Genomic DNA, 144,179 nt, shown 5'->3' with positions numbered 1-144,179 from the left:
ATGTAACAGCAGAATAGTGACTGCAGCACTGGAGGTGACTGGAGGATATGACATGATGTAACAGCAGAATAGTGACCGCAGCTCTGGAGGTGACTGGAGGATAAGACACGATGTAACAGCAGAATAGTGAGAGCAGCTCTGGAGGTGACTGGACGATAAGACACGATGTAACAGCAGAATAGTGACTGCAGCTCTGGAGGTGACTGGAGGATAAGACACGATGTAACAGCCGAATAGTGACTGCAGCTCTGGAGGTGACTGGAGGATAAGACATGATGTAACAGCACAATAGTGACTGCAGCTCTGGAGGTGACTGGAGGATAAGACAGGATGTAACGATGTAACAGCAGACTAGTGACTGCAGCTCTGGAGGTGACTGGAGGATAAGACAGGATGTAACGATGTAACAGCAGAATAGTGACTGCAGCTCTGGAGGTGACTGGAGGATATGACACGATGTAACAGCAGAATAGCGACTGCAGCTCTGGAGGTGACTGGAGGATAAGACACGATGTAACAGCTGAATAGTGACTGCAGCTCTGGAGGGGACTGGAGGATAAGACACGATGTAACAGCAAAATAGTGACTGCAGCTCTGGAGGTGACTGGAGGATAAGACATGATGTAACAGCAGAATATTGACTGCAGCTCTAGAGGTGACTGGAGGATAAGACGAAATGTAACAGCAGAATAGTGACTGCAGCTCTGGAGGTGACTGGAGGATAAGACACAATGTAACAGCAGACTAGTGACTGCAGCTCTGGAGGTGACTGGAGGATAAGACATGATGTAACAGCAGAATAGTGACTGCAGCTCTGGAGGTGACTGGAGGATAAGACATGATGTAACAGCAGAATAGTGAGTGCAGCTCTGGAGGTTACTGAAGGATAAGACATGATGTAACAGCAGGATAGTGAGTGCAGCTCTGGAAGTGACTGGAGCATAAGACATGATGTAACAGCAGAATAGTTAGTGCAGCTCTGGAGGTTACTGAAGGATAAGACATGATGTAACAGCAGAATAGTGACTGCAGCTCTGGAGGTGACTGGAGGATAAGACATGATGTAACAGCAAAATAGTGACTGCAGCTCTGGAGGTGACTGGAGGATGAGACACGATGTAACAGCAGAATAGTGACTACAGCTCTGGAGGTGACTGGAGGATGAGACAGGATGTAACAGCAGAATAGTGACTGCAGCTCTGGAGGTGACTGGAGGATAAGACATGATGTAACAGCAGAATAGTGACCGCAGCTCTGGAGGTGACTGGAGGATAAGACACGATGTAACAGCAGAATAGTGACTGCAACTCTTGAGGTGACTGGAGGATAAGACACAATGTAACAGCAGAATAGTGAGTGCAGCTCTGGAGGTGACTGAAGGATAAGACATGATGTAACAGCAGAATAGTGACTGCAGCTCTGGAGGTGACTGGAGGATAAGACACGATGTAACAGCAGAATAGTGACTGCAGCTCTGGAGGTGACTGGAGGATAAGACATGATGTAACAGCAGAATAGTGACTGCAGCTCTGGAGGTGACTGGAGGATAAGACATGATGTAACAGCAGAATAGTGACTGCAGCTCTGGAGATGACTGGAGGATAAGACATGATGTAACAGCAGAATAGTGACTGCAGCTCTGGAGGTGACTGGAGGATAAGACATGATGTAACAGCAGAATAGTGACTGCAGCTCTGGAGGTGACTGGAGGATAAGACATGATGTAACAGCAGGATAGTGAGTGCAGCTCTGGAGGTGACTGGAGGATAAGACATGATGTAACAGCAGAATAGTGACTGCAGCTCTGGAGGTGACTGGAGGATAAGACACGATGTAACAGCAGGATAGTGAGTGCAGCTCTGGAGGTGACTGGAGGAAGAGACATGATGCAACAGCAGAATAGTGACTGCAGCTCTGGAGGTGACTGGAGGATAAGACATGATGTAACAGCAGAATAGTGACAACAGCTCTGGAGGAGACTAGAGGATAAGACATGATGTAACAGCAGAATAGTGACCGCAGCTCTGGAGGTGACTGGAGGATAAGACACGATGTAACAGCAGAATAGTGAGAGCAGCTCTGGAGGTGACTGGAGGATAAGACACGATGTAACAGCAGAATAGTGAGAGCAGCTCTGGAGGTGACTGGACGATAAGACACGATGTAACAGCCGAATAGTGACTGCAGCTCTGGAGGTGACTGGAGGATAAGACACGATGTAACAGCCGAATAGTGACTGCAGCTCTGGAGGTGACTGGAGGATAAGACACAATGTAACAGCAGACTAGTGACTGCAGCTCTGGAGGTGACTGGAGGATAAGACAGGATGTAACAGCAGAATAGTGACTGCAGCACTGGAGGTGACTGGAGGATATGACACGATGTAACAGCAGAATAGTGACTGCAGCTCTGGAGGTGACTGGAGGATATGACACGATGTAACAGCAGAATAGTGACTGCAGCTCTGGAGGTGACTGGAGGATATGACACGATGTAACAGCAGAATAGCGACTGCAGCTCTGGAGGTGACTGGTGGATAAGACACGATGTAACCGCTGAATAGTGACTGCAGCTCTGGAGGGGACTGGAGGATAAGACACGATGTAACAGCAAAATAGTGACTGCAGCTCTGGAGGTGACTGGAGGATAAGACATGATGTAACAGCAGAATAGTGACTGCAGCTATGGAAGTGACTGGAGGATAAGACATGATGTAACAGCAGAATAGTGACTGCAGCTCTGGAGGTGACTGGAGGATAAGACACGATGTAACAGCTAATAGTGACGGCAGCTCTGGAGGTGACTGGAGGATAAGACATGATGTAACAGCAGAATAGTGACTGCAGCTCTGGAGGTGACTGGAGGATAAGACATGATGTAACAGCAAAATAGTGACTGCAGCTCTGGAGATGACTGGAGGATAAGACATGATGTAACAGCACAGAAGTGACTGCAGCTCTGGAGGTGACTGGAGGATAAGACATGATGTAACAGCAGAATAGTGACTACAGCTCTGGAGGTGACTGGAGGATAAGACATAATATAACAGCAGAATAGTGACTACAGCTCTGGAGGTGACCGGAGGATAAGACATAATATAACAGCAGAATAGTGACTACAGCTCTGGAGGTGACTGGAGGATAAGACATAATATAACAGCAGAATAGTGACTGCAGCTCTGGGGGTGACTGGAGGATAATACATGATGTAACTGCAGAATAGTGACTGCAGCTCTGGAGGTGACTGGAGGATAAGACATGATGTAACAGCACAGAAGTGACTGCAGCTCTGGAGGTGACTGGAGGATAAGACATGATGTAACAGCAGAATAGTGACTGCAGCTCTGGAGGTGACTGGAGGATAAGACATGATGTAACAGCACAGAAGTGACTGGAGCTCTGGAGGTGACTGGAGGAAAATACCTCATGTAACAGCAGAATAGTGACTGCAGCTCTGGAGATGACTGTAGGATAAGACACGATGTAACTGCAGAATAGTGACTGCAGCTCTGGAGGTGACTGGAGGATAAGACATGATGTAACAGCACAGAAGTGACTGCAGCTCTGGAGGTGACTAGAGGATAAGACACGATGTAACAGCAGAATAGTGAGAGCAGCTCTGGAGGTGACTGGAGGATAAGACATGATGAAACAGCACAGAAGTGACTGCAGCTCTGGAGGTGACTGGAGGATAAGACATGATGTAACAGCAGAATAGTGACTGCAGCTCTGGAGGTGACTGGAGGATAAGACATGATGTAACAGCAGGATAGTGAGTGCAGCTCTGGAGGTGACTGGAGGATAAGACATGATGCAACAGCAGAATAGTGACTGCAGCTCTGGAGGTGACTGGAGGATATGACACGATGTAACAGCAGAATAGTGACTGCTGCTCTGGAGGTGACTGGAGGATAAGACATGATGTAACAGCAGAATAGTGACTGCAGCTCTGGAGGTGACTGGAGGATAAGACATGATGTAACAGCAGAATAGTGACTGCAGCTCTGGAGGTGACTGGAGTATAAGACATGATGTAACAGAAGAGAAGTGACTGCAGCTCTGGGGGTGACTGGAGGATAAGACACGATGTAACAGCAGAATAGTGAGTGCAGCTCTGGAGGTGACTGGAGGATATGACACGATGTAACAGCAGAATAGTGACTGCAGCTCTGGAAGTGACTGGAGGATAAGACACAATGTAACAGCAGAATAGTGACCACAGCTCTGGAGGTGACTGGAGGATAAGACACAATGTAACAGCAGAATAGTGACCGCAGCTCTGGAGGTGACTGGAGGATAAGACACGATGTAACAGCAGAATAGTGACAGCAGCTCTGGAGATGACTGGAGGATAAGACATGATGTAACAGCAGAATAGTGACTGCAGCTCTGGAGGTGACTGGAGGATAAGACATAATGTAACAGCAGAATAGTGACTGCAGCTCTAGAGGTGACTGGAGGATAAGAAATGATGTAACAGCAAATAGTGACTGCAGCTCTGGAGGTGACTGGAGGATAAGACACAATGTGACAACAGAATAGTGACTGCAGCTCTGGAGTTGACTGGAGGATAAAACATGATGTAACAGCAGAATAGTGACCGCAGCTCTGGAGGTGACTAGAGGATAAGACATGATGTAACAGCAGAATAGTGAGAGCAGCTCTGGAGATGACTGGAGGATAAGACACAATGTAGCAGCAGAATAGTGACCGCAGCTCTGGAGGTGACTGGAGGATAAGACATGATGTAACAGTAGAATAGTGACTGCAGCTCTGGAGGTGACTGGAGAATAAGACACAATGTAACAGCAGAATAGTGACTGCAGCTCTGGAGGTGACTGGAGAATAAGACACAATGTAACAGCAGACTAGTGACTGCAGCTCTGAAGGTGACTGGAGGATAAGATATGATGTAACAGCACAGAAGTGACTGCAGCTCTGGAGGTGACTGGAGGATAAGACATGATGTAACAGCAGAATATTGACTGCAGCTCTGGAGGTGACTGGAGAATAAGACACAATGTAACAGCAGACTAGTGACTGCAGCTCTGGAGGTGACTGGAGGATAAGACATGATGTAACAGCACAGAAGTGACTGCAGCTCTGGAGGTGACTGGAGGATAAGACATGATGTAACAGCAGAATATTGACTGCAGCTCTAGAGGTGACTGGAGGATAAGACAAAATGTAACAGCAGAATATTGACTGCAGCTCTGGAGGTGACTGGAGGATAACACATGATGTAACAGCAGAATAGTGACTGCAGCTCTGGAGGTGACTGGAGGATAAGACATGATGTAACAGCAGAATATTGACTGCAGCTCTAGAGGTGACTTGAGGATAAGACACGATGTAACAGCAGAATAGTGACTGCTGCTCTGGAGGTGACTGGAGGATAAGGCACAATGTAACAGCAGACTAGTGACTGCAGCTCTGGAGGTGACTGGAGGATAAGATATGATGTAACAGCAGAATAGTGACTGCAGCTCTGGAGTTCACTGGAGGATAAGACATCATGTAACAGCAGGATAGTGAGTGCAGCTCTGGAAGTGACTGGAGGATAAGGACACGATGTAACAACAAAACAGTGACTGCAGCTCTGGAGGTGACTGGAGGATAAGACCTGATGTAACAGCAGAATGGTGAGTGCAGCTCTGGAGGTGACTGGAGGATAAGACATGATGTAACAGCAGAATAGTGACGGCAGCTCTGGAGGTGACTAGAGGATAAGACATGATGTAACAGCAGAATAGTGAGAGCAGCTCTGGAGGTGACTGGAGGATAAGACATGATGTAACAGCAGAATAGTGACTGCAGCTCTGGAGGTGACTAGAGGATAAGACATGATGTAACAGCAGAATGGTGAGTGCAGCTCTGGAGGTGACTGGAGGATAAGACATGATGTAACAGCAGAATAGTGACTGCAGCTCTGGAGGTGACTAGAGGATAAGACATGATGTAACAGCAGAATAGTGAGAGCAGCTCTGGAGGTGACTGGAGGATAAGACATGATGTAACAGCAGAATGGTGAGTGCAGCTCTGGAGGTGACTGGAGGATAAGACATGATGTAACAGCAGAATAGTGACTGCAGCTCTGGAGGTGACTAGAGGATAAGACATGATGTAACAGCAGAATAGTGAGAGCAGCTCTGGAGGTGACTGGAGGATAAGACATGATGTAACAGCAGAATAGTGACTGCAGCTCTGGAGGTGACTAGACGATAAGACCTGATGTAACAGCAGAATGGTGAGTGCAGCTCTGGAGGTGACTGGAGGATAAGACATGATGTAACAGCAGAATAGTGACTGCAGCTCTGGAGGTGACTAGAGGATAAGACATGATGTAACAGCAGAATAGTGACCGCAGCTCTGGAGGTGACTGGAGGATAAGACATGATGTAACAGTAGAATAGTGACTGCAGCTCTGGAGGTGACTGGAGAATAAGACACAATGTAACAGCAGAATAGTGACTGCAGCTCTGGAGGTGACTGGAGAATAAGACACAATGTAACAGTAGACTAGTGACTGCAGCTCTGAAGGTGACTGGAGGATAAGATATGATGTAACAGCACAGAAGTGACTGCAGCTCTGGAGGTGACTGGAGGATAAGACATGATGTAACAGCAGAATATTGACTGCAGCTCTGGAGGTGACTGGAGAATAAGACACAATGTAACAGCAGACTAGTGACTGCAGCTCTGGAGGTGACTGGAGGATAAGACATGATGTAACAGCACAGAAGTGACTGCAGCTCTGGAGGTGACTGGAGGATAAGACATGATGTAACAGCAGAATAATGACTGCAGCTCTAGAGGTGACTGGAGGATAAGACAAAATGTAACAGCAGAATATTGACTGCAGCTCTGGAGGTGACTGGAGGATAACACATGATGTAACAGCAGAATAGTGACTGCAGCTCTGGAGGTGACTGGAGGATAAGACATGATGTAACAGCAGAATATTGACTGCAGCTCTAGAGGTGACTTGAGGATAAGACACGATGTAACAGCAGAATAGTGACTGCTGCTCTGGAGGTGACTGGAGGATAAGGCACAATGTAACAGCAGACTAGTGACTGCAGCTCTGGAGGTGACTGGAGGATAAGATATGATGTAACAGCAGAATAGTGACTGCAGCTCTGGAGGTCACTGGAGGATAAGACATCATGTAACAGCAGGATAGTGAGTGCAGCTCTGGAAGTGACTGGAGGATAAGGACACGATGTAACAACAAAACAGTGACTGCAGCTCTGGAGGTGACTGGAGGATAAGACCTGATGTAACAGCAGAATGGTGAGTGCAGCTCTGTAGGTGACTGGAGGATAAGACATGATGTAACAGCAGAATAGTGACTGCAGCTCTGGAGGTGACTAGAGGATAAGACATGATGTAACAGCAGAGAAGTAACTGCAGCTCTGGAGGTGACTGGAGGATAAGGACACGATGTAACAGCAGAATAGTGACTGTAGCTCTGGAGGTGACTGGAGGATAGGACACGATGTAACAGCAGAATAGTGACTGCAGCTCTGGAGGAGACTGGAGGATAAGACATAATGTAACAGCAGAATAGTGACTGCAGCTCTGGAGGTGACTGGAGGAAAATACCGGATGTAACAGCAGAATAGTGACTGCAGCTCTGGAGATGACTGGAGGATAAGACATTATGTAACAGCAGAATAGTGACTGCAGCTCTGGAGGTGACTGGAGGATAAGACACGATGTAACAACAGAATAATGACTGCAGCTCTGGAGGTTACTGGAGGATAAAACATGATGTAACAGCAGAATAGTGACCGCAGCTCTGGAGGTGACTAGAGGATAAGACATGATGTAACAGCAGAATAGTGAGAGCAGCTCTGGAGGTGACTGCAGGATAAGCATGATGTAACAGCAGAATAGTGACTGCAGCTCTGGAGGTGACTGGATGATAAGACATGATGTAACAGCAGAATAGTGACTGCAGCTCTGGAAGTGACTAGAGGATAACACATGATGTAACAGCAGAATAGTGACTGCAGCTCTGGAGGAGACAGGAATATAAGACACAATGTAACAGCAGAATAGTGACTGCTGCTCTGGAGGTGACTGGAGGAAAAGACCTGATGTAACAGCAGAATAATGACTGTAGCTCTGGAGGTGACTGGAGGATAAGACACGATGTAACAGCAGAATAGTGACTGCAGCTCTGGAGGTGACTGGAGGATAAGACACGATGTAACAGCAGAATAGTGACTGCAGCTCTGCAGGTGACTGGAGGATAAGACATGATGTAACAGCACAGAAGTGACTGCAGCTCTGGAGGTGACTGGAGGATAAGACATGATGTAACAGCAGAATAGTGACTACAGCTCTGGAGGTGACCGGAGGATAAGACATAATATAACAGCAGAATAGTGACTGCAGCTCTGGGGGTGACTGGAGGATAAGACATAATATAACAGCAGAATAGTGACTGCAGCTCTGAAGGTGACTGGAGGATAAGACACGATGAAACAGTAGAATATTGACTGCAGCTCTAGAGGTGACTGGAGGATAATACATGATGTAACAGCAGAATAGTGACTGCAGCTCTGGAGGTAACTGGAGGAAAATACCTCATGTAACAGCAGAATAGTGACTGCAGCTCTGGAGATGACTGGAGGATAAGACATGATGTAACTGCAGAATAGTGACTGCAGCTTTGGAGGTGACTGGAGGATAAGACATGATGTAACAGCACAGAAGTGACTGCAGCTCTGGAGGTGACTGGAGGATAAGACATGATGTAACAGCAGAATAGTGACTGCAGCTCTGAAGGTGACTGGAGGATAAGACATGATGTAACAGCACAGAAGTGACTGCAGCTCTGGAGGTGACTGGAGGATAAGACATGATGTAACAGCAGAATAATGACTGCAGCTCTGGAGGTGACAGGAGGAAAATACCTCATGTAACAGCAGAATAGTGACTGCAGCTCTGGAGATGACTGGAGGATAAGACATGATGTAACTGCAGAATAGTGACTGCAGCTTTGGAGGTGACTGGAGGATAAGACATGATGTAACAGCACAGAAGTGACTGCAGCTCTGGAGGTGACTGGAGGATAAGACATGATGTAACAGCAGAATAGTGACTGCAGCTCTGAAGGTGACTGGAGGATAAGACATGATGTAACAGCACAGAAGTGACTGCAGCTCTGGAGGTGACTGGAGGATAAGACACGATGTAACTGCAGAATAGTGACTGCAGCTCTGGAGGTGACTGGAGGATAAGACATGATGTAACAGCACAGAAGTGACTGCAGCTCTGGAGGTGACTAGAGGATAAGACACGATGTAACAGCAGAATAGTGACTGCAGCTCTGGAGGTGACTGGAGGATAAGACACGATGTAACTGCAGAATAGTGACTGCAGCTCTGGAGGTGACTGGAGGATAAGACATGATGTAACAGCACAGAAGTGACTGCAGCTCTGGAGGTGACTGGAGGATAAGACATGATGTAACAGCAGAATAGTGACTTCAGCTCTGGAGGTGACTGGAGGAAAATACCTCATGTAACAGCAGAATAGTGACTGCAGCTCTGGAGGTGACTGGAGGATAAGACATGATGTAACAGCAGAATAGTGACTGCAGCTCTGGAAGTGACTAGAGGATAAGACATGATGTAATAGCAGAGAAGTGACTACAGCTCTGGAGGTGACTAGAGGATAAGACACGATGTAACAGCAGAATAGTGACTGCAGCTCTGGAGGTGACTGGAGGATAAGACACGATGTAACTGCAGAATAGTGACTGCAGCTCTGGAGGTGACTGGAGGATAAGACATGATGTAACAGCACAGAAGTGACTGCAGCTCTGGAGGTGACTGGAGGATAAGACACGATGTAACAGCAGAATAGTGACTTCAGCTCTGGAGGTGACTGGAGGAAAATACCTCATGTAACAGCAGAATAGTGACTGCAGCTCTGGAGGTGACTGGAGGATAAGACACGATGTAACTGCAGAATAGTGACTGCAGCTCTGGAGGTGACTGGAGGATAAGACATGATGTAACAGCACAGAAGTGACTGCAGCTCTGGAGGTGACTGGAGGATAAGACATGATGTAACAGCAGAATAGTGACTGCAGCTCTGGAAGTGACTAGAGGATAAGACATGATGTAATAGCAGAGAAGTGACTACAGCTCTGGAGGTGACTGGAGGATAAGACATGATGTAACAGCAGAATAGTGACTGCAGCTCTGGAGGAGACAGGAATATAAGACACAATGTAACAGCAGAATAGTGACAGCAGCTCTGGAGGTGACTGGAGGATAAGACACGATGTAACAGCAGAATAGTGACTGCAGCTCTGGAGGTGACTGGAGGATAAGACACGATGTAACAGCAGAATAGTGACTGCAGCTCTGCAGGTGACTGGAGGATAAGACATGATGTAACAGCACAGAAGTGACTGTAGCTCTGGAGGTGACTGGAGGATAAGACATGATGTAACAGCAGAATAGTGACTACAGCTCTGGAGGTGACCGGAGGATAAGACATAATATAACAGCAGAATAGTGACTGCAGCTCTGGGGGTGACTGGAGGATAAGACATAATATAACAGCAGAATAGTGACTGCAGCTCTGAAGGTGACTGGAGGATAAGACACGATGAAACAGTAGAATATTGACTGCAGCTCTAGAGGTGACTGGAGGATAATACATGATGTAACAGCAGAATAGTGACTGCAGCTCTGGAGGTAACTGGAGGAAAATACCTCATGTAACAGCAGAATAGTGACTGCAGCTCTGGAGATGACTGGAGGATAAGACATGATGTAACTGCAGAATAGTGACTGCAGCTTTGGAGGTGACTGGAGGATAAGACATGATGTAACAGCACAGAAGTGACTGCAGCTCTGGAGGTGACTGGAGGATAAGACATGATGTAACAGCAGAATAGTGACTGCAGCTCTGTAGGTGACTGGAGGAAAATACCTCATGTAACAGCAGAATAGTGACTGCAGCTCTGGAGATGACTGGAGGATAAGACATGATGTAACTGCAGAATAGTGACTGCAGCTTTGGAGGTGACTGGAGGATAAGACATGATGTAACAGCACAGAAGTGACTGCAGCTCTGGAGGTGACTGGAGGATAAGACATGATGTAACAGCAGAATAGTGACTGCAGCTCTGAAGGTGACTGGAGGATAAGACATGATGTAACAGCACAGAAATGACTGCAGCTCTGGAGGTGACTGGAGGATAAGACACGATGTAACTGCAGAATAGTGACTGCAGCTCTGGAGGTGACTGGAGGATAAGACATGATGTAACAGCACAGAAGTGACTGCAGCTCTGGAGGTGACTAGAGGATAAGACACGATGTAACAGCAGAATAGTGACTGCAGCTCTGGAGGTGACTGGAGGATAAGACACGATGTAACTGCAGAATAGTGACTGCAGCTCTGGAGGTGACTAGAGGATAAGACATGATGTAACAGCACAGAAGAGACTGCAGCTCTGGAGGTGACTGGAGGATAAGACATGATGTAACAGCAGAATAGTGACTTCAGCTCTGGAGGTGACTGGAGGAAAATACGTCATGTAACAGCAGAATAGTGACTGCAGCTCTGGAGGTGACTGGAGGATAAGACATGATGTAACAGCACAGAAGTGACTGCAGCTCTGGAGGTGACTAGAGGATAAGAAATGATGTAACAGCAGAATAGTGACTGCAGCTCTGGAGGTGACTGGAGGATAAGACATGATGAAACAGCACAGAAGTGACTGCAGCTCTGGAGGTGACTGGAGGATAAGACATGATGTAACAGCAGAATAGTCACTGCAGCTCTGGAGGTGACTGGAGGATAAGACATGATGTAACAGCAGGATAGTGAGTGCAGCTCTGGAGGTGACTGGAGGATAAGACATGATGCAACAGCAGAATAGTGACTGCAGCTCTGGAGGTGACTGGAGGATATGACACGATGTAACAGCAGAATAGTGACTGCAGCTCTGGAGGTGACTGGAGGATAAGACATGATGTAACAGCAGAATAGTGACTGCAGCTCTGGAGGTGACTGTAGGATATGACACGATGTAACAGCAGAATAGTGACTGCAGCTCTGGAGGTGACTGGAGGATAAGACATGATGCAACAGCAGAATTATGACTGCTGCTCTGGAGGTGACTGGAGGATAAGACATGATGTAACAGCAGAATAGTGACTGCAGCTCTGGAGGTGACTGGAGGATAAGACATGATGTAACAGCAGAATAGTGACTGCAGCTCTGGAGGTGACTGGAGTATAAGACATGATGTAACAGAAGAGAAGTGACTGCAGCTCTGGAGGTGACGGGAGGATAAGACACGATGTAACAGCAGAATAGTGAGTGCAGCTCTGGAGGTGACTGGAGGATATGACACGATGTAACAGCAGAATAGTGACTGCAGCTCTGGAAGTGACTGGAGGATAAGACACAATGTAACAGCAGAATAGTGACCACAGCTCTGGAGGTGACTGGAGGATAAGACACAATGTAACAGCAGAATAGTGACCGCAGCTCTGGAGGTGACTGGAGGATAAGACACGATGTAACAGCAGAATAGTGACTGCAGCTCTGGAGGTGACTGGAGGATAAGACACAATGTAACAGCAGAATAGTGACCGCAGCTCTGGAGGTGACTGGAGGATAAGACATGATGTAACAGCAGAATAGTGACTGCAGCTCTGGAGGTGACTGGAGGATAAGACATAATGTAACAGCAGAATAGTGACTGCAGCTCTAGAGGTGACTGGAGGATAAGAAATGATGTAACAGCAAATAGTGACTGCAGCTCTGGAGGTGACTGGAGGATAAGACACAATGTGACAACAGAATAGTGACTGCAGCTCTGGAGGTGACTGGAGGATAAGACATGATGTAACAGCAGAATAGTGACTGCAGCACTGGAGTTGACTGGAGGATAAAACATGATGTAACAGCAGAATAGTGACCGCAGCTCTGGAGGTGACTAGAGGATAAGACATGATGTAACAGCAGAATAGTGAGAGCAGCTCTGGAGATGACTGGAGGATAAGACACAATGTAACAGCAGAATAGTGACCGCAGCTCTGGAGGTGACTGGAGGATAAGACATGATGTAACAGTAGAATAGTGACTGCAGCTCTGGAGGTGACTGGAGAATAAGACACAATGTAACAGCAGACTAGTGACTGCAGCTCTGGAGGTGACTGGAGGATAAGAAATGATGTAACAGCACAGAAGTGACTGCAGCTCTGGAGGTGACTGGAGGATAAGACACGATGTAACAGCAGAATAGTGACTGCAGCTCTGGAGGTGACTGGAGGATAAGACATGATGTAACAGCAGAATATTGACTGCAGCTCTGGAGGTGCCTGGAGAATAAGACACAATGTAACAGCAGACTAGTGACTGCAGCTCTGGAGGTGACTGGAGGATAAGACATGATGTAACAGCACAGAAGTGACTGCAGCTCTGGAGGTGACTGGAGGATAAGACATGATGTAACAGCAGAATATTGACTGCAGCTCTAGAGGTGACTGGAGGATAAGACAAAATGTAACAGCAGAATATTGACTGCAGCTCTGGAGGTGACTGGAGGATAACACATGATGTAACAGCAGAATAGTGACTGCAGCTCTGGAGGTGACTGGAGGATAAGACATGATGTAACAGCAGAATATTGACTGCAGCTCTAGAGGTGACTTGAGGATAAGACACGATGTAACAGCAGAATAGTGACTGCTGCTCTGGAGGTGACTGGAGGATAAGGCACAATGTAACAGCAGAATAGTGACTGCAGCTCTGGAGGTCACTGGAGGATAAGACATCATGTAACAGCAGGATAGTGAGTGCAGCTCTGGAAGTGACTGGAGGATAAGGACACGATGTAACAACAAAACAGTGACTGCAGCTCTGGAGGTGACTGGAGGATAAGACCTGATGTAACAGCAGAATGGTGAGTGCAGCTCTGGAGGTGACTGGAGGATAAGACATGATGTAACAGCAGAATAGTGACTGCAGCTCTGGAGGTTACTGGAGGATAAAACATGATGTAACAGCAGAATAGTGACCGCAGCTCTGGAGGTGACTAGAGGATAAGACATGATGTAACAGCAGAATAGTGAGAGCAGCTCTGGAGGTGACTGCAGGATAAGCATGATGTAACAGCAGAATAGTGACTGCAGCTCTGGAGGTGACTGGATGATAAGACATGATGTAACAGCAGAATAGTGACTGCAGCTCTGGAAGTGACTAGAGGATAAGACATGATGTAATAGCAGAATAGTGACTGCAGCTCTGCAGGTGACTGGAGGATAAGACATGATGTAACAGCAGAATAGTGACTGCAGCTCTGGAAGTGACTAGAGGATAAGACATGATGTAATAGCAGAGAAGTGACTACAGCTCTGGAGGTGACTGGAGGATAAGACACGATGTAACAGCAGAATAGTGACTGCAGCTCTGGAGGAGACAGGAATATAAGACACAATGTAACAGCAGAATAGTGACTGCTGCTCTGGAGGTGACTGGAGGAAAAGACCTGATGTAACAGCAGAATAGTGAGTGCAGCTCTGGAGGTGACTGGAGGATAAGACACGATGTAACAGCAGAATAGTGACTGCAGCTCTGCAGGTGACTGGAGGATAAGACACGATGTAACAGCAGAATAATGACTGTAGCTCTGGAGGTGACTGGAGGATAAGAGACGATGTAACAGCAGAATAGTGACTGCAGCTCTGGAGGTGACTGGAGGATAAGACACGATGTAACAGCAGAATAGTGACTGCAGCTCTGCAGGTGACTGGAGGATAAGACATGATGTAACAGCACAGAAGTGACTGCAGCTCTGGAGGTGACTGGAGGATAAGACATGATGTAACAGCAGAATAGTGACTACAGCTCTGGAGGTGACCGGAGGATAAGACATAATATAACAGCAGAATAGTGACTGCAGCTCTGGGGGTGACTGGAGGATAAGACATAATATAACAGCAGAATATTGACTGCAGCTCTGAAGGTGACTGGAGGATAAGACACGATGAAACAGTAGAATATTGACTGCAGCTCTAGAGGTTACTGGAGGATAATACATGATGTAACAGCAGAATAGTGACTGCAGCTCTGGAGATGACTGGAGGATAAGACATGACGTAACTGCAGAATAGTGACTGCAGCTCTGGAGGTGACTGGAGGATAAGACATGATGTAACAGCACAGAAGTGACTGCAGCTCTGGAGGTGACTGGAGGATAAGACATGATGTAACAGCAGAATAGTGACTGCAGCTCTGAAGGTGACTGGAGGATAAGACATGATGTAACAGCACAGAAGTGACTGCAGCTCTGGAGGTGACTGGAGGATAAGACATGATGTAACAGCAGAATAGTGACTGCAGCTCTGGAGGTGACTGGAGGAAAATACCTCATGTAACTGCAGAATAGTGACTGCAGCTCTGGAGATGACTGTATGATAAGACACGATGTAACTGCAGAATAGTGACTGCAGCTCTGGAGGTGACTGGAGGATAAGACATGATGTAACTGCAGAATAGTGACTGCAGCTCTGGAGGTGACTGGAGGATAAGACATGATGTAACAGCACAGAAGTGACTGCAGCTCTGGAGGTGACTAGAGGATAAGAAATGATGTAACAGCAGAATAGTGACTGCAGCTCTGGAGGTGACTGGAGGATAAGACATGATGTAACAGCAGAATAGTGACTGCAGCTCTGGAGGTGACTGGAGGATAAGACATGATGTAACAGCAGGATAGTGAGTGCAGCTCTGGAGGTGACTGGAGGATAAGACATGATGCAACAGCAGAATAGTGACTGCAGCTCTGGAGGTGACTGGAGGATATGACACGATGTAACAGCAGAATAGTGACTGCTGCTCTGGAGGTGACTGGAGGATAAGACATAATGTAACAGCAGAATAGTGACTGCAGCTCTGGAGGTGACTGGAGGATAAGACATGATGTAACAGCAGAATAGTGACTGCACCTCTGGAGGTGACTGGAGTATAAGACATGATGTAACAGAAGAGAAGTGACTGCAGCTCTGGAGGTGACTGGAGGATAAGACACGATGTAACAGCAGAATAGTGAGTGCAGCTCTGGAGGTGACTGGAGGATATGACACGATGTAACAGCAGAATCGTGACTGCAGCTCTGGAAGTGACTGGAGGATAAGACACAATGTAACAGCAGAATAGTGACCACAGCTCTGGAGGTGACTGGAGGATAAGACACAATGTAACAGCAGAATAGTGACCGCAGCTCTGGAGGTGACTGGAGGATAAGACACGATGTAACAGCAGAATAGTGACTGCAGCTCTGGAGGTGACTGGAGTATAAGACATGATGTAACAGAAGAGAAGTGACTGCAGCTCTGGAGGTGACTGGAGGATAAGACACGATGTAACAGCAGAATAGTGAGTGCAGCTCTGGAGGTGACTGGAGGATATGACACGATGTAACAGCAGAATAGTGACTGCAGCTCTGGAAGTGACTGGAGGATAAGACACGATGTAACAGCAGAATAGTGACTGCAGCTCTGGAGGTGACTGGAGGATAAGACATAATGTAACAGCAGAATAGTGACTGCAGCTCTAGAGGTGACTGGAGGATAAGAAATGATGTAACAGCAAATAGTGACTGCAGCTCTGGAGGTGACTGGAGGATAAGACACAATGTGACAACAGAATAGTGACTGCAGCTCTGGAGGTGACTGGAGGATAAGACATGATGTAACAGCAGAATAGTGACTGCAGCACTGGAGGTGACTGGAGGATAAGACATGATGTAACAGCAGAATAGTGACTGCAGCTCTGGAGGTGACTGGAGGATAAGACATGATGTAACAGCAGAATAGTGACTGCAGCTCTGGAGGTGACTGGAGGATAAGACATGATGTAACAGCAGAATAGTGAGTGCAGCTCTGGAGTTGACTGGAGGATAAAACATGATGTAACAGCAGAATAGTGACCGCAGCTCTGGAGGTGACTAGAGGATAAGACATGATGTAACAGCAGAATAGTGAGAGCAGCTCTGGAGATGACTGGAGGATAAGACACAATGTAACAGCAGAATAGTGACCGCAGCTCTGGAGGTGACTGGAGGATAAGACATGATGTAACAGTAGAATAGTGACTGCAGCTCTGGAGGTGACTGGAGAATAAGACACAATGTAACAGCAGACTAGTGACTGCAGCTCTGAAGGTGACTGGAGGATAAGATATGATGTAACAGCACAGAAGTGACTGCAGCTCTGGAGGTGACTGGAGGATAAGACATGATGTAACAGCAGAATATTGACTGCAGCTCTGGAGGTGACTGGAGAATAAGACACAATGTAACAGCAGACTAGTGACTGCAGCTCTGGAGGTGACTGGAGGATAAGACATGATGTAACAGCACAGAAGTGACTGCAGCTCTGGAGGTGACTGGAGGATAAGACATGATGTAACAGCAGAATATTGACTGCAGCTCTAGAGGTGACTGGAGGATAAGACAAAATGTAACAGCAGAATATTGACTGCAGCTCTGGAGGTGACTGGAGGATAACACATGATGCAACAGCAGAATAGTGACTGCAGCTCTAGAGGTGACTTGAGGATAAGTCACGATGCAACAGCAGAATAGTGACTGCAGCTCTAGAGGTGACTTGAGGATAAGTCACGATGTAACAGCAGAATAGTGACTGCTGCTCTGGAGGTGACTGGAGGATAAGGCACAATGTAACAGCAGACTAGTGACTGCAGCTCTGGAGGTGACTGGAGGATAAGATATGATGTAACAGCAGAATAGTGACTGCAGCTCTGGAGGTCACTGGAGGATAAGACATCATGTAACAGCAGGATAGTGAGTGCAGCTCTGGAAGTGACTGGAGGATAAGGACACGATGTAACAACAAAACAGTGACTGCAGCTCTGGAGGTGACTGGAGGATAAGACCTGATGTAACAGCAGAATGGTGAGTGCAGCTCTGGAGATGACTGGAGGATATGACATGATGTAACAGCAGAATAGTGACTGCAGCTCTGGAGGTGACTAGAGGATAAGACATGATGTAACAGCAGAGAAGTAACTGCAGCTCTGGAGGTGACTGGAGGATAAGGACACGATGTAACAGCAGAATAGTGACTGCAGCTCTGGAGGTGACTGGAGGATAGGACACGATGTAACAGCAGAATAGTGACTGCAGCTCTGGAGGAGACTGGAGGATAAGACACAATGTAACAGCAGAATAGTGACTGCAGCTCTGGAGGTGACTGGAGGAAAATTCCGGATGTAACAGCAGAATAGTGACTGCAGCTCTGGAGATGACTGGAGGATAAGACATTATGTAACAGCAGAATAGTGACTGCAGCTCTGGAGGTGACTGGAGGAAAATACCGGATGTAACAGCAGAATAGTGACTGCAGCTCTGGAGGTTACTGGAGGATAAAACATGATGTAACAGCAGAATAGTGACCGCAGCTCTGGAGGTGACTAGAGGATAAGACATGATGTAACAGCAGAATAGTGAGAGCAGCTCTGGAGGTGACTGCAGGATAAGCATGATGTAACAGCAGAATAGTGACTGCAGCTCTGCAAGTGACTAGAGGATAAGACATGATGTAATAGCAGAATAGTGACTGCAGCTCTGCAGGTGACTGGAGGATAAGACTTGATGTAACAGCAGAATAGTGACTGCAGCTCTGGAAGTGACTAGAGGATAAGACATGATGTAATAGCAGAGAAGTGACTACAGCTCTGGAGGTGACTGGAGGATAAGACACGATGTAACAGCAGAAGAGTGACTGCTGCCCTGGAGGTGACTGGAGGAAAAGACCTGATGTAACAGCAGAATAGTGAGTGCAGCTCTGGACGTGACTGGAGGATAAGACACAATGTAACAGCAGAATAATGACTGTAGCTCTGGAGGTGACTGGAGGATAAGACACGATGTAACAGCAGAATAGTGACTGCAGCTCTGGAGGTGACTGGAGGATAAGACACGATGTAACAGCAGAATAGTGACTGCAGCTCTGGAGGTGACTGGAGAATAAGACACAATGTAACAGCAGAAAAGTAACTGTAGTTCTGGAGGTGACTGGAGAATAAGACACGATGTAACAGCAGAATAGTGACTGCTGCTCTGGAGGTGACTGGAGGATAAGACATGATGTAACAGCAGAATAGTGACTGCAGCTCTGGAGGTGACTGGAGGATAAGACATGATGTAACAGCAGAATAGTGACTGCAGCTCTGGAGGTGACTGGAGTATAAGACATGATGTAACAGAAGAGAAGTGACTGCAGCTCTGGAGGTGACTGGAGGATAAGACACGATGTAACAGCAGAATAGTGAGTGCAGCTCTGGAGGTGACTGGAGGATATGACACGATGTAACAGCAGAATAGTGACTGCAGCTCTGGAAGTGACTGGAGGATAAGACACAATGTAACAGCAGAATAGTGACCACAGCTCTGGAGGTGACTGGAGGATAAGACACAATGTAACAGCAGAATAGTGACCGCAGCTCTGGAGGTGACTGGAGGCTAAGACACGATGTAACAGCAGAATAGTGACAGCAGCTCTGGAGATGACTGGAGGATAAGACATGATGTAACAGCAGAATAGTGAGTGCAGCTCTGGAGGTGACTGGAGGATAAGACATAATGTAACAGCAGAATAGTGACTGCAGCTCTAGAGGTGACTGGAGGATAAGAAATGATGTAACAGCAGACTAGTGACTGCAGCTCTGGAGGTGACTGGAGGATAAGACACAATGTGACAACAGAATAGTGACTGCAGCTCTGGAGGTGACTGGAGGATAAGACATGATGTAACAGCAGAATAGTGTCTGCAGCTCTGGAGGTGACTGGAGGATAAGACATGATGTAACAGCACAGAAGTGACTGCAGCTCTGGAAGTGACTGGAGGATAAGACACAATGTAACAGCAGAATAGTGACCACAGCTCTGGAGGTGACTGGAGGATAAGACACAATGTAACAGCAGAATAGTGACCGCAGCTCTGGAGGTGACTGGAGGATAAGACACGATGTAACAGCAGAATAGTGACAGCAGCTCTGGAGATGACTGGAGGATAAGACATGATGTAACAGCAGAATAGTGAGTGCAGCTCTGGAGGTGACTGGAGGATAAGACATAATGTAACAGCAGAATAGTGACTGCAGCTCTAGAGGTGACTGGAGGATAAGAAATGATGTAACAGCAGACTAGTGACTGCAGCTCTGGAGGTGACTGGAGGATAAGACACAATGTGACAACAGAATAGTGACTGCAGCTCTGGAGGTGACTGGAGGATAAGACATGATGTAACAGCAGAATAGTGACTGCAGCTCTGGAGGTGACTGGAGGATATGACACGATGTAACAGCAGAATAGTGACTGCAGCTCTGGAAGTGACTGGAGGATAAGACACAATGTAACAGCAGAATAGTGACCACAGCTCTGGAGGTGACTGGAGGATAAGACACAATGTAACAGCAGAATAGTGACCGCAGCACTGGAGGTGACTGGAGGATAAAACATGATGTAACAGCAGAATAGTGACCGCAGCTCTGGAGGTGACTAGAGGATAAGACATGATGTAACAGCAGAATAGTGAGTGCAGCTCTGGAGGTGACTGGAGGATAAGACACAATGTAACAGCAGAATAGTGACCGCAGCTCTGGAGGTGACTGTAGGATAAGACATGATGAAACAGCAGAATAGTGACCGCAGCTCTGGAGGTGACTGTAGGATAAGACACGATGTAACAGTAGAATAGTGACTGCAGCTCTGGAGGTGACTGGAGAATAAGACACAATGTAACAGCAGACTAGTGACTGCAGCTCTGGAGGTGACTGGAGGATAAGACATGATGTAACAGCACAGAAGTGACTGCAGCTCTGGAGGTGACTGGAGGATAAGACATGATGTAACAGCAGAATATTGACTGCAGCTCTAGAGGTGACTGGAGGATAAGACAAAATGTAACAGCAGAATAGTGACTGCTGCTCTGAAGGTGACTGGAGGATAAGGCACAATGTAACAGCAGACTAGTGACTGCAGCTCTGGAGGTGACTGGAGGATAAGATATGATGTAACAGCAGAATAGTGACTGCAGCTCTGGAGGTGACTGGAGGATAAGACATCATGTAACAGCAGGATAGTGAGTGCAGCTCTGGAAGTGACTGGAGGATAAGGACACGATGTAACAACAAAACAGTGACTGCAGCTCTGGAGGTGACTGGAGGATAAGACCTGATGTAACAGCAGAATGGTGAGTGCAGCTCTGGAGGTGACTGGAGGATAAGACATGATGTAACAGCAGAATAGTGACTGCAGCTCTGGAGGTGACTAGAGGATAAGACATGATGTAACAGCAGAGAAGTAACTGCAGCTCTGGAGGTGACTGGAGGATAAGGTCACGATGTAACAGCAGAATAGTGACTGCAGCTCTGGAGGTGACTGGAGGATAGGACACGATGTAACAGCAGAATAGTGACTGCAGCTCTGGAGGTGACTGCAGGATAAGCATGATGTAACAGCAGAATAGTGACTGCAGCTCTGGAGGTGACTGGATGATAAGACATGATGTAACAGCAGAATAGTGACTGCAGCTCTGCAGGTGACTGGAGGATAAGACATGATGTAACAGCAGAATAGTGACTGCAGCTCTGGAAGTGACTAGAGGATAAGACACGATGTAATAGCAGAGAAGTGACTACAGCTCTGGAGGTGACTGGAGGATAAGACACGATGTAACAGCAGAATAGTGACTGCAGCTCTGGAGGAGACAGGAATATAAGACACAATGTAACAGCAGAATAGTGACTGCTGCTCTGGAGGTGACTGGAGGAAAAGACCTGATGTAACAGCAGAATAGTGAGTGCAGCTCTGGACGTGACTGGAGGATAAGACACAATGTAACAGCAGAATAATGACTACAGCTCTGGAGGAGACTGGAGGATAAGACCTGATGTAACAGCACAGAAGTGACTGTAGCTCTGGAGGTGACTGGAGGATAAGACACGATGTAACAGCAGAATAGTGACTGCAGCTCTGGAGGTGACTGGAGGATAAGACACGATGTAACAGCAGAATAGTGACTGCAGCTCTGCAGGTGACTGGAGAATAAGACATGATGTAACAGCAGAATAGTGACTGCAGCTCTGGAGGTGACTGGAGGATAAGACACGATGTAACAGCAGAATAGTGACTACAGCTCTGGAGGAGACTGGAGGATAAGACCTGATGTAACAGCAGAATGGTGACTGCAGCTCTGGAGGTGACTGGAGGATAAGACCTGATGTAACAGCAGAATAGTGACTGCAGCTCTGGAGGTGACTGGAGGATAAGACATGATGTAACAGCAGATTAGTGACTGCAGCTCTGGAGGAGACTGGAGGATAAGACACAATGTAAAAGCAGAATAGTGACTGCAGCTCTGGAGGTGACTGGAGGATATGACATGATGTAACAGCAGAATAGTGACTGCAGCTCTGGAGGTGACTGGAGGATAAGACACGATGTAACAGCAGAATAGTGACTGCAGCTCTGGAGGTGACTGAAGTAGAAGACATGATGTAACAGCAGAATAGTGACCGCAGCTCTGGAGGTGACTGAAGTAGAAGACATGATGTAACAGCAGGATAGTGACTGCAGCTCTGGAGGTGACTGGAGGATAAGACACAATGTAACAGCTGAATAGTGACTGCAGCTCTGGAGGTGACTGGAGGATAAGACACAATGTAACAGCAGAATAGTGACCGCAGCTTTGGAGGTGACTGGAGGATAAGACACGATGTAACAGCAGAATAGTGACTGTCGCTCTGGAGGTGACTGGAGGATAAGACACGATGTAACAGCAGGATAGTGACTGCAGCTCTGGAGGTGACTGGAGGATAAGACAGGATGCACCAGCAGAATAGTGACTGCAGCTCTGTAGGTGACTGGAGGATAAGACACAATGTAACAGCAGAATAGTGACTGCAGCTCTGGAGGTGACTGGAGGATAAGACACAATGTAACAGCAGAATAGTGACTGCAGCTCTGGAGGTGACTGGAGGATAAGACATGATGTAAGAGCAGAATAGTGACTGCAGCTCTGGAGGTGACTGGAGGATAAGACATGATGTAACAGGAGGATAGTGACTGCAGCTCTGGAGGTGACTGGAGAATAAGACACGATGTAACAGCAGAATAGTGACTGCAGCTCTGGAGGTGACTGGAGGATAAGACATGATGTAACAGCAGAATAGTGACTGCAGCTCTGGAGGTGACTGGAGGATAAGACACGATGTAACAGCAGAATAGTGACTGTCGCACTGGAGGTGACTGGAGGTTAAGACATGATGTAACAGGAGGATAGTGACTGCAGCTCTGGAGGTGACTGGAGGATAAGACACAATGTAACAGCAGAATAGTGACTGCAGCTCTGGAGGTGACTGGAGGATAAGACACGATGTTACAGCAGGATAGTGACTGCAGCTCTGGAGGTGACTGGAGGATAAGACATGATGTAACAGGAGGATAGTGACTGCAGCTCTGGAGGTGACTGGAGGATAAGACACAATGTAACAGCAGGATAGTGACTGCAGCTCTGGAGGTGACTGGAGGATAAGACACAATGTAACAGCAGGATAGTGAGTGCAGCTCTGGAGGTGACTGGAGGATAAGACCTGATGTAACAGCAGAATAGTGACTGCAGCTCTGGAGGTGACTGGAGGATAAGACACAATGTAACAGCAGAATAGTGACTGCTGCTCTGGAGGTGACTGGAGGATAAGACATGATGTAACAGCAGAATAGTGACTGCAGCTCTGGAGGTGACTGGAGGATAAGACACAATGTAACAGCAGAATAGTGACTGCAGCTCTGGAGGTGACTGGAGGATAAGACACGATGTAACAGCAGGATAGTGACTGCAGCTCTGGAGGTGACTGGAGGATAAGACACAATGTAACAGCAGAATAGTGACTGCAGCTCTGGAGGTGACTGGAGGATAAGACATGATGTAACAGCAGGATAGTGACTGCAGCTCTGGAGGTGACTGGAGGATATGACCTGATGTAACAGCAGAATAATGACTGCAGCTCTGGAGGTGACTGGAGGATAAGACACGATGTAACAGCAGAATAGTGACTGCAGCTCTGGAGGTGACTGGAGGATAAGACACAATGTAACACCAGAATAGTGAGTGCAGCTCTGGAGGTGACTGGAGGATAACACATGATGTAACAGCAGAATAGTGACTGCAGCTCTGGAGGTGACTGAAGGATAAGACATGATGTAACAGCAGAATAGTGACTGCAGCTCTGGAGGTGACTGGAGGATGAGACATGAAGTAACAGCACAACAGTGACTGCAGCTCTGGAAGTGACTGGAGGATAAGACATGATGTAACAGCAGAACAGTGACTGCAGCTCTGGAGGTGACTGGAGGATAAGACATGATGTAACAGCAGAATAGTGACTGCAGCTCTGGAGGTGACTGGAGGATAAGACATGATTTAACAGCACAATAGTGACTGCAGATCTGGAGGTGATATGCGGATTGTCCATGCAGATTTGGGTGTGATTGGAGTCTTTCCATGATGTTGCTTAGCATGCGGATTCTCTTGTGGTCTTCGGTCAGTCTTTTGAGCGCTGTTGTATTTTGGAGATAATTGCGCCTCGTTAGGGTCCTGATTATTTGGATAGTATTAGACCTAATTATGAGAAGACCCCGATTTTTTTCCTGGGGGTCCCCATCTCACGATCCGTGCGCTCCACCCTGGGCTTCCCCTTCAGACACTGAGAGATGAGCAGACGTCGTCCTCGGCTCCTCGCCCCGCGGTCACGTGACCTAATTACACTTTATACCGTGGATGTCCTGGACCCCCGAGCTCACACCGCCATCTCACAAAGAGGTAAATTTATTAACACTTTAATGTTCCAAGTCCCCAGAAAGGGCCAAGAAGGTCCCTAGTCCCCCCTTCCCTTTGGGACAGGGGTTAGGATTCGCCCTGTCCTGTCTGAGGTCTGGAGTTAGGGATGTTTCCTACTAACTTCTCTGTAACGGCTGCGGTGAGACCGATGTGTACAGAGACCGCTGCTGGGATTACACAGACATGCACAGCGGCAGGGCCCCGGACTACAACTCCCAGCAGACATAGGGGAGGAGGAGCAGCAGAGGAAGAGACTGATTGGCTGAGCAGGTTGGAGAAGAACGGTGGAGCTAGCAATGTGTGCAATCCTCCATGTCAGACATGTGAGAGTCTGATTCTAGAGACCCGGAGACTTTCATGCACAGTGAGGGAAAGACTAAGTGACACATGAAGGGAAGAGGGGAAGGAAGCCCATACACTAGGGGAAGGGGGAGTGGAGACCCTTAGGCAGATCTTATAATACCCTGTCTACCCTACCGTCCCCATATTCGAGCATGAAACCTAAGCCCTGTATATCCCTAGAGCTAGACCCTTGATAGGGAGGGGGGGTGAGCACTAGTCAGTCCCCACTATAAACTAAAGACAACAAGGGAGACAAACAAAGGGGGAAAACAAAGCTTGAGCAGACACCAGAGAGATAACACCAAACGTCCTCCAAGGGCACCAGAGAGGAAGCCAGCCGACTGCTATAGCTCCAAGCCTTCACAAGGGAAAATGAGAATATCACCGGGGACTCCCTGAAGCAGACTGAGAGTTTATAAACACCCAGACCAGGGTGTGTCAATCAGAGCAGGAGGGAGGTTGTTGGTGGGTCCAAAAGTGTGAAGGATTAAGAAGGTGTCTGCAATGCCAAACGCAGTGACCTTCTTCAGCCAGATGCAGAGCGACTGTCTGTTACATCGGACAGAGGCACAGAGTGAGTGCTGATCGTTCAGCCGCCCAGCAGGTGAGGTGAGAAGATGATCCTGCAGCCGGACCACATCTGCAGACCAGCCAGGTCACCTGGAGATGTCCATCGCCGCCTGGCCTAACTAAGGGGACAAGTCCACAATTCATCCCTTGTGTCTAAGGCATCTGCACCCTGCAGCCCTGAGCTGGATCCGCGTGTGACCCCAAACCGGCCACATCCTGGAGTGAGTAGCTATTATGAGACTTGTGGTTCCACTGTTGAGGGGTTAATAAGAGAACTATTGCTGAAAGGATTTTGTTCTTATTGTATCACCCACACCAACAGCTTCTGCAAAGCACGCCAACAACCGCGGCAACTGGGCCCCATCATTGGATTGTGTTATGCCGAAGTTTTCCGGAGCCAGAATACCGTTACCGTAGACGTCTGTATGGCCACAAAGCAAAATGCTGTCAGTTCTCATTTGCGTCCACAATCGATAAATAATCAGAACAGTAAATAGTTTATTGATGTGAACGCAGGAGGAGGACAACCTGGCGGAAGGCAAAAGAAACCAGAGAACACCCCAAGAAATCAGCTATTGCTTCTAAGGGGTTTTCAGCCCTCTCCCACCCTAACCCTAACCCTCTCCCACCCTAACCCTAAGGGCTAACAACTCTTTTTAAGGTGTATCTGTAAGGAAAAACAAAAACCAACCGACACCCGAAACAAAGGATAAAATCACAAGTGTAGAAGTGAAATCGAGATGGAAGGGGCTTTCTTCTTTCGCTCAGTGATGGGGTTTTGGGGGGATGGAGAGGGGGCTTTCTTCTTTCGCTCAGTGATGGGGTTTTGGGGGGATGGAGAGGGGGCTTTCTTCTTTCGCACAGTGATAGGGTTTTGGGGGGATGCAGAGGGGGCTTTCTTCTTTCGCACAGTGATGGGGTTTTGGGGGGATGGAGAGGGGGCTTTCTTCTTTCGCACAGTGATGGGGTTTTTGGGGGGATGGAGAGGGGGCTTTCTATCGCTCAGTGATGGGGTTTTGGGGGGATGGAGAGGGGGCTTTCTTCTTTCGCTCACTGATGGGGTTTTGGGGGGATGGAGAGGGGGCTTTCTTCTTTCGCACAGTGATAGGGTTTTGGGGGGATGCAGAGGGGGCTTTCTTCTGTCGCTCAGTGATGGGGTTTTTGGGGGGATGGAGAGGGGGCTTTCTTCTTTCGCTCAGTGATGGGGTTTTGGGGGGATGGAGAGGGGGCTTTCTTCTGTCGCTCAGTGATGGGGTTTTGGGGGGATGGAGAGGGGGCTTTCTTCTTTCGCTCAGTGATGGGGTTTTGGGGGGATGGAGAGGGGGCTTTCTATCGCTCAGTGATGGGGTTTTGGGGGGATGGAGAGGGGGCTTTCTTCTTTCCTCAGTGATGGGGTTTTGGGGGATGGAGAGGGGGCTTTCTTCTTTCGCACAGTGATGGGGTTTTGGGGGGATGGAGAGGGGGCTTTCTATCGCTCAGTGATGGGGTTTTGGGGGGATGGAGAGGGGGCTTTCTTCTTTCCTCAGTGATGGGGTTTTGGGGGGATGGAGAGGGGGCTTTCTTCTTTCGCACAGTGATGGGGTTTTGGGGGGATGGAGAGGGGGCTTTCTTCTTTCGCTCAGTGATGGGGTTTTGGGGGGATGCAGAGGGGGCTTTCTTCTGTCGCTCAGTGATGGGGTTTTTGGGGGGATGGAGAGGGGGCTTTCTTCTTTCGCTCAGTGATGGGGTTTTGGGGGGATGGAGAGGGGGCTTTCATCTTTCGCTCAGTGATGGGGTTTTGGGGGGATGGAGAGGGGGCTTTCTTCTTTCGCACAGTGATAGGGTTTTGGGGGGATGCAGAGGGGGCTTTCTTCTGTCGCTCAGTGATGGGGTTTTTGGGGGATGGAGAGGGGGCTTTCTTCTTTCGCACAGTGATAGGGTTTTGGGGGGATGGAGAGGGGGCTTTCTTCTTTCGCTCAGTGATGGGGTTTTGGGGGGATGGAGAGGGGGCTTTCTTCTTTCGCACAGTGATGGGGTTTTGGGGGGATGGAGAGGGGGCTTTCTTCTTTCGCTCAGTGATGGGGTTTGGGGGGGATGGAGAGGGGGCTTTCTTCTTTCGCTCAGTGATGGGGTTTTGGGGGGATGGAGAGGGGGCTTTCTTCTTTCGCTCAGTGATGGGGTTTTGGGGGATGGAGAGGGGGCTTTCTTCTTTCGCTCAGTGATGGGGTTTTGGGGGGATGGAGAGGGGACTTTCTTCTTTCGCTCAGTGATGGGGTTTTGGGGGGATGGAGAGGGGACTTTCTTCTTTCGCTCAGTGATGGGGTTTTTGGGGGGATGGAGAGGGGGCTTTCTTCTTTCGCTCAGTGATGGGGTTTTGGGGGGATGGAGAGGGGGCTTTCATCTTTCGCTCAGTGATGGGGTTTTGGGGGGATGGAGAGGGGGCTTTCTTCTTTCGCTCAGTGATGGGGTTTTGGGGGGATGGAGAGGGGGCTTTCTTCTTTCGCTCAGTGATGGGGTTTTGGGGGGATGGAGAGGGGGCTTTCTTCTTTCGCTCAGTGATGGGGTTTTGGGTTTTGGGGGGATGGAGAGGGGGCTTTCTTCTTTCGCTCAGTGATGGGGTTTTGGGGGGATGGAGAGGGGGCTTTCTTCTTTCGCTCAGTGATGGGGTTTTGGGGGGATGGAGAGGGGGCTTTCTTCTTTCGCTAAGTGATGGGGTTTTGGGGGGATGGAGAGGGGGCTTTCTTCTTTCGCTCAGTGATGGGGTTTTGGGGGGATGGAGAGGGGGCTTTCTTCTTTCGCTCAGTGATGGGGTTTTGGGGGGATGGAGAGGGGGCTTTCTTCTTTCGCTCAGTGATGGGGTTTTGGGGGGATGGAGAGGGGGCTTTCTTCTTTCGCTCAGTGATGGGGTTTTGGGGGGGATGGAGAGGGGGCTTTCTTCTTTCGCTCAGTGATGGGGTTTTGGGGGGATGGAGAGGGGGCTTTCTTCTTTCTCTCAGTGATGGGGTTTTGGGGGGATGGAGAGGGGGCTTTCTTCTTTCGCACAGTGATGGGGTTTTGGGGGGATGGAGAGGGGGCTTTCTTCTGTCGCTCAGTGATGGGGTTTTGGGGGGGATGGGGAGGGGGCTTTCTTCTTTCGCTCAGTGATGGGGTTTTTGGGGGGATGGAGAGGGGGATTTCTTCTTTCGCTCAGTGATGGGGTTTTGGGGGGATGGAGAGGGGGCTTTCTTCTTTCGCACAGTGATGGGGTTTTGGGGGGATGGAGAGGGAGCTTTCTTCTGTCGCTCAGTGATGGGGTTTTGGGGGGGATGGAGAGGGGGCTTTCTTCTGTCGCTCAGTGATGAGGTTTTGGGGGGGATGGGGAGGGGGCTTTCTTCTTACGCTCAGTGATGGGGTTTTTGGGGGGATGGAGAGGGGGCTTTCTTCTATCGCTCAGTGATGGGGTTTTGGGGGGATGGAGAGGGGGCTTTCTTCTTTCGCTCAGTGATGGGGTTTTGGGGGGATGGAGAGGGGGCTTTCTTCTTTCGCTCAGTGATGGGGTTTTGGGGGGATGGAGAGGGGGATTTCTTCTTTCGCTCAGTGATGGGGTTTTGGGGGGATGGAGAGGGGGCTTTCTTCTTTCGCTCAGTGATGGGGTTTGGGGGGGATGGAGAGGGGGCTTTCTTCTTTCGCTCAGTGATGGGGTTTTGGGGGGATGGAGAGGGGGCTTTCTTCTTTCGCTCAGTGATGGGGTTTTGGGGGGATGGAGAGGGGGCTTTCTTCTTTCGCTCAGTGATGGGGTTTTGGGGGGATGGAGAGGGGGCTTTCTTCTTTCGCTCAGTGATGGGGTTTTGGGGGGATGGAGAGGGGGCTTTCTTCTATCGCTCAGTGATGGGGTTTTGGGGGGATGGAGAGGGGGCTTTCTTCTTTCGCTCAGTGATGGGGTTTTGGGGGGATGGAGAGGGGGCTTTCTTCTTTCGCTCAGTGATGGGGTTTTGGAGGGATGGAGAGGGGGCTTTCTTCTTTCGCACAGTGATGGGGTTTTGGGGGGATGGAGAGGGGGCTTTCTTCTTTCGCACAGTGATGGGGTTTTGGGGGGATGGAGAGGGGGCTTTCTTCTTTCGCTCAGTGATGGGGTTTTGGGGGGATGGAGAGGGGGCTTTCTTCTTTCCTCAGTGATGGGGTTTTGGGGGGATGGAGAGGGGGCTTTCTTCTTTCGCTCAGTGATGGGGTTTTGGGGGGATGGAGAGGGGGCTTTCTTCTTTCGCTCAGTGATGGGGTTTTGGGGGGATGGAGAGGGGGCTTTCTTCTTTCGCACAGTGATGGGGTTTTGGGGGGATGGAGAGGGGGCTTTCTTCTTTCGCACAGTGATGGGGTTTTGGGGGGATGGAGAGGGGGCTTTCTTCTTTCGCTCAGTGATGGGGTTTTGGGGGGATGGAGAGGGGGCTTTCTTCTTTCGCACAGTGATGGGGTTTTTGGGGGGATGGAGAGGGGGCTTTCTTCTTTCGCTCACTGATGGGGTTTTGGGGGGATGGAGAGGGGGCTTTCTTCTTTCGCACAGTGATAGGGTTTTGGGGGGATGCAGAGGGGGCTTTCTTCTGTCGCTCAGTGATGGGGTTTTTGGGGGGATGGAGAGGGGGCTTTCTTCTTTCGCTCAGTGATGGGGTTTTGGGGGGATGGAGAGGGGGCTTTCATCTTTCGCTCAGTGATGGGGTTTTGGGGGGATGGAGAGGGGGCTTTCTTCTTTCGCTCAGTGATGGGGTTTTGGGGGGATGGAGAGGGGGCTTTCTTCTTTCGCTCAGTGATGGGGTTTTGGGGGGATGGAGAGGGGGCTTTCTTCTTTCGCTCAGTGATGGGGTTTTGGGTTTTGGGGGGATGGAGAGGGGGCTTTCTTCTTTCGCTCAGTGATGGGGTTTTGGGGGGGATGGAGAGGGGGCTTTCTTCTTTCGCTCAGTGATGGGGTTTTGGGGGGATGGAGAGGGGGCTTTCTTCTTTCGCTCAGTGATGGGGTTTTGGGGGGATGGAGAGGGGGCTTTCTTCTTTCGCACAGTGATGGGGTTTTGGGGGGATGGAGAGGGGGCTTTCTTCTGTCGCTCAGTGATGGGGTTTTGGGGGGGATGGGGAGGGGGCTTTCTTCTTTCGCTCAGTGATGGGGTTTTTGGGGGGATGGAGAGGGGGATTTCTTCTTTCGCTCAGTGATGGGGTTTTGGGGGGATGGAGAGGGGGCTTTCTTCTTTCGCACAGTGATGGGGTTTTGGGGGGATGGAGAGGGGGCTTTCTTCTGTCGCTCAGTGATGGGGTTTTGGGGGGGATGGAGAGGGGGCTTTCTTCTGTCGCTCAGTGATGGGGTTTTGGTGGGGATGGGGAGGGGGCTTTCTTCTTACGCTCAGTGATGGGGTTTTTGGGGGGATGGAGAGGGGGCTTTCTTCTATCGCTCAGTGATGGGGTTTTGGGGGGATGGAGAGGGGGCTTTCTTCTTTCGCTCAGTGATGGGGTTTTGGGGGGATGGAGAGGGGGCTTTCTTCTTTCGCTCAGTGATGGGGTTTTGGGGGGATGGAGAGGGGGATTTCTTCTTTCGCTCAGTGATGGGGTTTTGGGGGGATGGAGAGGGGGCTTTCTTCTTTCGCTCAGTGATGGGGTTTGGGGGGGATGGAGAGGGGGCTTTCTTCTTTCGCTCAGTGATGGGGTTTTGGGGGGATGGAGAGGGGGCTTTCTTCTTTCGCTCAGTGATGGGGTTTTGGGGGGATGGAGAGGGGGCTTTCTTCTTTCGCTCAGTGATGGGGTTTTGGGGGGATGGAGAGGGGGATTTCTTCTTTCCTCAGTGATGGGGTTTTTGGGGGATGGAGAGGGGGCTTTCTTCTTTCGCTCAGTGATGGGGTTTTGGGGGGATGGAGAGGGGGCTTTCTTCTTTCGCACAGTGATGGGGTTTTGGGGGGATGGAGAGGGGGCTTTCTTCTTTCGCACAGTGATGGGGTTTTGGGGGGATGGAGAGGGGGCTTTCTTCTTTCGCTCAGTGATGGGGTTTTGGGGGGATGGAGAGGGGGCTTTCTTCTTTCGCACAGTGATGGGGTTTTTGGGGGGATGGAGAGGGGGCTTTCTTCTTTCGCTCACTGATGGGGTTTTGGGGGGATGGAGAGGGGGCTTTCTTCTTTCGCACAGTGATAGGGTTTTGGGGGGATGCAGAGGGGGCTTTCTTCTGTCGCTCAGTGATGGGGTTTTTGGGGGGATGGAGAGGGGGCTTTCTTCTTTCGCTCAGTGATGGGGTTTTGGGGGGATGGAGAGGGGGCTTTCATCTTTCGCTCAGTGATGGGGTTTTGGGGGGATGGAGAGGGGGCTTTCTTCTTTCGCTCAGTGATGGGGTTTTGGGGGGATGGAGAGGGGGCTTTCTTCTTTCGCTCAGTGATGGGGTTTTGGGGGGATGGAGAGGGGGCTTTCTTCTTTCGCTCAGTGATGGGGTTTTGGGTTTTGGGGGGATGGAGAGGGGGCTTTCTTCTTTCGCTCAGTGATGGGGTTTTGGGGGGGATGGAGAGGGGGCTTTCTTCTTTCGCTCAGTGATGGGGTTTTGGGGGGATGGAGAGGGGGCTTTCTTCTTTCGCTCAGTGATGGGGTTTTGGGGGGATGGAGAGGGGGCTTTCTTCTTTCGCACAGTGATGGGGTTTTGGGGGGATGGAGAGGGGGCTTTCTTCTTTCGCACAGTGATGGGGTTTTGGGGGGATGGAGAGGGGGCTTTCTTCTGTCGCTCAGTGATGGGGTTTTGGGGGGGATGGGGAGGGGGCTTTCTTCTTTCGCTCAGTGATGGGATTTTTGGGGGGATGGAGAGGGGGCTTTCTTCTTTCGCTCAGTGATGGGGTTTTGGGGGGATGGAGAGGGGGCTTTCTTCTTTCGCACAGTGATGGGGTTTGGGGGGGATGGAGAGGGGGCTTTCTTCTTTCGCTCAGTGATGGGGTTTTGGGGGGATGGAGAGGGGGCTTTCTTCTTTCGCTCAGTGATGGGATTTGGGGGGGATGGAGAGGGGGCTTTCTTCTTTCGCTCAGTGATGGGGTTTTTGGGGGGATGGAGAGGGGGCTTTCTTCTATCGCTCAGTGATGGGGTTTTGGGGGGATGGAGAGGGGCCTTTCTTCTTTCGCTCAGTGATGGGGTTTTGGGGGGATGGAGAGGGGGCTTTCTTCTTTCGCTCAGTGATGGGGTTTTGGGGGGATGGAGAGGGGGATTTCTTCTTTCGCTCAGTGATGGGGTTTTGGGGGGATGGAGAGGGGGCTTTCTTCTTTCGCTCAGTGATGGGGTTTGGGGGGGATGGAGAGGGGGCTTTCTTCTTACGCTCAGTGATGGGGTTTTGGGGGGATGGAGAGGGGGCTTTCTTCTTTCGCTCAGTGATGGGGTTTTGGGGGGATGGAGAGGGGGCTTTCTTCTTTCGCTCAGTGATGGGGTTTTGGGGGGATGGAGAGGGGGCTTTCTTCTTTCGCTCAGTGATGGGGTTTTGGGGGGATGGAGAGGGGGCTTTCTTCTATCGCTCAGTGATGGGGTTTTGGGGGGATGGAGAGGGGGCTTTCTTCTTTCGCTCAGTGATGGGGTTTTGGGGGGATGAAGAGGGGGCTTTCTTCTTTCGCTCAGTGATGGGGTTTTGGGGGGATGGAGAGGGGGCTTTCTTCTTTCGCACAGTGATGGGGTTTTGGGGGGATGGAGAGGGGGCTTTCTTCTTTCGCTCAGTGATGGGGTTTTGGGGGGATGGAGAGGGGGCTTTCTTCTTTCGCTCAGTGATGGGGTTTTGGGGGGATGGAGAGGGGGCTTTCTTCTTTCGCTCAGTGATGGGGTTTTGGGGGGATGGAGAGGGGGCTTTCTTCTTTCGCTCAGTGATGGGGTTTTGGGGGGATGGAGAGGGGGCATTCTTCTTTCGCTCAGTGATGGGGTTTTGGGGGGATGGAGAGGGGGCTTTCTTCTGTCGCACAGTGATGGGGTTTTGGGGGGGATGGAGAGGGGGCTTTCTTCTGTCGCTCAGTGATGGGGTTTTGGGGGTGATGGGGAGGGGGCTTTCTTCTTTCGCTCAGTGATGGGGTTTTTGGGGGGATGGAGAGGGGGCTTTCTTCTATCGCTCAGTGATGGGGTTTTGGGGGGATGGAGAGGGGGCTTTCTTCTTTCGCTCAGTGATGGGGTTTTGGGGGGATGGAGAGGGGGCTTTCTTCTTTCGCTCAGTGATGGGGTTTTGGGGGGATGGAGAGGGGGATTTCTTCTTTCGCTCAGTGATGGGGTTTTGGGGGGATGGAGAGGGGGCTTTCTTCTATCGCTCAGTGATGGGGTTTTGGGGGGATGGAGAGGGGGCTTTCTTCTTTCGCTCAGTGATGGGGTTTTGGGGGGATGGAGAGGGGGCTTTCTTCTATCGCTCAGTGATGGGGTTTTGGGGGGATGGAGAGGGGGCTTTCTTCTATTGCTCAGTGATGGGGTTTTGGGGGGATGGAGAGGGGGCTTTCTATCGCTCAGTGATGGGGTTTTGGGGGGATGGAGAGGAGGCTTTCTTCTTTTGCTCAGTGATGGGGTTTTGGGGGGATGGAGAGGAGGCTTTCTTCTTTCGCTCAGTGATGGGGTTTTGGGGGGATGGAGAGGGGGCTTTCTTCTTTCGCTCAGTGATGGGGTTTTGGGGGGATGTAGAGGGGGCTTTCTTCTTTCGCACAGTGATGGGGTTTTGGGGGGGTGGAGAGGGGGCTTTCTTCTTTCGCACAGTGATGGGGTTTTGGGGGGATGGAGAGGGGGCTTTCTTCTTTCACACAGTGATGGGGTTTTGGGGGGATGGAGAGGGGGCTTTCCTCTTTCGCTCAGTGATGGGGTTTTGGGGGGATGGAGAGGGGGCTTTCTTCTTTCCTCAGTGATGGGGTTTTGGGGGGATGGAGAGGGGGCTTTCTTCTTTCGCACAGTGATGGGGTTTTGGGGGGATGGAGAGGGGGCTTTCTTCTTTCGCTCAGTGATGGGGTTTTGGGGGGATGGAGAGGGGGCTTTCTTCTTTCGCTCAGTGATGGGGTTTTTGGGGGATGGAGAGGGGGCTTTCTTCTTTCGCTCAGTGATGGGGTTTTGGGGGGATGGAGAGGGGGCTTTCTTCTTTCGCTCAGTGATGGGGTTTTTGGGGGATGGAGAGGGGGCTTTCTTCTTTCGCTCAGTGAGGGTGTTTTGGGGGGATGGAGAGGGGGCTTTCTTCACCTTTTGACCCAAGTTTTGACATTTTCATTTCATTGAACTTCTGATCAGGGTCATTTGGATTTTGGTTGTCATTAAGATTTAAAAAGAGAAAATACAATAAATGGCTTCACCCGACCAATAACCATGAGGGGAGAAAAAGGTTTCTGTTATCATTCTCTGAAACAAGAAAGAAAAGAAAAACTCTGCCGGGGTGTGTAAACTTTACAGCACAACTGTACATTACCATATTGGTAGAGGGGAAAATGTTACTCTCCCTCCTGTGTAAATATATGTAGGGGTGGGCGGAGATTACCTATATAGAGGTGGGCCGAGATTACCCGTGCAGGGGCGGGCCTAGATTACCTGTATAGAGGTGGGCCGAGATTACCTGTGCAGAGGCGGGCCGAGATTACCTATATAGAGGTGGGCCGAGATTACCCGTGCAGGGGCGGGCCTAGATTACCTGTATAGAGGTGGGACGAGATTACCTGTGCAGGGGCGGGCCGAGATTACCTGTATAGAGGTGGGCCGAGATTACCTGTGCAGGGGCGGGCCTAGATTACCTGTATAGAGGTGGGCCGAGATTACCCGCGCAGAGGCGGGCCTAGATTACCTGTATAGAGGTGGGCCGAGATTACCCGTGCAGGGGCGGGCCTAGATTACCTGTATAGAGGTGGGACGAGATTACCTGTGCAGGGGCGGGCCGAGATTACCTGTATAGAGGTGGGCCGAGATTACCTGTGCAGGGGCGGGCCTAGATTACCTGTATAGAGGTGGGCCGAGATTACCTGTGCAGGGGCGGGCCTAGATTACCTGTATAGAGGTGGGCCGAGATTACCCGCGCAGAGGCGGGCCTAGATTACCTGTATAGAGGTGGGCCGAGATTACCCGTGCAGGGGCGGGCCTAGATTACCTGTATAGAGGTGGGACGAGATTACCTGTGCAGGGGCGGGCCGAGATTACCTATATAGAGGTGGGCCGAGATTACCCGTGCAGGGGCGGGCCTAGATTACCTGTATAGAGGTGGGACGAGATTACCTGTGCAGGGGCGGGCCTAGATTACCTGTATAGAGGTGGGCCGAGATTACCCGCGCAGAGGCGGGCTAAGATTACCCGCGCAGGGGCGGGCCTAGATTACCTGTATAGAGGTGGGCTGAGATTACCTGTATAGAGGTGGGCCGAGATTATCTGTATAGAGGTGGGCCGAGATTACCTGTATAGAGGTGGGCCGATATTACCTGTATAGAGGTGGGCCGAGATTACCTGTATAGAGGTGGGCCGAGATTACCTATGCAGGGGCAGGCTAAGATTACCTGTTCAGGGGTGGGCCGAGATTACCCGTGCAGGGATGGGCACAGGGTACCTTCATCTTTGGGCGGTCAGCTTTTGCAGGTCTGCGGAGGTCTTGTGGTTATTGCTTGTGGAGGTCCGCCCTCTTTCTTAGCTGCCATGTTTTTTGCTCTCAGGCTTCATTTCCAAAGATCCTCCTTCCCGAGGTCGTAGTAGGGCATTGATGTCATGCAGCTGTCAGTCCACCAGGGGGCTCCACTCAACCAGCAGCTCCCCACTTTGACCCTGCGATCTAGAGGCATGGTCCGCCGCTGGTGTCCTCAGCCCTCACCTCTGAGGGGCTTTCTTCTGATTGTCCCTGGTGGACGGTGTGATGCCCCTGTCCGGGAAGCTGTGGGTCTGACTTTTTCTGCCATCTCTGCCTCCCATCAGACAAGAAGAAAACGTCTAATAAACCATAATGAATCCACATACCCCGAGCCCCCGATAATCCTGTGACCCCACAGACCATCATCCTCGCTGGCCCTTAGGACAACCCCCTCCGAACTCTATCATCCCACCATGGTCGTCATCCATATGTAGCTATGGTACATGTAAAGATGGGGGTGAAACCCGGGCCCTGGGGTGACAGGTGTCCAATATCCCCTGTGCCACATGAGAAGACCCCCCGGACACCTAATATGCGGGGTCCCTGGGAACATATTGCACAGTCTAGCTATCATCTCCAGCAGTCAGCCCCATGCCACCTGCTGGAGTATCACCCCCCTCATCCTCCGGTAATGACTGATAAGCTGGATCCTGTATTGCTTCTTACTGACCCTGTAAACGACCCTTTCGCTCCGGCTGTCGCCTCACTGCCTGGCACTGACAGCTCCATCACATGTTTGCTCAGCCGGTGCCGGTCCCACCCTAGTCGCTGCTTTCTATACTCTCTCAGATATGGAGACGTTGATTCTTTATTACCACATATGAGTGGAGATGGCGCCGCACACCGAGACATCACCCACCCATAATGTCCTCACCCTCAGCCCCTCTACAGCCGCCCATCCAGGAGAAGCGAAAGATAATCCCTGCTGAACGGGGGAAAGTGGATAAGATCAATGTCCAGACACACTCTGCTTGTACTGTAAGGAACCCCTCCTATATAAATGATGGTAATTTCAGCACCTCATGTGCACAGTCTTCATCCTTTGTTTATTATCTCTTGTGGTGAAATATTACTATATAATTGCTGTTACTGTAAAGAAACCTACCTGTCCTGGCAATGCATATGTGGCACCCTGCTACACACAGGTACCACAGGACCCAAAAGGGTGCATGCACAGACTTCTCCACAAGAGGCCCTTAGTACACACAGACACCTCCACCCTTCCACCTCATACCACCAGAGGGAGCCCTGTTAGGGATATATATATGGAGGGTGAAGTTAGGTAGAGAGAGTGTGCTGGCACTTGAGATCATAGAATGCTATAGTTGGAGGGGACCTCCTGGGTCATCTGGTCCAACCACCGGCTCAAGGCAGGATTCACTAAATCATCTCAGACAGATGTCTGTCCAGCCTCTGAAGACGTCCATTGAAGGGGAACTCACCACCTCTCGTGGCAGCCTGTTCCACTCATTAATCACCCTAACTGTCAAAAAGTTTTTTTTAATATCTAATATGTGCCTTCTCCCATTCAGTTTCATCCCATTGCTTCTAGTCTTTCCTTGTGAAAATGAGAATAAAGATGATCCTTCTACAATGTGACAGCCCTTGAGATATTTGTAGACAGCTATTAAGTCTCCTCTCAGTCTTCTTTTTTTGGAAGCTAAACATTCCCAAATCCTGTAACCGTTCCTCATAGGACATGGTCTGCAGACCGGTCACCATTCTGGTCGCTCTTCTCTGAACTTGCTCCAGTTTGTTGATGTCTTTTTTAAAATGTGGCGTCCAGAACTGGATGCAGTATTCCAGATGAGGTCTGACCAAAGAGGAGTAAAGACCGATAATGACTTCACGTGATCTAGACTCTATGCTTCTCCTAATACCTCCCAGAACTGGGCACAGTATCCAGATGAGGTCTGACCAAAGAGGAGTAAAGTGCGATAATGACTTCACGTGATCTAGACTCTGTGCTTCTGTTAATACATCCCACAATTGTATTTGCCTTTTTGCTGCTGCATCACACTGTTGACTCATGTGCAGTCTGTGATCTATTAGTATACCTAAGTCTTTTTCACATGTACTGTTGCTTAGTTCTATTCCTCCCATTCTGTATATGCTTTTTTCATTTTTATTGCTAAGATGTAGTACTTTGTATTTTTCCCTGTTAAAAACCATTCTGTTAGTTACTGCCCACTGCTCCAGTTTATTTAGGTCTTTTTGAAGATCATTGAAGAGGCAGCACCTGTTGAACTGCTGTGCTGAGGGCAAGCCAAGGCCTAAAGCACGTGCTGAAGCCTGAGGGCCTAGAGCGTGGCCGGAGGCAAGGAGAGGAGAGAGGAGTTAAGGGGGCAGAGGAGCATATTAAGCTCACCCCAGAACACAAGACGGACACCGGGTCCGCACCTACAGGATCCTCTACGCCCAGTAGGAATAACCGGTATACCAGGAGGATTCCAGACCCCTGGTCAACCTGAAGCTACAATCATCTACAGAACTAGGAACCACGAAGGCCCCAGCGTTCAGGGATAGTCGTAGCCAGAGAAAAGTTCTTACTACCAAGCAGACAGGTGAGAGAGTGAAACAGTACAGAAGCTAGGCCTAGTTCCAGGCTGGTCAGGAGCTTCAGAGAGAGGAAGAAACGGATCAGGAGGCCTACTACCCGCTCACTGGGGAGAGTCCAGAAGTGCACCCTTCCTATTAAGTACCCTGGACCATACCTGCCGTTTACACCAGTAAAGGTACCGAAGCGAATCCCCTGTGTGCGTGTCCGTCATTCCCCCTGACCCGACCGGGCCACCTCTCACCTGCATCCCTTCCATCAACCCTGCCCCGGGGGCCCGCTCCACCTGTGGGGAGCAGAAACATCTCAGCTGCCATCCCATCACCCCCGGAGGTCTGCAGCAGCGCTGGTACCCATTACCAGGAACCACAGGTGGCGTCACGAGACAAAACTGTTATTAATCCCTTTTAGTAACAAACCCCTTTTAAAGACTGACCCCAGGGTACGAGCCCGGGAGCCGACTGCCGTGACATCCCAAGAAGGTAAAGGCCCAGGTACCGAGTTTCCCCCATATCCCCCTGGATGAGTCATACTCTTCCTGGCGTCACGAACAAGATTTCGTGCCCGTTGCCACCGGGTACTGTGTGCCGTATTTGAACTGTGTTTGAACTGTGGTGAACATCGCCGCCATTACCGCGTCGCCACGCGGGAAGAAGAGGGGCGTAACTGCGGAAACCAGAGAGGCGTGACCGTTGGTAGCGCGCGACGCCCAAGCCCTGCCTCGCGCTCTGACGCCGCACCAGGAAGCGTCAGGTCCTGGAAGGAGACCGTGATCTGAGGAGCTGCGGCCTACCCGATAAAAGCAAAGAAGGTAGGCTATGGTTTACTTGGGGGACGCAACCATGGCCGACGACCAGCAAAACGCCGGAGCACCGGTTAACGCTCCTGATGCTCAACTCGCTCCCGGCGCTGCTCAGGCCGGAGCGGCCTCCCCACCAGCAGGGGTCATGACTCCAGTGATACCCATGGCCCTGCCGTATATCCCCAGAGCGAAATGGCTTCCCCAGTATGACGGCAAACCAGACACCCTGTCTGGGTTCAAAAGAAAAATATGCGGTATACTGGACATGTATTCTATGACTGGTAAGCAGAGAGCCGCTGTTGTGCTGGGACAATTGACTGGTGCCACAGAGGGGGAAGTTGAAACCTGGCCAGCCACAGATCAGGAATCAGTATCCATTATATTTAAGAGACTGCAAACTGTCTTTGAAAACCACACTGAGACAGATCTCCGGATGAGGTTCTACCACTGTACCCAGAAACCTGAGGACAGTATCCGGGACTATGCCTGTCGTTTACAAGAGGCACTGCAGGCCCTGAAACAGGTTAGTCCAGCCAGCATACATGATGAAGACAAAATGCTGACGGAACAGTTCATCCAGGGGTTGAGGTCCCAGGAGGAGAGCAGAACTGTACGGTGGTGGGCCTTAGATCATCCAAATGCCACCTTTGACGCCCTGAAGGACATGGCTATTAAGGGCCTTCCGCCCCTGGAAACATAAGATACTGCTATACAGCGTTACCAGGGTGGGGCCACCCCAATGCCCACAGCACACACTGTCCCTTCATTAGCGGCTGAGGCAAAAGTGCAAACAGTGCCCCCTAGCGAGCTGGACAGCCTGCGCTCTGAGGTGCGTCAGCTAAGTAAAACCCTGGCCACTGTCCTGAGTGCCCTGCAGCTACATGCGGAGCCCGAGACGGAGGGAAGGATCCTACTCGCCGACAGTCCTGAGGATGTCCCCTGGATGAGGAGAAGAAGGAGGACAACGCCACCCCGTGGGAGGACAACGCCACCCCGTGGGAGGACCAACGACTGACCTCGCCCTCCAGGTGAACTCATTTGCTACCTTTACCACAAGGTAGGCCACATCACACGGACCTGTCCTTTAAACGGGCAAACCCTGGGGCCAAGGGCCGACACCCAGGAGTAGACCAACCAGGCCCATCGAGCTGATACGACCGGTTTGTAGGAGGAAGGCCTTTCCTGTCCATCGTGCTGGACGGGATAGCAACACCTGCACTACTGGACACCGGTTCACAGGTAACCATCATACCTGATGTCCTCTACAAAAGGTACTGGTCCATAGATGAACTCCACCCGCCAGCCCCGAACCTCTCCGTGTATGCCTCTAACGGCCTTCCTCTTAACCTAGTAGGGGTTAAGGACGTGACCGTGAAGGTGTGGAGAGTGGAACTAAAGGACCAAGGACTGATTGTAATAGAGTCTAACCCTGGTGATACCAATTCATATATGATACTTGGTACAAATATTGTTGGTAACTGTTTGGTAGAAGTGTTGTTCTTACTCCAACAGATTGCTGACACCGCCAAACCAGGGCAGAGGAAGGTGCTCCAGAGAGAGATTCAAGCCCTCCTGTACCAGCAACAGGTAAAGCTAACAGGTGGTGAGATTGGTAATGTACGGGTGACAGACCCGATACCCATAGTGATTCCCCCAATGAGCGAGATGCTGATTTGGTGTAGGACAGCAATAGGTCTCAAGGGACAGAACTACCAGGCGGTAGTAGAGCCCATTAGCTCCGAGCACAGACCTACACTCCTAACTGCTAGAGGGGTAGTTGAAGTACACATTGGAAGGGTACATGTTCATCTCCTAAATTGTGGGGAGGAGGAAGTTAAATTGCCCAGATACGCCACTGTTGCCAGACTGTATACTGTGAATAATAATGCCATACACACTGTGGAATCCTTGACCCCACCAGACACAGTGGAGGACAATGACTCCGAAGCTCAGCTGGAGGAATGGTGTCAACAGCTCCATGTTGGAACACTCACTTGATTTTGGAAGGGTCAAAGGGGTACAACACCACATACCCACAGGTAACCATCCACCCATTAAGGAGCGTTACAGACCCATACTACCAGCACATTACCAAATAGCAAAAGAAATGTTGCATGACATGAAAAAGGCAGGGGTAGTAAGGGATAGCTGTAGCCCCTGGGCAGCTCCCCTCGTCCTGGTCAGGAAAAAGGACGGTAGCATGAGGATGTGTGTAGATTATAGACAAATTAATCGAATAACACATAAAGATGCATACCCTTTGCCCCGTATAGAGGAATCTCTGGCTGCACTAAAATCTGCCAATTATTTCTCCACATTGGATCTCACTAGCGGGTACTGGCAAGTCTCTGTTGCTGAGGAAGACCGGGAGAAGACAGCCTTCACCACCCCAATGGGACTCTGCGAGTTCAACAGTATGCCATTTGGACTCTGCAACGCACCCGGAACGTTCCAGAGGTTGATGGAGTGTTGCTTGGGACACCGGAACTTTGAGACGGTGCTGCTATACCTGGATGACGTTGTTGTGGCGCCCAGCTGCACTTGGTACCACAGATCCTAGAGGGGTGCATTAATGGAATCCTCCACAAGAGGCCCCCATAAGCATTCAAGCACCTCCACCTTCCACCTCAGACCACCACAGGGAGCCTGTTAGGGATATAAATAGGGAAGGTGGAGCTAGGCAGTTAGTCAGTCGGGAGTCAGAGTCGAGCAGTCAGTCTGGAGTACACAGAGAGTGAAGAGCTGTGTGTGCGGAGAAGCATGCGAGTAGCTGTGTGAGGCAAGCTAGGCCTCCAGCGGTCCTGAAGCCCAGTCTAGACTCAGGAGCTCAAGTAAGTGAGCTTAAGGTGTGCCGACGCCTGTAAGAGCGGTGAAGAGCGGCAAGCTGCCGTTAGTGTGAGTAGCCTAGTGAGGGCCCTAGCGTGGCCGAAGGCGAGTGGAAAGCGAGTAGCAGTGGGGGCAGAGAAGCTTACCCAGCTCACCCCGAAACATACCGGACACCGGGTCCGAGCTTACCGGGATCTCTACGACCCAGTAAGGCATAACCGGAATCCCTGGAGAACTACAGGTCCTAGGATCACCAGAGAGCTGATACGTAACAGAGCCAGGAGGCACATAGGCCCCATAAGCTGGGAGCGTGCACTCCAAGAGAAGGCCCTACCACAACGTCACCCTGTGCAGGACAGAGATAAAGTTAGGCTTAGCTTCAGGAGGGTCAGAAACTTACTACGCAGAGACAAGAAATAGAAGGCCCTACACCCGCTCATTGGGGAGGATCCTGATTTGCACCCTTCACCCTACAGTGCTCCGGGATGTGCCTGAATTAGTACAAGTAAAAGGTACTGAAGTGACTATCGTGTCCGATCCTGTTCTTGCTCTGACCCGGCTGGGTCTCGCCTGTCCTGCATTCCCTTTCCCTTCACTGCCCTGAGGCCTAACTTCACCTGTGGGGAGCTATACCATCGAGCTGCCTTATCACCGGCCTCAGTGGACTGCCGCAGCGCTGGTGATTCTCACCAGAAGCCACAGGTGGCGTCACGAACTTCCATAAAATTAATAAACCAAACCACCCTTTTAAAAGCTGACCCCAGGGTACAGGCCCGGGAGCCGACCACCGCGACATCCCCAAGGTCAGGCAAAAGGCCCGGGTACCGAGTTGTCCCCATCCCCCTGGGCTAGTCATCCTTTCTTGGCGTCACGAACAGGATCCCGTGCCCACTGCAACGACTGAGTGTTATGCCCGTTGCCACCGGGTACTGTGCGCCTGTAATAAAAAAACTGTGTATTAAACTGTGGTGAAGATTGCCGCCATTGTCGCGCAGTAGTGCGGGAAGAAGAAGGGCGTAACCGCGGGAAACCGAGGGGCGTACCTGCAAAAGCGCGCAAAGCCCCGGACACGCCCTACGCCTTGACGTCAAACCAGGAAGCGCCAGGTCCTGGAAGGAGCCGCAGTGAGCCCTCTGACGTAGGACGCAAGCGACGCAAGGTCCTGAAGAAGACCGTCACCTGCGGAACTGCGGCCTACCGGAAGAAAAAGAAAAGAAAGTAGGCCACGGTTCGCTAGGGGGGCGCCAGAATGTCCGAGGAACAGCACGACGCTGGAATACCGGTTAACGGCCCTGACAATGAACCCGCACCCGATGCCGTGCAGAGCGGAGCCGCCGCCCCAACAGCAAGCCCTGTCACTCCTGTCATCCCCATAACTTTACCGTATATTCCTGGAGCAAAGTGGCTCCCCCAGTACAGCGGCAAACCAGATACCCTGTCAGGGTTCAAGCGGAAGATATGCGGTATCTTGGACATGTACTCGATGACAGGCAAGCAAAGAGCCGCTGTTGTATTAGGACAATTGACTGGTGCTGCGGAGCGAGAAGTGGAAACATGGTCGGCCGCAGACCAGGAGTCAGTGTCCGCCATCTTTCAAAAGCTACAGACTGTTTTTGAGGATCTTACTGAGGCGGACCTCCGGATGAGGTTCTACAACTGTTCTCAACAGCCGGAGGACAGTGTTCGGGACTATTCCTGGTGTCTACAGGGGGCCCTGCGAGCTCTGAAACAGGTTAGTCCAACCAGCATCGAAAATGAGAACAAAATGCTGAAGGAACAGTTTGTCCGGGGACTGAAGTCTCCTGAGGAGAGCAGGACAGTGCGTTGGTGGTCCCTGGATCATCCAGATGCCACCTTTGACACCCTTCAGGACATGGCAATAAAAGGACTGCAGCCCCTGGAAACAAATGCCATCCAATGTTACCAGGGTGGGGCTACCCCAGTTCCTGCTACACCCACCTTTTCCCCAGTGGCTGCTGAAGCCAAGGTTCCAGCAACGTCCCCTAGAGAACTGGACAGTCTGCGCTCTGAAGTGCGTCAGTTGAGCAAAAACCCTGACCACTGTGCTGAGTGCTCTGCAGCAGCGGATGGAGCCCGAGGAAGGAGGGAAAATCCTGTTAGACGATAGCCCTGAGGATGTCCCCTGGATGCGGAGGAGGAGGAGGCCAACACCACCCTCTACGAGGGTCAGCGACCAGCGCCGTCCACAGAGGGACCCTGCCTGCTACCGCTGCCGTAAGACCGGACACACCGCCCAGAATTGTTCTTTAAACGAGAAAACCCTGGGGCCGGGGGCCCACACCCAGGAGTAAACTCCCCAGGCCCATCAGACTGGTACAACAGGTTCGTGGGAGGAAGACCTTTCCTGTCCATTGTGCTGGACGGCATCCCGACGCACGCTCTGCTGGACACAGGGTCTCAGGTAACTATAATGCCTGACGTCCTCTACAAAAGGTTCTTGTGCATGGACGACCTAAGTCCGCAAGCTCCAAATCTTTCTGTTTATGCCTCAAATGGACTCCCCCTTAACCTAATCGGGGTTAAGAATGTGACTGTAAAGGTGGGAAGAGTGGAGCTGAAGGACCAGGGACTAATTGTAGTAGAGACTAATCCTGATGATACCAATCCGTATATGGTACTAGGCACTAACATTGTTGGTAACTGTTTGGGAGAAATTGTGTTCTTGCTCCAACAGATCACTGACACCGCCAGACCAGGACAGAGGAGGGCGCTCCAGAAGGAGATCCGAGCCCTGATGTATCAACAGCAAGTAAGGTTAACAGAAGGTGAAATCGGTAACGTGCGGGTAACAGACCCCATACCCATTGTGATACCCCTATGAGTGAAATGCTCATCTGGTGTAGAGCTGCCACAGGTCTTAGAGGACAGAGCTACCAGGCGGTAGTAGAACCCCTTTGCTCCGAGCATAGACCCACGCTCTTAACTGCCAGGGGAGTGGTAGATGTACGCAATGGGAGGGTGCCCGTTCGTCTTCTCAATATTGGGGAAGATGAGGTTAGATTACCACGCTACGCCACTGTTGCCAAGTTACACGCTGTAAATAACAACTCCATTCACAAGGCAGAGTCCTTAACCTCACCAGACGAAGTGGAGGATTATGACCCTGCAACCCAGGTGGAGGATTGGTGTCAACAGCTCCATGTGGGGACAGACACCACTCCTGCCCATCAAAAACAGGGTGTACACCGGGTGGTTCAAGAATACTCGCAGGTGTTCAGTAAACATCCACTTGACTTTGGGAGGATTAAGGGGGTTCAACATCACATCCCCACAGGCGACCATCCCCCAATCAAAGAACGTTATAGGCCTATACCCCCAGCTCACTACCAGAAGGCAAAAGAAATGCTGCATGACATGAGGAAGGCGGGAGTGATAAGGGATAGTTGTAGTCCCTGGGCAGCTGCCCTAGTGCTGGTTAGGAAAAAGGAAGGGAGCATGAGAATGTGTGTAGATTACCGTCAAGTAAATCGCATTACACATAAAGATGCATACCCTTTACCACGCATAGAGGAGTCCCTGGCTGCCTTAAAGTCTGCAAATTACTTCTCTACCCTTGACCTCACTAGTGGGTACTGGCAAGTCGCTGTGGCTGAGGAGGATCGGGAGAAGACGGCCTTCACTACCCCGATGGGACTCTGCGAGTTCAACAGTATGCCGTTTGGACTCAGCAATGCCCGCGGTACGTTCCAGAGATTGATAGAGTGCTGTCTGGGACACCACAACTTCAAGACTGTGTTACTTTACCTGGATGATGTGATAGTGTACTCCAAGACGTACGAGGACCACTTGAAGCACCTGGCAGAGGTCTTTGAGTCACTGTCCCGGTACGGGATGAAGTTGAAGCCCTCAAAGTGCCACCTGCTCAAGAGAAAGGTACAGTACCTGGGGCACATTGTCAGTCTGGAAGGGGTAGCACCAGACCCGGAGAAGGTCACAGCCATCCAGAAATGGCCGGAGCCAAAGAACCTCAAGGAGGTGCGTCAGTTCCTGGGACTAGTAGGATACTACCGGAGGTTCGTAAAGGACTATACTAAGAAAGCAGCTCCTCTGCAAGACCTCCTGGTAGGGCAGTCCCCCAAAGGCAGAAACCCCCCATTCCACTGGGTTAAGGAGCAAGCCGAGTCGTTTCAGGAGATGAAGGAGATCCTGACAGGCGACGAGATCCTGGCCTACCCTGACTACAGCCAACCGTTCCTGCTGTATACATATGCCAGCAACGAAGGGCTGGGAGCTGTCTTAAGTCAGAAGCAGAATGGCCAAGAGAAGGTAATCGCATACGCAAGCAGGAAACTCCGCCCGACCAAGAGGAACCCAGAGAACTACAGCAGCTTTAAGTTGGAGTTCCTGGCCCTGGTCTGGGCCATCACCGAGCGGTTCAAGCACTACCTGGCCTCCAGCAAGTTCACTGCCTACACTGACAATAACCCCTTGACCCATCTTGAAACAGCTAAGCTAGGAGCACTGGAACAACGATGGATGGCTCGGCTGTCAAACTATCAATTTACAATTAAATATCGGGCGGGCCGCAAGAACGCCAACGCCGATGCCCTGTCCAGGATGCCTCACCAGTCAGACACAGAAGAAGAAGTGGATAACCTGGAAGAGATTGAGCTACCTGCCTTTCACTGGAATGGGATGATCCACGAGCAACGAGCCTCCAGGAGGCTGCGCGGAAAGACGTTAAACCCCCTGCCTCACCACAGCTGGAAAGAGACCCAGGACAGTGACCCGGTTGTCAGCCGTATTAAAGAACTGATAACCCAAGAAGGTTCCTCCCTGGAAAAGGAATCGTCTCTCCAAGCAAAGCAGCTGTGGAACGAGAGAAGCCGGCTGTTTATCTACCGTGAGAAGCTGTGCCGGAGGTAAGTCAATCCAAAAACCCATGAGATGATATGGCAGATAGTAGTCCCCAAGACAGACATCCAAATGGTGTTGGAGGCCTACCACGATCAGGCGGGACACTTCGGCTGGAAAAAGCTAGAGACCCTGCTGAAGTGTCGATTCTACTGGGTAGGAATGCGCAGCTCCATTGAGCGGTGGTGCCGGGACTGTGGACCCTGTGGCCTCAGAAGAAAAGACTACAGCAGCCAGAAGGCACCCCTGCAACCCATCGACACGACTCGACCCCTGGAGATCGTGGCCCTGGACCATGTCAAGCTGTCCCCCAGCAGGTCAGGGTACTCTTATGCTCTGACCATGGTGAATCATTACTCACGTTTCCTGGTGGTCGCCCCCGTCAAAGACCTGACGGCAGAGACAGCAGCAAAGACGTTCCAGGCATGTTTCTGCAGACCCCATGGATACCCTGAGCAGGTGCTGACTGACCAAGGCCCGGCCTTTGAGGCTGAGCTGTTCAAGGAGTTCTGCCATCTATACGGTTGTAAGAAGATAAGAACTACACCGTACCACCCACAAACCAATGGTCTCTGTGAGAAGATGAATAACATCATCATCGACCTGCTAAAGATCATACCACTTGAGGAGAGAAATCAGTGGCCAGACCTACTACCAGACCTAGTAGATCTGTACAATCACATGCCAGTAAGTTCCATCAACTGTACTCCAGCAAATCTCATGCGAGCAAGGCCAGGAAAGCTGCCCATGGACCTGGAGCTTGGTTTTGTTGAGCCTGAAGCTGAGATGACCACTGAGGACTGGGACACGACCAGACAGGAGCAGTACAGAAGGGTACAGGCCTGTGTCAAGGACACTTTCACTCGGGTGAGAGATTAGCAAGAGGCCCACTACAACAAAAACGCACCCGCAGAGCCTTTCACACCTGGTGAAATAGTATTGAAAAGGAAGTGGTGATGACCAGTGGGAGAAAGAGCCCTACACTGTGCTGAAGTCAAGATTTGATAATAAGAAGACCTGCTTAATCAGTAGAGATGGAGGAAGAACATCCGCGACAGTATCTAGGGACCATCTGAAGTTGTGTCCAGATCTGCTAAAACCCCAAGAAGAAGTGCCTCTCATTATCCAGGAGGAACCTGAGGAAGCAGTAATCCATACTGACTTAGGAGATTTCCTGGCAGATTGGCCTCAAATTGGAGGAGCAGTCATAATCCCAGTACTCCAATTCTACGAACAGCCAGAAAACCCTCCACCGCAAGTTGAACCTGTAAGTGCTGCAGAAGAGCCAGCTCAAGAAGAATCCCCGGATGAAGGATCCCCAGCAGGAGCAGAGCAAGAAGGCCCAGCCAATGGTAGACTTGCCAGTCCAAGAGAGAGGTTAAGGCAGTTTTACAACTTAGTCACACGTAGAGCAGACAGGGTAACTGATACCTCACAGACCACCGCACTACGTAGATCAACACGTAGCACGAGAGGTCAACCCCCTGTCAGGTATAGCGAATAGTAAAACTCTGATGAATGTAGATAGTTACCCCTGGGGTATTGTGTATTGTATATTATTGTACTGTATTTGTCATGCATATGTATATTATTTTGTGCTTTGCTTTATTACTAAACAATTCAAGTGATATGGACACTTTGCTTATTTGTTTTCCATTACCCTATGAATATCTAAGAACTCTGTGGCTGAGGACTGTGTGCAGCCCAAAAACTATTTATTGTATATAACTGCGCTCCCTGGAGTGCCCCTTTAGGTGACCTCAGAAGAAAAACCTGTCGGGAGTGGCTCTACTGGAGGTCCAACGCAGGATCTTCATGCCCTGCAGCCACCCCAGGGCCTACGTTGAGGGTTTGGGACAGGTCCCTCAAACTACCAAGTACTCTACCCTGTGAGATGGACATCCTGTCTGGGAACCTCACCCCAAGAGACTTGAATTCTGAGGACGCTTTGTACTTGTTATGTTATTATGAAACGTTTAAGAAAAGTGCCTCCCATAAAGGGAAGATTGTTATTGTTGTTGTTTATTCAAAATATACTTCAGCCCGGGAGTGCTGAGCTTTGCTAGGGGGGAATGTGGTGCCCAGCTGCGCTTGGTACCACAGATCCTAGAAGAGTGCATTGATGGAATCCTCCACAAGAGGCCCCCATAAACATTCACACATCTCCACCTTCCACCTCAGACCAGCAGAGGGAGCCCGTTAGGGATATAAAGAGGGAAGGTGGAGCTAGACAGATAAGTCTAGCCAGAACCGAGTTCCTAGCCTGCTAGAGTGATTCAGCAGTTCCTCTGAAGAGTTACTGCAGTAGAGAAGCCTGAGAGAGGTCAGTCTGCCGTGGAGCTCAGTCTAGTTTAGAGAACTCAGTTAATAGTTCAGCAGTGGAGCACGAGGCTCCTGCTAGCTAGATTCAGGGAGCTCAGTTAGAGCTTAAGGTGTGCCGGCGCCATAAGATCAGTGAAGCGCGGAAAGCTGCCGTTAGTGTGAGTAGCCTAGTGAGGGCCCGAGTAGGCCGAAGGCAAGTAGTGGAAAGTGAGTAGCAGTGGGGGCAGAGGAGCTTACCCAGCTCACCCCGAAACATACCGTACACCGGGTCCGAGGTTACCGGGATCTCTACGACCAAGTAAGGTACAACCGGAATCCCTGGAGAACTACAGGTCCCAGGAACACCAGAGAACTGATATGTACCATAGCCAGGAGAGACATATGTCCCGTAAGCTGGGAGCATGCACTCCAAGAGAAGGCCCTACCACAACGTCAGCCGGTGCAGGACAGCAACCAAGTTAAGCCTAGCTCCAGGCAGGTCAGAAACTTACTACAGAGAGGCAAGAAACAGGAGGCCCTACACCCGCTCATTGGGGAGGATCCTGATATGCACCCTTCACCCTACCGTGCTCCGGGATGTGCCTGAATTACCACCAGTAAAAGGTACTGAAGTGACTATCGTGTCCGTCCCTGTTCTTGCTCTGACCCGGCTGGGTCTTGCCAGTCCTGCATACACTGCCGTCAGGCCTAGCTCCACCTGTGGGGAGATATACCATCGAGCTGCCTTATCACCGGCCTCAGTGGACTGCCGCAGCGCTGGTGATTCTCACCAGAAACCACAGGTGGCGTCACGAACTTTCATAAAACTAACAAACAATCCCTTTTTAAAAGCTGACCCCAGAGTACGGGCCCGGGAGCCGACCACCACGACATCCCCAAAGTCAGGCAAAAGGCCCGGGTACCGAGTCGTCCCTATCACCCTGGGCGAGTCATTTGATCATCAGATCTGAATTGGACTTCATCTGTACTCCTTGGTGCAAACTCTGGGGCCTCGGGACTTAGTTCACTCTCCTGAGGATGGTACGTCCCTCTCCTTGCCAGTCCGAGAAATACAACGGTGTTCTCCTCCTCATCGGAACTTTCAAGATCACTATCCACCTTCGGAGGTTTAGTCTGTGGTGGTCCCTTAGTCTATCTCGGTCGATGTCAGTCTGCTTCTGGGAAGTCTTGTTGTGGTGGGAGATAATGACAGGGTAGTAATAAATTCCGATGGACTATTCTGGTTTTCTTGTTCCCTCTTTCCAATCAGATTTCATACACTGGACTGTCATCGGCTTTCCTCTTTACGGCCACATACACGTTGTTTTCCCAGTACGAACAAAGTTTTCCTGGACCACCTTTCTCACGTACATTCTTGACTAGCACCCGGCTTCCCGGTGCCAATTCTGCTCTATAACATTTTCGATCATAGTACTCCTTACTCTTGCTCTGTCCTTGCGTAACCACTTTGGACGCTATGTTGTATGCCTCTGCCATCCGTTCCTTCCATTTCCGAACGTACTCTGCATATGTTCTGTAAGTCTCTGACACCGGAGCATCGAACATGATGTCGATTGGTAGTCTGGGCGATCGTCCATACAATATGAAGAAGGGTGAGTAACCCGTTGCATCGCTCTTTGTACAGTTATAGGCATGTACCACTTTTGACAGATAACTCTTCCAGTCTTTCTTCTCGTCAGCTGTTAAAGTGCGCAACATCGACAATAATGTCCCGTTAAAATCTTCCACTTGTCCATTACCCTCTGGATGATAGGGCGTTGTGTGGGATCTCTGAATTCTACAGTACTTTCCTAGCTTGGCAAAACTCAAATTCTCTTCCTTGGTCATGGTGTAACCTCGTAGGGAACCCAAACCTCAAAGCAAAATCATTGAAGATCTTCTCTGCCGCTGTTCAACCAGCTTTATTGGTGGTGGCATATGCTTGGGCAAATCGAGTAAAATGGTCCATCACCACCAATATGTATTCTTAACCACCCTCGCACATCTCAAAATGTAGAAAGTCTAGGACCATCTCAAACGGATACGTAGTTTGGATGTTGCCCATAGGTGCCCGGGTTGATGTGTTCGGATGTTTATCTTTCAGACACCCACACTCCCTGGTCACGTACCTCTCAATATCTCTCTGCATGTACGGTCAGAAGAAATGTTCACAGATCAAGTTGGCTGTCCTTTTCACTCCCAGGTGTCCCATGTTTTCATGGAGTTCTTTGAAGACTGACCTATGGAATACTCTGGGTAGTACCAACTGCCGGTTTTGTCCTCCTTTACGATACAGGATACCGCCTTCACTGAGGTAGAGCTTCGTCCATTCTTTAACTAAAACAGATTACTGCTGGTGACTCATCTCTCTCTGGTTGATCGCAGAAGTTAGCAAGTGATGCCATATTTTTTAATGCGATTTTACCTTTATTTTGAGACCACACTTGACATGACTGCTGTCCGTTATTTTTGTGTTCTTGCGTTACAGCTTACCAGGAGGGCTCAGAGATACTGAAAAATATGCCTATTGTTCCTTAGTTAACCCTACCACTAAAAATATGTGTCCCATCACAATTGGAATTATAGAAATTCCGATACTCCATATTTTGTGTCGGTGCCTATGAGTCTGCCTGATGTTTGGTGATTAAAGGAGTGTGTAAATGAGAATGACCCGGCTATTGCATGGAGTGTGATAGTTTCCCTTTGAAGCCTTAACGAGATGTTTCCCGTCCCTTTCAGTCTCTGGCCCATATGTTGAAAGGTGTCTATTCGTTACCCATGTCTCTCCATTTGGTATGATAACTAGCCTGGATAATTCAGTTTGCCACTTCTTGTGTGTGCTTCCATTTGCATAGAGACAGCTACTTAGATTGCTAGCTCTTGTCCTCTGCAAATGGTATAGCGGAGGGGGAAGAGTGCAAGGGATTTCAAAGGGAGAGAGAGATTTGTAATATTTTCCATGCCAGAGAATAAAGAGTTTTTAATTATCCGACGCATTTCAGCAGCTACAACCGCCTTCATCAGGGATTTCATACAGCCTTCCTGGTAGGGCTTATATGGGTAGATATCCAACCACATTGGTCCAAAGTTAATTAGAAGGCGAATAGTTCTATTTTACTCTCCAGTTCTTTCATGGCTTAAAAGTCCTTAATTCCATCATATATGGACAATCCAGGGAGTAGATGCAAGTGAGAGAGAGAGGACGACGGCCGTTTCGCTTCCGGCTGACGCTTCTTCTGAGTATAGGACATGTAGAAGCGTCTCTTTCTGTGGGCTCTTTCTTTTCCTGGAGAGAGCCCACATTTGCATTGATCAGTCACTGTCAATAATCGTGTGATCATCAGACATTATCACAGGCTACTCGACTGTCTGTATGGACTTTCCTGCTTAGTCCTCCTCTCGGCCAATTACTATGGTGTTCAGACTCTCTCTGGGATAGCCTCTCGTCACTTCTCTGTGGCTTTAATAAGATCAGATCACATGATGTGAGTTGTTATAACAAGGTAATAACAGTCTCAATGAGCATCACTTACTGAGAGTTAATTAGGAAAGTATGTGAGCCCTATGGGGGGGGGGTTCACACGTCACATCTACAATAATTTTACTGTCATTTACTGCAGTTTATTTAGAGCAGTTACAATCTCTTTCAGCCTCTAATTATCCAGATGGGTTAATTATGGCCATGGGGATGTTCTATCTCAGATGCAGCGCAGATAATGAGTCTGTAATTGCTCCCTGGGGATTGGCTCATGATGAGGGGTTGTATGTGCTGGGGCTATCACCGTGCCCATCGCTGTACCCCCTCCTCGTTTCATGGAGGGAGCCCGGCTGCATTATTAATGAGAGATCATCAAAACTTGCCTCTCAGGTTTCTTTGTCCATTGGACGCTTATTAAGGCCACATCACTAAAAGTGAGAGTCATATGGCGACCATGAATTAAAGGGATCCTGAGATGGTGGCACACTGTATTTTGGCTCAGATGAGAACCATAATACTCTTGGGCCCCAATACCACATATGTGACAGAGCCCACATCGCCCAAGTGCCATTTATAATACCGAAGTCCTCTTATGTGGCAGAGGGGCAGTTTGTGACCAGACCCTGAATGTGACTGCTTCCTATGGGACCCTATTATCTGCACCCCGGGGCCTGAAGCAAGATATTATGGATCATGGACTGAACCCCAATGGAGAAATCATGGCTGTAGTATAACTGCATCTAATCATTGCTGTATTTTTACACTACAAGGTGATAATACTCTGCAGATCTCCTGTGTACACCTGGTATCTGACCACTATATGTCACTGTATGGCGGTATTATTAGTTATATTGGTGCTCGTATAGTCTGCGGGGTGATAACCTGCAGATCTCCTGTGTACACCTGGTATCTTACCACTGTATAGCGATATTATTAGTTATATTGGTGCTCGTATAGTCTGCGGGGTGATAACCTGCAGAGCTCCTGTGTACACCTGGTATCTGAACACTACATGTCACTGTATGGCGGTATTATTCCCATTCATCTGCTGCATTTTAACCCTTCTGAAGTCTGCATTGCATCTCCATGCCTGTATTGCTTTGCTATTCATTGGTATAAATTTCCCATTCATCTGCATTTTTTAAGCCATGATGCTTTAAGGTCATCACACTTACTTGACCAAGTTTTATGATCCATGTAGATCTGCTAGTCTGTTTTTTTTGGGGGTTTTTTCTGCAGTTTTATTGTCTCCTGTTGTCTTAAGCTGGTTGATTGATTGCTAACGAGTTAAATCTGTGTTAGATCTAAGCACATACTTACCTCTATATTGAGACATAGCTAAGGGGCAGGATTTATGCGGGGTCCATGCATAGTTTTTCGAAGTCCCATCAGTTTTCAAAGTCCTGACACAGTTAGACATGGCAGTTGGACAGGGCAGGAGACAGGTAAGACATGCAAGACATTTAAACAAACTTGCTGCCAGGCCATCTATTTTGCAGTGTTCACCATTTGTATTTGTGCTCTCTCTTAGTGGCAGGTGATATTTCTCCTAATCCAGGACCCTCCAGTAATAATAACACTAACTCTTTCCCTGCTACATTCAGAAACCCTGCCAATCTCATTAATATTCCCTGCATGTCTTCTGTCTCATTCAACTGTGCCCTTTGGAATTTGCGCTCAGCATGTAATGAACTCTCCTACATCTGTGACTTCTTCCTCTCAAATTCCCTCAACCTTCTGGTTCTTGCTGAAACCTGGATCCAGCAGTCGGACACCTCCGCCGCTGCTGCTCTCTCATATGGGGGCCTACACTTCTCTCATACCCCGAGACCTGACAACAGATCAGGTGGAGGTGTTGGTCTGCTCCTTTCAACAAAATTTACTTTTCAGGTTATTCCCCCAGTTTCCTCACTTATTTTCCCTTCTTTTGAGACCCACACAGTCAGACTCTACCGGCCCTTCTCCCTGCGAGTGATGGTTGTCTATCGCCCTCCGGGCCCCTCCCGTCAATTTCTGCATCACTTTGCCACTTGGCTTCCAAACTTTCTATCCTGCGACATCCCCACTCTCATCATGGGGGACTTTAACATCCCAATTGGTGATCCCCTCTCCCCATCTGCCTCTCATCTTTTATCGCTATCTTCCTCCTTCGGCCTTTCACAGTTTACTAACTCTCCTACACAGAAAGATGGAAATACTCTTGACCTGACGTTCGCCTCTCTCTGTTTAATACATGACTTTACTAACTCTCCTCTTCCGCTCTCTGACCACAACCTTCTTTCATTCTCTGTCAAGAACTGTCTCCTGGCTCAAGACCCCCCCACTTTCCACACTTATAGAAATATACGCGCCATTAACACCCAGAAATTTATGAAAATGTTGCACTCATCATTGGGCCCGATCTCCTCCCTCTCATGTCCTGACTCTGCCCTGAAGAATTATAACGAAACATCGCAATGCGCCCTGGATGAAGGCGCACCTCCTACACAGAGAACAACTCGGCACAGACGGCGACAACCCTGGAAAACGCTGCAAACACGTCTTCTCCAGCGGTGCTCCAGGTGTGCCGAACGGCTGTGGAGAAAATCTAATCTGCCCGAAGATTTCCTCCATTATAAATTTATGCTGAAAACATATAACTCTGCCCTTCACCTCTCCAAACAAACCTACTTTAACAACCTCATCATCTCACTGTCCAATAATCCTAAACGACTCTTTGACACGTTTCATTCTCTCCTTAATCAAACAGCACAGGCCCCGACCACCGACCTCAGCGCTGACGATCTGGCCAATTATTTCAAAGAAAAAATTGACCATATCCGACAGGAAATTTTCTCCCAATCCCCAAATGTTATGCATGCTCTCCCCCCCACATTGTATCTTGCTCACTTTCTGATTTCGAACCAGTCACGGAAGAAGAAGTGACCAGGTTCCTTGCTTCTTCTCGCCCTACCACCTGCACCAGTGACCCTATTCCCTCACATCTCCTTCAGTCCCTTTCTCCAGCTGTCACAGCTCACCTAACTAAAGTATTCAACCTGTCCCTCTCATCTGGTATCTTTCCCTCTTCTTTTAAACATGCCAGCATACATCCATTGCTTAAAAAACCATCCCTCGACCAGAACTGCACGGCCAACTACAGACCTGTTTCCAATCTTCCCTTTATCTCTAAACTCCTGGAACGCTTGGTCCATTCCCGTCTAATCCGCTATCTCTCAGACAACTCTCTTCTTGACCCTTTACAATCTGGTTTCCGCTCCTCATACTCTACTGAAACTGCCCTCAATAAAGTCTGTAATGATCTACTAACAGCTAAATCTAATGGTCCCTGCTGATCTCCTGGATCTCTCTGCAGCATTTGACACTGTGGATCACCAGCTCCTCCTCACTATGCTCCGCACTATTGGCCTCAAGGACACCGCTCTCTCCTGGTTCTCCTCCTATCTCTCTGACCGCTCCTTCTCTGTGTCTTTTGCCGGCTCCTCCTCCTCCCTACTTCCTCTTACTGTCGGGGTTCCTCAAGGATCAGTCCTAGGCCCCCTTCTTTTCTCCTTATACACCGCTCCCATTGGACAAACAATCAGCAGATTCGGTTTTCAGTACCATCTCTATGCTGATGACACCCAATTATACACCTCTGCTCCGGACATCACCCCGGCATTACTGCAAAAGACCAGTGATTGTCTTTCTGCTGTGTCTAACATTATGTCCTCCCTCTGCCTAAAACTGAATCTGACAAAAGCTGAACTATTCATGTTTCCTCCCTCCATTAATCTACCTGTGCCCGATATTGCCATCTGCGATTGTGGCTCCACCATTACTCCCCAGCAACAAGCCCGCTGTCTTGGGGTCATACTTGATTCAGATCTTTCCTTCACTCCTCACATTTTATTATTTATTATAGCGCCATTCATTCCATGGCGCTTTACATGTGAAAGGCATATACATAGCACAATCAATTACAATAAATTTGAACAATACAAGTCGGCGACTGGTACAGGAGGAGCGAGGACCCTGCCCACGAGGGCTTACAGACTACAAGGGATGGGTGAGGATACAGTAGGTGAGAGCAGAGCTGGTCGTGCAGCGGTATGGTGGAGCGAGGACCCTGCCCGCGAGGGCTCACAGTCTACAAGGGATGGGTGAGGATACAGTAGGTGAGAGCAGAGCTGGTCGTGCAGCGGTATGGTGGAGCGAGGACCCTGCCCGTGAGGGCTCACAGTCTACAAGGGATGGGTGAGGATACAGTAGGTGAGGGTAGAGTTGGTCGTGCAGCGGTATGGTGGAGCGAGGACCCTGCCCGTGAGGGCTCACAGTCTACAGGGGATGGGTGAGGATACAGTAGTTGAGGGTAGAGCTGGTCGTGCAGCGGTATGGTGGAGCGAGGACCCTGCCCGCGAGGGCTCACAGTCTACAAGGGATGGGTGAGGATACAGTAGGTGAGGGTAGAGCTGGTCGTGCAGCGGTATGGTGGAGCGAGGACCCTGCCCGCGAGGGCTCACAGTCTACAAGGGATGGGTGAGGATACAGTAGGTGAGGGTAGAGTTGGTCGTGCAGCGGTATGGTGGAGCGAGGACCCTGCCCGCGAGGGCTCACAGTCTACAGGGGATGGGTGAGGATACAGTAGGTGAGGGTAGAGCTGGTGGTGCAGCGGTATGGTGGAGCGAGGACCCTGCCCGCGAGGGCTCACAGTCTACAGGGGATGGGTGAGGATACAGTAGGTGAGGGTAGAGCTGGTCGTGCAGCGGTATGGTGGAGCGAGGACCCTGCCCGCGAGGGCTCACAGTCTACAGGGGATGGGTGAGGATACAGTAGGTGAGGGTAGAGCTGGTCGTGCAGCGGTGTGGTGGAGCGAGGACCCTGCCCGCGAGGGTTTACAGTCTACAAGGGATGGGTGAGGATACAGTAGGTGAGGGTAGAGCTGGTCGTGCAGCGGTATGGTGGAGCGAGGACCCTGCCCGCGAGGGCTCACAATCTACAAGGGATGGGTGAGGATACAGTAGGTGAGGGTAGAGCTGGTCGTGCAGCGGTATGGTGGAGCGAGGACCCTGCCCGCGAGGGCTCACAGTCTACAGGGGATGGGTGAGGATACAGTAGGTGAGGGTAGAGCTGGTCGTGCAGCGGTGTGGTGGAGCGAGGACCCTGCCCGCGAGGGTTCACAGTCTACAAGGGATGGGTGAGGATACAGTAGGTGAGGGTAGAGCTGGTTGTGCAGCGGTATGGTGGAGCGAGGACCCTGCCCGTGAGGGCTCACAATCTACAAGGGATGGGTGAGGATACAGAAGGTGAGGGTAGAGCTGGTCGTACAGCGGTATGGTGGAGAGAGGACCTTGCCCACGAGGGCTCACAGTCTACAAGGGATGGGTGAGGATACAGTAGGTGAGGGTAGAGCTGGTCGTGCAGCGGTATGGTGGAGCGAGGACCCTGCCCGCGAGGGCTCACAGTCTACAGGGGATGGGTGAGGATACAGTAGGTGAGGGTAGAGCTGGTCGTGCAGCGGTGTGGTGGAGCAAGGACCCTGCTCGCGAGGGCTCACAGTCTACAAGGGATGGGTGAGGATACAGTAGGTGAGGGTAGGGCTGGTCGTGCAGCGGTATTGTGGAGCGGTGGTTACTGCAGGTTGTAGGCTTGTCGGAAGAGGTGGGTCTTCAGGTTTCTTTTGAAGGTCTCCATGGTAGGTGAGAGTCTGATGTGTTGGGGTACAGAGTTCCAGAGTAGGGAGGAATGCACGGCAGAAATCTTGTATGCGATTGTGGGAAGAGGAGATAAGAGGGGAGTAGAGCAGGAGATCTTGTGAGGATCGGAGGCTGCGTGCAGGTATGTACCGGGAGACTAGGTCACAGATATATGGAGGAGACAGGTTGTGGATGGCTTTGTATGCCATGGTTAGGGTTTTGAACTGGAGTCTCTGAGCAGTGGGGAGCCAGTGAAGGGATTGACAGAGGGGAGAGGCCGGGGAATAGCGGGGGGACAGGTGGATTAGTCGGGCAGCAGAGTTTAGGATGGATTGGAGGGGTGCGAGAGTGTTAGAGGGGAGGCCACAGAGCAGGAGGTTGCAGTAGTCAAGGTGGGAGATGATGAGGGCATGCACTAGTGTTTTTGCAGAGTCTTTGCTGAGGAATGCACGGATCCGGGAGATGTTTTTGAGTTGGAGTCGGCAGGAAGTGGAAAGGGCTTGGATATGTGGTGTGAAGGAGAGGTCAGAGTCCAGGGTTACCCCGAGGCAGCGAGCTTGTGGGACTGGGGAGAGTGGACAGCCATTGACTTTGATGGATAGGTCAGTTGGGAGGGTTGAATGAGAGGGTGGAAAGATGCTGAATTCAGTTTTGTCCATGTTAAGTTTTAGAAATCTGTCAGAGAAGAAGAATGAAATAGCGGACAGACATTGTGGGATTTTGGTTAGTAGGGTGGTGATATCAGGACCAGAGAGGTTGATCTGTGTGTCATCAGCATATCTCATATCAAATCATTCGCTCGCTTGTGTCATCTACACCTCAAAAACGTCTCTATAATCAGAACTTTTCTTACCTTTGACTCGGCAAAACTCTTACTGTCGATCTTATTCATTCTCGTCTGGGCTACTGCAACTCTTTACTAATTGGTCATCTAGCTAAATCAGTTCTCATACTTTGCACTGACGAGGGCTAACAGCCCGAAACACCGTGTCTGCAAATTGAGATTCTGATTTGGCTTTTATCCTAAGTCATATTGCACGACTTGTTAAAAGGTTGATTATGACCTGTAGGATTGCTGCTTCCAATAGGTGGCGCTATAGAGTTCAAGTCTTCTTTTTCTCTGAAGAGGCAATTTGCATATTAAATCTCCCTCTTTCTAAACTTTCCCCTCTTCAATCCATCCTGAACGCAGCAGCCAGGATCATATTCCTCACCAACCGATACACCGATGCCTCTTCCCTGTTCCAGTCATTGCACTGGTTGCCCATCCAATACAGAGTTCAATATAAACTTATCACTCTTACCCACAAAGCTCTCTACAATTCAGCACCACTCTACATCTCCTCCCTCGTCTCAGTCTACCACCCTACCCGGGCCCTCCGTTCTGCAAATGACTTAAAACTAAAATACTCCATAATGCGAATGTCCCACTCCCATCTCGAAGATTTCTCGTGTGCTGCGCCAATTCTTTGGAATGCATTACCCAGGACAGTTCGATTAATTCCCAATACCCACAGCTTTAAGCGTTCCCTAAAAACCCATTTCTTTACATTGGCCTATCGCCTCAACACTCTTATCTAACTGTTGGCACTATAAAAATAAAAATTATTATTAGTTATGGTATTTGTATAGTCTGCGGGGTGATAATCTGCAGAGCTCCTGTGTACACTGGGTATCTGACCACTAAGTATCATTGTATGGCGGTATTAATAGTTATAGTATGTTGGTGCTTGTATAATAGTAGTTCGCACCTATCTCTGTCCATGGGCTCTGAGCAGAAGAGCTGACGCTCAGCAGCGTGTGACACATGTGTCGCCCTGCTCAGGAGCAACGCTGACTGCAGAGGACAATAATCTTCTGCAGCGCCTCTAATGTCACAACCAGCAGCCCGGACCCAGAGACCCTGCATGAGGTCAGTGCAGACGTCGCCTGTGCTGCTCCAGTGCTGCTCACACAGCTGAGGGATCGTTACAGTGTATAGTATGTGACAGGAGCGCAGCCAGCTCTGTGGATAATGATGGAATCATGAGTGTAACATTATTACAACCTGCTGCGATACAATCACTGATAATGTCCCCTACAGTGTCAGTGCAGTAATGTCACCCGCTATACTGTGTCCACGCTGTTACTGCTGCTCCTGACATTAGTATACGCCGCACGATTCCCATCTCCTGGTGTCGCTGCAATCACAGAGCGAGAGGAAGGTGGTGCTGCAGTCACAGAGCGAGAGGACGGCGGCGCTGCAGTCACAGAGCGAGAGGACGGCGGCGCTGCAGTCACAGAGCGAGAGGACGGCGGCGCTGCAGTCACAGAGCGAGAGGACGGCGGCGCTGCAGTCACAGAGCGAGAGGACGGCGGCGCTGCAGTCACAGAGCGAGAGGACGGCGGCGCTGCAGTCACAGAGCGAGAGGACGGCGGCACTGCAGTCACAGAGCGAGAGGACGGCGGCACTGCAGTCACAGAGCGAGAGGACGGCGGCGCTCCAGTCACAGAGCGAGAGGACCGTGGCGCTGCAGTCACAGAGCGAGAGGACGGCGGCGCTGCAGTCACAGAGCGAGAGGACGGTGGCGCTGCAGTCACAGAGCGAGAGGACGGCGGCGCTGCAGTCACAGAGCGAGAGGGCGGCGGCGCTGCAGTCACAGAGCGAGAGGACGGCGGCGCTGCAGTCACAGAGCGAGAGGACGGCGGCACTGCAGTCACAGAGCGAGAGGACGGCGGCGCTGCGTCCTGCAGAACATTACGGGGAAATGATGGAAGTATCAATATTTATCCACAGAAAGAGACGGATAAAGTCATTTACTCCAAAGCCAGGAGACGCGTCCAGCGCAAAACCATCATTCACTGAGCAATAGAGACGGCGCCACCTGCAGGGGAACCGCCGCCAATAGTGACACGTCCTCCACTGGAAGTCATCATTCATCACACACTAAACACATCACACTATACTACACACATAACACACTACACTACATACATTACCCACTATATTACATACATCACACGCTAAACACACCACACTACACACATCACACTACACTACATACATCACACTACACTACACACATCACACCACACTACACACATCACACACTACACTACACACATCACACCACAATACACACTACACACATCACACACTACACTACATACATCACACACTACACCACACATCACACACTACACTACACACATCACACTATACTACACACATAACACACTACACTACATACATTACCCACTATATTACATACATCACACGCTAAACACACCACACTACACACATCACACTACACTACATACATCACACTACACTACACACATCACACCACACTACACACATCACACACTACACTACACACATCACACCACAATACACACTACACACATCACACACTACACTACATACATCACACACTACACCACACATCACACACTACACTACACACATCACACTATACTACTTTGAGGTGTCCAGTTAATGGAACGCATGATGATTACAGCGCATGCGCCAGTATGAAACCGGAATTGACCGGATAGGATGCGATAGGTGTCCCTCCGGCGAGGCCGCTGGAACAATAATCACGGGGCTGAAGCAAGGGGTAAATATGAAGGAGAACCCACTGAGGACTGAGGAGCGGCCAGAGCAAGGGGTAAATATGAAGGAGAACCCACTGAGGACTGAGGAGCGGCCAGAGCAAGGGGTAAATATGAAGGAGAACCCACTGAGGACTGAGGAGCGGCCAGAGCAAGGGGTAAATATAAAGGAGAACCCACTGAGGACTGAGGAGCGGCCGGAGCAAGGGGTAAATATGAAGGAGAACCCACTGAGGACTGAGGAGCGGCCAGAGCAAGGGGTAAATATGAAGGAGAACCCACTGAGGAATGAGGAGCGGCCGGAGCAAGGGGTAAATATGAAGGAGAACCCACTGAGGACTGAGGAGCGGCCAGAGCAAGGGGTAAATATGAAGGAGAACCCACTGAGGACTGAGGAGCGGCCAGAGCAAGGGGTAAATATGAAGGAGAACCCACTGAGGACTGAGGAGCGGCCGGAGCAAGGGGTAAATATGAAGGAGAAGCCACTGAGGACTGAGGAGCGGCCGGAGCAAGGGGTAAATATGAAGGAGAACCCACTGAGGACTGAGGAGCGGCCGGGGCAAGGGGTAAATATGGAGGAGCCACAGAGTGCTGAGGAGCGGCCGGGGCAAGGGGTAAATATGAAGGAGAAGCCACAGAGCGCTGAGGTGTGGCCGGGGCAAAGAGTAAATATGGAGGAGAACCCACAGAGGAGCAGCCAGAGCAAGGGATAAATACAGAGGAGAAGCCACCGAGAGCTGAGCAGTGGCCAGAGCAAGGGGTAAATATGAAGGAGAATCCACTGAGGATTGAGGAGCATCCAGGCAGGTGCAAGGGGTGAATATAAAGGAGAAGCCACTGAGGGGTGGGAGCAGCTGAGGCAAAGGCTTAATATAGAGGAGAACTCACCGAGGGCTAAGGTGCGGCCAGAGCAAGGGATAAATATGGAGGAGAAGCCACTAAGGGCTAAGGAACGGCCAATTCAAGGGGTTTATATGGAGGAGAAGCTACCGAGGGCTGAAAGAGCAGCTGGGACAAGAGGTAACTACTCACCGAGGGCTTAGGTGCGGCCAGAGCAAGAGCTCAATAAGGAGAACCCACCAAGGACTGAGGAGTGGCCGGGGCAATAGGTAAATACAGAGTACAAGCCACCATGAGCTGAGCAGCAGCCGGGTCAAGGAGTAAATATGGGGGAGAATCCACTGGGGACTGAGGAGAAGCTAGAGCAACAGGTAAATATGGAGGAGGAGCCACCGAGTGTCAAGGAGTAGCCGAGTCAAGGGGTAAATATGAAGTAGAAGCCACTGAGGGCTGAAGAACGGCCGGGACAAGGGGTAAATATGGAGGAGACGCGACAGAGGGCTGAGGAGTGGCAGGGGCAAGGGGTAAATATGAAGAAGGCAACGAGGGCTGAAGAGCGGCTGTGCCAAGGGGTAAATATGGAGGAGAAGCCTTTGGGGACTGAGGAGCGGCCGGGCAGAAGCAAAGGGTAAATATGGACGAGAACCCACAGGGGACTGAGGAGCAGCCAGGACAAGAGGTAAATATGGAGGAGAACCCATCCGGGACTGAGGAGCGCCCAGAGCAAAGGGGAAATATGAAAGAGAACCCATCTGGGACTTAGGAGCGGGTGGTTGAAGAGGTAAATATGGAGGAGAACCCACCAGGGACTGAGAAGCGGCCAAGGCAAGGGGTAAATATGGAGGCCAAGCCAACATGAACTGGAGAGCGGTCGGGCGGCAACAAGGGGTAAACATGGAGGAAAACCCACCGAGGAGTGGCTGGGACAAGGGGTAAATATGGAGGAGAATCCACTGAGGACTGAGGAGCGGCCGTGTGGGAGTATAGGGTAAATATGGAGGAGAACCCACCGGGGACTGTGAAATGGGCAGGCAGGAGCAAGGGGTAAATATTGAGAAGAACTCACCGGGGACTGGGGAGCGGCCTGGGCAAGGGTTAAATACGGAGGAGAAGCCACAAAGAGCTTAGTAGCGGCCGGAGGAAGGGGTAAATATGGAGGAGAACCCACCTAAGGTTAAGGTGTGGCCACAGCAAGTAGTAAATATGGAGAACCCACTGAGGGATGAGTAGGGACCGGGGCAAAGGCATAATACAGAGCAGAACCCACCGAGGACTAAGGAGCAACCAGGGCAAGGGGTAAATATGGAGGAGAAGCCACAGAGGGCTGTGGAGTGGCTTGGAAAAGAGTTAAATATGGAGGAGAAGCGGAGGAGCGGCTAAGGCATGGGGATATGCAGGAGAGCTCACCGGGACTGAGGAGTGGGCAGGCAGAAGCAAGGAGTAAATATGGAGAACTCACCGAGGGCTGATAAGCGGCCGGCACAAAGGATAAACATGAAGGAAAACCACCGAGGGTTAAGGTGCGGCCGAAGCAAGGCGTAAATATAGAGGAGAACCCACTGGGGACTGAGGAGTGGCCAAAGCAAGGGGTAAATATGAAGGAGAAGCCACCAAGGGCTGAGGAGCGGCTGAGGCAAGGGGTGTATATGGAGGAGAAGCTACCGAGGGCTGAGAAAGCGGCTGGGGCAAGTGGTAAATATGGAGGAGAGCTCACTAAGGGCTAAGAATCATAGAATCATAGAATGGTAGAGTTGGAGGGGACCTCCTGGGTCATCTGGTCCAACCCCCTGCTCAAAGCAGGATTCACTAAATCATCTCAGACAGATGTCTGTCCAGCCTCTGTTTGAAGACGTCCATTGAAGGGGAACTCACCACCTCTCGTGGCAGCCTGTTCCACTCATTAATCACCCTAACTGTCAAAAAGTTTTTTCTAATATCTAATCTGTGTCTCCTCCCATTTAGTTTCATCACATTGCTTCTAGTCTTTCCTTGTGCAAATGAGAATAAAGATGATCCTTCTACAATGTGACAGCCCTTGACATATTTGTAGACAGCTATTAAGTCTCCTCTCAGTCTTCTTTTTTTCAAGCTAAACATTCCCAAATCCTGCAACCGTTCCTCATAGGACATGGTTTGCAGACCAGTCACCATTCTGGTCGCTCTTCTCTGAACTTCCTCCAGTTTGTCTATGTCTTTTTTAAAATGTGGTGCCCAAAACTGTACACAGTATCCAGATGAGGTCTGACCAAAGAGGAGTAAAGACCGATAATGACTTCACGTGATCTTGACTGTATGCTTCTGTTAATACATCCCAGAATTGTATTTGCCTTTTTTGCTGCTGCATCACACTGTTGACTCATGTTCAGTCTATGATCTATTAGTATACCTAAGTCTTTTTCACATGTACTGTTGCTTAGCTCTATTCCTCCCATTCTGTATATGCTTTTTTCATTTTTATTGCCCAGATGTAGTACTTTGCATTTTTCCCTGTTAAAAACCATTCTGTTGGTTGCTGCCCACTGCTCCAGTTTATTTAGGTCTTTTTGAATCCTCTCTCTCTCTTCTCTAGTATTAGCTATCCCTCCTAGCTTTGTGTCATCAGCAAATTTAATCAGTTTACCCTCAATTCCTTCATCTAAATCATTGATAAAGATGTTGAACAATACAGGTCCCAGGATGGAGCCCTGTGGTACCCCACTTGAGATATTCATCCAGCTGGATGTGAAGCCATTTACAACCACCCTTTGAGTCCGATCACTAAGCCAGTTATGAATCCACCTAACAGTTGCCTGGTCCATTGCATACTTGGTCATTTTTTCAATAAGGATGGTGTGAGATACTTTGTCAAATGCTTTGCTGAAGTCAAGATATACTATATCTACAGCATTTCCCTGATCCACCCAGTCAGTGATTCTGTCATAGAAGGAAATTAAGTTAGTCTGACATGACTTGTTAATTACAAACCCATGCTGACTCTGGTTAATCACATCATTCTTATCCATGTACTTACATACATGTTGTTTAATAATTTGTTCAAAGATCTTTCCTGGTATAGAAGTCAGACTCACCGGCCTATAGTTCCCTGGGTCCACCTTCTTCCCCTTTTTGAAGATAGGAACAACATTTGCTCTTCTCCAGTCTTCTGGGACTTCTCCTGTTCTCCAAGAATTTTCAAAGATTATGGAGAGTGGTTCTAAAATTTCTTCTACGATCTCCTTCAGTACTCTGGGGTGTAATTCATCTGGACCTGGAGACTTGAACTCATTTATGTTAGCTAAATATTCCCTCACAATCTTTCTGTTTACAGATAACTTGGATTCTTCTATTCCTTTAAAAGGACAGTGAAGATCAGTTGATGTTACATTTTCTTTCTGAGAGAAAACAGATGCAAAATAGGAATTAAAAAGTTCGGCCTTCTCAACATCCTCTCTTACCATTTCTCCATTTTCATCCTGTAAAAATCCTATAGCATCTTTGACTTTTCTTTTACTTTTGACATACCCCCAAAATCCTTTTTTATTGCTTTTGACATCTCTTGCAAGCCTTAATTCATTGTCAGCTTTAGCTAACCTGATACGTGCCCTACAGGATCTGCAGACTGCATTATAATCTTCTTTAGATATGCCTCCCTCTTTCCATTTAATAAACATTTCATTCTTTCTTTTTAGCATGTGTTTAAGTTCTGTGTTCATCCATCCTGGTTTCCTTAAATGCTTCCCATTCTTCCTACTTTTCGGGATTGTTAACGATTGTGCTTTGAGAATCTCATTTTTAAAAATTTCCCATCCTTCCTGGACATTTTTGTCCTTAAGGACATCCAGCCATTGGATCCCTCCTATTCTCTTTCTGAGTCTCTTAAAATCTGCCTTTCTAAAATCTAACCTTGAAGTTTGAGTCTTCACATGTCTTCCTCCTCTAGCTATCCAAAATTCTATAATAGCATGATCGCTGCCTCCTAGGGTCCCAGCCACCTTTACCTCCTCAACCATTTCCTCCCTGTTTATAAGGATTAGATCCAAAGTAGCAGATCCCCTTGTTTTCTCCCCTACCTTTTGGAAGATAAAGTTGTCAGCAAGAGAGGATAAGAATTTGCTTGACCTGTTAGTTTTACTTGAGAGAGATTCCCAACAAATGTCTGGATAGTTGAAATCTCCCATGACCACTACGTCATATTTTTTGGAGAACTTGGTCATTTGATGCATAAAGAGTTCATCCATATCTTCAGCTTGCCCAGGTGGCCTGTAGTAAATGCCTACAATGGTGTCCTTTCCGTTGTTCTCTCCTTGTATTCTTACCCAGACAGTTCCCACAGAACTTCCAGTCTCTGAAGCTTCAATCTCTGTGCAGATATTCGCTTTTCTAACATACAATGCAACACCTCCTCCTCGTTTATCAAGTCTGTTTCTTGCAAATAAGTTGTATCCTTTTAGCCTTTTATTCCAATCATGTGTATCGTCCCACCAAGTTTCAGTGATTCCAATGACATCATATTCCTTTTCCTGCATTAGTAGTTCCAATTCTCCTTGTTTGTTGCCCATGCTTTGTGCATTTGTATAAAAACATTTTAGTTTGTGATTGGTTTCTCTTCCTCCCATATTTTTATCATTTAAATTGTTTTGTCTTTGTTCTTCCTTTCCACTTCCAGTAGCAGAGATCTCAATAGTATTTGTCAGCTGTATGGCTTTTTCTGGCCTTTTGCTTCCCTTCCCACATTGTTCTGGTATAAAGCTCTCCTGATGAGTGTAGCAAGGCGACTTCCAAATGCATGTTTTCCAGTCTTCGTAAGGTGCACCCCATCTCTAGCAAGTAGTCCATCGTATAGGTAATTCATCCCGTGATCCAGAAATCCAAATCCTTGTTGACGGCACCATCGACGTAGCCAGTTGTTCACCTGTAGAATCTTATTCCACCTCATTGTTCCATGGCCATCCACTGGGAGGATGGATGAGAAGACCACCTGCGCTCCCAATTCTTTCACTTTCTTGCCCAAGTCTTCAAAGTCACTGCAGATGGTTTCCAGGTCCTTTCTTGCGGTGTCATTTGTCCCCACATGTATTAGCAGGAATGGGTAGTGATCTGTAGGTCTGAAGAGTCTTGATATCCTGTCAGACACATCTTTAATTTTTGCTCCTGGAAGACAGCACATTTCTCTTGAGGTTATGTCTGGTCTGCAGATAGCGGCCTCTGTTCCTCTTAACAGGGAATCCCCCATGACCACCACTCTCCGTTTTTTCTTAACAACATTCTTCTTTCTCCATCCAGGAGGATTCTGAGGGCTTACAAGGTTATTCATTGCTGGCAAAGTGTTATTTTGCTGTATTTCTTCATGGTTCTCCTGCGTGAGAGCCTGGTACTGGTTCCTGAGCAGTATGGGTGCTGACTGCCTCTCGATCCTCCGGCTTCTGGGGGTCACAGGCTTCCATTCCTCTGTTTCCTCAGGTGCAGTGAGAATTTCTTCTCTTTCTGAATCATGAAGAGATAATTCTGCTCTGTCTAAGAACTCTTCACCTTCCTTAATGATTTTCAAGGTAGTTAACCTCTCTTCTAGATTTCGCAACTTTTCCTCCAACAGGGACACAAGCTGCATTTCTGGCATGTGAAGTTTGGCTTTTCCACTGGCAAGTCTGTGAACATGTAGCAGGATATGCAGCTCACCAAATGGCTCCTGGACTCTTCCATGTTCTTATTGTTAATGTTCTGAAAACAGTGAAAAAAGCTTCAAAAAAAGCTTCAAAATGCGCGCGCCGGCCAGCGCGCGGTTTACCGATGTCCTCTTTTCAGCTCCAACAGCCAAAATCCAGTGTTCTTTGAGCTCGCGGAGACTCTTCACTTACCCCAAAATGCAGTGGGAATATGCAAATTATCTCCTCAGGACTCCTCCCCTGGTTTTTGAAGTGGCAAGGACAAGGGGTATATATGGAGGAGATGCTACAGAGGGCTGAGGAGTGGCCGGGGCAAGAGATAACTATGGAAGAGAACCCACCGGGGACTGAAGAGCGGCTGGGGCAAAGGGGAAATATACAAAAGTCATTGGGGACTGAGGAGTGGCCGGGGTAAGGGGTAAATATGGAGGAGAATCACATGGGACTGAGGAGCAGCAGGGTGGGAGGAAGGGGTAACTATGGAAGAGAACCCACCGTGGGCAAAGGGCTGAGGAGCGGCAGGAGCAAGGTATAAGTATGGAGGAGAACCCAGCAAGGGCTGAGAAACAGCCAGGGCAAGGGGTAAATATGGAGGACAACCCACCGGGGACTGAGGAGCGGTCGGGGCAAAGGGTAAATATGGAGGAGAACCCACCAGGAACTGAGAAGCGGCCTGCCAACAGGGTAAATATAGAGTAGAACCAACGGGGAACTAGGAAGCATCCGGGGCATGGACTAAATATGGAGGAGAATCCTCCGGGGACTGAGGAGTGGCCGGGCAGGAGCAAGGGGTAAATATGGATGAGACCCCACAGGGGACTGCGGAGCAACCAGGGCAAGGGGTAAATATGGAGAAGATGCACGGAGGACTGAGGAGTGGCCAAGACCAGGGGTAAATATGGAGGAGAACCCACTGAGGACTGAGGAGCGGCTGGGCGGGAGTATGGGGTAAGTATGGAGGAGAACCCACCGGGGACTGAAGAGCGGCTGGGGCAAAGGGGAAATATACAAAAGTCATTGGGGACTAAGGAGTGACCGGGGTAAGGGGTAAATATGGAGGAGAATCACATGGGACTGAGGAGCAGCAGGGTGGGAGGAAGGGGTAACTATGGAAGAGAACCCACCGTGGGCTGAGTAGCGGTCGAGGTAAGGGGTAAATATGGAGGAGAACCCTTGGGGGACTGAGGAGTGACCAGGTCAAGGAGTAAATATGGCGGTGAACCCCTCGGTGACTGAGGAGCGGCCGAGGCACAGGGTAAATATGTAGGAGAACCCACCAGGCACTGGAGAGCAGCCAGGGCAAGGGGTAAATTTGTAGGAGAAGCCACCGAGAGCCTAGGAGCAAGGGGTAAATATGGAGGAAAACCCACTGAGGGTTAAGGTGCAGCTGTAGCAAGGCGTAAATATGGAGGAGAAGGCAGCGAGGGCTGAGGAGCGGCCGGGTCAAGGGGTATATATGGAGGAGAAGCCTCCGAGGGCAGAGAGAGCAGCCGGGGCAAGAGGTAAATTTGGAGCAGAACCCATTAAGGGCTAAGTAGTGGCCGGGGCAAGGGTTAAATATGGAAGATAACCCATTGAGGGCTGAAGAGCAGCCAGGTCAAGGTGTAAATATGGAGGAGAATCCACAGGGGACTGAGGAGCGGCTAGAGCAAGGGGTAAATATGAAGGAGAAGCCACAGAAAGCTGAGGAGCGGCTGAGTCAAGGAGTAAATATGATAGAGAAGCCATTGAGGGCTGAGTAGCGGCCGGGGCAAGGGCTAAATATGGAAGAGAACTCGCAGAGAGCTGAGGAGCAGCTGGGGCAAGGTTTAAATATGGAGGAGAGTCCACTGAGGAGAGGAGCGGTCAATGCAAGTGGTAAATATGGAGGAGAACCCACCGAGAGCTGAGGAGCGGCCAGGTCAAGGGGTAAATATGGAGGAGAAGCCAACAGGGACTGGAGAGCGGCCGGGCGGCAGCAAGGAGTGAACATGGAGGAGAACCTACCGGGAACTGAGGAGCGATCGGGTCAAGCGGTAAATATGGAGGAGAACCCACCGAGGACTGAAGAGCGGCTGGGGTAAAGGGTAAATATGGAGGAGAAACCACCAAGGGCTGAGGAACGCCGGGACAAGGGGTAAATATGGAGGAGAACCCACCGGGGACTAAGAAGCAGACAGAGCAAGGTGCAAATATGGAGGAGAAACCACTGGGGACTGAAGTGCGGCAGGGTGGAAGGAAGGGGTAACTATGGAAGAGAACCCACTGGGGACTGAGAAACGGCCAAGGCAAGGGGTAAATATGGAGAAGAACCCACCGCGGGCTGAGTAGCGGTCGGGGCAAGGGGTAAATATGTAGGAGAACCCAGTGGGGACAGAGGAGCAGCCAGGTCAAGGAGTAAATATGGAGGTGAACCCATCAGTGACTGAGAAGCGGCCAAGGCACAGGGTAAATATGGAGGAGAACCCAGGGCAGACTGTTGAGCGGAAAAGCAAGAGAAAGGGGTAAATATGAAGGAGAACCCACCAGGGACTGATGAACAGCTGGGGCAAGGGGTAAATATGGAGAAGCCACTGGGGACTGAGGAGCTGCTGGGAGAAAGGGTAAATATGGAGGAGAACCCACCGAGGCCTGAGGAGCTGCTGGGACAAGTGGTAAATACGGAGGAGAAGCCACCTAGGGCTGAGGAGGGGCCGGGGCAAAAGCTTAATATAGAGGAGAACTCACCGAGGGCTAAGGTGCGGCCAGAGCAAGGGATAAATATGGAGGAGAAGCCACTAAGGGCTAAGGAACGGCCAATTCAAGGGGTTTATATGGAGGAGAAGCTACCGAGGGCTGAAAGAGCAGCTGGGGCAAGAGGTAACTACTCACCGAGGGCTTAGGTGCGGCCAGAGCAAGAGCTCAATATGGAGAACCCACCAAGGACTGAGGAGTGGCCGGGGCAATAGGTAAATACAGAGTACAAGCCACCATGAGCTGAGGAGCAGCCGGGTCAAGGAGTAAATATGGGGGAGAATCCACTGGGGACTGAGGAGAAGCTAGAGCAACAGGTAAATATGGAGGAGGAGCCACCGAGTGTCAAGGAGTAGCCGAGTCAAGGGGTAAATATGAAGTAGAAGCCACTGAGGGCTGAAGAACGGCCGGGACAAGGGGTAAATATGGAGGAGACGCGACAGAGGGCTGAGGAGTGGCAGGGGCAAGGGGTAAATATGAAGAAGGCAACGAGGGCTGAAGAGCGGCTGTGCCAAGGGGTAAATATGGAGGAGAAGCCTTGGGGGACTGAGGAGCGGCCGGGCAGAAGCAAAGGGTAAATATGGACGAGAACCCACAGGGGACTGAGGAGCAGCCAGGACAAGAGGTAAATATGGAGGAGAACCCACCCGGGACTGAGGAGCGCCCAGAGCAAAGGGGAAATATGAAAGAGAACCCATCTGGGACTTAGGAGCGGGCGGTTGAAGAGGTAAATATGAAGGAGAACCCACCGGGGACTGAGAAGCGGCCAAGGCAAGGGGTAAATATGGAGGACAAGCCAACATGAACTGGAGAGCGGTCGGGCGGCAACAAGGGGTAAACATGGAGGAAAACCCACCGAGGAGTGGCTGGGACAAGGGGTAAATATGGAGGAGAATCCACTGAGGACTGAGGAGCGGCCGTGTGGGAGTATAGGGTAAATATGGAGGAGAACCCACCGGGGACTGTGAAATGGGCAGGCAGGAGCAAGGGGTAAATATTGAGAAGAACCCACCGGGGACTGGGGAGCGGCCTGGGCAAGGGTTAAATACGGAGGAGAAGCCACAAAGAGTTTAGTAGCGGCCGGAGGAAGGGGTAAATATGGAGGAGAACCCACCTAAGGTTAAGGTGTGGCCACAGCAAGTAGTAAATATGGAGAACCCACTGAGGGATGAGTAGGGACCGGGGCAAAGGCATAATACAGAGCAGAACCCACCGAGGGCTAAGGAGCAACCAGGGCAAGGGGTAAATATGGAGGAGAAGCCACAGAGGGCTGTGGAGTGGCCTGGAAAAGAGTTAAATATGGAGGAGAAGCGGAGGAGCGGCTAAGGCATGGGGTATATATGCAGGAGAGCTCACCGGGACTGAGGAGTGGGCAGGCAGAAGCAAGGAGTAAATATGGAGAACTCACCGAGGGCTGATAAGCAGCCGGCACAAAGGATAAATATGAAGGAAAACCACCGAGGGTTAAGGTGCGGCCGAAGCAAGGCGTAAATATAGAGGAGAACCCACTGGGGACTGAGGAGTGGCCAAAGCAAGGGGTAAATATGAAGGAGAAGCCACCAAGGGCTGAGGAGCGGCTGATGCAAGGGGTGTATATGGAGGAGAAGCTACCGAGGGCTGAGAAAGCGGCTGGGGCAAGTGGTAAATATGGAGGAGAGCTCACTAAGGGCTAAGAAGTGGCAAGGACAAGGGGTATATATGGAGGAGATGCTACAGAGGGCTGAGGAGTGGCCGGGGCAAGGGGTAAATATGGAGGAGAAGGCAACGAGGGCTGAAGAGCGGATGGGGCAAGAGATAACTATGGAAGAGAACCCACCGGGGACTGAAGAGCGGCTGGGGCAAAGGGGAAATATACAAAAGTCATTGGGGACTGAGGAGTGGCCGGGGTAAGGGGTAAATATGGAGGAGAATCACATGGGACTGAGGAGCAGCAGGGTGGGAGGAAGGGGTAACTATGGAAGAGAACCCACCATGGGCAAAGGGCTGAGGAGCGGCAGGAGCAAGGTATAAGTATGGAGGAGAACCCAGCAAGGGCTGAGAAACAGCCAGGGCAAGGGGTAAATATGGAGGACAACCCACCGGGGACTGAGGAGCGGTCGGGGCAAAGGGTAAATATGGAGGAGAACCCACCAGGAACTGAGAAGCGGCCTGCCAACAGGGTAAATATAGAGTAGAACCAACGGGGAACTAGGAAGCATCTGGGGCATGGACTAAATATGGAGGAGAATCCTCCGGGGACTGAGGAGTGGCCGGGCAGGAGCAAGGGGTAAATATGGATGAGACCCCACAGGGGACTGCGGAGAAACCAGGGCAAGGGGTAAATATGGAGAAGATGCACGGAGGACTGAGGAGTGGCCGAGACCAGGGGTAAATATGGAGGAGAACCCACTGAGGACTGAGGAGCGGCTGGGCGGGAGTATGGGGTAAGTATGGAGGAGAACCCACCGGGGATTGAAGAGCGGCTGGGGCAAAGGGGAAATATACAAAAGTCATTGGGGACTAAGGAGTGGCCGGGGTAAGGGGTAAATATGGAGGAGAATCACATGGGATTGAGGAGCATCAGGGTGGGAGGAAGGGGTAACTATGGAAGAGAACCCACCGTGGGCTGAGTAGCGGTCGAGGTAAGGGGTAAATATGGAGGAGAACCCTTGGGGGACTGAGGAGTGGCCAGGTCAAGGAGTAAATATGGCGGTGAACCCCTCGGTGACTGAGGAGCGGCCGAGGCACAGGGTAAATATGTAGGAGAACCCACCAGGCACTGGAGAGCAGCCAGGGCAAGGGGTAAATTTGTAGGAGAAGCCACCGAGAGCCTAGGAGCAAGGGGTAAATATGGAGGAAAACCCACTGAGGGTTAAGGTGCAGCTGTAGCAAGGCGTAAATATGGAGGAGAAGGCAGCGAGGGCTGAGGAGCGGCCGGGTCAAGGGGTATATATGGAGGAGAAGCCTCCGAGGGCAGAGAGAGCTGCCGGGGCAAGAGGTAAATTTGGAGCAGAATCCATTAAGGGCTAAGTAGTGGCCGGGGCAAGGGTTAAATATGGAAGAGAACCCATTGAGGGCTGAAGAGCAGCCAGGTCAAGGTGTAAATATGGAGGAGAATCCACAGGGGACTGAGGAGCGGCTAGAGCAAGGGGTAAATATGAAGGAGAAGCCACAGAAAGCTGAGGAGCGGCTGAGTCAAGGAGCAAATATGATAGAGAAGCCATTGAGGGCTGAGTAGCGGCCGGGGCAAGGGCTAAATATGGAAGAGAACTCGCAGAGAGGTGAGGAGCAGCTGGGGCAAGGTTTAAATATGGAGGAGAGTCCACTGAGGAGAGGAGCGGTCAATGCAAGTGGTAAATATGGAGGAGAACCCACCGAGAGCTGAGGAGCGGCCAGGTCAAGGGGTAAATATGGAGGAGAAGCCAACAGGGACTGGAGAGCGGCCGGGCGGCAGCAAGGAGTGAACATGGAGGAGAACCTACCGGGAACTGAGGAGCGATCGGGTCAAGCAGTAAATATGGAGGAGAACCCACCGAGGACTGAAGAGCGGCTGGGGTAAAGGGTAAATATGGAGGAGAAACCACCAAGGGCTGAGGAACGCCGGGACAAGGGGTAAATATGGAGGAGAACCCACCGGGGACTAAGAAGCAGACAGAGCAAGGTGCAAATATGGAGGAGAAACCACTGGGGACTGAAGTGCGGCAGGGTGGAAGGAAGGGGTAACTATGGAAGAGAACCCACTGGGGACTGAGAAACGGCCAAGGCAAGGGGTAAATATGGAGAAGAACCCACCGCGGGCTGAGTAGCGGTCGGGGCAAGGGGTAAATATGTAGGAGAACCCAGTGAGGACAGAGGAGCAGCCAGGTCAAGGAGTAAATATGGAGGTGAACCCATCAGTGACTGAGAGCGGCCAAGGCACAGGGTAAATATGGAGGAGAACCCAGGGCAGACTGTTGAGCGGAAAAGCAAGAGAAAGGGGTAAATATGAAGGAGAACCCACCAGGGACTGATGAACAGCTGGGGCAAGGGGTAAATATGGAGAAGCCACTGGGGACTGAGGAGCTGCTGGGAGAAAGGGTAAATATGGAGGAGAACCCACCGAGGCCTGAGGAGCTGCTGGGACAAGTGGTAAATACGGAGGAGAAGCCACCTAGGGCTGAGGAGGGGCCGGGACAAAGGCTTAATATAGAGGAGAACTCACCGAGGGCTAAGGTGCGGCCAGAGCAAGGGATAAATATGGAGGAGAAGCCACTAAGGGCTAAGGAACGGCCAATTCAAGGGGTTTATATGGAAGAGAAGCTACCGAGGGCTGAAAGAGCAGCTGGGGCAAGAGGTAACTACTCACTGAGGGCTTAGGTGCGGCCAGAGCAAGAGCTCAATATGGAGAACCCACCAAGGACTGAGGAGTGGCTGGGGCAATAGGTAAATACAGAGTACAAGCCACCATGAGCTGAGGAGCAGCCGGGTCAAGGAGTAAATATGGGGGAGAATCCACTGGGGACTGAGGAGAAGCTAGAGCAACAGGTAAATATGGAGGAGGAGCCACCGAGTGTCAAGGAGTAGCCGAGTCAAGGGGTAAATATGAAGTAGAAGCCACTGAGGGCTGAAGAACGGCCGGGACAAGGGGTAAATATGGAGGAGACGCGACAGAGGGCTGAGGAGTGGCAGGGGCAAGGGGTAAATATGAAGAAGGCAACGAGGGCTGAAGAGCGGCTGTGCCAAGGGGTAAATATGGAGGAGAAGCCTTGGGGGACTGAGGAGCGGCCGGGCAGAAGCAAAGGGTAAATATGGACGAGAACCCACAGGGGACTGAGGAGCAGCCAGGACAAGAGGTAAATATGGAGGAGAACCCACCCGGGACTGAGGAGCGCCCAGAGCAAAGGGGAAATATGAAAGAGAACCCATCTGGGACTTAGGAGCGGGCGGTTGAAAAGGTAAATATGGAGGAGAACCCACCGGGGACTGAGAAGCGGCCAAGGCAAGGGGTAAATATGGAGGACAAGCCAACATGAACTGGAGAGCGGTCGGGCGGCAACAAGGGGTAAACATGGAGGAAAACCCACCGAGGAGTGGCTGGGACAAGGGGTAAATATGGAGGAGAATTTACTGAGGACTGAGGAGCGGCCGTGTGGGAGTATAGGGTAAATATGGAGGAGAACCCACCGGGGACTGTGAAATGGGCAGGCAGGAGCAAGGGGTAAATATTGAGAAGAACCCACCGGGGACTGGGGAGCGGCCTGGGCAAGGGTTAAATACGGAGGAGAAGCCACAAAGAGTTTAGTAGCGGCCGGAGGAAGGGGTAAATATGGAGGAGAACCCACCTAAGGTTAAGGTGCGGCCACAGCAAGTAGTAAATATGGAGAACCCACTGAGGGATGAGTAGGGACCGGGGCAAAGGCATAATACAGAGCAGAACCCACCGAGGGCTAAGGAGCAACCAGGGCAAGGGGTAAATATGGAGGAGAAGCCACAGAGGGCTGTGGAGTGGCTTGGAAAAGAGTTAAATATGGAGGAGAAGCGGAGGAGCGGCTAAGGCATGGGGTATATATGCAGGAGAGCTCACCGGGACTGAGGAGTGGGCAGGCAGAAGCAAGGAGTAAATATGGAGAACTCACCGAGGGCTGATAAGCGGCCGGCACAAAGGATAAATATGAAGGAAAACCACCGAGGGTTAAGGTGCGGCCGAAGCAAGGCGTAAATATAGAGGAGAACCCACTGGGGACTGAGGAGTGGCCAAAGCAAGGGGTAAATATGAAGGAGAAGCCACCGAGGGCTGAGGAGCGGCTGAGGCAAGGGGTGTATATGGAGGAGAAGCTACCGAGGGCTGAGAAAGCGGCTGGGGCAAGTGGTAAATATGGAGGAGAGCTCACTAAGGGCTAAGAAGTGGCAAGGACAAGGGGTATATATGGAGGAGATGCTACAGAGGGCTGAGGAGTGGCCGGGGCAAGGGGTAAATATGGAGGAGAAGGCAACGAGGGCTGAAGAGCGGATGGGGCAAGAGATAACTATGGAAGAGAACCCACCGGGGACTGAAGAGCGGCTGGGGCAAAGGGGAAATATACAAAAGTCATTGGGGACTGAGGAGTGGCCGGGGTAAGGGGTAAATATGGAGGAGAATCACATGGGACTGAGGAGCAGCAGGGTGGGAGGAAGGGGTAACTATGGAAGAGAACCCACCGTGGGCAAAGGGCTGAGGAGCGGCAGGAGCAAGGTATAAGTATGGAGGAGAACCCAGCAAGGGCTGAGAAACAGCCAGGGCAAGGGGTAAATATGGAGGACAACCCACCGGGGACTGAGGAGCGGTCGGGGCAAAGGGTAAATATGGAGGAGAACCCACCAGGAACTGAGAAGCGGCCTGCCAACAGGGTAAATATAGAATAGAACCAACGGGGAACTAGGAAGCATCCGGGGCATGGACTAAATATGGAGGAGAATCCTCCGGGGACTGAGGAGTGGCCGGGCAGGAGCAAGGGGTAAATATGGATGAGACCCCACAGGGGACTGCGGAGCAACCAGGGCAAGGGGTAAATATGGAGAAGATGCACGGAGGATTGAGGAGTGGCCGAGACCAGGGGTAAATATGGAGGAGAACCCACTGAGGACTGAGGAGCGGCTGGGCGGGAGTATGGGGTAAGTATGGAGGAGAACCCACCGGGGATTGAAGAGCGGCTGGGGCAAAGGGGAAATATACAAAAGTCATTGGGGACTAAGGAGTGGCCGGGGTAAGGGGTAAATATGGAGGAGAGTCACATGGGACTGAGGAGCAGCAGGGTGGGAGGAAGGGGTAACTATGGAAGAGAACCCACCGTGGGCTGAGTAGCGGTCGAGGTAAGGGGTAAATATGGAGGAGAACCCTTGGGGGACTGAGGAGTGGCCAGGTCAAGGAGTAAATATGGCGGTGAACCCCTCGGTGACTGAGGAGCGGCCGAGGCACAGGGTAAATATGTAGGAGAACCCACCAGGCACTGGAGAGCAGCCAGGGCAAGGGGTAAATTTGTAGGAGAAGCCACCGAGAGCCTAGGAGCAAGGGGTAAATATGGAGGAAAACCCACTGAGGGTTAAGGTGCAGCTGTAGCAAGGCGTAAATATGGAGGAGAAGGCAGCGAGGGCTGAGGAGCGGCCGGGTCAAGGGGTATATATGGAGGAGAAGCCTCCGGGGACTAAGAAGCAGACAGAGCAAGGTGCAAATATGGAGGAGAAACCACTGGGGACTGAAGTGCGGCAGGGTGGAAGGAAGGGGTAACTATGGAAGAGAACCCACTGGGGACTGAGAAACGGCCAAGGCAAGGGGTAAATATGGAGAAGAACCCACCGCGGGCTGAGTAGCGGTCGGGGCAAGGGGTAAATATGTAGGAGAACCCAGTGGGGACAGAGGAGCAGCCAGGTCAAGGAGTAAATATGGAGGTGAACCCATCAGTGACTGAGAAGCGGCCAAGGCACAGGGTAAATATGGAGGAGAACCTAGGGCAGACTGTTGAGTGTAAAAGCAAGAGAAAGGGGTAAATATGGAGGAGAACCCAGGGCAGACTGTTGAGCGGAAAAGCAAGAGAAAGGGGTAAATATGAAGGAGAACCCACCAGGGACTGATGAACAGCTGGGGCAAGGGGTAAATATGGAGAAGCCACTGGGGACTGAGGAGCTGCTGGGAGAAGGGGTAAATATGGAGGAGAACCCACCGAGGCCTGAGGAGCTGCTGGGACAAGTGGTAAATACGGAGGAGAAGCCACCTAGGGCTGAGGAGGGGCCGGGGCAAAGGCTTAATATAGAGAAGAACCCACAGAGCGCTGAGGAGCGGCTGGGAAAAGGGGTAAATATGGAGGAGAAGCGGCGGAGCGGTTGAGGCACGGGGTAAATATGGAGGAGAAGTGGCGGAGCGGCTGAGGCACGGGGTAAATATGAAGGAGAACTCACCGGGGACTGAAGAGTGGCCAGGTGTAGCAATTATAATGGATATCTCAGGAGTCTGTTTGTATGGAGTAAAGACACAACAGAACCCAGTTTATAGGTGAAAAAGTCTATATTATAAACACACGGCGATTCAACACTAGTGCAGAGGAAAACTCAAAGTCCAGAAACACTCAGTGAAGATACTGATGAAAAGTTAAGAATAGTCATAGTCTGTAGGAAACCTCAGGGGAAAATGCAATCAGCAGAGCAATCTATAAAGCGCAGTTTACACTTGAAGATGCTTGAAACAAGAAAGTCTCTGTTAAGTCCAAACACAGATATACATATATATAAGCAAGTCCATATAACATATTAAATCATCCAGGGAGGCCTGGGTAGGAAGTCTCAGATAGTCCAGAACAGTCCGGTGCTCTGCATCTACTTAACAGTAGGAAGAGACAGGGCAGCAACCAGCTTACGTGACTAGCCATTGCAGGTGAGGGCAGAGACTCAGAGGGAGCGAGCCCAGTAGCCAGAAGCAGAAGGACTGTTGGTAACAGGTGTAAACAGCAGAATATCTGAGAGCAGGAAATTCACACGGGTCTGCAGGAGCAGGCCGAAACCCAGGAAACCACCAGGACAAGAACAAGACTCAGGCAGAATACTCCAGCACTGACTGCAGGCTGGGGTGGAGTTATAAAGGCAGGAAGACAAAGGGGACATGAGACAAAAGATGCCAACTTCAAAGAGGGCAGGAATGTCCAAAAGGTAATCAAAAACTGTTCAGAGTCCTGACACCAGGCAGGAACAAGGGGTAAATATGGAGGAGAAGTTACTGAGGGCTTAGAGAGCGGCTGGGGCAAGAGGTAAATACTCACAAAAGGCTATGGAGCGGCCAGGGCAAGGGGTAAACATGAAGAAGAACTCACCGAGGACTGAGGAGCAGCCACACCAAGGGGTAAATATGAAGGAGAAGCCACCAAGGACTGAGGAGCGGCCGGGGCAAAGGCTTAATATAGAGGAGAACCCACTGAAAGCTGAGGAGTGGCCAGGGAAAGGGGTAAATTTGGAGAAGAAGCAACCGAGAGCTGGAGAGCGGCCGGAGCAAGGGGTAAATATTGAGGAAAACCCACCGAAGTCTAAGGTGCAGCTGTAGCAAGGGTTAAATATGGAGGAAAACCCACTGGGGAGCGGTCAGAGCAAGGGGTAAATATGGAGGAGAAGCCGGTGAGGGCTGAGGAGCAGCCGGGTCAAGGGGTATTTATGGAGGAGTAACCTCCGAGGGCAGAGAGAGCAGCCGGGGCAAGGGGTAAATTCGGAGTAGAACCCATCGAGGGCTACGGAGAGACCAGGTCAAGGGGTAAATATGGAAAAGAAATCATCGAGTGCTGAGGAGCGGCCGGGGCAAGGGCTAAATATGGAAGAGAACCCACCGAGAGCTGAGGAACAGCCGTGGCAAGGAGTAAATATGGAGGAAAATCCACAGAGGACTGATGAGCTACTAGAGCAAGGGGTAAATATGGAGGAGAACCCACTGAGGGCTGAAGAGCTGCCAGGGCAAGGGGTAAATATGGAGGAGAAGCCACAGAAAGCTGAGGAGCAGCCGGGTCAAGGAGTAAATATGAAGGAGAAGCCATCGAGAGCTGAGTAGCGGCCCGGCCAAGGGCTAAATATGGAGGAGAACCCACCGAGAGCTGAAGAGCAGCTGGGGTAAGGTTTAAATATGGAGGAGAATCCACTGATGGCTCAGGAGCGGTCAAGGCAAGGGGCAAATATGGAGGATAACCCACCGAGGGCAGAGGAGTGGCCAGGTCAAGGGGTAAATATGGAGGAGAAGCCAACAGGGATTGGAGAGCGGCCGGGCAGCAGCAAGGAGTAAACATGGATGAGAACCCACCGGGAACTGAGGAGCGATCGGGTCAAGCGGTAAATATGGAGGAGAACTCACTGATGGCTGATAAGCGGTGGGGACAAAGGGTAAATATGAAGGAGAACCCACCGAGGACTGAGGAGCAGCTGGGGCAAAGAGGAAATATGGAGAAGTTACTGGGGACTGAGGAACAACTAGCGCAAGGGGTGAATATAGAGAAGAAGCCACCTAGGGCTAAGGTTCGGCCTGAGCAAATATGGAGGAGAACCCACCGGGAACTGAGGAGCGATCGGGTCAACCAGTAAATATGGAGGAGAAACCACCGGGGACTGAGGAACGGCCAGGCGAGAGTATGGGGTAAATATGGAGGAGAATTCCCGGGGCACTGAAGAACTGCTGGGGCAAAGTCGAAATATGGAGAAGCTATTGGGGACTTAGGAGCAACTAGAGCAAGGGGTGAATATGGAGAAGAAGCCACCGAGGGCTTAGGAGTGAACGGGTCAAGGGGTAAATATGAATGAGAAGCCAACAAGGGCTGAGGAGCGGCTAGGGCAAAGGGTAAATATGGAGGAGAACCCACCGGGGACTTAGCAATGGCCAGGCAGGAACTAGGGGTAAATATTGAGGAGAACCCACCGTGGACTGAGAAGTGGCCGAGGCAAGGTGTAAATATGGAGGAGAAGCCACCGAGGGCTAAGGTGCGGCCAGAGCAAGGGGTAAATATGGAGGAGAACCCACCAGGGACTGAAGAGCAGCCAGAGCAAGAAGTAAGTATGAATATGAAGCCACTGAGGAGCAGTAGGGGCAAAGGCTTAATATAGAGGAGAACCCACCGAGGGCTAAGAAGCAGCAAGGGCAAAGGGTAAATATGGAGGAGAAGCCACAGAGGGCTGAGGAATGGCTGGGGCAAGGAGTAAATATTTAGGAGAATCCACAGAGGGCTGGGGAGCTGCTGGGGAAAGGAGTAAATACGGAGAGGAAGCGACCGAGAGCTGAGGAGCAGCTGGTGCAAGGGGTAAATATGGAGGAGAACTCACCGAGGCCTGAGGAGCTGCTGGGGCAAGGAGTAAATATGGAAGAGAAGCCAATGAGGGCTGAGGAGTGGCTGGGGCAAGGGGTAAATATGGAGGAGAACTCACCGGGGACTGAGGAGTGGCCAGGCAGGAGCAAGGGGTTTCCAAAACTGCCCTCAGCCCTATCCCACCTGTCCTCGACACCGCCTCCCCTCACCTGTCATCGGCCCTCCACACCACTCCTCAGCCCTTCCCATACCTGTCCTCGGTCCTCCTACACACCTACACACCTGTCCTCAGCCCGTCCCCACACTTGTCCTCTTACCTTCCCCACAACTGTCCTCAGCCACCTCCACACGTGTCCTCGGCCCCCTCCAGACCTGTCCTCGGCCCCCTCCAAACTTGTCCTTGGCCCCCTCCACACCTGCCCTTGGCCTTCTCCACACCTGTATTCTGCCCCTACCACACACCTGTCCTCGGCCCTCCAATACTTGTCCTCGGCCTTCTCCATACCTGTCCTCAGCCCCTCCACACCTGTCCTCAGCCCCCTTCACACCAATCCTCGGCCCCTCCACACCTGTCCTACCCCTTCACTCCTGCCTTCGGCCTTCCCCACACCTGTCCACGGCCCCTCCACATTTGTCTTCAGCCCCCTCCACACCTGCCCTCGGCCCTTCCACACCTGTCCTCGGCCCTTCCAGACATGTCCTCGGCCCTCTCATACCTGTCCTCGGACCTTCCCCTCACCTCTCCTTGGCCCCCTTCACACCTGTCCTCGGCCTGTCCCCACACCTGTCCTCTTCCCTTCCCCACTCCTGTCCTCTTCCTTTTTCCACACCTGCCCTTGGCCTTCTCCCTACCAGTACTCAGCCCCTTCCCCACACCTCTAATCGGCCTGTCCCCACACCTGTCCTCTTCCCTTCCCTACTCCTGTCCACTGTCCTTCCCGACACCTGTCCTCGGCCCCCTCCACACCTGTCCTTGGCCCCCTCCACACCTGTCCTCAGCCCCTTACACCTGTCTTTGGCACCTCTACACCTGTCCTTCCACACCTGCCCTCTTCCCTTCCCCACACCTGTTCTCTTCCTTTCCCCACACCTGACCTTGGCCCCCTCCACACCTCTCCTCGGCCCTCCCACACCTGCCCTTGGCCTTCTCCACACCTGGATGCATCCCCTACCCCACACCTCTCCTCGGCCCTCCCACACCTGTCCTCGGCCTTCTCTCCACCTGTCCTCAGCCCCCTACACCTGTCTTTGGCCCCCTCTACACATGTCCTCCCACACCTTCACCCTTCCCTTCCCTACACCTGGCCTCGGCTGCCTCCACACCTATCCTCAGCCCCTCCATGCCTGCCCTTGGCCTTCTCCACACTTGTACATGGCCCCTACCCCTCAACTCTCCTTGGCCCTCCAACACTTGTACTCTGCCTTCCTTACACCTGTCCTCAGCCCCCTCCCCACCTGTCCTCAGCCCCCTACACCTGTCTTTGGCCCCCTCTACACCTGTCCTCCCACACCTGCCCCCTTCCCTTCCCCACACCTGTTCTCTTCCTTTCCTCACATCTGACCTCGGCCCCCTCCACATCTGTCCTCGGCATCTCCACACCTGTTCTTGGCTCCCTCCACACCTGTCCTTGGTCCCCTCCACACCTGCCCTTGGCCTTCTTCACACCTGTACTCTGCCCCTACCACACACCTGTCCTCGGGTCCTCGGCTCTCCAATACCTGTCCTCGAACTTCTCCACACCTGTCCTACCCCTCCACACCAGTCCTCGGCCCCTCCACACCTGTCCTACCCCTCCACACCTGCCCTTGGCCTTCCCCAAACCTGTCCTTGGCCCCCTCCACATCTGTCCTCTGCCGCATCCACACTTTTCGTCAGCCTCCTCTACACCTGTCCCTGGCCCCCTCCACACCTGTACTCTGCCCCTGACACACACCTGTCCTAGACCCTCCAATACCTGTCCTTGGCCTTCTCCACACCTGTCCTCAGCTCCCTCCACACCTGTCCTCGACCCCCTCCACACCAGTTCTCGGCCCCTCCACACCTGTCCTCGGCCTTCCCCACACCTGTTCACAGCCCCCTCCACACCTGTCCTCCGCCCCCTCCAAACCTGTCCTCTGCCCTTTTCACACCTGTCCTCAGCCCCTTCCACACCTGTCCTCGGCCCCTTCCACACCTGTCCTCAGCCTCTTCACACCTGTCCTCTGCCCCTTCCACATCTGTCCTCGGACCCTTCCACACCTGTCTTCAGCCCCCTCCACATCTGTCCTCTGCCCCATCCACACTTGTCCTCGGCCCCCTCCACACCTGTCCTTGGCCCCTCCACACCCGCACTCAGCCAACTCCACATCTGCCCTCAGTCTCCTCCACACCTGTCCTCCGCCCTCTCCACACGTTTCCTTGACCCCCTTCACACCTGTCTTCGGCCCTCCCACACCTATCATTGGCCCTTCCCCACATCTGTCCTCGGCCCCCTCCACACCTGTCCTTGGCCCCCTCCACACCTGTCCTTGGCCCCCTCAACACCTGCGTTTGGCTCCCCGCACCTTGGCCTTCTCCACACCTGTCCTCGGCCTCCTTCCTAGTTGTCCTCGGCCCCCTCCTCACCTGTCCTCGGCCTTCTCACACACCTGTCCTCGGTTGTCTTTGACATCAATGGTAGCGCTCTCTGGCATACCTGAACCAAAAGAATGCTAAGGAGAAGCCACTAGAGGATGGGTGGAGAGCAGCGGCAGGACAGAGCATGGGTGCACAGGGGTATTTATCTTTTTTTGATTAGCGCAAATCAAATCTGGTAACAGAATTGGTGAGTTTAGGCCCCGTCTGATTATCTCTAGTCCGGACATAGCTCGTGATGTAAGGACTGGTCACCAGTATGAGAGGGGTGGGGGTCCACTACCTGGCACTCCTCTGCTCCCTTTGCACAGTGTGCAGAGCCGGACGTCTCAGTTCCTTGTGCTCCGCTGGGGCTGCTCTCATATGAAAGTGAATGTAATCTGACCTGCAGTACCGAGATCGGTCACCACGCAATGTGCAGCGCTGTGTATCTCATTAGTAGACAAACCCTTTAACCCTTTCTTGGTTTTGGCTACATTCTTATGCCCCACAGTGTCCACAGGGTAAGACCATGCTGGAAGTTGCAGTTTTCCCACAGGTTCCACCTCCATACACTATCAATGAGCAGCCGACAATGTTCCATCACGGCCCGGAGGTTATTATACGAGGCTGCGGCCCCAGTCCCGGAGGAGACGTTCCCGGACCCGGAGGAGATGCTTCTGGACTCAGAGGAGACGTTCCCGATCTCGGAGGGGACCTTCTCGGACCTGGAGGAGACGTTCCCAGACCCGGAGGAGACATTCCCGGACCAGGAGGAGATATTTCCAGACCCGGAGGAGACATTCCCAGACCCGGAGGAGACGTTCCCGGTCCCAGAGGAGACATCCCGGACCCAGAGGAGACATCCTGGACCAGGAGGAGGAGACGTTACCGATCCCGGAGGAGACATTCCTGGACCCATATGAGACGTTTCAGATGTCGGAGGAGACGTTCCTGGACCTGGAGGAGACGTTACCGGACCCGGAGGAGACGTTCCCGGACCCAAAGGAGGCATTCCTGGTCCAGAAGGAGACATCCTGAACTCGGAGGAGACGTTCCCAGACCCGAAGGAGTCGTTCCCGATCCAGGAAAAGACGTTCCTGGACAAGGAGGAGACATTCCTGGACCCGGAGGAGACATTCCCAGACCCAGAGGAGACATCTCAGACCAGGAGGAGACGTTATCGATCACGGAGAAGGCGCTCCTGGACTCAGAGAAGATGTTCTCAGACCCGGAGGAGATGTTCCCTGTCCCGGAGGAGACGTTCCTTGTCCCGGAGGAGACATTTCCGATCTCGGAGGAGACTTTCCTGGACCCGAGGAGACGTTCCTGATCTCGGAGGGGACATTTCCGGACCTGGAGGATACGTTCCCAGATCAGGAGGAGACATTCCCAGACCCGGAGGAGACGTTCCCAGACCCGGAGGAGACATCTCAGACCAAGCGGAGACGTTATCGATCACGGAGGAGACATTCCTGGACCCGGAGGAGACATTTCAGATCTCGGAGGAGACGATCATGGACCCAGAGGAGACATTCCAAGACCTAGAGGAGACGTTCCTGGACCCAAAAGAGGCATTCCCGGTCCAGGAGGAGACATTCCCGAACTCGGAGGAGACGTTCCCGGTCTTGAAGGAGATGTTCCCAGACCCGAAGGAGACGTTCCCGGTCCAAGAGAAGACGTTCCTGGACCAGGAGGAGACGTTCCCGGACCCGGAGAAGACATTCCTAGACTCGGAGGAGACGTTCCCTGTCCCAGAGAAGACGTTCCCTGTCCCAGAGAAGACGTTCACGGACCCGGAGGAGACGTTCCTGGACCCGGAGGAGACATTCCTGGACCCGGAGGAGACATTCCCAGACCCGGAGGAGACGTTCCCGGTCCCAGAGGAGACATTCCCGGACCTAGAGGAGGCATTCCTGGACAAGGAGGAGACATTCCCGGACCCGGAGAAGACATTCCTGGACTCGGAGGAGACGTTCCCTGTCCCAGAGAAGGCATTCCTGGACTCGGCGGAGACGTTCTCAGACCCGGAGGAGATGTTCCCTGTCCCGGAGGAGACGTTCCTTGTCCCGGAGGAGACATTTCCGATCTCGGAGGAGACTTTCCTGGACCCGAGGAGACGCTCCTGATCTCGGAGGGGACATTTCCGGACCTGGAGGAGATGTTCCCAGACCAGGAGGAGACATTCCCAGACCCGGAGGAGACATTCCCAGACCCGGTGGAGAAGTTACCAGATCCGGAGGAGACATCTCAGACCAGGAGGAGATGTTATCGATCACGGAGGAGACGTTCCCTGTCCCAGAAAAGACATTCCCGGACCCGGAGGAGACATTCCTGGACCCTGAGCCGACATTCCCAGACCCGGAGGAGATGTTCCCGGTCCCAGAGGAGACATTCCCGGACCCAGAGGGGGCGTTCCTGGACTCGGAGGAGACGTTCTCAGACCCGGAGGAGACGTTCCCTGTCCCGGAGGAGACGTTCCCTGTCCCGGAGGAGACGTTTCCGATCTCGGAGGAGACGTTCCTGGACCAGGAGGAGACGTTCCCGGACCTGGAGGAGTCGTTCCCGGACCCGGAGGAGCTGTTCGCAGACCCGGATGAAAGGTTCCTGGACCAGGAGGAGACATTCTCAGATCCGGAGGAGACATTCTCAGACCCGGAGGAGACGTTCCCAGATCCGGAGGAGACGTTCCCGGGCCCGAGCAAGACGTTCCCGGACCAGGAGGAGACATTCCCAAACCCAGAGGAGTCTTTCCCAGACCCGGAGGAGACATTCCCAGATCCGGAGGAGACGTTCCCGGACCCGGAGGAGCCATTCCCGGACCCCGAGGTGTTTTTCCTGGACTAGGAGGAGACATTCTCAGACCCGGAGGAGACATTCTCAGACCCGGAGGAGACGTTCCCAGATACGGAGGAGACGTTTCCGGACCCGGACGAGACATTCCCGGACCAGGAGGAGACATTCCCAAACCCGGAGGAGACGTTTCGAGATCTGGAGATGTTCCCAGACCCAGAGGAGGTGTTCCCGGACCTGAAGGAGCCTTTCCCGGTCCAGGAGGAGATGTTCCGAGACCCGAAGGATGCATTCCCGGTCCAGGAGGAGATGTTCCGAGACCCGAAGGATGCATTCCCGGTCCAGGAGGAGACGTTCCCGGACCAGGAGAAGACGTTCCTGGACTCAGAGGAGACGTTCCCTGTCCCAGAGAAGACGTTCCAGGACCCGGAGGAGACATTCCCGGATCCGGAGATGTTCCCGGTCCTTGAGGAGACATTCCCGGACCCAGAGGAGGCGTTCCTGGACTCGGAGGAGACATTCCCGAACCAGGAGGAGACGTTCCCGGACCCGGAGGAGACGTTCCCTGTCCTGGAGGAGACATCCCGATCTCAGAGGAGACGCTCCTGGACCCGAAGGAGGCATTCCCAGTCCAGGAGGAGACATTTCTGGACCCGGAGGAGATGTTCCTGTACCCGGAGGAGACGTTCCTGGTCTTGGAGGAGACGTTCCCGGACCCGGAGGAGGCGTTTCTGGACTCGGAGGAGACGTTCCCGGTCCCTCATTTCCACACACATCGGAGCTCATCTGTGATACATGGAGCCGAGATTCATCTACGACATTTGTCATTAATAAGAATTCAGATTCCAGAGTCTAGAAGAGTAAGAGTCACCGTGACCGCGAGCAAAGCCGATGTATCTACACTATCTGTTACACAGGGTAGGATGAGATACAGCTCAGCAGGGAGTATCACACAGGAGTGGATTAGATACACGGCTCAGCAGTCAGTATCACACAGGATAGGGTTAGATACACAGCTAAACAGACAGTATCACACAGGAGGATTAGATACACGGCTCAGCAGACAGTATCACACAGAATAGGATTAGATACACGGCTCAGCAGTCAGTATCACACAGGAGAGGATTAGATACAAGGCTCAGCCGACAGTATCACACAGAATAGGATTAGATACATGCCTCAGCAGTCAGTATCACACAGGAGAGGATTAGATACACAGGTCAGCAGTCAGTATCACACAGGAGAGGATTAGATACACAGCTCAGCAGACAGTATCACACAGGATAGGATTAGATACACGGCTCAGCAGACAGTATCACACAGGATAGGATTAGATACACAGCTCAGCAGACAGTATCACACAGGAGAGGATTAGATACAAGGCTCAGCCGACAGTATCACACAGAATAGGATTAGATACATGCCTCAGCAGTCAGTATCACACAGGAGAGGATTAGATACACTGCTCAGCAGTCAGTATCACACAGGAGAGGATTAGATACACAGCTCAGCAGACAGTATCACACAGGATAGGATTAGATACACGGCTCAGCAGACAGTATCACACAGGATAGGATTAGATACACGGCTCAGCAGTCAGTATCACACAGGACAGGATTAGATACACGGCTCAGCAGACAGTATCACACAGGAGAGGATTAGATACACAGCTCAGCAGACAGTATCACACAGGAGAGGATTAGATACAAGGCTCAGCCGACAGTATCACACAGAATAGGATTAGATACATGCCTCAGCAGTCAGTATCACACAGGAGAGGATTAGATACACTGCTCAGCAGTCAGTATCACACAGGAGAGGATTAGATACACTGCTCAGCAGTCAGTATCACACAGGAGAGGATTAGATACACAGCTCAGCAGACAGTATCACACAGGAGAGGATTAGATACACGGCTCAGCAGTCAGTATCACACAGGAGAGGATTAGATACACGGCTCAGCAGTCAGTATCACACAGGAGAGGATTAGATACACAGCTCAGCAGACAGTATCACACAGGAGAGGATTAGATACACGGCTCAGCAGACAGTATCACACAGGATAGGATTAGATACACGGCTCAGCAGACAGTATCACACAGGAGAGGATTAGATACACAGCTCAGCAGACAGTATCACACAGGATGGGATTAGATACACAGCTCAGCAGACAGTATCACACAGGAGAGGATTAGATACACAGCTCAGTAGTCAGTATCACACAGGAGAGGATTAGATACACAGCTCAGTAGTCAGTATCACACAGGATAGGATTAGATACACGGCTCAGCCGACAGTATCACACAAGAGAGGATTAGATACACGGTTCAGCAGTCAGTATCACACAGGACAGGATTAGATACACGGCTCAGCAGACAGTATCACACAGGAGAGGATTAGATACACGGCTCAGCAGACAGAATCACACTGGATAGGATTAGATACACGGTGGATTATTTTCCTATTTTCTTCTCTCTTGCTCTGATTCTCTCATTTACTGAAAATAAACTCTTGAAATGTTCTTCTCTATATAAAGGAAACCTGTTCTTCCTTCTTTTCCTGATTTTTCTACTTTTCCTCCACTTCCTGCTCTCCTCTTTCCTTTCTTCCTGCTCTTTTGACTACTGCTCCTCTTCTTGCTCTTCCCTCTCTCCTCTTCTTGCTCTTCCCTCTCTCCTTTTCATGCACTTCCCTCTCTCTTCTTCCCTTTTTCCTTTTCTTGCTCTTCCCTCTCTCCTTTTCTTGCTCTTCCCTCTCTCCTCTTCCTGCTCTTCCTTCTATCCTCTTCTTGCTCTTCCCTCTCTCCTCATTTTGCTCTTCCGTCTCTCCTCTTCATGCTCTTCCCTCTATCCTCTTCCTGCTCTTCTTACTCTCCTCTTCTTGCTCTTCCCTCTCTCCTCTTCTTGCTCTTCTTTCTTTCCTCTTCATGCTCTTCCTCCTCTCCTCTTCATGCCCTTCCGCCTCTCCTCTTCCCTCTCTCCTCTTCCTGCTATTCCCTCTCTCCTCTTCACTTTTCCCCTTTCTTGCTCTTCCCTGTCTCCTTTCTCTCCTCTTCTTGCTCTTCCTTCTCTCATCTTCTTGCTATTGCCTCTCTCCTCTTCCTGCTCTTCCCTCTATCCTCTTCATTCTCTTCCCTCTCATCTTCTTGCTCTTCCCTCTCTCCCTTCCCTGTCTCCTCCTTCTCCTCTCTTCCTTCTCTTCTCTTCCTGCTCTCTCATCTTCACTCTCTCCTCTTTTTGCTCTTCCCTCAATCCTCTTCATTTTCTTCCCTCTGCTCTTCATTCTCTTCCCTCTCTTCTCTTCCTACTCTTCCCTCTCTCCTCTTCCTGCTCTTCTTTCTCTCTTCTTCTTGCACTTCCCTCTCTCCTCTTCATGCTCTTCCCTCTCTCCTCTTCCTGCTCTTCTTTCTCTCCTCTTCTTGCTCTTCCCTCTCTCCTCTTCCTGTTCTTCCCTCTATCCTCTTCCCTCTCTCCTCTTTCTCCTCTCTTCCCTCTCTACTCTTCCCTATCTCCTCTTTTTTCTCTTCCCTCTCTCCTCTTCATTCTTTTCCCTCTCCTCTTCTTGCTCTTCCCTCTCTCCCTTTCCTGCTCTCTTCTCTGTCCTACTTTTTCCACTATTCCTCTTTTTGCTCTTTCCTCTCCTATCTTCCCTCTCTCCTCTTCCTGCTCTTCCCTCTCTCATCTTCCCTCTCTCCTCTTTTTGCTCTTCCCTCTCTCCTCTTCATTCTCTTCCCTTCTTGGTTTACCCTCTCTCCTCTTCCTGCTCTTCCCTCTCTCCTCTTCATTCTCTTCCCACTCTCCTCTTCATTCTCTTCCCTCTCTTCTCTTACTGCTCTTCCCTCTCTCCTCTTCCTGCTCTTCCCTCTCTCTTCATGCTTTTCTCTCCTCTTCTTGCTCTTCCCTCTCTCCTCTTCTTGCTCTTCCCTCTTCCCTCTTCATGCTCTTCCCTCTCTCCTCTTCCCTCTCACCTCCTTCTCCTCTCTTCCCTCTCTCCTCTTCCTGCTCTTCCCTCTCTCATCTTCCCTCTCTCCTCTTTTTGCTCTTCCATCTCTCCTCTTCATTCTCTTCCCTTCTTGGTTTACCCTCTCTCCTCTTCCTGCTCTTCCCTCTCTCCTCTTCATTCTCTTCCCACTCTCCTCTTCATTCTCTTCCCTCTCTTCTCTTACTGCTCTTCCCTCTCTCCTCTTCCTGCTCTTCCCTCTCTCTTCATGCTTTTCTCTCATCTTCTTGCTCTTGCCTCTCTCCTCTTCTTGCTCTTCCCTCTCTCCTCTTCATGCTCTTCTCTCTCTCCCTTCCCTCTCTCCTCCTTCTCCTCTCTTCCCTCTCTTCTCTTCCTGCTCTCTCATCTTCACTCTCTCCTCTTCTTGATCTTCCCTCTCTCCTCTTCCTGTTCTTCTCTCTATCCTCTTCCCTCTCCTCCTTCTGATCTCTTCCCTCTCTACTCTTCCCTCTCTCCTCTTTTTTCTCTTCCCTCTCTCCTCTTCATTTTCTTCCCTTCTTGGGTTACCCTCTCTCCTCTTTCTGCTCTTCCAACTCTCCTCTTCATTCTCTTCCTTCTCTCCTCTTCCTGCTCTTCCCTCTCTCCTCTTCATTCTCTTCCCTCTCTCCTCTTCATTCTCTTCCCTCTCTTCTCTTACTGCTCTTCCCTCTCTCCTCTTCCTGCACTTCCCTCACTCCTCTTCATGCTTTTCTCTTCTCTTCTTGCTCTTCCCTCTCTCCTCTTCTTGCTCTTCCCTCTCTCCTCTTCTTTCTCTTCCCTCTCCCCTCTTCCTGCTCTTCCCTCACTCCTCTTCCTGCTCTTCCCTCTCTCCTCTTCTTGCTCTTCCCTCTCTCCTCTTCTTTCTCTTCCCTCTCCCCTCTTCATGCATTCCATCTCTCCTCTTCCCTCTCTCCTCTTCCCTCTCTCCTCTTCTTGCTCTTCCCTCTCTCCTCTTCTTTCTCTTCCCTCTCCCCTCTTCTTGCTCTTCCCTCACTCCTCTTCCTGCTCTTCCCTCTCTCCTCTTCTTGCTCTTCCCTCTCTCCTCTTGTTGCTCTTCCCTCTCTCCTCTTCATTCTCTTCCCTCTCTCCTCTTCATTCTCTTCCCTCTCTTCTCTTACTGCTCTTCCCTCCCTCCTCTTCCTGCTCTTCCCTCACTCCTCTTCATGCTTTTCTCTCCTCTTCCTGCTCTTCCCTCTCTCCTCTTCTTGCTCTTCCTTCTCTCCTCTTCCAGCTTTTCCCTCTCTCCCTTTCCTTCTATTCTGTCTCCTCTTCCTGCTCTCTTCTCTCTCCTACTTTTTCCACTATTCCTCTTTTTGCTCTTCCCTCTCTCCTCCTTCTCCTCTCTTCCCTCTCTCCTCTTACCTCTCTCCTCTTCTTGCTCTTCCCTCTCTCCTCTTCCCTCTCTCCTCTTCTTGCTCTCCCTCTCTCCTCTTCCCTTTCTCTTCTTGCTCTTCCGTCTCTCCTCTTCTTGCTCTTCCCTCTCCCCTCTTCATGCTCTTCCCTCTCTCCTCTTCCCTCTCTCCTCTTCATGCTCTTCCCTCTCTCCTCTTCCCTCTCTCCTCTTCTTGCTCTCTCTCTCTCCTCTTCCTTCTCTCCTCTTCTTGCTCTCCCTCTCTCCTCTTCCCTTTCTCTTCTTGCTCTTCCTTCTCTCCTCTTCATGCTCTTCCCTCTCTCCTCTTCATGCTCTTCCTTCTCTCCTCTTCATGCTCTTCCCTCTCTCCTCTTCCCTCTCTCCTCTTCTTGCTCTCCCTCTCTCCTCTTCCCTTTCTCCTCTTCTTGCTCTCCCTCTCTCCTCTTCCCTTTCTCTTCTTGCTCTTCCTTCTCTCCTCTTCATGCTCTTCCCTCTCTCCTCTTCTTGCTCTTCCTTCTCTCCTCTTCATGCTCTTCCCTCTCTTCTCTTCCAGCTTTTCCCTCTCTCCCTTTCCTTCTATTCTGTCTCCTCTTCCTGCTCTCTTCTCTCTCCTACTTTTTCCACTATTCCTCTTTTTGCTCTTCCCTCTCTCCTCCTTCTCCTTCTCCTCTCTTCCCTCTCTCCTCTTCCCAATCTTATCTTCTTTTCCCCAATATTCCTCATTTTCCTTTTCTTCTATTTCTTCCTCCTCTTCCTTCTTTTGTTATTCTCTTTCTGCTCTTCCCTCTCATATGCTCTTCACAATCTTCTTTCTCATGCTGAAATTTCTTTTCTTCCCTCTCTTCCCTCTTTCCCGCTCCACAGATTTTGGAGGGAAGCAGTTCAGGGGTCATCATGTCAGTGAAGAAGACAGAAGCATTGTCCCTGCTGTCCTGGGGCGAGGCCTTCACCAGGGAACACCAGCTACAGAGACATCAGGGTGATGAGATCACTGCGGATGGCATGGGCAGTTCCCCTATTATGCAATCTCTGGCTTGTGACTTACGCGAGCCAGATCTATGGAGATGCCACCTTTTAGATGCTGGGGCTCCATACTAATCCAGAGCTGACTCTCCATTCTCCTTGGTCAACTTACCACCATGTGACCATCTGTCAGCCCAAACTAACCTCCATCCGTGAGGCCAGCACCTCTTCCTGGGGTGACCTTGACTTTGCTGTCCTCTATGACCAACCAACCTTCTGTTCACATTGGCTGAAATCTTCATGGCGGTGACTTCGGCTCTTCTCTGTATGGTGCTTAGTGTTCATGTCCCCTGCACCGACCTCTGGCCTCATGTCATGTCCTGTTAGGTGCTTCCTGCCATTCCACCTCTCGCCTCTTGGTGCCTCGAATCAGAAACATTTTGTGTTAATTTCTACCTCATTTCTAGAACCTAAATCTAGTCTGTAGGGGCACATGTTGGGTTTATGGCTTCTCACTTGAAGGCTGCCCCTGTTCCTTACTGTAATGCTCCATGTTCTGTCTTGTCCTGTGCAGTGACAGAGGAGTAACATGAAGCTCCGGAGCCCCAACGCAACATGTCCAGAACCCCTCCTCCCCCATTTTGTCATGGGCCTTATACAATACTAGTGCCATCTCTTGTGGCAGGGGGGCTTTTAGATCATGTCAGGCACCTGGCCCTGGATCTGACTTCCACTCTTGCACCCCTGGAGGTGGTCAGCGGCTGGAAACATAGCGCTCATCCAGGCTTCCAGTAGTTTTTCATTATAAACCCCCATTTGCTTTCTCTGATTTTTCATGGATGCGGCTGAGTAACTGAACTGATATAAATGGAGTTTATCCGGATGAGAAAATCTCTGCGGATAATGAGAATCTCTTGCTCTCAGTCCTGATTTACAGAGCAGTCCCCGGCCGAGGCCGCAGGGAGACAGCGCAGAGCCGCACGGAGGTGGACTGGCTGCAGAACCCGCTCTGACAGCTAAATCCCACCTGATCCTGCCATGTTATTAACCCTGAGGTAATCCGGGGCTGAAAACGACAGCACAAGACATTGCTTTTTATTCCAAAAGATCGTTGCTCCTGTCGCCCACATAAAACCTGGTGGATCATTAATGACCATGTAATCCACCACTCAAGGGCGAGGCTCGTCAAATCTCATCTAATCCCGAGCAGCCGTGGACAGACGGACAGCAGGAATGGCAGGATCTCCGCTCATTCCCTGAATAAACCTGTAACTGCCTCCAAATTCTCCACGGACCCAGGAGATCCCCTCCAACTATAGCATTCTAGGACTCTATGTACAGGGGTATATAGTATATACAGGGGGATGGACACGAGGACCCTGGAGGTCCCCTCCAACTGTAGCATTCTAGGACTCTATGTACAGGGGTATATAGTATATACAGGGGGATGGACACGAGGACCCTGGAGGTCCCCTCCAACTGTAGCATTCTAGGACTCTATGTACAGGGGTATATAGTATATACAGGGGGATGGACACGAGGACCCTGGAGGTCCCTTCCAACTATAGCATTCTAGGACTCTATGTACAGGGGTATATAGTATATACAGGGGGATGGACACGAGGACCCTGGAGGTCCCCTCCAACTATAGCATTCTAGGACTCTATGTACAGGGGTATATAGTATATACAGGGGGATGGACACGAGGACCCTGGAGATCCCCTCCAACTATAACATTCTAGGACTCTATGTACAGGGGTATATAGTATATAAAGGGGGATGGACACGAGGACCCAGGAGGTCCCCTCCAACTATAGCATTCTAGGACTCTATGTACAGGGGTATATAGTATATACAGGGGGATGGACACGAGGACCCAGGAGGTCCCCTCCAACTATAACATTCTAGGACTCTATGTACAGGGGTATATAGTATATACAGGGGGATGGACACGAGGACCCTGGAGATCCCCTCCAACTATAACATTCTAGGACTCTATGTACAGGGGTATATAGTATATACAGGGGGATGGACACGAGGACCCAGGAGGTCCCCTCCAACTATAGCATTCTAGGACTCTATGTACAGGGGTATATAGTATATACAGGGGGATGGACACGAGGACCCTGGAGATCCCCTCCAACTATAACATTCTAGGACTCTATGTACAGGGGTATATAGTATATACAGGGGGATGGACACGAGGACCCAGGAGGTCCCTCCAACTATAGCATTCTAGGACTCTATGTACAGGGGTATATAGTATATACAGGGGGATGGACACGAGGACCCAGGAGATCCCCTCCAACTATAGCATTCTAGGACTCTATGTACAGGGGTATATAGTATATACAGGGGGATGGACACGAGGACCCTGGAGGTCCCCTCCAACTATAGCATTCTAGGACTCTATGTACAGGGGTATATAGTATATACAGGGGGATGGAGACGAGGACCCTGGAGGTCCCCTCCAACTATAGCATTCTAGGACTCTATGTACAGGGGTATATAGTATATACAGGGGGATGGACACGAGGACCCTGGAGGTCCCGTCCAGCTATAGCATTCTAGGACTCTATGTACAGGGGTATATAGTATATACAGGGGGATGGACACGCGGACCCAGGAGATCCCCTCCAACTATAGCATTCTAGGACTCTATGTACAGGGGTATATAGTATATACAGGGGGATGGACACGAGGACCCTGGAGGTCCCCTCCAACTATAACATTCTAGGACTCTATGTACAGGGGTATATAGTATATACAGGGGGATGGACACGAGGACCCTGGAGATCCCCTCCAACTATAACATTCTAGGACTCTATGTACAGGGGTATATAGTATATACAGGGGGATGGACACGAGGACCCAGGAGGTCCCCTCCAACTATAGCATTCTAGGACTCTATGTACAGGGGTATATAGTATATACAGGGGGATGGACACGAGGACCCTGGAGATCCCCTCCAACTATAGCATTCTAGGACTCTATGTACAGGGGTATATAGTATATACAGGGGGATGGACACGAGGACCCAGGAGGTCCCCTCCAACTATAGCATTCTAGGACTCTATGTACAGGGGTATATAGTATATACAGGGGGATGGACACGAGGACCCAGGAGATCCCCTCCAACTATAGCATTCTAGGACTCTATGTACAGGGGTATATAGTATATACAGGGGGATGGACACGAGGACCCTGGAGGTCCCCTCCAACTATAGCATTCTAGGACTCTATGTACAGGGGTATATAGTATATACAGGGGGATGGACACGAGGACCCAGGAGATCCCCTCCAACTATAGCATTCTAGGACTCTATGTACAGGGGTATATAGTATATACAGGGGGATGGACACGAGGACCCTGGAGATCCCCTCCAACTATAGCATTCTAGGACTCTATGTACAGGGGTATATAGTATATACAGGGGGTGGACACGAGGACCCTGGAGGTCCCCTCCAACTATAGCATTCTAGGACTCTATGTACAGGGGTATATAGTATATACAGGGGGATGGACACGAGGACCCTGGAGATCCCCTCCAACTATAGCATTCTAGGACTCTATGTACAGGGGTATATAGTATATACAGGGGGATGGACACGAGGACCCTGGAGGTCCCCTCCAGCTATAGCATTCTAGGACTCTATGTACAGGGGTATATAGTATATACAGGGGGATGGACACGAGGACCCTGGAGATCCCCTCCAACTATAGCATTCTAGGACTCTATGTACAGGGGTATATAGTATATACAGGGGGATGGACACGAGGACCCAGGAGGTCCCCTCCAACTATAGCATTCTAGGACTCTATGTACAGGGGTATATAGTATATACAGGGGGATGGACACGAGGACCCAGGAGGTCCCCTCCAACTATAGCATTCTAGGACTCTATGTACAGGGGTATATAGTATATACAGGGGGATGGACACGAGGACCCTGGAGGTTCCCTCCAACTATAGCATCCTAGGACTCTATGTACAGGGGTATATAGTATATACAGGGGGATGGACACAAGGACCTTGGAGGTCCCCTCCAACTATAGCATTCTAGGACTCTATGTACAGGGGTATATAGTATATACAGGGGGATGGACACAAGGACCTTGGAGGTCCCCTCCAACTATAGCATTCTAGGACTCTATGTACAGGGGTATATAGTATATACAGGGGGATGGACACGAGGACCCAGGAGGTCCCCTCCAACTATAGCATTCTAGGACTCTATGTACAGGGGTATATAGTATATACAGGGGGATGGACACGAGGACCCTGGAGGTTCCCTCCAACTATAGCATCCTAGGACTCTATGTACAGGGGTATATAGTATATACAGGGGGATGGACACAAGGACCTTGGAGGTCCCCTCCAACTATAGCATTCTAGGACTCTATGTACAGGGTATATAGTATATACAGGGGGATGGACACGAGGACCCTGGAGGTCCCCTCCAACTATAGCATTCTAGGACTCTATGTACAGGGGTATATAGTATATACAGGGGGATGGACACAAGGACCCAGGAGGTCCCCTCCAACTATAGCATTCTAGGACTCTATGTACAGGGGTATATAGTATATACAGGGGGATGGACACGAGGACCCTGGAGGTCCCCTCCAACTATAGCATTCTAGGACTCTATGTACAGGGGTATATAGTATATACAGGGGGATGGACACGCGGACCCTGGAGATCCCCTCCAACTATAGCATTCTAGGACTCTATGTACAGGGGTATATAGTATATACAGGGGGATGGACACGAGGACCCAGGAGGTCCCCTCCAACTATAGCATTCTAGGACTCTATGTACAGGGGTATATAGTATATACAGGGGGATGGACACGAGGACCCAGGAGGTCCCCTCCAACTATAGCATTCTAGGACTCTATGTACAGGGGTATATAGTATATACAGGGGGATGGACACAAGGACCCTGGAGGTCCCCTCCAACTATAGCATTCTAGGACTCTATGTACAGGGGTATATAGTATATACAGGGGGATGGACACGAGGACCCTGGAGGCCCCCTCCAACTATAGCATTCTAGGACTCTATGTACAGGGGTATATAGTATATACAGGGGGATGGACACGAGGACCCTGGAGATCCCCTCCAACTATAGCATTCTAGGACTCTATGTACAGGGGTATATAGTATATACAGGGGGATGGACACGAGGACCCTGGAGGTCCCCTCCAACTATAGCATTCTAGGACTCTATGTACAGGGGTATATAGTATATACAGGGGGATGGACACGAGGACCCAGGAGGTCCCCTCCAACTATAGCATTCTAGGACTCTATGTACAGGGGTATATAGTATATACAGGGGGATGGACACGAGGACCCTGGAGGTCCCCTCCAACTATAGCATTCTAGGACTCTATGTACAGGGGTATATAGTATATACAGGGGGATGGACACGAGGACCCAGGAGGTCCCCTCCAACTATAGCATTCTAGGACTCTATGTACAGGGGTATATAGTATATACAGGGGGATGGACACGAGGACCCTGGAGATCCCCTCCAACTATAGCATTCTAGGACTCTATGTACAGGGGTATATAGTATATACAGGGGGATGGACACGAGGACCCAGGAGGTCCCCTCCAACTATAGCATTCTAGGACTCTATGTACAGGGGTATATAGTATATACAGGGGGATGGACACGAGGACCCTGGAGGTCCCCTCCAACTATAGCATTCTAGGACTATGTACAGGGGTATATAGTATATACAGGGGGATGGACACGAGGACCCTGGAGGTTCCCTCCAACTGTAGCATTCTAGGACTCTATGTACAGGGGTATATAGTATATACAGGGGGATGGACACGAGGACCCTGGAGGTCCCTTCCAACTATAGCATTCTAGGACTCTATGTACAGGGGTATATAGTATATACAGGGGGATGGACACGAGGACCCTGGAGGTCCCCTCCAACTATAGCATTCTAGGACTCTATGTACAGGGGTATATAGTATATACAGGGGGATGGACACGAGGACCCAGGAGGTCCCCTCCAACTATAGCATTCTAGGACTCTATGTACAGGGGTATATAGTATATACAGGGGGATGGGCACGAGGACCCAGGAGATCCCCTCCAACTATAGCATTCTAGGACTCTATGTACAGGGGTATATAGTATATACAGGGGGATGGACACGAGGACCCTGGAGATCCCCTCCAACTATAACATTCTAGGACTCTATGTACAGGGGTATATAGTATATACAGGGGGATGGACACGAGGACCCAGGAGGTCCCCTCCAACTATAGCATTCTAGGACTCTATGTACAGGGGTATATAGTATATACAGGGGGATGGACACGAGGACCCAGGAGATCCCCTCCAACTATAGCATTCTAGGACTCTATGTACAGGGGTATATAGTATATACAGGGGGATGGACACGAGGACCCTGGAGGTCCCCTCCAACTATAGCATTCTAGGACTCTATGTACAGGGGTATATAGTATATACAGGGGGATGGAGACGAGGACCCTGGAGGTCCCCTCCAACTATAGCATTCTAGGACTCTATGTACAGGGGTATATAGTATATACAGGGGGATGGACACGAGGACCCTGGAGGTCCCGTCCAGCTATAGCATTCTAGGACTCTATGTACAGGGGTATATAGTATATACAGGGGGATGGACACGCGGACCCAGGAGATCCCCTCCAACTATAGCATTCTAGGACTCTATGTACAGGGGTATATAGTATATACAGGGGGATGGACACGAGGACCCTGGAGGTCCCCTCCAACTATAACATTCTAGGACTCTATGTACAGGGGTATATAGTATATACAGGGGGATGGACACGAGGACCCTGGAGATCCCCTCCAACTATAACATTCTAGGACTCTATGTACAGGGGTATATAGTATATACAGGGGGATGGACACGAGGACCCAGGAGGTCCCCTCCAACTATAGCATTCTAGGACTCTATGTACAGGGGTATATAGTATATACAGGGGGATGGACACGAGGACCCTGGAGATCCCCTCCAACTATAGCATTCTAGGACTCTATGTACAGGGGTATATAGTATATACAGGGGGATGGACACGAGGACCCTGGAGGTCCCCTCCAACTATAGCATTCTAGGACTCTATGTACAGGGGTATATAGTATATACAGGGGGATGGACACGAGGACCCTGGAGATCCCCTCCAACTATAGCATTCTAGGACTCTATGTACAGGGGTATATAGTATATACAGGGGGTGGACACGAGGACCCTGGAGGTCCCCTCCAACTATAGCATTCTAGGACTCTATGTACAGGGGTATATAGTATATACAGGGGGATGGACACGAGGACCCTGGAGATCCCCTCCAACTATAGCATTCTAGGACTCTATGTACAGGGGTATATAGTATATACAGGGGGATGGACACGAGGACCCTGGAGGTCCCCTCCAACTATAGCATTCTAGGACTCTATGTACAGGGGTATATAGTATATACAGGGGGATGGACACGAGGACCCTGGAGATCCCCTCCAACTATAGCATTCTAGGACTCTATGTACAGGGGTATATAGTATATACAGGGGGATGGACACGAGGACCCAGGAGGTCCCCTCCAACTATAGCATTCTAGGACTCTATGTACAGGGGTATATAGTATATACAGGGGGATGGACACGAGGACCCAGGAGGTCCCCTCCAACTATAGCATTCTAGGACTCTATGTACAGGGGTATATAGTATATACAGGGGGATGGACACGAGGACCCAGGAGGTCCCCTCCAACTATAGCATTCTAGGACTCTATGTACAGGGGTATATAGTATATACAGGGGGATGGACACGAGGACCCTGGAGGTTCCCTCCAACTATAGCATCCTAGGACTCTATGTACAGGGGTATATAGTATATACAGGGGGATGGACACAAGGACCCTGGAGGTCCCCTCCAACTATAGCATTCTAGGACTCTATGTACAGGGGTATATAGTATATACAGGGGGATGGACACGAGGACCCTGGAGGTCCCCTCCAACTATAGCATTCTAGGACTCTATGTACAGGGGTATATAGTATATACAGGGGGATGGACACGAGGACCCAGGAGGTCCCCTCCAACTATAGCATTCTAGGACTCTATGTACAGGGGTATATAGTATATACAGGGGGATGGACACGAGGACCCTGGAGATCCCCTCCAACTATAGCATTCTAGGACTCTATGTACAGGGGTATATAGTATATACAGGGGGATGGACACGAGGACCCAGGAGGTCCCCTCCAACTATAGCATTCTAGGACTCTATGTACAGGGGTATATAGTATATACAGGGGGATGGACACGAGGACCCAGGAGGTCCCCTCCAACTATAGCATTCTAGGACTCTATGTACAGGGGTATATAGTATATACAGGGGGATGGACACGAGGACCCTGGAGGTCCCCTCCAACTATAGCATTCTAGGACTCTATGTACTGGGGTATATAGTATATACAGGGGGATGGACACGCGGACCCAGGAGGTCCCTTCCAACTATAGCATTCTAGGACTCTATGTACAGGGGTATATAGTATATACAGGGGGATGGACACGAGGACCCTGGAGGTCCCCTCCAACTATAGCATTCTAGGACTCTATGCACAGGGGTATATAGTATATACAGGGGGATGGACACGAGGACCCTGGAGGTCCCCTCCAACTATAGCATTCTAGGACTCTATGTACAGGGGTATATAGTATATACAGGGGGATGGACACGAGGACCCAGGAGATCCCCTCCAACTATAACATTCTAGGACTCTATGTACAGGGGTATATAGTATATACAGGGGGATGGAGACGAGGACCCAGGAGGTCCCTTCCAACTATAGCATTCTAGGACTCTATGTACAGGGGTATATAGTATATACAGGGGGATGGACACGAGGACCCTGGAGATCCCCTCCAACTATAGCATTCTAGGACTCTATGTACAGGGGTATATAGTATATACAGGGGGATGCACACGAGGACCCTGGAGGTCCCCTCCAACTATAGCATTCTAGGACTCTGTGTACAGGGGAATATAGTATATACAGGGGGATGGACACGAGGACCCTGGAGGTCCCCTCCAACTATAGCATTCTAGGACTCTATGTACAGGGGTATATAGTATATACAGGGGGATGGACACGAGGACCCTGGAGGTCCCCTCCAACTATAGCATTCTAGGACTCTATGTACAGGGGTATATAGTATATACAGGGGGATGGACACGAGGACCCTGGAGGTCCCCTCCAACTATAGCATTCTAGGACTCTATGTACAGGGGTATATAGTATATACAGGGGGATGGAGACGAGGACCCAGGAGGTCCCTTCCAACTATAGCATTCTAGGACTCTATGTACAGGGGTATATAGTATATACAGGGGGATGGACACGAGGACCCAGGAGGTCCCCTCCAACTATAGCATTCTAGGACTATGTACAGGGGTATAAAGTATATACAGGGGGATAGACACGAGGACCTAGGAGATCCCCTCCAACTATAACATTTTAGGACTCTATGTACAGGGGTTTATAGTATATACAGGGGGATGGACACGAGGACCCTGGAGATCCCCTCCAACTATAACATTCTAGGACTCTATGTACAGGGGTATATAGTATATACAGGGGGATGGACACGAGGACCCTGGAGGTCCCCTCCAACTATAGCATTCTAGGATACTATGTACAGGGGTATATAGTATATACAGGGGGATGGAGACGAGGACCCAGGAGGTCCCTTCCAACTATAGCATTCTAGGACTCTATGTACAGGGGTATATAGTATATACAGGGGGATGGAGACGAGGACCCAGGAGGTCCCCTCCAACTATAGCATTCTAGGACTCTATGTACAGGGGTATATAGTATATACAGGGAGATGGACACGAGGACCCTGGAGGTCCCCTCCAACTATAGCATTCTAGGACTCTATGTACAGGGGTATATAGTATATACAGGGGGATGGACACGAGGACCCAGGAGGTCCCCTCCAACTATAGCATTCTAGGACTCTATGTACAGGGGTATATAGTATATACAGGGGGATGGACACGAGGACCCTGGAGATCCCCTCCAACTATAACATTCTAGGACTCTATGTACAGGGGTATATAGTATATACAGGGGGATGGACACGAGGACCCTGGAGGTCCCCTCCAACTATAGCATTCTAGGATACTATGTACAGGGGTATATAGTATATACAGGGGGATGGAGACGAGGACCCAGGAGGTCCCTTCCAACTATAGCATTCTAGGACTCTATGTACAGGGGTATATAGTATATACAGGGGGATGGAGACGAGGACCCAGGAGGTCCCCTCCAACTATAGCATTCTAGGCCTCTGTGTACAGGGGTATATAGTATATACAGGGAGATGGACACGAGGACCCTGGAGGTCCCCTCCAACTATAGCATTCTAGGACTCTATGTACAGGGGTATATAGTATATACAGGGGGATGGACACGAGGACCCAGGAGGTCCCCTCCAACTATAGCATTCTAGGACTCTATGTACAGGGGTATATAGTATATACAGGGGGATGGACACGAGGACCCTGGAGGTCCCCTCCAACTATAGCATTCTAGGACTCTATGTACAGGGTATATAGTATATACAGGGGGATGGACACGAGGACCCAGGAGGTCCCTTCCAACTATAGCATTCTAGGACTCTATGTACAGGGGTATATAGTATATACAGGGGGATGGACACGAGGACCCAGGAGGTCCCCTCCAACTATAGCATTCTAGGACTCTATGTACAGGGGTATATAGTATATACAGGGGGATGGAGACGAGGACCCTGGAGGTCCCCTCCAACTATAGCATTCTAGGACTCTATGTACAGGGGTATATAGTATATACAGGGGGATGGACACGAGGACCCTGGAGGTCCCCTCCAACTATAGCATTCTAGGCCTCTATGCACAGGGGTATATAGTATATACAGGGGGATGGACACGAGGACCCTGGAGGTCCCCTCCAACTATAGCATTCTAGGACTCTATGTACAGGGTATATAGTATATACAGGGGGATGGACACGAGGACCCTGGAGGTCCCCTCCAACTATAGCATTCTAGGACTCTATGTACAGGGGTATATAGTATATACAGGGGGATGAACACGAGGACCCTGGAGGTCCCCTCCAACTATAGCATTCTAGGACTCTATGTACAGGGTATATAGTATATACAGGGGGATGGACACGAGGACCCTGGAGGTCCCCTCCAACTATAGCATTCTAGGACGCTATGTACAGGGGTATATAGTATATACAGGGGGATGGACACGAGGACCCTGGAGGTCCCCTCCAACTATAGCATTCTAGGACTCTATGTACAGGGGTATATAGTATATACAGGGGGATGGACACGAGGACCCAGGAGATCCCCTCCAACTATAACATTCTAGGACTCTATGTACAGGGGTATATAGTATATACAGGGGGATGGACACGAGGACCCTGGAGGTCCCCTCCAACTATAGCATTCTAGGACTCTATGTACAGGGGTATATAGTATATACAGGGGGATGGAGACGAGGACCCAGGAGGTCCCTTCCAACTATAGCATTCTAGGACTCTATGTACAGGGGTATATAGTATATACAGGGGGATGGAGACGAGGACCCAGGAGGTCCCTTCCAACTATAGCATTCTAGGACTCTATGTACAGGGGTATATAGTATATACAGGGGGATGGACACGAGGACCCAGGAGGTCCCCTCCAACTATAGCATTCTAGGACTATGTACAGGGGTATATAGTATATACAGGGGGATGGACACGAGGACCCTGGAGGTCCCCTCCAACTATAGCATTCTAGGACTCTGTGTACAGGGGAATATAGTATATACAGGGGGATGGACACGAGGACCCTGGAGGTCCCCTCCAACTATAGCATTCTAGGACTCTATGTACAGGGGTATATAGTATATACAGGGGGATGGACACGAGGACCCTGGAGGTCCCCTCCAACTATAGCATTCTAGGACTCTATGTACAGGGGTATATAGTATATACAGGGGGATGGAGACGAGGACCCAGGAGGTCCCTTCCAACTATAGCATTCTAGGACTCTATGTACAGGGGTATATAGTATATACAGGGGGATGGACACGAGGACCCAGGAGGTCCCCTCCAACTATAGCATTCTAGGACTCTATGTACAGGGGTATATAGTATATACAGGGGGATGGAGACGAGGACCCAGGAGGTCCCTTCCAACTATAGCATTCTAGGACTCTATGTACAGGGGTATATAGTATATACAGGGGGATGGACACGAGGACCCAGGAGATCCCCTCCAACTATAACATTTTAGGACTCTATGTACAGGGGTATATAGTATATACAGGGGGATGGAGACGAGGACCCAGGAGGTCCCTTCCAACTATAGCATTCTAGGACTCTATGTACAGGGGTATATAGTATATACAGGGGGATGGACACGAGGACCCAGGAGGTCCCCTCCAACTATAGCATTCTAGGACTCTATGTACAGGGGTATATAGTATATACAGGGGGATGGACACGAGGACCCTGGAGATCCCCTCCAACTATAGCATTCTAGGACTCTATGTACAGGGGTATATAGTATATACAGGGGGATGGAGACGAGGACCCAGGAGGTCCCTTCCAACTATAGCATTCTAGGACTCTATGTACAGGGGTATATAGTATATACAGGGGGATGGACACGAGGACCCAGGAGATCCCCTCCAACTATAACATTTTAGGACTCTATGTACAGGGGTATATAGTATATACAGGGGGATGGAGACGAGGACCCAGGAGGTCCCTTCCAACTATAGCATTCTAGGACTCTATGTACAGGGGTATATAGTATATACAGGGGGATGGACACGAGGACCCAGGAGATCCCCTCCAACTATAACATTTTAGGACTCTATGTACAGGGGTATATAGTATATACAGGGGGATGGAGACGAGGACCCAGGAGGTCCCTTCCAACTATAGCATTCTAGGACTCTATGTACAGGGGTATATAGTATATACAGGGGGATGGACACGAGGACCCTGGAGATCCCCTCCAACTATAACATTCTAGGACTCTATGTACAGGGGTATATAGTATATACAGGGGGATGGAGACGAGGACCCAGGAGGTCCCTTCCAACTATAGCATTCTAGGACTCTATGTACAGGGGTATATAGTATATACAGGGGGATGGACACGAGGACCCAGGAGGTCCCCTCCAACTATAGCATTCTAGGACTCTATGTACAGGGGTATATAGTATATACAGGGGGATGGACACGAGGACCCTGGAGGTCCCCTCCAACTATAGCATTCTAGGACTCTATGTACAGGGGTATATAGTATATACAGGGGGATGGACACGAGGACCCAGGAGATCCCCTCCAACTATAACATTCTAGGACTCTATGTACAGGGGTATATAGTATATACAGGGGGATGGACACGAGGACCCAGGAGGTCCCCTCCAAGTATAGCATTCTAGGATTCTATGTACAGGGGTATATAGTATATACAGGGGGATGGACACGAGGACCCTGGAGGTCCCCTCCAACTATAGCATTCTAGGACTCTATGTACAGGGGTATATAGTATATACAGGGGGATGGACACGAGGACCCTGGAGGTCCCCTCCAACTATAGCATTCTAGGACTCTATGTACAGGGGTATATAGTATATACAGGGGGATGGACACGAGGACCCAGGAGGTCCCCTCCAACTATAACATTCTAGGACTCTATGTACAGGGGTATATAGTATATACAGGGGGATGGACACGAGGACCCTGGAGGTCCCCTCCAACTATAACATTCTAGGACTCTATGTACAGGGGTATATAGTATATACAGGGGGATGGACACGAGGACCCAGGAGGTCCCCTCCAACTATAGCATTCTAGGACTCTATGTACAGGGGTATATAGTATATACAGGGGGATGGACACGAGGACCCAGGAGGTCCCCTCCAACTATAACATTCTAGGACTCTATGTACAGGGGTATATAGTATATACAGGGGGATGGACACGAGGACCCTGGAGGTCCCCTCCAACTATAACATTCTAGGACTCTATGTACAGGGGTATATAGTATATACAGGGGGATGGACACGAGGACCCTGGAGGTCCCCTCCAACTATAGCATTCTAGGACTCTATGTACAGGGGTATATAGTATATACAGGGGGATGGACACGAGGACCCAGGAGATCCCCTCCAACTATAGCATTCTAGGACTCTATGTACAGGGGTATATAGTATATACAGGGGGATGGACACGAGGACCCAGGAGATCCCCTACAACTATAGCATTCTAGGACTCTATGTACAGGGGTATATAGTATATACAGGGGGATGGACACGAGGACCCTGGAGGTCCCCTCCAACTATAGCATTCTAGGACTCTATGTACAGGGGTATATAGTATATACAGGGGGATGGACACGAGGACCCTGGAGGTCCCCTCCAACTATAGCATTCTAGGACTCTATGTACAGGGGTATATAGTATATACAGGGGGATGGACACGAGGACCCTGGAGGTCCCCTCCAACTATAGCATTCTAGGACTCTATGTACAGGGGTATATAGTATATACAGGGGGATGGACACGAGGACCCTGGAGATCCCCTCCAACTATAGCATTCTAGGACTCTATGTTCAGGGGTATATAGTATATACAGGGAGATGGACACTAGGACCCTGGAGGTCCCCTCCAACTATAGCATTCTAGGACTCTATGTACAGGGGTATATAGTATATACAGGGGGATGGACACGAGGACCCTGGAGATCCCCTCAAACTATAGCATTCTAGGACTCTATGTACAGGGGTATATAGTATATACAGGGGGATGGACACGAGGACCCTGGAGGTCCCGTCCAGCTATAGCATTCTAGGACTCTATGTACAGGGGTATATAGTATATACAGGGGGATGGACACGAGGACCCAGGAGATCCCCTCCAACTATAGCATTCTAGGACTCTATGTTCAGGGGTATATAGTATATACAGGGAGATGGACACTAGGACCCTGGAGGTCCCCTCCAACTATAGCATTCTAGGACTCTATGTACAGGGGTATATAGTATATACAGGGGGATGGACACGAGGACCCTGGAGATCCCCTCAAACTATAGCATTCTAGGACTCTATGTACAGGGGTATATAGTATATACAGGGGGATGGACACGAGGACCCTGGAGGTCCCGTCCAGCTATAGCATTCTAGGACTCTATGTACAGGGGTATATAGTATATACAGGGGGATGGACACGAGGACCCAGGAGATCCCCTCCAACTATAACATTCTAGGACTCTATGTACAGGGGTATATAGTATATACAGGGGGATGGAGACGAGGACCCAGGAGGTCCCTTCCAACTATAGCATTCTAGGACTCTATGTACAGGGGTATATAGTATATACAGGGGGATGGACACGAGGACCCAGGAGGTCCCCTCCAACTATAGCATTCTAGGACTCTATGTACAGGGGTATATAGTATATACAGGGGGATGGACACGAGGACCCTGGAGGTCCCCTCCAACTATAGCATTCTAGGACTCTATGTACAGGGGTATATAGTATATACAGGGGGATGGACACGAGGACCCAGGAGGTCCCTTCCAACTATAGCATTCTAGGACTCTATGTACAGGGGTATATCGTATATACAGGGGGATGGACACGAGGACCCAGGAGGTCCCCTCCAACTATAACATTCTAGGACTCTATGTACAGGGGTATATAGTATATACAGGGGGATGGAGACGAGGACCCAGGAGGTCCCTTCCAACTATAGCATTCTAGGACTCTATGTACAGGGGTATATAGTATATACAGGGGGATGGAGACGAGGACCCTGGAGGTCCCTTCCAACTATAGCATTCTAGGACTCTATGTACAGGGGTATATAGTATATACAGGGGGATGGAGACGAGGACCCAGGAGGTCCCTTCCAACTATAGCATTCTAGGACTCTATGTACAGGGGTATATAGTATATACAGGGGGATGGACACGAGGACCCTGGAGGTCCCCTCCAACTATAGCATTCTAGGACTCTATGTACAGGGGTATATAGTATATACAGGGGGATGGACACGAGGACCCTGGAGGTCCCCTCCAACTATAGCATTCTAGGACTCTATGTACAGGGGTATATAGTATATACAGGGGGATGGAGACGAGGACACAGGAGGTCCCCTCCAACTATAGCATTCTAGGACTCTATGTACAGGGGTATATAGTATATACAGGGGGATTTAGACGAGGACCCAGGAGGTCCCTTCCAACTATAGCATTCTAGGACTCTGTGTACAGGGGTATATAGTATATACAGGGGGATGGACACGAGGACCCAGGAGGTCCCCTCCAACTATAGCATTCTAGGACTCTATGTACAGGGGTATATAGTATATACAGGGGGATGGACACGAGGACCCAGGAGGTCCCCTCCAACTATAGCATTCTAGGACTCTATGTACAGGGGTATATAGTATATACAGGGGGATGGACACGAGGACCCAGGAGATCCCCTCCAACTATAGCATTCTAGGACTCTATGTACAGGGGTATATAGTATATACAGGGGGATGGACACGAGGACCCAGGAGGTCCCCTCCAACTATAGCATTCTAGGACTCTATGTACAGGGGTATATAGTATATACAGGGGGATGGACACGAGGACCCTGGAGGTCCCCTCCAACTATAGCATTCTAGGACTCTATGTACATGGGTATATAGTATATACAAGGGGATGGACACGAGGACCCAGGAGGTCCCCTCCAACTATAGCATTCTAGGACTCTATGTACAGGGGTATATAGTATATACAGGGGGATGGACACGAGGACCCTGGAGGTCCCCTCCAACTATAGCATTCTAGGACTCTATGTACAGGGGTATATAGTATATACAGGGGGATGGACACGAGGACCCTGGAGGTCCCCTCCAAATATAGCATTCTAGGACTCTATGTACAGGGGTATATAGTATATACAAGGGGATGGACACGAGGACCCTGGAGGTCCCCTCCAACTATAGCATTCTAGGACTCTATGTACAGGGGTATATAGTATATACAGGGGGATGGACACGAGGACCCTGGAGGTCCCCTCCAACTATAGCATTCTAGGACTCTATGTACAGGGGTATATAGTATATACAGGGGGATGGACACGAGGACCCTGGAGGTCCCCTCCAAATATAGCATTCTAGGACTCTATGTACAGGGGTATATAGTATATACAAGGGGATGGACACGAGGACCCTGGAGGTCCCCTCCAACTATAGCATTCTAGGACTCTATGTACAGGGGTATATAGTATATACAGGGGGATGGACACGAGGACCCTGGAGATCCCCTTCAACTATAGCATTCTAGGACTCTATGTACAGGGGTATATAGTATATACAGGGGGATGGACACGAGGACCCTGGAGATCCCCTTCAACTATAGCATTCTAGGACTCTATGTACAGGGGTATATAGTATATACAGGGGGATGGACACGAGGACCCTGGAGGTCCCCTCCAACTATAGCATTCTAGGACTCTATGTACAGGGGTATATAGTATATACAAGGGGATGGACACGAGGACCCTGGAGGTCCCCTCCAACTATAGCATTCTAGGACTCTATGTACAGGGGTATATAGTATATACAGGGGGATGGACACGAGGACCCTGGAGGTCCCCTTCAACTATAGCATTCTAGGACTCTATGTACAGGGGTATATAGTATATACAGGGGGATGGACACGAGGACCCAGGAGGTCCCCTCCAACTATAACATTCTAGGACTCTATGTACAGGGGTATATAGTATATACAGGGGGATGGAGACGAGGACCCAGGAGGTCCCTTCCAACTATAGCATTCTAGGACTCTATGTACAGGGGTATATAGTATATACAGGGGGATGGACACGAGGACCCAGGAGGTCCCCTCCAACTATAACATTCTAGGACTCTATGTACAGGGGTATATAGTATATACAGGGGGATGGAGACGAGGACCCAGGAGGTCCCTTCCAACTATAGCATTCTAGGACTCTATGTACAGGGGTATATAGTATATACAGGGGGATGGACACGAGGACCCAGGAGGTCCCCTCCAACTATAGCATTCTAGGACTCTATGTACAGGGGTATATAGTATATACAGGGGGATGGACACGAGGACCCTGGAGGTCCCCTCCAACTATAGCATTCTAGGACTCTATGTACAGGGGTATATAGTATATACAGGGGGATGGACACGAGGACCCAGGAGATCCCCTCCAACTATAACATTCTAGGACTCTATTTACAGGGGTATATAGTATATACAGGGGGATGGAGACGAGGACCCAGGAGGTCCCTTCCAACTATAGCATTCTAGGACTCTATGTACAGGGGTATATAGTATATACAGGGGGATGGACACGAGGACCCAGGAGGTCCCCTCCAACTATAGCATTCTAGGACTCTATGTACAGGGGTATATAGTATATACAGGGGGATGGACACGAGGACCCAGGAGGTCCCCTCCAACTATAACATTCTAGGACTCTATGTACAGTGGTATATAGTATATACAGGGGGATGGAGACGAGGACCCAGGAGGTCCCTTCCAACTATAGCATTCTAGGACTCTATGTACAGGGGTATATAGTATATACAGGGGGATGAACACGAGGACCCTGGAGGTCCCTTCCAACTATAGCATTCTAGGACTCTATGTACAGGGGTATATAGTATATACAGGGGGATGGAAACGAGGACCCTGGAGGTCCCCTCCAACTATAGCATTCTAGGACTCTATGTACAGGGGTATATAGTATATACAGGGGGATGGACACGAGGACCCTGGAGGTCCCCTCCAACTATAGCATTCTAGGACTCTATGTACAGGGGTATATAGTATATACAAGGGGATGGACACGAGGACCCTGGAGGTCCCCTCCAACTATAGCATTCTAGGACTCTATGTACAGGGGTATATAGTATATACAGGGGGATGGACACGAGGACCCTGGAGGTCACCTTCAACTATAGCATTCTAGGACTCTATGTACAGGGGTATATAGTATATACAGGGGGATGGACACGAGGACCCAGGAGGTCCCCTCCAACTATAACATTCTAGGACTCTATGTACAGGGGTATATAGTATATACAGGGGGATGGAGACGAGGACCCAGGAGGTCCCTTCCAACTATAGCATTCTAGGACTCTATGTACAGGGGTATATAGTATATACAGGGGGATGGACACGAGGACCCTGGAGGTCCCCTCCAACTATAGCATTCTAGGACTCTATGTACAGGGGTATATAGTATATACAGGGGGATGGACACGAGGACCCTGGAGGTCCCCTCCAACTATAGCATTCTAGGACTCTATGTACAGGGGTATATAGTATATACAGGGGGATGGACACGAGGACCCTGGAGGTCCCCTCCAACTATAGCATTCTAGGACTCTATGTACAGGGGTATATAGTATATACAAGGGGATGGACACGAGGACCCTGGAGGTCCCCTCCAACTATAGCATTCTAGGACTCTATGTACAGGGGTATATAGTATATACAGGGGGATGGAGACGAGGACCCAGGAGGTCCCTTCCAACTATAGCATTCTAGGACTCTATGTACAGGGGTATATAGTATATACAAGGGGATGGACACGAGGACCCTGGAGGTCCCCTCCAACTATAGCATTCTAGGACTCTATGTACAGGGGTATATAGTATATACAAGGGGATGGACACGAGGACCCAGGAGGTCCCCTCCAACTATAGCATTCTAGGACTCTATGTACAGGGGTATATAGTATATACAAGGGGATGGACACGAGGACCCTGGAGGTCCCCTCCAACTATAGCATTCTAGGACTCTGTGTACAGGGGTATATAGTATATACAGGGGGATGGACACGAGGACCCTGGAGGTCCCCTCCAACTATAGCATTCTAGGACTCTATGTACAGGGGTATATAGTATATACAGGGGGATGGACACGAGGACCCAGGAGATCCCCTCCAACTATAGCATTCTAGGACTCTATGTACAGGGGTATATAGTATATACAGGGGGATGGACACGAGGACCCTGGAGGTCCCCTCCAACTATAGCATTCTAGGACGCTATGTACAGGGGTATATAGTATATACAGGGGGATGGACACGAGGACCCTGGAGGTCCCCTCCAACTATAGCATTCTAGGACGCTATGTACAGGGTATATAGTATATACAGGGGGATGGACACGAGGACCCAGGACATCCCCTCCAACTATAGCATTCTAGGACTCTATGTACAGGGGTATATAGTATATACAGGGGGATGGACACGAGGACCCAGGAGATCCCCTCCAACTATAGCATTCTAGGACTCTATGTACAGGGGTATATAGTATATACAGGGGGATGGACACGAGGACCCTGGAGGTCCCCTCCAACTATAGCATTCTAGGACGCTATGTACAGGGTATATAGTATATACAGGGGGATGGACACGAGGACCCAGGACATCCCCTCCAACTATAGCATTCTAGGACTCTATGTACAGGGGTATATAGTATATACAGGGGAATGGACACGAGGACCCAGGAGGTCCCCTCCAACTATAGCATTCTAGGACTCTATGTACAGGGGTATATAGTATATACAGGGGGATGGACACGAGGACCCAGGAGGTCCCCTCCAACTATAGCATTCTAGGACTCTATGTACAGGGGTATATAGTATATACAGGGGGATGGACACGAGGACCCTGGAGGTCCCCTCCAACTATAGCATTCTAGGACTCTATGCACAGGGGTATATAGTATATACAGGGGGATGGACACGAGGACCCAGGAGATCCCCTCCAACTATAACATTCTAGGACTCTATGTACAGGGTATATAGTATATACAGGGGGATGGACACGAGGACCCAGGAGGTCCCCTCCAACTATAGCATTCTAGGACTCTATGTACAGGGGTATATAGTATATACAGGGGGATGGACACGAGGACCCAGGAGGTCCCCTCCAACTATAGCATTCTAGGACTCTATGTACAGGGGTATATAGTATATACAGGGGGATGGACACGAGGACCCAGGAGATCCCCTCCAACTATAACATTCTAGGCCTCTATGTACAGGGGTATATAGTATATACAGGGGGATGGACACGAGGACCCAGGAGATCCCCTCCAACTATAACATTCTAGGCCTCTATGTACAGGGGTATATAGTATATACAGGGGGATGGACACTAGGACCCAGGAGGTCCCCTCCAACTATAACATTCTAGGCCTCTATGTACAGGGGTATATAGTATATACAGGGGGATGGACACGAGGACCCTGGAGGTCCCCTCCAACTATAGCATTCTAGGACTCTATGTACAGGGGTATATAGTATATACAGGGGGATGGAGACGAGGACCCAGGAGGTCCCTTCCAACTATAGCATTCTAGGACTCTATGTACAGGGGTATATAGTATATACAGGGGGATGGACACGAGGACCCAGGAGGTCCCCTCCAACTATAGCATTCTAGGACTCTATGTACAGGGGTATATAGTATATACAGGGGGATGGACACGAGGACCCTGGAGATCCCCTCCAACTATAGCATTCTAAGACTCTATGTACAGGGGTATATAGTATATACAGGGGGATGGACACGAGGACCCTGGAGGTCCCCTCCAACTATAGCATTCTAGGACTCTATGTACAGGGGTATATAGTATATACAGGGGGATGGACACGAGGACCCTGGAGATCCCCTCCAACTATAGCATTCTAAGACTCTATGTACAGGGGTATATAGTATATACAGGGGGATGGACAGGAGGACCCTGGAGGTCCCCTCCAACTATAGCATTCTAGGACTCTATGTACAGGGGTATATAGTATATACAGGGGGATGGACACGAGGACCCTGGAGGTCCCCTCCAACTATAGCATTCTAGGACTCTATGTACAGGGGTATATAGTATATACAGGGGGATGGACACGAGGACCCTGGAGATCCCCTCCAACTATAGCATTTTAAGACTCTATGTACAGGGGTATATAGTATATACAGGGGGATGGACACGAGGACCCTGGAGGTCCCCTCCAACTATAGCATTCTAGGACTCTATGTACAGGGGTATATAGTATATACAGGGGGATGGACACGAGGACCCTGGAGGTCCCCTCCAACTATAACATTCTAGGACTCTATGTACAGGGGTATATAGTATATACAGGGGGATGGACACGAGGACCCTGGAGGTCCCCTCCAACTATAGCATTCTAGGATTCTATGTACAGGGGTATATAGTATATACAGGGGGATGGACACGAGAACCCTGGAGGTCCCCTCCAACTATAGCATTCTAGGACTCTATGTACAGGGGTATATAGTATATACAGGGGGATGGACACGAGGACCCTGGAGGTCCCCTCCAACTATAACATTCTAGTACTCTATGTACAGGGGTATATAGTATATACAGGGGGATGGAGACGAGGACCCAGGAGGTCCCTTCCAACTATAGCATTCTAAGACTCTATGTACAGGGGTATATAGTATATACAGGAGGATGGACAAGAGGACCCTGGAGGTCCCCTCCAACTATAGCATTCTAGGACTCTATGTACAGGGGTATATAGTATATACAGGGAGATGGACACGAGGACCCTGGAGATCCCCTCCAACTATAGCATTCTAGGACTCTATGTACAGGGGTATATAGTATATACAGGGAGATGGACACGAGGACCCTGGAGATCCCCTCCAACTATAGCATTCTAAGACTCTATGTACAGGGGTATATAGTATATACAGGGGGATGGACACGAGGACCCTGGAGGTCCCCTCCAACTATAGCATCCTAGGACTCTATGTACAGGGGTATATAGTATATACAGGGGGATGGACACGAGGACCCAGGAGATCCCCTCCAACTATAACATTCTAGGCCTCTATGTACAGGGGTATATAGTATATACAGGGGGATGGACACGAGGACCCTGGAGGTCCCCTCCAACTATAGCATTCTAGGACTCTATGTACAGGGGTATATAGTATATACAGGGGGATGGAGACGAGGACCCAGGAGGTCCCCTCCAACTATAGCATTCTAGGACTCTATGCACAGGGGTATATAGTATATACAGGGGGATGGACACGAGAACCCTGGAGGTCCCCTCCAACTATAGCATTCTAGGACTCTATGTACAGGGGTATATAGTATATACAGGGGGATGGACACGAGGACCCTGGAGGTCCCCTCCAACTATAGCATTCTAGGACTCTATGTACAGGGGTATATAGTATATACAGGGGGATGGACACGAGGACCCTGGAGGTCCCCTCCAACTATAGCATTCTAGGACTCTATGTACAGGGGTATATAGTATATACAGGGGGATGGACACGAGGACCCTGGAGATCCCCTCCAACTATAGCATTCTAGGACTCTATGTACAGGGGTATATAGTATATACAGGGGGATGGACACGAGGACCCAGGAGATCCCCTCCAACTATAACATTCTAGGACTCTATGTACAGGGGTATATAGTATATACAGGGGGATGGACACGAGGACCCTGGAGGTCCCCTCCAACTATAGCATTCTAGGACTCTATGTACAGGGGTATATAGTATATACAGGGGGATGGACACGAGGACCCAGGAGATCCCCTCCAACTATAACATTCTAGGCCTCTATGTACAGGGGTATATAGTATATACAGGGGGATGGACACGAGGACCCTGGAGGTCCCCTCCAACTATAGCATTCTAGGACTCTATGTACAGGGGTATATAGTATATACAGGGGGATGGAGACGAGGACCCAGGAGGTCCCTTCCAACTATAGCATTCTAGGACTCTATGTACAGGGGTATATAGTATATACAGGGGGATGGACACGAGGACCCAGGAGGTCCCCTCCAACTATAGCATTCTAGGACTCTATGTACAGGGGTATATAGTATATACAGGGGGATGGACACGAGGACCCAGGAGGTCCCCTCCAACTATAGCATTCCAGGACTCTATGCACAGGGGTATATAGTATATACAGGGGGATGGACACGAGAACCCTGGAGGTCCACTCCAACTATAGCATTCTAGGACTCTATGTACAGGGGTATATAGTATATACAGGGGGATGGACACGAGGACCCTGGAGGTCCCCTCCAACTATAACATTCTAGGACTCTATGTACAGGGGTATATAGTATATACAGGGGGATGGACACGAGAACCCTGGAGGTCCCCTCCAACTATAGCATTCTAGGACTCTATGTACAGGGGTATATAGTATATACAGGGGGATGGACACGAGGACCCTGGAGGTCCCCTCCAACTATAGCATTCTAGGACTCTATGTACAGGGGTATATAGTATATACAGGGGGATGGACACGAGGACCCTGGAGGTCCCCTCCAACTATAGCATTCTAGGACTCTATGTACAGGGGTATATAGTATATACAGGGGGATGGACACGAGGACCCTGGAGGTCCCCTCCAACTATAGCATTCTAGGACTCTATGTACAGGGGTATATAGTATATACAGGGGGATGGACACGAGGACCCAGGAGATCCCCTCCAACTATAGCATTCTAGGACAATATGTACAGGGGTATATAGTATATACAGGGGGATGGACACGAGGACCCAGGAGGTCCCCTCCAACTATAGCATTCTAGGACTCTATGTACAGGGGTATATAGTATATACAGGGGGATGGACACGAGGACCCTGGAGGTCCCCTCCAACTATAGCATTCTAGGACTCTATGTACAGGGGTATATAGTATATACAGGGGGATGGACAGGAGGACCCTGGAGGTCCCCTCCAACTATAGCATTCTAGGATTCTATGTACAGGGGTATATAGTATATACAGGGGGATGGACACGAGGACCCAGGAGGTCCCCTCCAACTATAACATTCTAGGACTATGTACAGGGGTATATAGTATATACAGGGGGATGGACACGAGGATCCTGGAGGTCCCCTCCAACTATAGCATTCTAGGACTCTATGTACAGGGGTATATAGTATATACAGGGGGATGAACACGAGGACCCAGGAGGTCCCCTCCAACTATAGCATTCTAGGACTCTATGTACAGGGGTATATAGTATATACACGGGGATGGACACGAGGACCCAGGAGATCCCCTCCAACTATAACATTCTAGGACTCTATGTACAGGGGTATATAGTATATACAGGGGGATGGACACGAGGACCCAGGAGGTCCCCTCCAACTATAGCATTCTAGGACTCTATGTACAGGGGTATATAGTATATACACGGGGATGGACACGAGGACCCAGGAGATCCCCTCCAACTATAACATTCTAGGACTCTATGTACAGGGGTATATAGTATATACAGGGGGATGGACACGAGGACCCTGGAGGTCCCCTCCAACTATAGCATTCTAGGACTCTATGTACAGGGTATATAGTATATACAGGGGGATGGACACGAGGACCCAGGAGGTCCCCTCCAACTATAGCATTCTAGGACTCTATGTACAGGGGTATATAGTATATACAGGGGGATGGACCCTGGAGGACCCTGGAGGTCCCCTCCAACTATAGCATTCTAGGACTCTATGTACAGGGTATATAGTATATACAGGGGGATGGACACGAGGACCCTGGAGGTCCCCTCCAACTATAGCATTCTAGGACTCTATGTACAGGGGTATATAGTATATACAGGGGGATGGACACGAGGACCCTGGAGGTCCACTGCAACTATAGCATTCTAGGACTCTATGTACAGGGGTATATAGTATATACAGGGGGATGGACACGAGGACCCTGGAGGTCCCCTCCAACTATAGCATTCTAGGACTCTATGTACAGGGGTATATAGTATATACAGGGGGATGGACACGAGGACCCTGGAGGTCCCCTCCAACTATAACATTCTAGGACTCTATGTACAGGGGTATATAGTATATACAGGGGGATGGACACGAGGACCCTGGAGGTCCCCTCCAACTATAGTATCCTAGGACTCTATGTACAGGGGTATATAGTATATACAGGGGGATGGACACGAAGACCCAGGAGATCCCCTCCAACTATAGCATTCTAGGACTCTATGTACAGGGTATATAGTATATACAGGGGGATGGACACGAGGACCCAGGAGGTCCCTTCCAACTATAGCATTCTAGGACTCTATGTACAGGGGTATATAGTATATACAGGGGGATGGACACGAGGACCCAGGAGGTCCCCTCCAACTATAGCATTCTAGGACTCTATGTACAGTGGTATATAGTATATACAGGGGGATGGACACGAGGACCCAGGAGGTCCCCTCCAACTATAGCCTTCTAGGACTCTATGTACAGGGGTATATAGTATATACAGGAGGATGGACACGAGGACCCAGGAGGTCCCTTCCAACTATAGCATTCTAGGACTCTATGTACAGGGGTATATAGTATATACAGGGGGATGGACACGAGGACCCAGGAGGTCCCCTCCAACTATAGCATTCTAGGACTCTATGTACAGGGGTATATAGTATATACAGGGGGATGGACACGAGGACCCTGGAGGTCCCCTCCAACTATAACATTCTAGGACTCTATGTACAGGGGTATATAGTATATACAGGGGGATGGACACGAGGACCCAGGAGGTCCCTTCCAACTATAGCATTCTAGGACTCTATGTACAGGGGTATATAGTATATACAGGGGGATGGACACGAGGACCCAGGAGGTCCCCTCCAACTATAGCATTCTAGGACTCTATGTACAGGGGTATATAGTATATACAGGGGGATGGACACGAGGACCCAGGAGGTCCCCTCCAACTATAGCATTCTAGGATTCTATGTACAGGGGTATATAGTATATACAGGGGGATGGACACGAGGACCCAGGAGATCCCCTCCAACTATAGCATTCTAGGACTCTATGTACAGGGGTATATAGTATATACAGGGGGATGGACACGAGGACCCAGGAGGTCCCCTCCAACTATAGCATTCTAGGACTCTATGTACAGGGGTATATAGTATATACAGGGGGATGGACACGAGGACCCAGGAGGTCCCCTCCAACTATAGCATTCTAGGACTCTATGTACAGGGGTATATAGTATATACAGGGGGATGGACACGAGGACCCAGGAGATCCCCCTCCAACTATAGCATTCTAGGACTCTATGTACAGGGGTATATAGTATATACAGGGGGATGGACACGAGGACCCAGGAGGTCCCCTCCAACTATAGCCTTCTAGGACTCTATGTACAGGGGTATATAGTATATACAGGGGGATGAACACGAGGACCCTGGAGGTCCCCTCCAACTATAGCATTCTAGGACTCTATGTACAGGGGTATATAATATATACAGGGGGATGGACACGAGGACCCTGGAGGTCCCCTCCAACTATAGCATTCTAGGACTCTATGTACAGGGGTATATAGTATATACAGGGGATGGACACGAGGACCCTGGAGGTCCCCTCCAACTATAACATTCTAGGACTCTATGTACAGGGGTATATAGTATATACAGGGGATGGACACGAGGACCCTGGAGGTCCCTTCCAACTATAGCATTCTAGGACTCTATGTACAGGGGTATATAGTATATACAGGGGGATGGACACGAGGACCCAGGAGGTCCCTTCCAACTATAGCATTCTAGGACTCTATGTACAGGGGTATATAGTATATACAGGGGATGGACACGAGGACCCTGGAGGTCCCTTCCAACTATAGCATTCTAGGACTCTATGTACAGGGGTATATAGTATATACAGGGGGATGGAGACGAGGACCCAGGAGGTCCCTTCCAACTATAGCATTCTAGGACTCTATGTACAGGGGTATATAGTATATACAGGGGGATGGACACGAGGACTCAGGAGGTCCCCTCCAACTATAGCATTCTAGGACTCTATGTACAGGGGTATATAGTATATACAGGGGGATGGACACGAGGACCCTGGAGGTCCCCTCCAACTATAGCATTCTAGGACTCTATGTACAGGGGTATATAGTATATACAGGGGGATGGACACGAGGACCCAGGAGATCCCCTCCAACTATAACATTCTAGGACTCTATGTACAGGGGTATATAGTATATACAGGGGGATGGACACGAGGACCCAGGAGGTCCCCTCCAACTATAGCATTCTAGGACTCTATGTACAGGGGTATATAGTATATACAGGGGGATGGAGACGAGGACCCAGGAGGTCCCTTCCAACTATAGCATTCTAGGACTCTATGTACAGGGGTATATAGTATATACAGGGGGATGGACACGAGGACTCAGGAGGTCCCCTCCAACTATAGCATTCTAGGACTCTATGTACAGGGGTATATAGTATATACAGGGGGATGGACACGAGGACCCTGGAGGTCCCCTCCAACTATAGCATTCTAGGACTCTATGTACAGGGTATATAGTATATACAGGGGGATGGACACGAGGACCCAGGAGGTCCCCTCCAACTATAGCATTCTAGGACTCTATGTACAGGGGTATATAGTATATACAGGGGGATGGACACGAGGACCCAGGAGGTCCCCTCCAACTATAGCATTCTAGGACTCTATGTACAGGGGTATATAGTATATACAGGGGGATGGACACGAGGACCCAGGAGGTCCCCTCCAACTATAGCATTCTAGGACTCTATGTACAGGGGTATATAGTATATACAGGAGGATGGACACGTGGACCCTGGAGGTCCCCTCCAACTATAGCATTCTAGGACTCTATGTACAGGGGTATATAGTATATACAGGGGGATGAACACGAGGACCCAGGAGGTCCCCTCCAACTATAACATTCTAGGACTCTATGTACAGGGTTATATAGTATATACAGGGGGATGGACACGAGGACCCAGGAGGTCCCCTCCAACTATAGCATTCTAGGACTCTATGTACAGGGGTATATAGTATATACAGGGGGATGGACACGAGGACCCTGGAGGTCCCCTCCAACTATAGCATTCTAGGACTCTATGTACAGGGGTATATAGTATATACAGGGGGATGGACACGAGGACCCAGGAGGTCCCCTCCAACTATAGCATTCTAGGACTCTATGTACAGGGGTATATAGTATATACAGGGGGATGGACACGAGGACCCAGGAGGTCCCCTCCAACTATAGCATTCTAGGACTCTATGTACAGGGGTATATAGTATATACAGGGGGATGGACACGAGGACCCAGGAGATCCCCTCCAACTATAGCATTCTAAGACTCTATGTACAGGGGTATATAGTATATACAGGGGGATGGACACGAGGAACCTGGAGGTCCCCTCCAACTATAGCATTCTAGGACTCTATGTACAGGGGAATATAGTATATACAGGGGGATGGACACGAGGACCCTGGAGGTCCCCTCCAACTGTAGCATTCTAGGACTCTATGTACAGGGGTATATAGTATATACAGGGGGGTGAACACGAGGACCCAGGAGGTCCCCTCCAACTATAACATTCTAGGACTCTATGTACAGGGGTATATAGTATATACAGGGGGATGGACACGAGGACCCAGGAGATCCCCTCCAACTATAACATTCTAGGACTCTATGTACAGGGGTATATAGTATATACAGGGGGATGGACACGAGGACCCAGGAGGTCCCTTCCAACTATAGCATTCTAGGACTCTATGTACAGGGGTATATAGTATATACAGGGGGATGGACACGAGGACCCAGGAGGTCCCTTCCAACTATAGCATTCTAGGACTCTATGTACAGGGGTATATAGTATATACAGGGGGATGGACACGAGGACCCTGGAGGTCCCCTCCAACTATAGCATTCTAGGATTCTATGTACAGGGGTATATAGTATATACAGGGGGATGGACACGAGGACCCAGGAGGTCCCCTCCAACTATAGCATTCTAGGACTCTATGTACAGAGGTATATAGTATATACAGGGGGATGGACACGAGGACCCAGGAGATCCCCCTCCAACTATAGCATTCTAGGACTCTATGTACAGGGGTATATAGTATATACAGGGGGATGGACACGAGGACCCTGGAGGTCCCCTCCAACTATAGCATTCTAGGACTCTATGTACAGGGGTATATAGTATATACAGGGGGATGGACACGAGGACCCAGGAGGATCCCTCCAACTATAGCATTCTAGGACTCTATGTACAGGGGTATATAGTATATACAGGGGATGGACACGAGGACCCTGGAGGTCCCTTCCAACCATAGCATTCTAGGACTCTATGTACAGGGGTATATAGTATATACAGGGGGATGGACACGAGGACCCAGGAGGTCCCCTCCAACTATAGCATTCTAGGACTCTATGTACAGGGGTATATAGTATATACAGGGGGATGGACACGAGGACCCAGGAGGTCCCCTCCAACTATAGCATTCTAGGACTCTATGTACAGGGGTATATAGTATATACAGGGGGGTGAACACGAGGACCCAGGAGGTCCCCTCCAACTATAACATTCTAGGACTCTATGTACAGGGGTATATAGTATATACAGGGGGATGGACACGAGGACCCAGGAGGTCCCTTCCAACTATAGCATTCTAGGACTCTATGTACAGGGGTATATACTATATACAGGGGGATGGACACGAGGACCCAGGAGGTCCCCTCCAACTATAGCATTCTAGGACTCTATGTACAGGGGTATATAGTATATACAGGGGGATGGACACGAGGACCCAGGAGATCCCCTCCAACTATAACATTCTAGGACTCTATGTACAGGGGTATATAGTATATACAGGGGGATGGACACGAGGACCCAGGAGGTCCCTTCCAACTATAGCATTCTAGGACTCTATGTACAGGGGTATATACTATATACAGGGGGATGGACACGAGGACCCAGGAGGTCCCCTCCAACTATAGCATTCTAGGACTCTATGTACAGGGGTATATAGTATATACAGGGGGATGGACACGAGGACCCAGGAGGTCCCCTCCAACTATAGCATTCTAGGACTTTATGTACAGGGGTATATAGTATATACAGGGGGATGGACACGAGGACCCAGGAGGTCCCTTCCAACTATAGCATTCTAGGACTCTATGTACAGGGGTATATAGTATATACAGGGGGATGGACACGAGGACCCTGGAGGTCCCCTCCAACTATAGCATTCTAGGACTCTATGTACAGGGGTATATAGTATATACAGGGGGATGGACACGTGGACCCAGGAGGTCCCCTCCAACTATAGCATTCTAGGATTCTATGTACAGGGGTATATAGTATATACAGGGGGATGGACACGAGGACCCAGGAGGTCCCCTCCAACTATAGCATTCTAGGACTCTATGTACAGGGGTATATAGCATATACAGGGGGATGGACACGAGGACCCAGGAGGTCCCCTCCAACTATAGCATTCTAGGACTCTATGTACAGGGGTATATAGTATATACAGGGGGATGGACACGAGGACCCTGGAGGTCCCCTCCAACTATAGCATTCTAGGACTCTATGTACAGGGGTATATAGTATATACAGGGGGATGGACACGAGGACCCAGGAGGTCCCCTCCAACTATAGCATTCTAGGACTCTATGTACAGGGGTATATAGTATATACAGGGGGATGGACACGAGGACTCAGGAGGTCCCCTCCAACTATAGCATTCTAGGACTCTATGTACAGGGGTATATAGTATATAGAGGGGGATGGACACGAGGACCCAGGAGGTCCCCTCCAACTATAGCATTCTAGGACTCTATGTACAGGGGTATATAGTATATAGAGGGGGATGGACACGAGGACCCTGGAGGTCCCATCCAACTATAGCATTCTAGGACTCTATGTACAGGGGTATATAGTATATACAGGGGGATGGACACGAGGACCCTGGAGGTCCCCTCCAACTATAGCATTCTAGGACTCTGTGTACAGGGGTATATAGTATATACAGGGGGATGGAGACGAGGACCCAGGAGATCCCCTCCAACTATAGCATTCTAGGACTCCATGTACAGGGGTATATAGTATATACAGGGGGATGGACACGAGGACCCTGGAGATCCCCTCCAACTATAGCATTCTAAGACTCTATGTACAGGGGTATATAGTATATACAGGGGGATGGACACGAGGACCCTGGAGGTCCCCTCCAACTATAGCATTCTAGGACTCTATGTACAGGGGTATATAGTATATACAGGGGGATGGACACGAGGACCCTGGAGATCCCCTCCAACTATAGCATTCTAAGACTCTATGTACAGGGGTATATAGTATATACAGGGGGATGGACACGAGGACCCTGGAGGTCCCCTCCAACTATAGCATTCTAGGACTCTATGTACAGGGGTATATAGTATATACAGGGGGATGGACACGAGGACCCAGGAGATCCCCTCCAACTATAGCATTCTAGGACTCTATGTACAGGGGTATATAGTATATACAGGGGGATGGACACGAGGACCCTGGAGATCCCCTCCAACTATAGCATTCTAGGACTCTATGTACAGGGGTATATAGTATATACAGGGGGATGGACACGAGGACCCTGGAGATCCCCTCCAACTATAGCATTCTAGGACTCTATGTACAGGGGTATATAGTATATACAGGGGGATGGACACGAGGACCCTGGAGGTCCCGTCCAACTATAGCATTCTAGGACTCTATGTACAGGGGTATATAGTATATACAGGGGGATGGACACGAGGACCCAGGAGATCCCCTCCAACTATAGCATTCAAGGCCTCTATGTACAGGGGTATATAGTATATACAGGGGGATGGACACGAGGACCCAGGAGATCCCCTCCAACTATAGCATTCTAGGACTCTGTGTACAGGGGTATATAGTATATACAGGGGGATGGACACGAGGACCCTGGAGATCCCCTCCAACTATAGCATTCTAAGACTCTATGTACAGGGGTATATAGTATATACAGGGGGATGGACACGAGGACCCTGGAGGTCCCCTCCAACTATAGCATTCTAGGACTCTATGTACAGGGGTATATAGTATATACAGGGGGATGGACACGAGGACCCTGGAGATCCCCTCCAACTATAGCATTCTAGGACTCTATGTACAGGGGTATATAGTATATACAGGGGGATGGACACGAGGACCCAGGAGATCCCCTCCAACTATAGCATTCTAGGCCTCTATGTACAGGGGTATATAGTATATACAGGGGGATGGACATGAGGACCCTGGAGGTCCCCTCCAACTATAGCATTCTAGGACTCTATGTACAGGGGTATATAGTATATACAGGGGGATGGACACGAGGACCCAGGAGATCCCCTCCAACTATAGCATTCTAGGCCTCTATGTACAGGGGTATATAGTATATACAGGGGGATGGACATGAGGACCCTGGAGGTCCCCTCCAACTATAGCATTCTAGGACTCTATGTACAGGGGTATATAGTATATACAGGGGGATGGACACGAGGACCCTGGAGGACCCCTCCAACTATAGCATTCTAGGACTCTATGTACAGTGGTATATAGTATATACAGGGGGATGGACACGAGGACCCTGGAGGTCCCCTCCAACTATAGCATTCTAGGACTCTATGTACAGGGGTATATAGTATATACAGGGGGATGGACACGAGGACCCAGGAGATCCCCTCCAACTATAGCATTCTAGGCCTCTATGTACAGGGGTATATAGTATATACAGGGGGATGGACACGAGGACCCTGGAGGTCCCCTCCAACTATAGCATTCTAGGACTCTATGTACAGGGTATATAGTATATACAGGGGGATGGACACGAGGACCCAGGAGATCCCCTCCAACTATAGCATTCTAGGACTCTATGTACAGGGGTATATAGTATATACAGGGGGATGGACACGAGGACCCTGGAGATCCCCTCCAACTATAGCATTCTAAGACTCTATGTACAGGGGTATATAGTATATACAGGGGGATGGACACGAGGACCCTGGAGATCCCCTCCAACTATAGCATTCTAGGACTCTATGTACAGGGGTATATAGTATATACAGGGGGATGGACACGAGGACCCTGGAGATCCCCTCCAACTATAGCATTCTAAGACTCTATGTACAGGGGTATATAGTATATACAGGGGGATGGACACGAGGACCCTGGAGGTCCCCTCCAACTATAGCATTCTAGGACTCTATGTACAGGGGTATATAGTATATACAGGGGGATGGACACGAGGACCCAGGAGGTCCCCTCCAACTATAGCATTCTAGGCCTCTATGTACAGGGGTATAAAGTATATACAGGGGGATGGACACGAGGACCCAGGAGATCCCCTCCAACTATAGCATTCTAGGACTCTATGTACAGGGGTATATAGTATATACAGGGGGATGGACACGAGGAACCAGGAGGTCCCCTCCAACTATAGCATTCTAGGACTCTATGTACAGGGGTATATAGTATATACAGGGGGATGGACACGAGGACCCAGGAGGTCCCCTCCAACTATAGCATTCTAGGACTCTATGTACAGGGGTATATAGTATATACAGGGGGGTGAACACGAGGACCCAGGAGGTCCCCTCCAACTATAACATTCTAGGACTCTATGTACAGGGGTATATAGTATATACAGGGGGATGGACACGAGGACCCAGGAGGTCCCTTCCAACTATAGCATTCTAGGACTCTATGTACAGGGGTATATACTATATACAGGGGGATGGACACGAGGACCCAGGAGGTCCCCTCCAACTATAGCATTCTAGGACTCTATGTACAGGGGTATATAGTATATACAGGGGGATGGACACGAGGACCCAGGAGATCCCCTCCAACTATAACATTCTAGGACTCTATGTACAGGGGTATATAGTATATACAGGGGGATGGACACGAGGACCCAGGAGGTCCCTTCCAACTATAGCATTCTAGGACTCTATGTACAGGGGTATATACTATATACAGGGGGATGGACACGAGGACCCAGGAGGTCCCCTCCAACTATAGCATTCTAGGACTCTATGTACAGGGGTATATAGTATATACAGGGGGATGGACACGAGGACCCAGGAGGTCCCCTCCAACTATAGCATTCTAGGACTTTATGTACAGGGGTATATAGTATATACAGGGGGATGGACACGAGGACCCAGGAGGTCCCTTCCAACTATAGCATTCTAGGACTCTATGTACAGGGGTATATAGTATATACAGGGGGATGGACACGAGGACCCTGGAGGTCCCCTCCAACTATAGCATTCTAGGACTCTATGTACAGGGGTATATAGTATATACAGGGGGATGGACACGTGGACCCAGGAGGTCCCCTCCAACTATAGCATTCTAGGATTCTATGTACAGGGGTATATAGTATATACAGGGGGATGGACACGAGGACCCAGGAGGTCCCCTCCAACTATAGCATTCTAGGACTCTATGTACAGGGGTATATAGCATATACAGGGGGATGGACACGAGGACCCAGGAGGTCCCCTCCAACTATAGCATTCTAGGACTCTATGTACAGGGGTATATAGTATATACAGGGGGATGGACACGAGGACCCTGGAGGTCCCCTCCAACTATAGCATTCTAGGACTCTATGTACAGGGGTATATAGTATATACAGGGGGATGGACACGAGGACCCAGGAGGTCCCCTCCAACTATAGCATTCTAGGACTCTATGTACAGGGGTATATAGTATATACAGGGGGATGGACACGAGGACTCAGGAGGTCCCCTCCAACTATAGCATTCTAGGACTCTATGTACAGGGGTATATAGTATATAGAGGGGGATGGACACGAGGACCCAGGAGGTCCCCTCCAACTATAGCATTCTAGGACTCTATGTACAGGGGTATATAGTATATAGAGGGGGATGGACACGAGGACCCTGGAGGTCCCATCCAACTATAGCATTCTAGGACTCTATGTACAGGGGTATATAGTATATACAGGGGGATGGACACGAGGACCCTGGAGGTCCCCTCCAACTATAGCATTCTAGGACTCTGTGTACAGGGGTATATAGTATATACAGGGGGATGGAGACGAGGACCCAGGAGATCCCCTCCAACTATAGCATTCTAGGACTCCATGTACAGGGGTATATAGTATATACAGGGGGATGGACACGAGGACCCTGGAGATCCCCTCCAACTATAGCATTCTAAGACTCTATGTACAGGGGTATATAGTATATACAGGGGGATGGACACGAGGACCCTGGAGGTCCCCTCCAACTATAGCATTCTAGGACTCTATGTACAGGGGTATATAGTATATACAGGGGGATGGACACGAGGACCCTGGAGATCCCCTCCAACTATAGCATTCTAAGACTCTATGTACAGGGGTATATAGTATATACAGGGGGATGGACACGAGGACCCTGGAGGTCCCCTCCAACTATAGCATTCTAGGACTCTATGTACAGGGGTATATAGTATATACAGGGGGATGGACACGAGGACCCAGGAGATCCCCTCCAACTATAGCATTCTAGGACTCTATGTACAGGGGTATATAGTATATACAGGGGGATGGACACGAGGACCCTGGAGATCCCCTCCAACTATAGCATTCTAGGACTCTATGTACAGGGGTATATAGTATATACAGGGGGATGGACACGAGGACCCTGGAGATCCCCTCCAACTATAGCATTCTAGGACTCTATGTACAGGGGTATATAGTATATACAGGGGGATGGAGACGAGGACCCAGGAGGTCCCTTCCAACTATAGCATTCTAGGACTCTATGTACAGGGGTATATAGTATATACAGGGGGATGGACACGAGGACCCTGGAGATCCCCTCCAACTATAGCATTCTAGGACTCTATGTACAGGGGTATATAGTATATACAGGGGGATGGACACGAGGACCCTGGAGGTCCCGTCCAACTATAGCATTCTAGGACTCTATGTACAGGGGTATATAGTATATACAGGGGGATGGACACGAGGACCCAGGAGATCCCCTCCAACTATAGCATTCAAGGCCTCTATGTACAGGGGTATATAGTATATACAGGGGGATGGACACGAGGACCCAGGAGATCCCCTCCAACTATAGCATTCTAGGACTCTGTGTACAGGGGTATATAGTATATACAGGGGGATGGACACGAGGACCCTGGAGATCCCCTCCAACTATAGCATTCTAAGACTCTATGTACAGGGGTATATAGTATATACAGGGGGATGGACACGAGGACCCTGGAGGTCCCCTCCAACTATAGCATTCTAGGACTCTATGTACAGGGGTATATAGTATATACAGGGGGATGGACACGAGGACCCTGGAGATCCCCTCCAACTATAGCATTCTAGGACTCTATGTACAGGGGTATATAGTATATACAGGGGGATGGACACGAGGACCCAGGAGATCCCCTCCAACTATAGCATTCTAGGCCTCTATGTACAGGGGTATATAGTATATACAGGGGGATGGACATGAGGACCCTGGAGGTCCCCTCCAACTATAGCATTCTAGGACTCTATGTACAGGGGTATATAGTATATACAGGGGGATGGACACGAGGACCCAGGAGATCCCCTCCAACTATAGCATTCTAGGCCTCTATGTACAGGGGTATATAGTATATACAGGGGGATGGACACGAGGACCCTGGAGGTCCCCTCCAACTATAGCATTCTAGGACTCTATGTACAGTGGTATATAGTATATACAGGGGGATGGACACGAGGACCCAGGAGATCCCCTCCAACTATAGCATTCTAGGACTCTATGTACAGGGGTATATAGTATATACAGGGGGATGGACACGAGGACCCTGGAGATCCCCTCCAACTATAGCATTCTAAGACTCTATGTACAGGGGTATATAGTATATACAGGGGGATGGACACGAGGACCCTGGAGATCCCCTCCAACTATAGCATTCTAGGACTCTATGTACAGGGGTATATAGTATATACAGGGGGATGGACACGAGGACCCTGGAGATCCCCTCCAACTATAGCATTCTAAGACTCTATGTACAGGGGTATATAGTATATACAGGGGGATGGACACGAGGACCCTGGAGGTCCCCTCCAACTATAGCATTCTAGGACTCTATGTACAGGGGTATATAGTATATACAGGGGGATGGACACGAGGACCCAGGAGGTCCCCTCCAACTATAGCATTCTAGGCCTCTATGTACAGGGGTATAAAGTATATACAGGGGGATGGACACGAGGACCCAGGAGATCCCCTCCAACTATAGCATTCTAGGCCTCTATGTACAGGGGTATAAAGTATATACAGGGGGATGGACACGAGGACCCAGGAGATCCCCTCCAACTATAGCATTCTAGGACTCTATGTACAGGGGTATATAGTATATACAGGGGGATGGACACGAGGACCCAGGAGATCCCCTCCAACTATAGCATTCTAGGACTCTATGTACAGGGGTATATAGTATATACAGGGGGATGGACACGAGGACCCTGGAGGTCCCCTCCAACTATAACATTCTAGGACTCTATGTACAGGGGTATATAGTATATACAGGGGGATGGACACGAGGACCCTGGAGATCCCCTCGAACTATAGCATTCTAGGACTCTATGTACAGGGGTATATAGTATATACAGGGGGATGGACACGAGGACCCAGGAGGTCCCTTCCAACTATAACATTCTAGGACTCTATGTACAGGGGTATATAGTATATACAGGGGGATGGACACGAGGACCCTGGAGGTCCCCTCCAAGTATAGCATTCTAGGACTCTATGTACAGGGGTATATAGTATATACAGGGGGATGGACACGAGGACCCAGGAGGTCCCCTCCAACTATAGCATTCTAGGACTCTATGCACAGGGGTATATAGTATATACAGGGGGATGGACACGAGGACCCTGGAGGTCCCCTCCAACTATAGCATTCTAGGACTCTATGTACAGGGGTATATAGTATATACAGGGGGATGGACACGAGGACCCTGGAGGTCCCCTCCAACTATAGCATTCTAGGACTCTATGTACAGGGGTATATAGTATATACAGGGGGATGGACACGAGGACCCAGGAGATCCCCTCCAACTATAACATTCTAGGATTCTGTGTACAGGGGTATATAGTATATACAGGGGGATGGACACGAGGACCCAGGAGATCCCCTCCAACTATAACATTCTAGGATTCTGTGTACAGGGGTATATAGTATATACAGGGGGATGGACACGAGGACCCAGGAGGTCCCCTCCAACTATAGCATTCTAGGATGCTATGTACAGGGGTATATAGTATATACAGGGGGATGGACACGAGGACCCTGGAGGTCCCTTCCAACTATAGCCTTCTAGGACTCTATGTACAGGGGTATATAGTATATACAGGGGGATGGACACGAGGACCCAGCAGGTCCCCTCCAACTATAGCATTCTAGGATGCTATGTACAGGGGTATATAGTATATACAGGGGGATGGACACGAGGACCCAGGAGGTCCCCTCCAACTATAGCATTCTAGGACTCTATGTACAGGGGTATATAGTATATACAGGGGGATGGACACGAGGACCCTGGAGGTCCCCTCCAACTATAACATTCTAGGACTCTATGTACAGGGGTATATAGTATATACAGGGGGATGGACACGAGGACCCAGGAGGTCCCCTCCAACTATAGCATTCTAGGACTCTATGTACAGGGGTATATAGTATATACAGGGGGATGGACACGAGGACCCAGGAGGTCCCCTCCAACTATAGCATTCTAGGACTCTATGTACAGGGGTATATAGTATATACAGGGGGATGGACACGAGGACCCAGGAGGTCCCCTCCAACTATAGCATTCTAGGACTCTATGTACAGGGGTATATAGTATATACAGGGGGATGGACACGAGGACCCAGGAGGTCCCCTCCAACTATAGCATTCTAGGACTCTATGTACAGGGGTATATAGTATATACAGGGGGATGGACACGAGGACCCAGAAGGTCCCCTCCAACTATAGCATTCTAGGACTCTATGTACAGGGGTATATAGTATATACAGGGGGATGGACACGAGGACCCTGGAGGTCCCCTCCAACTATAGCATTCTAGGACTCTATGTACAGGGGTATATAGTATATACAGGGGGATGGACACGAGGAACCTGGAGGTCCCCTCCAACTATAGCATTCTAGGACTCTATGTACAGGGGTATATAGTATATACAGGGGGATGGACACGAGGAACCTGGAGGTCCCCTCCAACTATAGCATTCTAGGACTCTATGCACAGGGGTATATAGTATATACAGGGGGATGGACACGAGGACCCAGGAGGTCCCCTCCAACTATAGCATTCTAGGACTCTATGTACAGGGGTATATAGTATATACAGGGGGATGGACACGAGGACCCTGGAGGTCCCCTCCAACTATAGCATTCTAGGACTCTATGTACAGGGGTATATAGTATATACAGGGGGATGGACACGAGGACCCAGGAGGTCCCCTCCAACTATAGCATTCTAGGACTCTATGTACAGGGGTATATAGTATATACAGGGGGATGGACACGAGGACCCTGGAGGTCCCCTCCAACTATAGCATTCTAGGATGCTATGTACAGGGGTATATAGTATATACAGGGGGATGGACACGAGGACCCTGGAGGTCCCTTCCAACTATAGCATTCTAGGACTCTATGTACAGGGGTATATAGTATATACAGGGGGATGGACACGAGGACCCAGGAGGTCCCCTCCAACTATAGCATTCTAGGCCTCTATGTACAGGGGTATATAGTATATACAGGGGGATGGACACGAGGACCCTGGAGGTCCCCTCCAACTATAGCATTCTAGGATGCTATGTACAGGGGTATATAGTATATACAGGGGGATGGACACGAGGACCCTGGAGGTCCCCTCCAACTATAGCATTCTAGGACTCTATGTACAGGGGTATATAGTATATACAGGGGGATGGACACGAGGACCCTGGAGATCCCCTCCAACTATAGCATTCTAGGACTCTATGTTCAGGGGTATATAGTATATACAGGGAGATGGACACTAGGACCCTGGAGGTCCCCTCCAACTATAGCATTCTAGGACTCTATGTACAGGGGTATATAGTATATACAGGGGGATGGACACGAGGACCCTGGAGATCCCCTCCAACTATAACATTCTAGGACTCTATGTACAGGGGTATATAGTATATACAGGGGGATGGACACGAGGACCCTGGAGATCCCCTCCAACTATAACATTCTAGGACTCTATGTACAGGGGTATATAGTATATACAGGGGGATGGACACGAGGACCCTGGAGATCCCCTCCAACTATAGCATTCTAGGACTCTATGTACAGGGGTATATAGTATATACAGGGGGATGGACACGAGGACCCTGGAGATCCCCTCCAACTATAGCATTCTAGGACTCTATGTACAGGGGTATATAGTATATACAGGGGGATGGACACGAGGACCCAGGAGGTCCCCTCCAACTATAGCATTCTAGGACTCTATGTACAGGGGTATATAGTATATACAGGGGGATGGACACGAGGACCCTGGAGGTCCCCTCCAACTATAGCATTCTAGGACTCTATGTACAGGGGTATATAGTATATACAGGGGGATGGACACGAGGACCCTGGAGGTCCCTTCCAACTATAGCATTCTATTCCTCTATGTACAGGGGTATATAGTATATACAGGGGGATGGACACGAGGACCTGGAGGTCCCCTCCAACTATAGCATTCTAGGACTCTATGTACAGGGGTATATAGTATATACAGGGGGATGGACACGAGGACCCAGGAGGTCCCCTCCAACTATAGCATTCTAGGACTCTATGTACAGGGGTATATAGTATATACAGGGGGATGGACACGAGGACCCAGGAGGTCCCCTCCAACTATAGCATTCTAGGACTCTATGTACAGGGGTATATAGTATATACAGGGGGATGGACACGAGGACCCAGGAGGTCCCCTCCAACTATAGCATTCTAAGACTCTATGTACAGGGGTATATAGTATATACAGGGGGATGGACACGAGGACCCAGGAGATCCCCTCCAACTATAGCATTCTAGGACTCTATGCACAGGGGTATATAGTATATACAGGGGGATGGACACGAGGACTCAGGAGGTCCCCTCCAACTATAGCATTCTAGGACTCTATGCACAGGGGTATATAGTATATACAGGGGGATGGACACGAGGACTCAGGAGGTCCCCTCCAACTATAGCATTCTAGGACTCTATGTACAGGGGTATATAGTATATACAGGGGGATGGACACGAGGACCCAGGAGGTCCCCTCCAACTATAGCATTCTAGGACTCTATGCACAGGGGTATATAGTATATACAGGGGGATGGACACGAGGACTCAGGAGGTCCCCTCCAACTATAGCATTCTAGGACTCTATGCACAGGGGTATATAGTATATACAGGGGGATGGACACGAGGACCCTGGAGGTCCCCTCCAACTATAGCATTCTAGGACTCTATGTACAGGGGTATATAGTATATACAGGGGGATGGACACGAGGACCCAGGAGGTCCCCTCCAACTATAGCATTCTAGGCCTCTATGTACAGGGGTATATAGTATATACAGGGGGATGGACACGAGGACCCTGGAGGTCCCCTCCAACTATAGCATTCTAGGATGCTATGTACAGGGGTATATAGTATATACAGGGGGATGGACACGAGGACCCTGGAGGTCCCCTCCAACTATAGCATTCTAGGACTCTATGTACAGGGGTATATAGTATATACAGGGGGATGGACACGAGGACCCTGGAGGTCCCTTCCAACTATAGCATTCTAGGATTCTATGTACAGGGGTATATAGTATATACAGGGGGATGGACAGGAGGACCCTGGAGGTCCCTTCCAACTATAGCATTCTAGGACTCTATGTACAGGGGTATATAGTATATACAGGGGGATGGACACGAGGACCCTGGAGGTCCCTTCCAACTATAGCATTCTAGGACTCTATGTACAGGGGTATATAGTATATACAGGGGGATGGACACGAGGACCCAGGAGGTCCCCTCCAACTATAGCATTCTAGGACTCTATGTACAGGGGTATATAGTATATACAGGGGGATGGACACGAGGACCCTGGAGGTCCCCTCCAACTATAGCATTCTAGGACTCTATGTACAGGGGTATATAGTATATACAGGAGGATGGACACGAGGACCCTGGAGGTCCCCTCCAACTATAGCATTCTAGGACTCTATGTACAGGGGTATATAGTATATACAGGGGGATGGACACGAGGACCCAGGAGGACCCTTCCAATTATAGCATTCTAGGAGTCTATGTACAGGGGTATATAGTATATACAGGGGGATGGACACGAGGACCCTGGAGGTCCCCTCCAACTATAGCATTTTAGGACTCTATGTACAGGGGTATATAGTATATACAGGGGGATGGACACGATGACCCAGGAGGTCCCCTCCAACTATAACATTCTAGGACTCTATGTACAGGGGTATATAGTATATACAGGGGGATGGACACGAGGACCCAGGAGGTCCCTTCCAACTATAACATTCTAGGACTCTATGTACAGGGGTATATAGTATATACAGGGGGATGGACACGAGGACCCAGGAGGTCCCCTCCAACTATAGCATTCTAGGATTCTATGTACAGGGGTATATAGTATATACAGGGGGATGGACACGAGGACCCAGGAGGTCCCCTCCAACTATAGCATTCTAGGACTCTATGTACAGGGGTATATAGTATATACAGGGGGATGGACACGAGGACCCTGGAGGTCCCCTCCAACTATAGCATTCTAGGACTCTATGTACAGGGTATATAGTATATACAGGGGGATGGACACGAGGACCCTGGAGGTCCCCTCCAACTATAGCATTCTAGGACTCTGTGTACAGGGTATATAGTATATACAGGGGGATGGACACGAGGACCCTGGAGGTCCCCTCCAACTATAGCATTCTAGGACTCTGTGTACAGGGTATATAGTATATACAGGGGGATGGACACGAGGACCCTGGAGGTCCCCTCCAACTATAGCATTCTAGGACTCTATGTACAGGGTATATAGTATATACAGGGGGATGGACACGAGGACCCAGGAGGTCCCCTCCAACTATAGCATTCTAGGACTCTATGTACAGGGGTATATAGTATATACAGGGGGATGGACACGAGGACCCTGGAGGTCCCCTCCAACTATAGCATTCTAGGACTCTATGTACAGGGGTATATAGTATATACAGGGGGATGGACACGAGGACCCTGGAGGTCCCCTCCAACTATAGCATTCTAGGACTCTATGTACAGGGGTATATAGTATATACAGGGGGATGGACACGAGGACCCAGGAGGTCCCCTCCAACTATAGCATTCTAGGATGCTATGTACAGGGGTATATAGTATATACAGGGGGATGGACACGAGGACCCAGGAGGTCCCCTCCAACTATAACATTCTAGGATTCTATGTACAGGGGTATATAGTATATACAGGGGGATGGACACGAGGACCCTGGAGGTCCCCTCCAACTATAGCATTCTAGGACTCTATGTACAGGGTATATAGTATATACAGGGGGATGGACACGTGGACCCCGGAGGTCCCCTCCAACTATAGCATTCTAGGATTCTATGTACAGGGGTATATAGTATATACAGGGGGATGGACACGAGGACCCTGGAGGTCCCCTCCAACTATAGCATTCTAGGATTCTATGTACAGGGGTATATAGTATATACAGGGGGATGGACACGAGGACCCTGGAGGTCCCCTCCAACTATAGCATTCTAGGACTCTATGTACAGGGTATATAGTATATACAGGGGGATGGACACGTGGACCCCGGAGGTCCCCTCCAAACTATAGCATTCTAGGACTCTATGTACAGGGGTATATAGTATATACAGGGGGATGGACACGAGGACCCTGGAGGTCCCCTCCAACTATAGCATTCTAGGACTCTATGTACAGGGGTATATAGTATATACAGGGGGATGGACACGAGGACCCTGGAGGTCCCCTCCAACTATAGCATTCTAGGACTCTATGTACAGGGGTATATAGTATATACAGGGGGATGGACACGAGGACCCTGGAGGTCCCCTCCAACTATAGCATTCTAGGACTCTATGTACAGGGGTATATAGTATATACAGGGGGATGGACACGAGGACCCTGGAGGTCCCCTCCAACTATAGCATTCTAGGACTCTATGTACAGGGGTATATAGTATATACAGGGGGATGGACACGAGGACCCTGGAGGTCCCCTCCAACTATAGCATTCTAGGACTCTATGTACAGGGGTATATAGTATATACAGGGGGATGGACACGAGGACCCAGGAGGTCCCCTCCAACTATAGCATTCTAGGACTCTATGTACAGGGGTATATAGTATATACAGGGGGATGGACACGAGGACTCTGGAGGTCCCCTCCAACTATAGCATTCTAGGACTCTATGTACAGGGGTATATAGTATATACAGGGGGATGGACACGAGGACCCAGGAGATCCCCTCCAACTATAGCATTCTAGGACTCTATGCACAGGGGTATATAGTATATACAGGGGGATGGACACGAGGACCCTGGAGGTCCCTTCCAACTATAGCATTCTAGGACTCTATGTACAGGGGTATATAGTATATACAGGGGGATGGACACGAGGACCCAGGAGGTCCCCTCCAACTATAGCATTCTAGGATGCTATGTACAGGGGTATATAGTATATACAGGGGGATGGACACGAGGACCCTGGAGGTCCCCTCCAACTATAGTATTCTAGGACTCTATGTACAGGGGTATATAGTATATACAGGGGGATGGACACGAGGACCCAGGAGGTCCCCTCCAACTATAGCATTCTAGGATGCTATGTACAGGGGTATATAGTATATACAGGGGGATGGACACGAGGACCCTGGAGGTCCCCTCCAACTATAGCATTCTAGGACTCTATGTACAGGGGTATATAGTATATACAGGGGGATGGACACGAGGACCCTGGAAGTCCCTTCCAACTATAGCATTCTAGGACTCTATGTACAGGGGTATATAGTATATACAGGGGGATGGACACGAGGACCCTGGAAGTCCCTTCCAACTATAGCATTCTAGGACTCTATGTACAGGGGTATATAGTATATACAGGAGGATGGACACGAGGACCCTGGAAGTCCCTTCCAACTATAGCATTCTAGGACTCTATGTACAGGGGTATATAGTATATACAGGGGGATGGACACGAGGACCCTGGAGGTCCCTTCCAATTATAGCATTCTAGGACTCTATGTACAGGGGTATATAGTATATACAGGGGGATGGACACGAGGACCCTGGAGGTCCCTTCCAACTATAGCATTCTAGGACTCTATGTACAGGGGTATATAGTATATACAGGAGGATGGACACGAGGACCCAGGAGGTCCCTTCCAATTATAGCATTCTAGGACTCTATGTACAGGGGTATATAGTATATACAGGGGGATGGACACGAGGACCCAGGAGGTCCCCTCCAACTATAGCATTCTAGGAGTCTATGTACAGGGGTATATAGTATATACAGGGGGATGGACACGAGGACCCTGGAAGTCCCCTCCAACTATAGCATTTTAGGACTCTATGTACAGGGGTATATAGTATATACAGGGGGATGGACACGAGGACCCAGGAGATCCCTTCCAACTATAACATTCTAGGACTCTATGTACAGGGGTATATAGTATATACAGGGGGATGGACACGAGGACCCTGGAAGTCCCCTCCAACTATAGCATTTTAGGACTCTATGTACAGGGGTATATAGTATATACAGGGGGATGGACACGAGGACCCAGGAGATCCCTTCCAACTATAACATTCTAGGACTCTATGTACAGGGGTATATAGTATATACAGGGGGATGGACACGAGGACCCTGGAGGTCTCTTCCAACTATAACATTCTAGGACTCTATGTACAGGGGTATATAGTATATACAGGGGGATGGACACGAGGACCCAGGAGGTCCCCTCCAACTATAGCATTCTAGGATTCTATGTACAGGGGTATATAGTATATACAGGGGGATGGACACGAGGACCCAGGAGGTCCCCTCCAACTATAGCATTCTAGGACTCTATGTACAGGGGTATATAGTATATACAGGGGGATGGACACGAGGACCCTGGAGGTCCCCTCCAACTATAGCATTCTAGGACTCTATGTACAGGGTATATAGTATATACAGGGGGATGGACATGAGGACCCAGGAGGTCCCCTCCAACTATAGCATTCTAGAACTCTATGTACAGGGGTATATAGTATATACAGGGGGATGGACACGAGGACCCTGGAGGTCCCCTCCAACTATAGCATTCTAGGACTCTATGTACAGGGTATATAGTATATACAGGGGGATGGACATGAGGACCCAGGAGGTCCCCTCCAACTATAGCATTCTAGTACTCTATGTACAGGGGTATATAGTATATACAGGGGGATGGACACGAGGACCCTGGAGGTCCCCTCCAACTATAGCATTCTAGGACTCTGTGTACAGGGTATATAGTATATACAGGGGGATGGACACGAGGACCCTGGAGGTCCCCTCCAACTATAGCATTCTAGGACTCTGTGTACAGGGGTATATAGTATATACAGGGGGATGGACACGAGGACCCTGGAGGTCCCCTCCAACTATAGCATTCTAGGACTCTATGTACAGGGGTATATAGTATATACAGGGGGATGGACACGAGGACCCAGGAGATCCCCTCCAACTATAGCATTCTAGGACTCTATGTACAGGGTATATAGTATATACAGGGGGATGGACACGAGGACCCTGGAGGTCCCCTCCAACTATAGCATTCTAGGACTCTATGTACAGGGGTATATAGTATATACAGGGGGATGGACACGAGGACCCTGGAGGTCCCCTCCAACTATAGCATTCTAGGACTCTATGTACAGGGGTATATAGTATATACAGGGGGATGGACACGAGGACCCTGGAGGTCCCCTCCAACTATAGCATTCTAGGACTCTATGTACAGGGGTATATAGTATATACAGGGGGATGGACACGAGGACCCTGGAGGTCCCCTCCAACTATAGCATTCTAGGACTCTATGTACAGGGGTATATAGTATATACAGGGGGATGGACACGAGGACCCAGGAGGTCCCCTCCAACTATAGCATTCTAGGACTCTATGTACAGGGGTATATAGTATATACAGGGGGATGGACACGAGGACCCTGGAGATCCCCTCCAACTATAACATTCTAGGACTCTATGTACAGGGGTATATAGTATATACAGGGGGATGGACACGAGGACCCAGGAGGTCCCCTCCAACTATAGCATTCTAGGACTCTATGTACAGGGGTATATAGTATATAGAGGGGGATGGAAACGAGGACCCTGGAGGTCCCCTCCAACTATAGCATTCTAGGACTTTATGTACAGGTGTATATAGTATATACAGGGGGATGGACACGAGGACCCAGGAGGTCCCCTCCAACTATAGCATTCTAGGACTCTATGTACAGGGGTATATAGTATATACAGGGGGATGGACACGAGGACCCTGGAGGTCCCCTCCAACTATAGCATTCTAGGACTCTATGTACAGGGGTATATAGTATATACAGGGGGATGGACACGAGGACCCTGGAGATCCCCTCCAACTATAACATTCTAGGACTCTATGTACAGGGGTATATAGTATATACAGGGGGATGGACACGAGGACCCAGTAGGTCCCCTCCAACTATAGCATTCTAGGACTCTATGTACAGGGGTATATAGTATATACAGGGGGATGGACACGATGACCCTGGAGGTCCCCTCCAACTATAGCATTCTAGGACTCTATGTACAGGGGAATATAGTATATACAGGGGGATGGACACGAGGATCCTGGAGATCCCCTCCAACTATAGCATTCTAGGACTCTATGTACAGGGGTATATAGTATATACAGGGGGATGGACACGAGGACCCTGGAGGTCCCCTCCAACTATAGCATTCTAGGACTCTATGTACAGGGGTATATAGTATATACAGGGGGATGGACACGAGGACCCAGGAGGTCCCCTCCAACTATAGCATTCTAGGACTCTATGTACAGGGGTATATAGTATATACAGGGGGATGGACACGAGGAACCTGGAGGTCCCCTCCAACTATAGCATTCTAGGACTCTATGTACAGGGGTATATAGTATATACAGGGGGATGGACACGAGGACCCTGGAGGTCCCCTCCAACTATAGCATTCTAGGACTCTATGTACAGGGGTATATAGTATATACAGGGGGATGGACACGAGGACCCTGGAGGTCCCTTCCAACTATAGCATTCTAGGACTCTATGTACAGGGGTATATAGTATATACAGGGGGATGGACACGAGGACCCTGGAGGTCCCCTCCAACTATAGCATTCTAGGACTCTATGTACAGGGGTATATAGTATATACAGGGGGATGGACACGAGGACCCCGGAGGTCCCCTCCAACTATAGCATTCTAGGACTCTATGTACAGGGGTATATAGTATATACAGGGGGATGGACACGAGGACCCTGGAGGTCCCCTCCAACTATAGCATTCTAGGACTCTATGTACAGGGGTATATAGTATATACAGGGGGATGGACACGAGGACCCAGGAGGTCCCCTCCAACTATAGCATTCTAGGACTCTATGTACAGGGGTATATAGTATATACAGGGGGATGGACACGAGGACCCTGGAGGTCCCCTCCAACTATAGCATTCTAGGACTCTATGTACAGGGGTATATAGTATATACAGGGGGATGGACACGAGGACCCAGGAGGTCCCCTCCAACTATAGCATTCTAGGACTCTATGTACAGGGGTATATAGTATATACAGGGGGATGGACACGAGGACCCAGGAGATCCCCTCCAACTATAGCATTCTAGGACTCTATGCACAGGGGTATATAGTATATACAGGGGGATGGACACGAGGACCCAGGAGATCCCCTCCAACTATAGCATTCTAGGACTCTATGTACAGGGGTATATAGTATATACAGGGGGATGGACACGA

This window comes from Phyllobates terribilis, unplaced genomic scaffold (genome assembly GCF_046119375.1).
Source record: "Phyllobates terribilis strain yellow unplaced genomic scaffold, ASM4611937v1 Scaffold_2__4_contigs__length_985480577, whole genome shotgun sequence".
Classification (NCBI taxonomy): domain Eukaryota; kingdom Metazoa; phylum Chordata; class Amphibia; order Anura; family Dendrobatidae; genus Phyllobates; species Phyllobates terribilis.
This window is presented reverse-complemented; position numbering follows the sequence as displayed.